The sequence below is a fragment of the Coregonus clupeaformis genome, unplaced genomic scaffold (assembly GCF_020615455.1).
Source record: "Coregonus clupeaformis isolate EN_2021a unplaced genomic scaffold, ASM2061545v1 scaf1051, whole genome shotgun sequence".
Taxonomy (NCBI): Eukaryota; Metazoa; Chordata; class Actinopteri; order Salmoniformes; family Salmonidae; genus Coregonus; species Coregonus clupeaformis.
In genome coordinates this window covers 37747-181925 of record NW_025534505.1, presented here as the reverse complement: position 1 = coordinate 181925, position 144179 = coordinate 37747, and the positions used below count along the sequence as shown (strand labels likewise).

At 44.3% G+C, this 144179-nt stretch overlaps 4 protein-coding genes, 2 long non-coding RNA genes and 1 pseudogene across 9 annotated transcripts in view; 4 read left to right on the top strand and 3 right to left on the bottom strand.

Annotated features, from left to right (window-relative positions):
* LOC121558154 overlaps positions 1-16836 on the bottom strand; it is a 21783-nt pseudogene extending 4947 nt beyond the window's left edge.
* A 6473-nt stretch (positions 16837-23309) lies between these two features.
* LOC121558155 (protein argonaute-3) lies at positions 23310-54464 on the bottom strand. 2 transcript variants are annotated; one of them, XM_045217408.1, is made up of 20 exons: positions 54020-54464; positions 53588-53816; positions 40885-41056; positions 40493-40613; positions 40102-40310; positions 39015-39151; positions 37341-37475; positions 35949-36036; positions 35204-35351; positions 34879-34998; positions 31754-31897; positions 29732-29865; positions 28859-29043; positions 28387-28546; positions 27616-27706; positions 27121-27315; positions 26582-26716; positions 25771-25872; positions 25193-25392; positions 23310-23869 (listed from the first exon to the last, which is right to left on the bottom strand). In XM_045217408.1, exons 2-20 carry the CDS (start codon positions 53604-53606, stop codon positions 23761-23763), a joined length of 2604 nt encoding a protein of 867 aa, XP_045073343.1. In that variant the 5' UTR covers positions 53607-53816; positions 54020-54464; the 3' UTR covers positions 23310-23760. The 2 variants fall into 2 exon arrangements, with proteins under 2 accessions (XP_045073343.1, XP_045073344.1); XM_045217409.1 differs by having other exon boundaries at positions 31775-31897; positions 53588-54464.
* Positions 54465-56706: 2242 nt separating this feature from the next.
* ago1 (argonaute RISC component 1) lies at positions 56707-78638 on the bottom strand. The gene is given in 21 exon segments (XM_041902384.2): positions 56707-59514; positions 59751-59950; positions 60521-60622; positions 60824-60958; positions 61279-61473; positions 62276-62366; positions 62590-62749; positions 64886-65070; positions 65478-65611; positions 66826-66849; positions 66851-66949; positions 67220-67245; positions 67248-67338; positions 67454-67601; positions 68103-68190; positions 68933-69067; positions 69559-69695; positions 70340-70521; positions 70700-70820; positions 73559-73745; positions 78113-78638. Coding segments are annotated over 21 exon segments (2574 nt in total). The 5' UTR covers positions 78138-78638; the 3' UTR covers positions 56707-59405.
* Positions 78639-79752: 1114 nt separating this feature from the next.
* On the top strand, positions 79753-89163 carry dhdds (dehydrodolichyl diphosphate synthase). Of its 3 annotated transcripts, none has more exons than XM_041902375.2 (9): positions 79753-79836; positions 83507-83587; positions 83719-83835; positions 84080-84222; positions 87312-87428; positions 87680-87781; positions 87940-88054; positions 88356-88463; positions 88709-89163. In XM_041902375.2, exons 2-9 carry the CDS (start codon positions 83525-83527, stop codon positions 88949-88951), a joined length of 1008 nt encoding a protein of 335 aa, XP_041758309.2. In that variant the 5' UTR covers positions 79753-79836; positions 83507-83524; the 3' UTR covers positions 88952-89163. The 3 variants fall into 3 exon arrangements, with proteins under 3 accessions (XP_041758309.2, XP_041758308.2, XP_041758310.2); XM_041902374.2 differs by lacking the exon at positions 79753-79836 and adding an exon at positions 80392-80522; XM_041902376.2 differs by lacking the exon at positions 79753-79836 and adding an exon at positions 80392-80526.
* Positions 89164-90668: 1505 nt separating this feature from the next.
* On the top strand, positions 90669-94492 carry LOC121585987. Its single transcript, XR_006003904.2, has 6 exons — positions 90669-90807; positions 92188-92208; positions 92614-92643; positions 92749-92802; positions 93144-93194; positions 93827-94492. It is a non-coding gene; the product is annotated as an uncharacterized LOC121585987 (long non-coding RNA).
* A 2145-nt stretch (positions 94493-96637) lies between these two features.
* On the top strand, positions 96638-108842 carry LOC121558135. The gene is made up of 3 exons (XR_005998470.2): positions 96638-96739; positions 104131-104248; positions 107563-108842. It is a non-coding gene; the product is annotated as an uncharacterized LOC121558135 (long non-coding RNA).
* Positions 108843-140077: 31235 nt separating this feature from the next.
* LOC121563359 (uncharacterized protein C1orf232) overlaps positions 140078-144179 on the top strand; it is a 4412-nt gene continuing 310 nt past the window's right edge. The window contains exons 1-4 of the mRNA XM_041875294.2: positions 140078-140457; positions 143615-143692; positions 143815-143921; positions 144117-144179. The exon at positions 144117-144179 is cut by the window's right edge and continues 310 nt beyond it. Of these exons, the coding sequence (XP_041731228.2) occupies positions 140377-140457; positions 143615-143692; positions 143815-143921; positions 144117-144179 (329 nt within the window). The 5' untranslated portion in view covers positions 140078-140376. The remainder of the gene's footprint in view (positions 140458-143614; positions 143693-143814; positions 143922-144116) is intronic.

Genomic DNA, 144179 nt, shown 5'->3' with positions numbered 1-144179 from the left:
GTCGCGTGTGTGTCAGGGTAGGTGTCTAGCTGTTTCCATTGGTGCGACCACGGTGGAAAGTCCAGACAATGCCACCAACGTGCGCATTCCCCCCCGAATACTTCGATTTGGAGCACGCTTTTTCCAAAACGCAGGCGACCAAATTACCACCCTATCGCTCGGGGGATTGCGCGATAAACCTCCGGTTAGACTCTGTGCAGCCCAGGAGTTATGTATATCCTCTGTCGCAGGCTGAAACGGAGGCTATAGAAACATATGTCTCAGAGTCCCTGTGTCAGGGGTTCATACGTCCCTCCACTTCACCCGCCTCCTCAAGTTAATTTTTCGTGAAGAAGAAAGACGGGAATCTGCGCCCTTGCATTGATTACCGTGCACTTAATAAAATTACAATTCGCTATAGTTATCCTCTACCCCTCATTTCCTGTGTTCGAATCAATGCATGGGGCGCGCGTCTTCACGAAATTAGATCTCAGGAGTGCGTACAACCTGGTGCGTGTCCGGGAAGGGGACGAGTGGAAGACAGCATTTAGCACCACCACTGGGCATTATGAATACCTGGTGATGCCGTACGGGTTGATGAATGCTCCATCAGTCTTCCAGTCCTTTGTGAATTAGGTGTTTCGGGACATGCTTGGTCACGGTGTGGTGGTCTACATCGATGACATCCTGGTGTATTCCGCTACGCACGCCGAGCATGTGTCCCTGGTTCGCAGAGTGCTTGGGCGACTGTTGGAGCATGACCTGAATGCCAAGGCAGAAAAATGTCTGTTCTTCTCAGGTGTGGAGATGGAGGGAGACCACGGTTAAGGAGGTGCAGCACTTCATTGGCTTTGCCAATTACTATCGGAAGTTTATCCGGGGCTTTGGCAAGGTCGCAGCCCACATCACCTCTCTGTTGAACTGTGGGCCGTCCCGGCTCTGCTGGTCTGCTGAGGCTGACAGGGCTTTCAGTACCCTGAGGGCTCTGTTCACCTCAGCCCCGGTACTGGTCCATCCCAATCCCTCATTGCCGTTCGTAGTGGAGGTGGACGCGTCCGAGGTAGGGGTATGCGTGTCCTATCCGAACGCTCGGGCATGCCACCCAAGCTCCGCCCCTGTGCCTTCTTCTCTAAGAAGCTCAGCCCCGCGGAGCAGAACTATGACGTTGGTGATCGGGAGCTGTTGGCTGTTGTCAGAGCCCTGACAGCGTGGAGGCACTGGATCGAGGGGGCTAAACACCCTTTCCTCCACCGTAACCTGGAGTACATCCGGGCAGCGAGGAGGCTGAACCCTTGCCAGGCCAGGTGGGCCTTGTTCTTCACCCGGTTTGATTTCACGCTGTCCTATATACCAGGCACTGAGAACGTGAAGGCAGACGCACTGTCACGGCTGTACAACACAGAGGAGAGGCCCATTGATAACACCCCCATACTCCCGGTCTCCTGCGTTGTGGCGCCGGTGGGCTTCAGTACTTGCCGTCTAGTGTCCGTGATCGTCTAATCTGTTGGGCACAGACGTCCCCCTCCTCTGGTCACCCAGGCATCGGCCGTACAGTGCGCTGCCTTACCGGGAAGTACTGGTGGCCTACCTTGGCTAAGGACGTGAGGGTGTATGTCTCCTCCTGCTCGGTGTGCGCCCAGAGTAAGGCACCTAGGCACCTTCCAGCGGGTAAGTTACATCCCTTACCAGTTCCACAATGGCCATGGTTCCATTTATCGATCAATTTTCTAACTGACCTTCCCCTCTCTCAGGGTAACACCACCATCCTGGTTGTTGTGGACCGCTTTTCTAAAGCCTGCCGCCTCCTTCCTCTGCCCTGCAAACTGCGGAAGCCCTTTTTACTCACGTCTTCCGGCACTACGGGGTGCCAGAGGACATGGTGTCTGACCAGGGTCCCCAGTTTACGTCTAGGGTCTGGAAGGCGTTCATGGAACATCTGGGTTTCACCCCGAATCTAATGGGCAGGTGGTGAATCAGGATGTGGGTAGGTTTCTGCGGTCCTACTGCCAGGACCGGCCGGGGGAGTGGTCGGTGTTCTTGCCATGGGCCATGTGTTTTAGGGTATCAGCCGGTCCTGGCACCGTGGCATCATAGCCAGACCGAAGCTCCTGCGGTGGACGACTGGTTTCGGCGCGCGGAGGAGACGTGGAACGCCGCCCACGTCCACCTCCAGGGCACCGTGCGTCGCCAGAAGTCCAACGTCGACCGCCACAGTGTTTCGTCAAGCCTACCAGTGTTTTTCCCCTTGCTCCTGTCTTTTTGAAGTTCCTGTTTTCTAGTTTTCCTGGTTTTGACCATTCTGCCTGCCCTGACCCTGAGCCTGCCTGCCGTTCTGTACCTTTTGGACTCTGATCTGGATTACTGACCTCTGCCTGCCCTTGACCTGTCATTTGCCTGCCCCCTGTTTTTGTAATAAACTTTTGTTACTTCGACACTGCCTGCATCTGGGTCTTCTCCCGAAACGTGATAGTACGAACTGGCCATGACTGACCCAGTAGACTCGGACCAGCTCCGCATCGTCATCTCCTCTCAAGGAGCCACCATTGGAAGGCACTAGGAGTTGCTTCGTGGCTCATGGAAGGGTTCCAGACCTTGGCCGAACACCATGACCGAGCGTTTAACACAGTGCTGGAGAAATACCGCGGGTTGTCTGTCAGGCAGCCTACCACGACGGTAACCTCCAGCCACTCAGTAACCCGGCTGTTAGAAGCGCGGCCTCCTCTGCCACCCCGGTTTCCCGAGAACCCCGCTTACCTCCCCCGGCACGCTTTGCTGGAGAGTCGGGAACCTGTCGGGCATTTCTCGCTCAGTGTTTGCTCATCATTGAGCTGCAGCCCTCCTCCTTCCCCTCGGACCGCTCTAAGATAGCGTATCTCATCATGCTGATGTCCGGGAGGTTTCTCGCATGGGCTACGGCGGTGTGGGAACAACAGTCGGCTGTGTGCTTCAGTCTGGAGAAGTTCATGCAGGAGGTAAAGAAGGTTTTCGAAGCTCCATTGTCCGGGAGTGAGGCTTCCCAGAAGTTACTCCAGCTTCGACAAGAATCCCGCAGCGTGGCGGACTATGGAGTGGATTTCCTGCACAGAGTATCGGAGGAAGTAAAGGACGAGCTCATCGCCTTGACCATTCGGATCGATGGGCGACTACGGGAACGAAGGAAGGAGAGGAAGGATTCCACCTCGCCTCCGAGGCATCCCGGAAGTCCCCGACGGCTCCGTTGCTGAGAGAACCCGAGGCTACCTGAGTTCCCCCGAGAGTCTCCGAAGTCTGCCGATTCACCTCTTCCCGAGCCGATGCAACTAGGCAGAGCTTGGCTGTCTCCAGCCGAACGGCAATACAGGCTTCACACGAAGAGTTGCCTGTATTGCGGGAATACTGGTTATTTTGTGTTCACCTGTCCACTAAAAGACCAGGCTCACTGGTAGAAGCGAGTACTCTGGTGGGCCATACAGATAACTTTTCCTCTCCCCTTACTCACACCACCTTTCATGCCATCTTGCTGTGGGGGAACCAGTCGAAATCTCTCTGGGGCCGATGAGAGCATTATGGACGCCACCCAGGCATCCGAGCTGGGCATCCCCACTCAGCCCCTCTCCATTCCCATGGACGTTTGAGCACTGGACGGGCACTCTATAGGCAGGGTCACCCACAATACCACCCCCATCAACCTACGAGTATCAGGGAACCACAATGAGATTATCCAATTCCTGCTAATTAAGTCTTCTTAAGTTCCCGTGGTATTGGGTTTCTCTTGGCTCCAGCGACACAACCCCTTTATTGACTGGTCTACTGCTGCCAGCACTGCCTGAAGTCAGCGCAGCCTGCCCCGGAACGTCTTCCTGGGGGCTCAGAAGTTGCCTTGGGCCTCTCCGCCATTCCCGCGGAGTACCAGGACCTCCGGGAGGTGTTCAGTAAGGCCCGGGCCACTTCGCTTCCGCCACACCAACCCTACGACTGCGGAATTGACCTTCACCCAGGCACCACTCCGCCCTGTGGACGACTGTACTCGCTGTCGGGTCCGGAGACCAAGGCTATGGAGACCTACATTGAGGACTCCCTAGCTGCAGGGTTCATCCGTCCATCTGCCTCCCCCACCGTCGCAGGGTTCTTCTTTGTGGAGAAGGACAAAACCCTGCGCCTGTGCATCGACTACCGTGGCCTCAATGACATCACGGTGAAGAACCGCTCCCCGCTACCACTCATCTCCTCAGCCTTCGAGCCACTCCAGGGGGCCAACGTGTTTTCCAAGCTGGACCTACGGAACACCTACCACCTGGTGCGGATACGGGAGGGGGACGAGTGGAAGACTGCCTTCAACACGGCCAGCGGTCACTATGAGTATCTGGTCGTGCCATTTGGCCTTACCAATGTTCCATCTGTGTTCCAGGCCCTGGTTAATGATGTTCTCCGCAACATGTTGAACTGGTTTGTCTTCTTCTACCTAAACGACATCCTCAACATCGCTTTATCCGGGATTAGAGCACCCTGGCTTCCCCCCTGTCGGCACTCAGCTCTCCCAAGGTTCCGTTCACATGGTCCCCAGCTGCTGACCGGGCGTTCCGGGACCTCAAACACCGTTTCACCACTGCTTCCATCTTAGTTCATCCTGACCCGTACCGCCAGTTCATGGTGGAGGCCGATGCTTCGGATGTTGTAGTGGGGGCGGTCCTGTCCCAGCGTTCGGCTCTGGACCTCAAGTTACATCCCTGCGCCTTCTTCTCCCATCTCCTCAAAACCATGGAGAGGAATTACGATGTGGGGAATCGTGAGCTTCTCGCGGTGAAGATGGCGTTGGAGGAGGGGTCAGAACATCTGTTCAGTGTGTGGACAGACCACAAGAACTTGGAATATCTCTGCACCGCCAAGCGTCTCAATTCCAGGCAAGCTAGGTGGGCCCTGCTTTTCACCCGGTTCAACTTCTCCCTCTCATGCTGACCGCGATCCAAGAATGTGAAGTCAGATGCGCTGTCACACCGCTATAGCCCCGCGGCTACACCCCCGGAATCCGAGACCATCCTTCCCACCTCGTGCTTGGCGACAGCACTCAGTTGGGGAATAGGGAAGCAGGTCTGGGAGGCGCAGCGTTCCCAGCCGAACCCCGGGGGGGTCCAGATAACTGGATGTTTGTTCCTGATGCTGGCCCACTCCTCCAGGCTTGCCTGCCAAACCCTGGCCTTTGTACAACAACGCTTTTGGTGGCCTACCCTGGTTCCTGACGTCTCCGCGTTCGTCGCCGCCTGCACGATCTGTGCGCAGAACAAGACTCCTCGGCAAGCTCCGGCTGGTCTCTTCCAACCTCTGCCTGTTCCTCGCCGTCCCTGGTCTCACATATCCCAGGACTTTGTCACGGGTCGTCCCCCGTCTGATGGCAACACCGCCATCCTGACCGGTTTTCCAAAGCTGCCCACTTCATTCCTCTCCCCAAGCTACCCTTTGCCAAAGAGACGGCTCAGCTCATGGTACAGCGGACATGGTCTCCGACCAGGGTCCTCAGTTCTCGTCCCGGTTCTGGATGGCGTTCTGCATATTCATTGGGTCGTCGGCCAGCCTGTCCTCCGGTTACCACCCTCAGTCCAACGGCCAGTTGGAGCGAGCTAACCAAGACCTAGAGATCATTATGCGCTGCCTGGTCCCCCCTAACCTCACCACCTGGAGCCAGCAACTAGTGTGGGTCGAATACGCACGCAACAACCTTCCCTGCTCTGCCACGGGTCTTTCGCCTTTTCAGTGTTTCCTGTGTTATCAGCCACTGCTCTTCCCGGAGCAAGAGGAAGAGGTCGGCATACCCTCGGCCCAGATGTTTGTCCGCCGCTGTCGTCGTACCTGGAGGAGAGCCCGGTCGGCTCTTCTCAAGACCACCTCCAGGTACCGACGACAAGCGGACGGCCACCGGACCCCAGAGTATCGTCTCGGGCAGAAGTTATGGCTGTCCACCCGAGATCTGCTCCTCTGGGTGGAGTTTTGCAAATTTTCCCCCCAGTTTATCGGCCCTTTCCCCATCTCCAAGATCATTAGCCCCTCTGCTGTTCGTCTTCTGTTGCCCCGTACCCTCCGTATACATCCCACTTTTCATGTGTCTAGGATCAAACCCATGTCTCACAGCCTTTTGTCTCCTGTTTCCAGGCCCAACCCTCTCCCCCGTCTCATCGACGGCCAACCGGCGTACACGGTGAGGCGTCTCCTGAAGGTTCGACCTTGGGGCAGGGGATTCCAGTACCTGGTTGACTGGGAGGGTTATGGCCCGGAGGAGAGGTGCTGGGTCCCCGCTAGTGGCATCCTGGACCCAGGCCTCATCGCTGAGTTTCAATGCCGGCACCCCGGTCAACCAGGTATGCGCCCTGGTAGGACACCAGGTGGAGGGGGGTACTGTCACACCTGTCTTTGTGATTGTCTCCACCCCCTCCAGGTGTCGCCCATCCTCCCCATTATCCCCAGTGTATTTAAACCTGTGTTCTCTGTTTGTCTGTTGCCAGTTTGTTTTGTTTCGTCAAGCCTACCAGCGTTTTTCCCCTTGCTCCTGTCTTTTTGAAGTTCCTGTTTTCTAGTTTTCCCGGTTTTGACCATTCTGCTTGCCCTGACCCTGAGCCTGCCTGCCGTTCTGTACCTTTTGGACTCTGATCTGGATTACTGACCACTTAGTGTATTTTTGTAATACACTTTTGTTACTTCGACACTGTCTGCATCTGGGTCTTTTGCTTCCTTGTTAAGGTCAATGGCATCATAATTTTTTTTTTATCAAGTAGTAAGTACCAGGACATTTTAACCCAAAATCTGGTTGCCTCTGCCAGGAGGCTTACACATGGCCGGAAGTGGATCTTCCAGCAAGACAATAACCCCAAGCACTAATCAAAATCCACAAAGAAATTGTTAATTGACCACAAAATCTGTATTTTGCAATGGCCATCTCAGTCTCTGGACTTACATTTACATTAGTCATTTAGCATACGCTCTTATCCAGAGCGACTTACAGGAGCATTTAGACTTGAACCCCATTGAAAACCTGTGGTTAGATTTGAAGAGGGCAGTCCATAAGAGCAGACGAAGGATATCAAGGACCTGGAAAGATTCTTTATGGAGGAATAGTCTAAGGTCCCTCACAATGTGATCTCCAATCTCATAAAACATTTTAGAAAAAGGCTCAGTGTCGTTATCTTCGCAAAGGGGAGGGTGCTGGAGTACTGATAACAGGGGTGCCAATAGTTTTAACCCCCATCTTTTTGAGTTTTTTTGTTATTAGTTGTTAAACACAATCTCTTTATCTGAGTAATTGTATTAGTATAAAATAATAACATTTCCACCCCCCAAAATGTGCATGCGATATAGCTCAGTATTTTAATTTATGCCATCTTTTTGCTCATCTTTATCAAGGCTGACAATAATTATGGACCTGACTGTATATTATTTCTAATTTTTTGTGGCATATCAAGAAGCTGATTAAAGCAGCATGATCACTACACAGGTGCACCTTGTGCTGGGGACAATAAAAGGCCACTCTAAAATGTGCAGTTGTTATTTTTTATTATATTATATTATTTTGTAACACAACCCAATGCCACAGATGTCTCAAGTTTTGAGGGAGCGTGCAATTGGCATGCTGACTGCAGGAATGTCCACCAGAGCTGTTGCCAGATAATTTAATGTTCATTTCTCTACCATAAGCCAACGCCATTTCTCTATTGGAGGCCAACGTCGTTTTAGAGAATTTGGCAGTATGTCCAACCGGCCTCATAACCGTAGACCACAACGTGTAACCACGCCAGCCCAGGACCTCCACATCCAGCTTCTTCACCTGCAGGATGGTTTGAGATGAGCCACATGGTATGGGGTAGGCATAGGCTAAGGACAATGAACACAATTGCATTTTAACGATGGCAATTTGAATGCACAGAGATACCGTGACAAGATCCTGAGGCCCATTGTCGTACCATTCATCCGCCGCCATCACTTCATGTTTCAGCATGATAATGCACAGCCCTATGTCGCAAGGATCTGTACACAATTCCTGGAAGCTGAAAATGTCTCAGTTCTTCCATGGCCATTGAAGAGGAGTGGGACAACATTCCACAGGCCACAATCAACAGCCTGATCAACTCTATGCGAAGGAGATGTGTCGCACTGCATGAGGCAAATGGTGGTCACACCAGATACTGACTGGTTTTCTAATCCAGCCCCTACCTTTTTTTAAGGTATCTGTGTCCAACAGATGCATAGCTTTATTCACAGTCATGTGAAATCCATAGATTAGGGCCTAATGAATGTATTTAAATCAAATCAAATATGTATTTGTCACATACACATGTTTAGCGGATGTTATTGCAGGTGTAGCGAAATGCTTGTGCTTCTAGCTCCGACAGTGCAGTAATATCTAACAAGTAATTTCTAACAATTTCACAACATAAACCCAATACACACAAATCTAGTAAGGAATGGAATTGAAGAATATATACATATATGGACAAGTAATGACAGAGCAGCATGGACTAAGATACAGTAGAATATTATAGAATAGAATACAGTATATTCATTTGAGATGAGTAGTGCAAGATATGTGAACATTATTAAAGTGACTAGTGTTCCATTTCTTAAAGTGGCCAGTGATTTCAATAGGCAGCAGCAGCCTCTAATGTGCTACTGATGGCTATTTAACAGTCTGATGGCCTTGAGATAGAAGTTGTTTTTCATTCTCTCGGTCCCAGCTTTGATGCACCTGTACTGACCTCGCCTTCTGGATGATAGCGGGGTGAACAGGCAGTGGCTCGGGTGGTTGATGCCCTTGATGATCTTTTTGTCCTTCCTGTGACATCGGGTGCTGTAGGTCTCTTGGAGGGCGGGTAGTTTTCCCCCGGTAATCCGTTCGGCAGACCGCACCACCCTCTGGAGAGCCCTGCGGTTGCGGGCGGTGCAGTTGCCGTACCAGGCGGTGATACAGCTGACAGGATGCTCTCAATTGTGCATCTGTAAAAGTTTGTGAGGATTTTAGGTGCCAAGCCACATTTCTTCAGCCTCCTGAGGTTGCACATTATTCAGCCTCCTGCACATTCTTCACCACACTGGACCATTTCAGTTTGTCAGTGATGTGTACGCCAAGGAACTTGAAGCTTTCCACCTTCTCCACTGCGGTCCAGTCGATGTGGATAGGGGGGTGCACCCTCTGCTGTTTCCTGAAGTTCACGATCATCTCCTTTGTTTAGTTGATGTTGAGTGAGAGGTTATTTTCCTGGCACCACACTCCCAGAGCCCTCACCTCCTCCCTGTAGGCTGTCTCGCCATTGTTGGTAATCAGGCCTACTACTGTTGTGTCGTCTGCAAACTTGATGATTGAGTTGGAGGCGTGCATGGCCACGCAGTCATGGGTGAACAGGGAGTACAGGAGGGGGCTGAGCACGCACCCATGTGGGGCCCCAGTGTTGAGGATCAGCAAAGTGGAGATGTTTTTTCCTAAATTTACTGATTTCCTTATATGAACTGTAACTCAGTAAAATCTTTGAAATTGTTGCATGTTGCATTTTATATTTTTGTTCAGTGGTATATATATTTATTTTTTAAGTATTTTCATTTTATTCAAATGGGGATAGCATGAAATGAGAGGGGAGACAGAGGAGGAGGGAGATGCAGAATAGGGTACTATGTACCCACAGCCTCAGGCACGTATACAGTTTGAAATAGGCAGCAAGCGTATTATTAAAATGCTGTCCAAAAACACTTTAAAAAACCAAACATCCCTTTTTTATTCGTTTGTTATGGGAGTTGCCCTATTTGCCTCATGGAACCAATTTCCATACTGCGTAAAACAGTCTCTGACTGTACATCCACACATCCTCACTTCCTGGTGTCCTCATGAGCCCCCCACCTCCCCAGTTTCCCCAGTTTCCATTCCCCGACCCTGACTTCCTGTGCTACTAATAACATGTATCCCCCTCCTCCTCCCCCAATACACAGACAGTCCCACCCACACATCCTTTTGTAAGAGTAGGTTGAAGTTGCCCCTAGACACTGATCTTAGCTCATTCTTGTGTTTTTACCTCTAATGGTTAAGGTTAGGATTTGGGGAAGGTAAACTGATCCTAGATCAGCCCTCTAGTACCTGTATCCTTGTAGAGGTCATTGTCTCCCTCAGCTGTAGCGAAGCCTGCATCTCCTCCTCAGCCCGGTCACGTTGTAGTGGGTGAACTGCTCCCACTCCTGGTGTGTGGAGGCACTGCAGGGTGCAAGATAATAAATCAGCCACAGTTATACATCGGTAAGTACTGTACACTGTAAGTACTGTGTTATAAATGAGAAAATGTTTCAAGTTTAGATGATCAGAACAGGTTTAGTGGTTCAAAAGACCATAAATCAAGATTTAGGTAAAGGCTGAGAATTTGTCTGCCATTGAGTGTTCTTCTTTCTTTGAGTGTTCTGCTATCTCAACACTGAAAAAAAGTATTTAGGGTGATAATTATGTAAAACAAAATTCCTAGAAATATCCTAGAAATATAAAGTATACTTTCACTCATTATCATCTCACTATCATCTGATTTGACTACACATAGGTTGACAAGGCACTACTCTGCTCCCGTCCTTACCTAGTGGGTACGCGGGTGGGGTCAGGCTTGAAGGATATGTCAGATGACCTGTCTGTGAGTGACAGGCAGGATAGGTCCACATCCAGGGCCTCAGTCTTGTTGGTGAGGTCAAAGGTCAGCTGTTGGCGCGCTTCCTTGAGACAGCTTAAAATTAAATGGAATAAACTTTATTGGTGCTACATTGCTAAGAAGGGAAATTAGATTTATCATCCGAAAAGGACTATAGACACACACAAGCATACATCTGTAGAGATCCTATTAAATTACTAGAGGGGATATGTCATGAACCCTCAAAGTTCCAGAATGGGTATGATAATGGCAGCCATTTTGGTCAGGGAGAAATCCAAATTGGAATGAATGGCAGTAGAGGCATAGGTGATACATTTCCTGCTTTAATTTAGGCGGGAAATTAAAAGAAAGTCATGTGATAGATCAGAAATTGTGTAATAGAATTACCAACCTAAAATATTGTCATATAATTATAAATACAGTTTACACAGGTTTTAGACCAATATTCTGTACAAATAGCCTCTAAAATATCATCAACTGATTTCAGCCACTGAATGGCTGTGGATTGACTGCATTGTTTGTATGGAATATTGGCAGTTAATTTGAAAAATTATTGGAATCATTCCAATAAAATTGTCTGGCTAGTTAACTAATAAACATACTGTAAAGATAATCTTCAAATTTATTGTTTTCACAATATTTTAATCACAGCACTGGCTGATCACGGTTGACCAACTCCCTGAACAAAATGGCGGACCTTTTATACCATCATAAGATAGTTAATCTCCAGTCTAGTATTCTAATTCAGCACACATAGGCTACAGAACACAGTGGAATGTTAACGAATCCTGTCAAATTTGCTGCAATTCATCTTTATGAAGAAATTGTGAAATGAATGCCTCCAATTGTCAGTACCATCCACCCGTTTCTGTTTCACATTATCCTTTATTTTATTATTATTTTAAGAGCAACAAAACTGCCTGTTAGATAGCCCTTTCTGTTCCATGGATCAATGATACCATCTCACGAGACACAACCTAAGACCTTTGGCAGTTAAATCTCTATCCTGTCTTACCAGAGCTGCTCGAAGGCCTTGCTGATGTGCTGCTGCAGCTCTTGCTGCGTGGTTTCAATCATCTGGGCCTCCCTCTTCAGCTGGCCCTCCAGGGGGTCACTGACCAGCTCGCCCCCCCGACGGCCCTCTCTCTGGGTCAGACACTCCGCTACCACCTCCAGGGGCACAGCCGTGTCTGCCAGGGCCCTCTCCGCCTCTTCCTTCACCTGGGAGAGAGAGAGAGAAAGAGAGAGACAGACAGGGTTGACAATAGTTTGTACTAAACGCCTGAGGTAGATCCTCTAGATGATTAAACATGTGTGCTATAATTCATTGTCAACCAGCACACATACTTCCAGAAAGAACAAAAATAACACCCTCAGGCATAATTAGATTATGAATATCTTCCCTAATAAGGGTAGGATTTGGGTAGAGTAGACTGCACCATACTACACAACAATGCATACAAATAGCATAGTGCTATGTGGATTCCCAAAGCAATTTGAGAGGTCCCTAGAGTTAACAAATTAGGGACACTGACAGATTGTGTTCTGTGAAATGCGTACTACAGTATAAGTGTTGATTATGTTTTTGGTTAGTAAAGTGAGTTGAACATTAAGTAGTTCTCCCACATTTTATGCCATAACAAGTATCAGCGACCTGTGTCATAGCTTCAATCTCTCTCTCCACTGCCTGTACGCAGAACTGCAGTCTGTCCTTCTGCTCAGTGACCTCATTGATCCTGTCACCCAGCCTGTCTCGGCTGTCACTCTCATCCCAGCGTGTCTGACAGACAGACAGAGACAGAGAAGAGCCCACGGTCACACACAGTATTACTCTGTTATTATGGGGTATAGATGTAACATGAGTTGGTCATCTCTCTGTCAATGCATGGCCTGCTGGCTGGCTGGCATCAGACATCCATAACAGTCCCTGTCTCTCCGTACCTTACAGGCTGTCTGGTGCCTCAGGGCCCGCCCCTCCTGCCTTGTCTGCTGTGATTGGTGGCATTGGTGCTCGGCGGTGTCCGTGAGCAGCCTGTTATTGGTCTCCCAGTCTGTCATGCAGTAACGCTGACCGGGCTTCCCACTCATAGTGGCCATTCCTACCAACATAAATAGACAGCTTGAATTGAGTTAGTCAGTCAGTCAGTCAAAGGTCGTAGAGACCTGTATACAGGTCTAGATCCTCCCATCAGCAAAGGGAAATTCCTTTCCACTTAAATTACATTTTTGCTACTGTTATAATCCAATCATAATTGGCACACAGTTTGTTATAGCACCTCCTGGTGTGAGCCAATTGGCATAAGTTTCTACATTTGTTTTCTTATCATCATATATCAAAAAGTAGGCTATGAAACCTGGCCATGATCAATTGAGAAGTTTACATAATGCTTTAAAGTAAACCTTTTAAAATCTTTTCCATGGGAGGAATGGGTCGACACAGAATAGGAAGGAGAGTAGTAGCCATGACTGCCATGTAAATGTAACTGAAACCCAACCCATCTATCAAATGAAGCATGAAATGTGAAAAACCTAGGCTAAAGTTAGCTACAGTGGAAAAGCCCTAAACACTGTAGCTACTTAGGACTACCAGAGCACCACTCCTGCAGAAGTAGCTAGAATGAATTCTGGACCGCAGTTTACATGTTTATGTGATCTCCTGATTACTTTACATTCCAGACAGTTATGTGATGTTGTTGGCACAATGTCACAACCCTCTTCAACTGCCATCTTTGTGCACAGACTGTTCCACAGAGAGATGAGTTTCCTTGAGGATTAATTCTGCCATAGACTTAGTGAAGGATAAATGTGACTATAAATAGGATTTTAGGAGTTTCAATTCAATCCACCCATATTTTCCACGAGGGTTGAACTGGTTCAGTGCACTCGGGTACACTTTCCATTTTCATTACGACCAGTTTGTTATGATTCATTTAATTTGAGGCAATGGTGGAAAATGAAACTAAAACTCAGTTGGTAGACTAGATTGTATTCTGCATTTTCGTGGTTCTTAACCTGAAACGTTGACAGGTTCAGACTTCCAAAGTCGGCTGGGCTATACTGTAGCCTAGTCCCAGTCATACATGCTTATGACAAAATGTACAATGCATTATAACGGCTTCATGATGCATTGTACAGGAGTAGGGTTGCAAAGCTATCGGTAATTTAACGAAGTTACCATAATCTTAGGTAATTTTGGTAATTAACAGATAATCTATGGTAATTTATACTTGAATAACTTAAAATGTATGTAAGTATGTATATACACTACATGGCCAAAAGTATGTGGACACCTGCTCGTCGAACAGCTCATTCCAAAATCATGGGCATTAATATGGAGTTGGTCCCCCTTTGCTGCTGTAACAGCCTCCACTCTTCTGGGAAGGCTTTCCAATATATGTAACATTTCTGCTGGGACTTGCTTCCATTCAGCCACAATAGCATTAGTGAGGTCAGGCACTGTCGAGGTCAGGGCTCTGTGCAGGCCAGTCAAGTTCTTCCACACCGATCTCGACAAACCATTTCTGTATGGACCTCGCTATGTGCACGGGGGCATTGTGATGCTGAAACAGGAAAGGGTCATCCCCAAACTGTTGCCACAAAGTTGGAAGCACAGAATCGACTAGAATGTCATTGTGTGCTGTTGCGTTAAGATTTCCCTTCACTGGAACTAAGGAGACTCGCTCAAACCATGAAAAACAGCCCCAGATCATTATTCCTCCTCCACCAAACCTTACAGTTGGCACTATGCATTTGGGCAGGTAGTGTTCTCCTGGTATCCGCCAAACCCAGATTCGTCTGTCGGACTGCCAGATGGTGAAGCGTGGTTCATCACTCCAGAGAACGTGTTTCCACTACTCCAGAGTGCAATGGCGGTGAACTTTACACCACTCCAGCCGACGCTTGGCATTGCGCATGGTGATCTTAGGCTTCTGTGCGGCTGCTCGGCCATGGAAACCCATTTCATGAAGCTCCCATCAAACAGTTCTAGTGCTGACGTTGCGTCCAGAGGCAGTTTGGAACTTGCTAGTGATTGTTGCAACCAAGGACAGACAATTTTTACACACTACGCTCTTCAGCACTCGGAGGTCCCATTCTGTGAGCTTGTGTGGTCTACCACTTCGCGGCTGAGCCATTGTTGTTCCTAGACATTTCCACTTCACAATAACAGCACTTACAGTTGACTTCAGCAGCTCTAGCAGGGCAGAAATTTGATGAACTGACTTGTTGGAAAGGTGGCATCCTATGACTGTGCCACATTGAAAGTCACTGAGCTCTTCAGTACTGGCCATTCTACTGCCAATGTTTGTCTATGGAGATCACATGGCTGTGTACTCGATTTTATACACCTGTCAGCAAATAGCCGAATCCACTCATTTGAAGGGGTGTCCACATACTTGTGTGTGTGTGTATGTATGTATGTATGTATATACAGTACCAGTCAAAGGTTTGGACACACCTACTCATTTCAGGGTTTTTCTTTCTTTTTACTATTTTCTACATTGTAGAATAATAGTGAAGACATCAAAACTATGAAATAACACATATGGAATCATGTAGTAACCAAAAGTGTTAAACAAATCAAAATATATTTTATATTTGAGATTCTTCAAAGTAGCCACACTTTGCCTTGATGACAGCTTTGCACACTCTTGGCATTCTCTCAACCAGCTTCACCTGGAATGCTTTTCCAACAGTCTTGAAGGAGTTCCCACATATCCTGAGCACTTGTTAGCTGCTTTTCCTTCACTCTGCGGTCAAACTCATCCCAAACCATCTCAATTGGGTTGAGGTCGGGTGATTGTGGAGGCCAGGTCATCTGATGCAGCACTTCATAACTCTCCTTCTTGGTCAAATAGCCCTTACAAAGCCTGGAGGTGTGTTTTGGGTCATTGTCCTGTTAAAAAACAAATGATAGTCCCACTAAGCACAAACCAGATGGGATGGCGTATCGCTGCAGAATGCTGTGGTAGCCAGGCTGGTTAAGTATGCCTGGAATTCAAAATAAATCACTGACAGTGTCACCAGCAAAGCACCCCCACACCATCACACCTCCTCCTCCATGATTCATGGTGGGAACCACACATGCGGAGATAATCCGTTCACCTACTCTGCGTCTCACAAAGACACGGCGGTTGGAACCCAAAATCTCAAATTTGGACTCATCAGACCAAAGGACAGATTTCCACCGGTCAAATGTCCATTGCTCATGTTTCTTGGCCCAAGCAGGTCTCTTCTTCTTATTGGTGTCCTTTAGTAGTGGTTTCTTTGCAGCAATTTGACCATGAAGGTCTGATTCACTCAGTCTCCTCTGAACAGTTGATGTTGAGATGTGTCTGTTACTTGAACTGTGAAGCATTTATCTGGGCTGCAATCTGAGGTGCAATTAACTCTAATGAACTTATCCTCTGCAGCAGAGGTAACTCTGGGTCTTCCTTTCTTGTGGTGGTCCTCATGAGAGCCAGTTTCATCATAGCACTTGATGGTTTTTGCGACTGCAATTGAAGAAACTTTCAAAGTTCTTGAAATGTTCCGGATTGACTGACCTTCATGTCTTAAAAAGTAGTGATGGACTGTCGTTTCTCTTCGCTTATTTGAGATGTTCTTGCCATAATATGGACTTGGTCTTTTACCAAATAGGGCTATCTTCTGTATACCAACCCTACCTTGTCACAACACAACTGATCGCTCAATCAAGAAATTCCACAAATTAACTTTTAACAAGGCACACCTGTTAATTGAAATGTATTCCAGGTGACTACCTCATGAAGCTGGTTGAGAGAATGCCAAGAGTGTGCAAAGCTTTCATCAAGGCAAAGGGTTGCTACTTTGAGGAATCTCAACTATAAAATATATTTTGATTTAACACTTTTTTGGTTACTACATGATTTCATAGGTTTGATGTCTTCACTATTATACTACAATGCAGAAAATAGTAAAAATAAAGAAATACCCTGGAATACCAGAAATTATTAGACACCTGTGATAATCTGAAGTACCCAAGAATGCCACTAGATGTCATCTGATCAAATTCCATATATTCCTCGAAAGTTACCAAAATTCTGGTCGATTACTTGTAAACGTAGAAAGTTTCCAGTAATATACCCTCCCTGTGCAACACTATACAGGAGTTACTTACCTAAAAAGATCTTCTGACTTCTAAGACTACTTCTTTACATTCCTTGAAATGAAGAGACTAGCACCACAATGAGTCTACACTACAGGCAACGGTCTGGTGCAACAACATAGAATCAGTAGAATAATAGCACAAAAGAATTAGAACACGGTGCAATGACGTGTCATAATCAGTCCATTTAGTAACATTACATCTGTGCTGAACCTACCTTCACTAGAACTGACTAGTGGCTGCAGCGGTACAGCCAAATAGCCTGAGTATTTTCTTTATACTCCACCATAAATTAAGGGGTGTGTGTGTGTGTGATCACGTGTGTGTGCGTGGTCCAGAGACAAATATCACAAAGCGAGGGGTTTTAAAGCAAAGCTTTTTATTGCAATTATTAGTGAAAGATACACTTCAAACTGAAACAAAGCAACACTAAAAAGGGCTAAAAGGAGGAACTATAAAACAAAGAGACATTTAAAACTGAAATAAAAATACCTGCTGGTAAAACAGAAAGTTTGAAACATACAGAGCAGTAAGGGAGAGAGATCGAGGCATGGAACTCATGTGGCTACCTTGTTCGGATCATCAAACACCCATTGATTTTAGCTGGTGCCTCAGGACTCAAATGGTATCACAGCACACAAATACAAAATAACCTCAAGATACCGATGAAACATTAAGGAAACCCTTAAAAAAGGCCAGCATTCTTGGCCACTGACGAGATGGGTCTTCAAACCACAGTGTAACATTGGGAAAACAGAATCCGATAATCTCTTGAGCAAATGTTTTTTCATAATCCTCACTTGGTCTGCGAATGGACTGAAAGCAAGCAGCATCTGCTTGCACATCAAACAGATACATACATGGAGTAAACATGTCTTAAATAAAGGATTTGTCTATGTGGGTAGTAAGAAAAGCCTATTTGGTTCTGAACAGGGTTGATGACCCCTTCCAAGCTCCATGCCTCTGACCTCTGACCCTAGAGTGAGTTGGGAACGACTAACAGACACCCTGTGGGAAAACAGAACAGCAATTCATTATTACAACACCTTGATTCGTTATACAGGCACAAGTCTCTAAGTACAGCACTCAGAACCCTCTGGCTACTCTTTTTACATCCATACACGTGGTGAAAGCTACACTTTCGTACATCGGGGCTCACTAACTACTATAGCACTGTTAGTGGTTTGAAAAGAAACACGAGAATGCCATTTTGGAGTTAGGTCTTTTTTTGTACACAACTCAGGCCTTCTGTAGTCATAAATAAAACCCAACAACGAAGTAAGAACACACTTAAGGCGGATAATTGTATTCGAGTGGAATGGGACTTTAGACTCTACTCCTTACTGTGTAAAAGTCTCTGGCACAAGGAAAAACTCCACAGAGGAGACATGAAGGGACAGAAGCCACACCTAACCATACATCCTCTGCTCCTTCTTCCTTATCACCATCGTTCCGTCCCTCCCTCCTTCCTTCCTTTTCTCCTCTATTCTCACCCACCTGTCCTGTACGAGGCCAGGGGAGTTTATATGGCTAACATACATGTATTAGCAGCTCTGGATGAGGAAGTCCGTTTTTACAAGGCTCAGCTCAGTCTGTGTGGTTCAGTAAAGGTTCCCTACTCCTACAGAGATGAGATGCAACATGTGGGGGGTGGTGGGTGGGTGGGTGTGGCCTCATCAAGATGGGAGGAGAGAGGGAATAGAGAGTACAAGAAGATAAGAGGACATATGACAAGGCCTCTTCCCTTCACTGGGGACCAAACAGAAAGCTAAACAGCTAGATGCTGGGGTCTACATCATTAATACCTCATTTAACAGGTTCCCCCTGCTCAACTGTGCCCCTCTGTCCCCCCACCACCACGTTGCTGTGCTTGTGTGTTTGGGGAGGATATTAAGGCCACGTCCCCTAGCTCCACCTCCACCATGCTGCCAATGTTGAGACTCTAGCCGCTCATTTATGCATTCAATAAATACAGCATAAAATATTTTGCAATATATATTTCTTTTATATATATATATTAAAAATAATGACATTTAAATAGGACGACAAAATAAAAAGTTCGGCTCAAGTCAGATAAGTGTTAAGACAAAAAAACTAAACAAGAGAATATCTTACAGTTATACTTCTGTCTAAAATAGTTATAAGAATATCATAATCAGGTATTAATCAAGCATTATACTGTAATAATAATCAAAGCAATATTTGCAGTTTTTCCTCTCATGTAGTATAACATATGCAGCATACCAAAGGTAAGTGAGGCGCAGTGTTTTTTAAATCTCTTGTAAAAGGTATCACCCCCCCTGGACTGACGGGTACCCCAAATGACTCATACAGACCCCTCAGTCTTATTCTACACCCGAACTGCCCCAAAACACCAATGAAAGTGGGCCCACTATCCTTCCATTAAGGAGAAGAGAGACACAGGCCAGGGCCAGGCATTGCACTAGGATGAGAGAAAGCCATGGGCCAGACAACTGCCAACCTCCTAATATGGCTGCCATCCTACAGACTTCCTAATATGGATGCCTAACATTGGAACACTTAAAAACCGTTGAGGTGGTTTCAGACTCTTAAGGAGAAACCACATAAATGCAGGTTGACTGATAGCCATCATCAGGGAAGTCACGAGCTGGAGGCACGCGTTTAAAAATTACCACTTATTAGCGATTTGTTTGGTGTCGTAATCCCCTCTTTCCCAGAGGATGAAAATCTCATTCACATAATAACAAGTCCTCGATACTCCACTGTATCTGGGAGATGGGGATTGGAGGAGGAACAGAGACAGAAAACCTCTTGGCTTTGTGTCCGAGTGAGAGTGGCAGTCTATAAAGTGCTGTGCTATGTTTGTCATTTGTGGGCCAGGCTGTGTCACACACATCGGTTTTAACTTTGACCACGCTTGTCAACGCAAGTTCCACTGTACCAACCAAACGAGTCGATTGGTCCAGACTCAAAATGCACCACTAAGAAGTGAACGCTCAACCAAATTCATATTCTCTAATGTCTTTAATAACCAGACTGCAGGTCCGCAGTATGCATTTTGGTATCTGTGTGTGTGAGTGTTTGTGTACTGTGCATGTGTGTAAACGCAGGCGTTTCTGCATTGCAATGCGTTTTTGAGATACATCTTTAGATTTTTACATTTCACTTTCGTTTTACAGCACCACCATAAAGAAAGGCACTTTCTGTGGACTTCTTCACTCTGCCATAGGTTAACCTTCCGCCCCGCAAAGAAAAAACATACAACTCAAAATCCAGTATATATCTGTGCGTCATAGACAATGGAATGAATACACATATAGCTACTTTTCCATAGAGCATAGAAAACTCTGGGGTGATGTTTTAGATCTAGAAAGTCCTTGCTCATAAATATCTATAAACTAAGCAAAGAACTGCTGAAAACACTAACGCACATCTGAAAAACGTTACTGATGATGATTTAGCGAGTTGTAATGTTGTAAGGATGTTAGGCAAACACATCTGCTATATGTAAACATGTGTTTTTTTGCCCAGGAAAAGCAGAACGTTCTATACAGTCATTGACGTTCATCAAAATGTCAGCTTGGATGATAGCTACGCTTGTCACCTGCTAAAACAATGTCCCAATCTATACACACCACCTCCCTCAACGGAACTTAGCCCTACTTCTCACTTTACATACACCCGATCCAGCCACAAGCACAAAAACCCCAATCATACCCAACTCTTTACCAACTTACTGAGCAAACTTCCTCTACTCTTCCATCTTTCCTCCACTTCTCTCTCAGGGGAATCTCATGGCAGATCTACTGGCTATGGAATGTAGTCCTCTGGCATTGGGAATCAAATCAACAGTCGGAGAAAGTGGGGAAAAACAAATGAGATTATAGGCTTTGTCACATTGCAGACTTACTGGAGGCCTATACGCTTTGTATTTCTGAGCACAAGAAGTGACCTTGGTGGTGCGAGGAGAGAGAAAAGCAACAACAATTACAAGCCAAGTCTCATTCTATAGGGGCCTCATAACCCACAAGGCTTAACCTAAAACACAGCGGGCCACATTGGTACTAAAGATGAGCAGTCAAGGTAATCATCTCATTCTTTGATCAACCACACCTTTTAAAGTGGGTCTACAACACTTTGACAAGCCCCGGTGTCTCCCGCTCTCTCCTATTCTACAGGCATCAACTCCAGCCTGAGAAAGACGATCAGGATCAGAACAAATATGCTCAAAAATAAAAAAGTCCAATGATTCCATGACAACAGGGAGTGAAAGAAACAGAAGCATCTCTTACGTCTAGAATTCAGAAGAAGAGACAAGTCCACCACATCCCGATCCATAACAGTAGAATGATCCCGACACGTTACATGTTGAAATATATCCACCCCCACTGTACGCACGCCGGAATACACAAATCATCTTATACATTGCCACAGGACACGAGTCAACAACAGTCTATTGCATTATCAAAACTCATATTGAATTACTGTTTACTTTTAATGATATTATTACTATGATGAATAACTATATAACTACATATGTTAGATTTTTTGTTAGCAAAAATAAGTGGTGTGCATTACAATAATGTGAAATTTACATATATACTTCTTCCAATCTGGCTTTTTAAAAAGGCTTTTTGGACACTAGTGAAGATCATGAAGGCTCAAACTCATTGGCTTCCAGCCAGGGGAAGGCTAGAGTTGGGAAGGCAGTCAAATGCAACTATAGGGGGACACAGGATTCTACCATTAGACCTCACTACAGTTCACCTATTGGGGCAGTCCTTGCCTTGAGAACTTTGTGTCCTTGTATCATTGTACCGTCAAAACAAGAGATTCTCAATGGCAACTGTTTCCACTAACAGTTAGGACGAGAAATCCATACCGTGCCCCACATAACACAGACCCTCTCGTCTACCTCATTGGGAGGTTTACTATGGTACATTCGTACACCCCCAAAGGCCTACACAGACTCCAAATTCTCAAAGGGGTGTGGCAAGGAGGCCACACCCCCCCCATAGCACCAGAGGCATGTGTTCGGTCCGACACACACTTCTTTTAGTGCAGATTATTGTCTTTCTTTTGAACACCACTAGGCATGCCTCATGTCACAGAGCACAGAGGAGCTAAGCAGTGACCACACAAATCACTCAGTCTCTCCGACTTCCAAGATTCATACAACTGTTGACTCTAGAAGACAGCTAGCGACCATTGGTTTGGATGCTCAGTTACACGGCAAAAATTAACTTGTCGGCTTAGCTCTCCTGCCGATCATGACTCTGAGGCATGCCTAGATTCTTAGTCACCTTAAGTACATGTAGATATAGCAGCTAGATCCATGTCTGATGAGGATATAGGCAGAGTGCAGCACGACTTGATCTGCTAAAATACTGCTGCTATTAGGCAAAGACAACAGGAGAAACTAACACAGACAACATATGTTTTTTCTATCATGAGGATTTCAATGTAATGCAACATCTGGCAAAAATGAGGCAAAAATGTAGCTTGAAGTCAACTTTCTCCAGCTAAACTTAGCTCTTTAACTTCCTTGTTTGAATACATTTTAAAGGCTAGGACCTCCACGTCATAATCCATCCATACAACCCCCATTTAACCATTCATTTCCTAAACCAGGCACTTGATTTCTAACCCATAACACACTCAATGGCATAACCATTAGACTTCCGAACCCCTCTACTCCCTTCATAAAGAGGAGCAACGGGTAAGTGCCAAATTGTGTGGCTCAAAACATGTTCTCGTATGAGATCTGGGTTCTGCTACATTCTCGTAACTCACTGCTACAGACTTCCAGACATTCAAACCTTCTCTTCTAGAAGAAGCTTCTTTCCCTCAGCTAAAATATTATTGCACTAGAGGAAAGCAACATGATCTGTTATTCAATTTAGGATCGTCCACAACAAATTAAAATCCAAGAGAGCGGAGAGATAGAAAGAGCAATGAGATAGAAAGAAAGAATGCAGAAAAATGCTCGTCTCATATTAAATTACTATATCTTGAGCGTACTAATAAATACTGGAAAGAATGATTAAAAAAGAACAAGCATCTTAAATATCAAACACATGATGTACAGGAAAGAAAATTCAAAACAGGGTCACATTGCAATGTTGTACGTTGATGTGACAGCACATTAGACCTATGTCATAGGGGACTGACCTAGGGTGTGATATCATTGTATTACCCTCTATGATGTGTGCCACTGTATGCGCACAGCACTTATTGGTTCAAGTCAAATGACAACGAGTTAGAAATCATATGATTAGCATCATAGCTTATTACCCAGACAGGTTGGGACTTTTGAAGAGAGCATTTACACCATTCAAACTCCAGGTGGCACTGTGCTCACAATAAGCGCTTGTGTTTGTCTCCTAGTACACAGTGTACATTGACACGCTCACACTTTTGATAAGTCACCGTTGGCTAAAAAAAGATGGAGGAGAAAGGAGAGGAAAGTAACCGTGGCAAGCTGGTGCGCCGTGATAGGTCTGCACCGATAGAAATCCACCCTTCACACTCCTAACTATGTTCTTCTTCCTCTCCTCAACTTTTGAAAAAGAAAAAAGTCAAAACAGAACTAACAAACGAAAAAGGGCAGAAAGTGCTGCCGTTAAAAACTGAGTTGAGGTAAAAAGGCATGATGACAAAAGGGGAACGATTTCTGCAACGTCGACCATACACATCCGGAATCAAAACAACAGATCTCCTTCATGACCAAAGAAAAGGAGGGAGGGACTGGAGGAGGGTGGGGGCGGAGTCGGGGTGCCCAGGAAAAGCAGTTGGCTGGTTTAATATTGCATAATAGTGCCGAGTTCTTCCTCTCTTGTTTTAAAGCAGCATCTGTCTGCATCCTCAGTCCATTGCGGGGGGCTTCCCCCACCCCCCTCCTCTTCCCTCTACACAGTGTCAGGTCCGGATTGACTAGTTGTGGGGGGCTGCAACCCTCCTTAACTGGCAGGCGGGGTGTGTGTGTGTGAGGCAGGTGTGTGTGTGTGTGTTAAATGCAGTGATGGTGGTGTGGGGTGGTGCTCAGGCGAAGTACATGGTCCTCAGCGTGTCGTGGTGAATCTGCACCGCCTTGGCCAGAGCCTGGGGGTCCCGACCGTTACTCTGCCCAGAAACATGGCTGCCCTCCGCGCTGGGAGAAGAGAAGTCATTCAGCAGGTCAGAGACAGACATGAATGGATCAGAAAGACAGGTCAACTATCATTCATACACTTCTTTGAAGCTACAAAATTTTTTATGTAGAAAGCTAGCTAGCTTTCTGGGGGCAGTATAATATCTAGTGCTGCTTTGGGAGCAGTATAATATCTAGTGCTGCTTTGGGGGCAGTATAATATCTAGTGCTGCTTTGGGGGCAGTATAATATCTAGTGCTGCTTTGGGGGCAGTATAATATCTAGTGCTGCTTTGGGGTCAGTATAATATCTAGTGCTGCTTTGGGGTCAGTATAATATCTAGTGCTGCTTTGGGGTCAGTATAATATCTAGTGCTGCTTTGGGGTCAGTATAATATCTAGTGCTGCTTTGGGAGCAGTATAATATCTAGTGCTGCTTTGGGGGCAGTATAATATCTAGTGCTGCTTTGGGAGCAGTATAATATCTAGTGCTGCTTTGGGGGCAGTATAATATCTAGTGCTGCTTTGGGGGCAGTATAATATCTAGTGCTGCTTTGGGGGCAGTATAATATCTAGTGCTGCTTTGGGGGCAGTATAATATCTAGTGCTGCTTTGGGGGCAGTATAATATCTAGTGCTGCTTTGGGGGCAGTATAATATCTAGTGCTGCTTTGGGAGCAGTATAATATCTAGTGCTGCTTTGGGGGCAGTATAATATCTAGTGCTGCTTTGGGGGCAGTATAATATCTAGTGCTGCTTTGGGGGCAGTATAATATCTAGTGCTGCTTTGGGGGCAGTATAATATCTAGTGCTGCTTTGGGGGCAGTATAATATCTAGTGCTGCTTTGGGGGCAGTATAATATCTAGTGCTGCTTTGGGGGCAGTATAATATCTAGTGCTGCTTTGGGGGCAGTATAATATCTAGTGCTGCTTTGGGGGCAGTATAATATCTAGTGCTGCTTTGGGAGCAGTATAATATCTAGTGCTGCTTTGGGGGCAGTATAATATCTAGTGCTGCTTTGGGGGCAGTATAATATCTAGTGCTGCTTTGGGAGCAGTATAATATCTAGTGCTGCTTTGGGGGCAGTATAATATTTAGTGCTGCTTTGGGGGCAGTATAATATCTAGTGCTGCTTTGGGAGCAGTATAATATCTAGTGCTGCTTTAGGGCAGTAGAACACAAAAAAAACTAAACAACAGTATTGCAGTACTGTACATTTCACCAAAAATAGATAGGAAATATGAAACCTAGAGTTGAGCACAACAGAGGCGAAGCATGCAGAAAGACTAAACCAGACCAGATTGTTTTGTGCAATGATAAAGTAACCCCCACCCCTCCCAATCACCTGTCGTGTTCCTTGTCCACCAGATGGTAGCGGGCACGGAAGGCCACCAGGTGGGCATAGTAGGCTGGCGCAGGGATGGAGACGGAGCGGGTACAGCGCACGTAGGTGTGGCAGAGCTGGTAGGTGAGCAGCTGGAACTCATCGGCCGTGAAGCAGTTGTCGTCCCACAGGACGTGGTAATGGGAGGGCCGACTGGTGCCCTGGGGAAAGCAGACAGCAGACATTACATTTACTACACCGGCTCAATTTGGGGATTTGATCGAGATGTAGTATAAAAAGCGATGTAGAAAGACAAATGGCTTTCACCTAAAACTCTGGGTTTTACAATGAGCTATAGGCCTATTTATTTGCAAACGTAGTCTTTCATTTTCTTCATCTTCAAAACCAAAGAGTATTTGGTAGTTTAGTTTCAGTAAATAACTGTTTACCTACCAAAAAAACAACAAAAGCAGTGTGAATAAAGTGTGTTTAAACTATAAAAAGCAGGCGTATTTCCTGAGACTTCATAAAGTCATTTCCTGAGAGTAACGTGTGGTGAGGCAGCTGGCTAGATGAACAGATGGTGAATGCTGCTGTACCTGTATTCCAGCGTGACTGCAGAGGTAAAAGTCAAACTCGTAGGGGTGCGTGATGTCCGTGTCCACCGTGGTGCCAGCAGGAATGTTTCCACTACGTCCAACCTGACAGAAGAGAAGAGGTCGATAGGGGGTTATTATTATTCATAACTGGCCATGTTAAAAACGTCCTTCCATCTGTCCTGTACTGTTCTACTTCAACACCAAGCTTCACACACGTCCATTCATTGAACTTTCCCTTGGACTCATTTAAATGACGGCAGAAAGTGAAGGAAGGGAGGTGTAGTTATCTCCACTCTTTCTGTGCGTCCGACACAGCTCTGCATGATGTCATCTACAAATGACCAGAATAATGACTAAATAGATTTCTCCCTGTCCGTAAAAGTGCACTTTACTTGTAAACAAGGTGATAACTCCAAAAGCCCTGCTCTCCCAGTCCTTGAGTGGCACTCCAGGTCCCCCAATTCACTTCAGGCCTAATGCTATTATGGAATATAATTACCAGGGGTAAGGGAGAGCAGGCCCATTGACAACATTGTAATTGGATAATTAGGACAACCATTTAGCGCGGTTAATAAACTAGTGGGTAATAAAGAACACAGACCAACTCTGTAACACACAGTTCTCCCCCTAATCTATAAAGGGCTTTTCACACTGCTGTGCCAAACAGAGTTGAGCCAAGCTGTAGTGAGCTGGCCTGGTTACGCATCTACATGCACAGTTTGGGTGGGATTCAGCCCTATAGTGAGAATCAGGCACGGGTATCATCCTAAGGTAGCTGGGAGGGTGGCGGGGGTAAAGTGGGCCCACTCACCCTTTCATTGCGGTCGGCACAGAAGAGGCGGGTGTGGTGGCGTTTCTGGACCACGATGTAGGTGATGCCGGGCTGGTACTCCTTCTCTAGGCCAATGCAGGCCTCGCGGATGGCCAGCAGCTCGTAGTACAGCACCTGGGGTGGGCAGAGGGATAAAATGGGTTAAAACATCCATTATTGACGATATTACTTTGAATGTCCTCCATCTCGGTTCTGGGCAAGTTTTTCTAGTTCACACCAGTTGAGGCAGATTATATAGGCCTTGACATTGCACCCTTTTATCACCATCTGACAATGTAACAGGTAAATAAGTGTCTTAATGTTTTGGTCACAGCCATGCATGTTATTCTAATGTCCTCTTAGTGGATCTTGATGGAAGTGCATCAATGGTTTACTTACACAGATAGGTATATGTCCTAACTTAAATCAGTTTAATTAAAGAGGGAAACAACATTTGACATGCAACCTTTGACCCTCTAGTTTCTGAAGTTCTAGAGTGACTCATTTTCCCCCAGGATAGTCACTCAGTCTTTGTTCACCTGTCTAAACTGGCCCTCTGACACTCCGTCCCTGTAGAAGATGATCCTGGTGGGCTTGTAGCGGGTCGACTTGTAGAACTGGATCAGCAGTTCTCGGACCATAGAGGCCAGATCCTGGATCACCTCCTGCCTGGGCCTCTGGACCCTCACTGTGGCACAGTACCTGCTGGGGTGGGCATCCATACTGCCTACCACCTGGAGAGGGAGAGTGTGAGATACACACAAACACGAGCTCTGTGCAAACTGACTAGCTCTGCACAAACAGTAAGAACTTGAATGCAGTGGCGATACAGTATAGACCAGGCCATTGAAGCCTCAAACATGTAGTCCGCAGGCCAGATGCGGCCCGCGAGCCTATTTAATGCGGCCTGTGGTCGTCTTAGTAAATGTGGCCCATGGTTGTAATAGTATAAAAAATAAAAATAAACATTTGGCCCTTGGGGTAAATTAGATTGAGACCCCTGGTATAGGCCAATAGGAGTTAAGTGAACTCACTGCAGCGATGGAAGGCTTCTTCCCGTCTCCAGCAGGGGGGTGTGTAACATCCGCCCCCAGGAAGATGATAGGCTGCTGGAATACTGAGGGTCTGGGTGGAGGAAGAGAGGGACCAGTGAGGACAGCGTTCAAACAAAGGGTCTCTAATATGATTAAGGGTTTAAGATTTATTACACAATACGTACATTTATTTCGATCATAACAAATTGGAGGACGCTTAACTGGGATATTGATATTGATGTAATTTGTGTACAAAAAAAATGAAACATTCTCAGGACCAATACATACAGTATTTGAAACAGATATTGACTATTGTAGTAAAGCCTAACAAAGTTGATTTACTGTTTAAACGGATGCCCCGCTTCACATTTCTCAAAAAATAAACAATACATTTGAATAATTCATTTGATTCATATGAATGATTCTTTGACAAAACAACCGATTAACTACGCGATTACAGTAGTTGGGATTCGGTTCAATCATGGTGAATCGAATCATGTGAATCAAAATAACCATTTGTGAATCGCACACAGTCATTTTAGGAAAAAATATTAGCTGTAGCCTCCCTTTCAGATTATGTGGCTACAAAACGTGTTTTGTGGATACTTCAAGCGGATTTGTGCATTCAATTTAGTCAGCCTGCAAAGTAAACACTTCTAATGGAAGATAAATATGACTAAATTAGAAAAGGCACGTACATTTCCTAAAGAAAATTGTAATATTTGTATGGTCATTCCACAGTCCTATCCTCCAGCCACAATGGCCACGTACCGTTGGTGAGGCACCAGGATATTGTTGATGCCCCCCAGCTTGACATTGATCTTGAGGCAGAGGTTGGAGAGGGTCTGGGGGGACGTCTTCACCACGTTCTTCACCTGGACACACTGAGTGGCCATTCCTAGGAGAGTATCTCCCACCCTCTTCACCTCCGCTACACGGGACCAATAACAGGCAGTCATCAATCAATCTCTGTGCGATTAACAGTCAGTCAGGTTAGGCAGGTAAAGAGTAAAGTACCACCTATGCTTTAAAGTGAAGGCATTGATAGATACCAGACATAGATGTACACCATCTGTTAACATACAACAGTACACATCTCTTATCAAAGCTGCTTCAGCAACACAAGAGTTTCAAAGAACATAAGTATTATATAGATACAGAAAATTCTAGACAGACAGTGAATCAGCATGGATAAGGTGATTCCAATGAACATCATGTGAATATGTCTATGGGTGCTCTCTACCGTAGACGGGGGTCTTTCCAGGCAGGATGACGATGATTAGCTGCAGTCCAGAGTAGGTGTTCTTCAGGTGCCTGAACATGGGCTCCACACTGTCGGCTCCCTGGGCGTATTTACAGAAACACGGCTGGCCCTGGATGGGCATCCCAGCATCCTTGGAGATCTTACGCAGCTGGTCTGTGAAACCCCTATAGAAGGAGGGGGGTAATGGATGGAGGAAGAGAGAGGAATAGAGAAATGAGGGAGGAAGAGAGTGATGGAGAAATGAGGGAGGGAAAGAGGAATGGAGAAATGAGGGAGAAAGAGAGAGGAATGGAGAAATGAGGGAGGAAGAGAGATGAATGGAGAAATGAGGGAGGAAGAGAGTGATGGAGAAATGAGGGAGGAAGAGAGAGGAATGGAGAAATGAGGGAGGAAGAGAGTGATGGAGAAATGAGGGAGGGGAGGAGGGAAAAAGGAAGGATGTAAAGAACAAATATAATATGGTTGGTTAGGGAATGGTTTAGTAATGTAATCCTTGAGAGTCACTGTGTAAATCCTAAGAAGGTTGTATCAGAGGTGTAGAGGACAAACTAATTACACAAGGATCACTATCTTATCTGGGAGGCCATCTCCAACAACACATCCATAGCAGGGAGAGATTCCTTTCCATATCCCTGTAGCTACGTGAGAAGCTGCTTAATGAAGAGGGGGGTTATGTTTATTAGGCACCAAATGGAAGAAAATGTACTGAAACAGTGCAGGACTACCTGGACCAATAAGAAACGCTCATTTTCATTTTTCGTTGCAAAATGTTTTGCCACGGTGTGCCCTAACGAACATAACCCAGTTGTACACATAGTAAGTGGGTGAAACAGATGAGTGGTTGGTTCCTACTTGAGGATCTCCTCGCGACACTGCCTCTGTGTGGCGAAGCAGGCGATGGCCCACATCTTGATCTCCACTCCCGTGTGGAACTGTTTGCCCCTCATGTCCCACACGCCATGACTTGGGGTGGCCACCGTCCGGTTCTGAAACCACAGTGTAGTACGGTTGATCTGCTGCGCAGTGCCCATATACACACACAGTGCTTTCACACACTCGCACACTCAGTCACACACTCACACCCTTGTTTTTCTATCCTCGTGGGGACCTAAAATGTATTTCCATTAAAAATCATATTTTCCCTAACCCCAACCTTAACCCTAACACCTAACCCTAATTGTAAGCCTAAACCCTACCCCTAAGTTTAAAATAGCCTTTGTCCTAATGGGGATGTGGGAAATGTCCCCACGAGGGAGAATTTTCCTTGTCTTACTATCCTTGTGGAGACATTTGGGGATTTCAGGTCCCCACGAGGATAGAAAAAAGGTGCACACATTATCGCATCCACCCAATGGAGTAGGACATGCTGTACAGATTCAACAGTCAAGCAGACACTTCAGAAAGTCATGCAGGCACACATATAGAAATTACACATAAAATACTGGTGTGTAGACACCAACACTTTATGGATACATAGTCTAATTTAAACCAAAACACATTTACACATGTAGGCATAACATGTATAGACTGAAAGACAACAGGTGCTGTGTTTAAAAAATTTTTTTTTTTTTCTTTCAAAAAGCTTCAAAAGGTCCACTGAAAATGTTCTAAGAATATTTGAGCATTTCAACACTGAAAGTGTCAAAATTGTATTACCCCTAACCTTTAAATTAACCCTTTAAAGGCAAGGCACCACAGACTGAAATGACATTTTTGCATCTACTTATCAATTTTGAGATATTTTGGTCTTTAATATTGGTTCTTTCAAAAAGTAAACAAAAATGTCCAAAACTATGTAAATAACATTTGTATTTTGTTTATCATCATCATCATCATCCTACTGTCATCAAAATGTCCTGAATTTTAACCACATTCAAATGGACATAAATCTAGTCATGTAATTAATTATACATAATTTAAAAGCCCATTACATAGAATGTTACAAACTGGACTATATGTAGTAACTTCATTTGAAGAGATCGTGATTAGGTCTAAATAGGTGTTTTACGATTGGTAAGCTAAATTTATTGTACTTCGCTTTAATGGTCATTTATTTCCTGAAAGTCAGACTCTTCCCAAACTCATTTTTCTCAGATTCAGAAGCATCTGCATTCACAAAATTGAACATTCACAAAATTGTTGATGGCTAAAATCAAAATTTTACAACATTACATTTTATTTGGAAATATGCACCAAAAACTGCTGTTTACGTACATGGTTTAGTAACTTACGAAAGATGAAAAAAAGTCTGGTCCTGGAGTGTCTTAACAAAATTAAACCAAAATGTTTAGGCTGACTTCATCCAATGTCCAGAAAAACAGATTTGTGGTATATGTTATTTGAGTCTCCTTGGGCAGTCCTGATCACTTATGTTTTAATGCAAGGAAAACTGGGTCCGGGTTTAAGGGTTCAATTTGATTTGACTGTTTTCATAAAGTGAAATTGCAAACCAATGTGAGTGAGCCAAAAAATTGCATATAAACATCACAAAAGCAAGCTAAATTGAGTCATAGCTATCTGTAATACACATTCTCAAAAAAAGCAGAAATGAAAAATGATGTAGCCGTGTTCGCATTGAGCTACGACTACTAGTTTATGTTAATCCACACACACAGGCCTGTATTCACAAAGTGTCTTAGAGTAGGCGTGCCGATCTAGGATCAATTTTGTCTTAGAAATCATTATGAATAAGAGGGGGACCTGATCCTAGATCAGCACACCTACTCCTAGACGCTTTGTAAAGATGATTCACAGAGAGGAAAGACAAACAGATCAAATCAAACCAAAGCAAGGGGGTTAGTTCCCTCATATCGCGAGGGTAGGTAGCGTGTCAAACAAACAGAGAGTATGGAGCGTGATTTAAAAGAAGGGTACCATAAAGTGCTCTGTGCTCACCCTGCCGCCGTATTGCAGCATGGGAGCGGGCAGCACGCGCCCCGTCACGTGGGCCATCTCGTCGCGCACCTTGAACTGGAACTCCTGCACAAAGGGGTCCGCCTCGTAGTTGGCACTGCGCACCTGCAGGGGTCACACAGAGAGAGAGAGACAGAGAGAGGTGTTGAGGGTGGTGAGGTAACTTGCTATCCAGAAGGCAGTGTCATATTCATAATGCACTAAAACAGAAGAAAACAAACTACTCCTATTAGAAACACTCAACTTTTGTCCAAAAATAAAAACGTTTTTATTTGGTACGGAATGCCCTAATGAATACGACCCATGTTTTGATGTTGAGACAACTCAAGTTTGTAGATGTTTTTAGATCACATTTCCCCCAGAATTATATATTATGCAACGTCCTGAAATAACCTTTGACATCTTTATAACATTGTCAAACTTTCCCCTCGGTTTGTCCAATCCTTCTGCATCTTTCACTCAGTTATTCCGACCACACTTTAATTCAGTTCCTATTCGCTGACGGTTATCTGCATCTAAATGAAAAGGCAACAGCGTCCCTGTCTCTGGCAGTGCACTATCAGCCAGAGGTATGTTTTAATCCCAGGTGGGAGATGGGGAGTCCGTTTAATACGGTGACAGAGGCAGAACAGCAGCAGAGCCTGAAGGAGATGCCATCTGATTTATGCTTACTTAGCCTTCATCCTCCAGAAAACATCAGGGCCAAGCAGTGTGCTGGTGACAGCTAGCCACCATGATGCAACAATGCCATCTCCCACCTGGCATTTCACTGACCTTAATCAACACTGACCTGGGCCCGTATTCAATAAGCGTCTCAGAGTAGGCGTGCCGATCTAAGATGAGTTTTGCCTTTTAGATCATAATGAACAAGACAGGGAACCTGATCCTAGATCAGCAATCCTACTCTGAGACATTTCGGCAAACCGTACCAATATATCCTCCAAACACCGGCTTTCGAGGGCATTATCACTTTTATACAACGGGTTACCAATATATTCAAATAATGATTGACATCTTCATTAAAAAAACGTTATTTTGATTAATTTATTCATACTATTTCATCATTCCACGAGATATAATCCCGACAAAAATCTAGGGTTGCTACCCAAGCCAGCTGGTCGGTCGTTCTATCGGTTGCCAACCACCCAGTCGTTAAGTATTTTTGTTCTAAATCTATGGACGCAACCCAGTCGTTTGTTCTAAATGTTCCATTGCCATGATGGCTGGCAACGTTCTTATCCCTTGCTTGCTAGCTAGCTAGCTAGCCAGCCAGACAACTTGGCTAACACGGTCAAGTCAAACAGTGTAGCCAGAACACAGCAAACTAGCTGCATTTCGTGTTTTTCTATTGACATTTCCTCGTACATACAGTACCAGTCAAAAGTTTAGACACACCTACTCATTCAAGGGTTTCTTTATTTTTACTATTTTCTACATTGTAGAATAATAGTGAAGACAAACTATGAAATAACACATATGGAATTATGTAGTATCCAAATAAGTGTTAAACAAATCAAAATATATTTGAAATTTTTCAAAGTAGCCACCCTTTGCCTTGATGACAGCTTTGCACACTCTAGGCATTCTCTCAACCAGCTTCATGAGGACCGCCACAGGAAAGGAAGACCCAGAGTTACCTCTGCTGCAGAGGATAAGTTCATTAGAGTTACCAGCCTCAGAAATTGCAGCCCAAATAAATGTTTCACAGAGCTCAAGTAACAGACACATCAACATTAACTGTTCAGAGGGGACTGTGTGAATCAGGCCTTCATGGTTGAATTGCTGCAAAGAAACCACTACTAAAGGACACCGATAAGAAGAAGAGACTTGCTTGGGCCAAGAAACACGAGCAATGGACATTAGACTGGTGGAAATCTGTCCTTTGGTCTGACGAGTCCAAATGTGGGACTTTTGGTTCCAACCGCCGTGTCTTTGTGAGACGCAGAGTAGGTGAACGGATTATCTCCGCATGTGTGGTTCACACCATGAATCATGGAGAAGGAGGTGTGATGGTGTGCGGGTGCTTTGCTGGTAACACTGTCTGTGATTTATTTAGAATTCAAGGCACACTTAACCCGCATGGCTACCACAGCATTCTGCAGCGATACGCCATCCCATCTGGTTTGTGCTTAGTGGGACTATCATTTGTTTTTCAACAGGACAATGACCCAAAACACACCTCCAGGCTGTGTAAGGGCTATTTGACCAAGGAGAGTGATGGAGTGCTGCATCAGATGACCTGGCCTCCACAATCCCCTGACCTCAACCCAATTGAGATGGTTTGGGATGAGATGGACCGCAGAGTGAAGGAAAAGCAGCCAACAAGTGCTCAGCATATGTGGGAACTCCTTTAAGACTGTTGGAAAAGCATTCCTCATGAAGCTGGTTGAGAGAATGCCAAGAGTGTGCAAAGCTGTCATCAAGGCAAAGGGTGGATACTTTGAAGAATCTAAAATCTATATATTTTGATTTGTTTAACAGTTTTTTGGTTACTACGTGATTCCATATGTGTTATTTCATAGTTGTCTTCACTACTATTCTACAATGTAGAAAATAGTAAAAATAAAGAAATACCCTTGAATGAGTAGTTGTCCAAACTTTTGACTGGTACTGTATATCCATAAAAATGATGCTGATTCATGATTTCGACTGGCTGAGAAAAGTTGCCAGCCTGTCTGTCTCGTCCCGACTCCCGACACGTGCATTACCGTAGGACAACTGGAGATCAAATTTCAATAATGAAACAATGTTGCAAATGTCGGAGAGACAGACAGCAAGGTTATTACAATTCTCTGCTGTTGAAAACCAATTGCTAGTCTAAAAGAAATGGGAGATAATGTCTAGATGTTTTTTACTGTGAAAATCTAGTACGTAAATTGCCTGGCTGAGCTGATGAGACAGTGGATTGCGCAGTCAGACGCAACAGAGTAAATAGGCATTTCAACATCATAGATATAGCCGGTGTTCACTTGTGGAATAGACACTGGCTGGAATGGGGTTTTAACCAATCAGCATCCAGGATTAGACCCACCCAGTGTATAAGAGTAAATAAGCCTCCATGCCACCAGGCGGCACCACTGACTCACCAGCCGGCTGATCTCCTCCTGTCTGTCAGGTGCAGAGCGAGCCGTGGCTTTGATCATAGTGGACGTCTGATTATCTGTCAGTTTCTTGATGCAGCGCTGCCCTGCTACTATGTTACACACCTGCAGGGACACAGAACCAAAGCATTGAGTATATTGGAAAGCATTTTATTCACTAATGCCTGAATCACACTATATGGCCAAACTGAGTCAATCCACCATAGTTGCTGAAGCCACGCTAAAAAGGACAATGTGAAAAGACAATATCCCAGTACGGTTTGGGTCGGCCCTATAGTGTGAATCTGGCAAAGAAATGAATATTCCTCACCTCCAGGGGCAGGTAGGTGTGCTTCTGCTCCTGGCCCACCTGGAGGCAGGGCAGGTGGGGATATTTGAGCTGCAGGCTGTACTTCTCTCTGAAGTACTGGGCCACCGTGCGCTCCACCGTTTGACCATTCTCCAACTGCAGAGGGAACCTGACCACAACAGGTAGATGGAACGGCAAGGGTTAAGAACATCTTTACTAACATAGAAAGGGGCTGTGCAAGAGGGGCTTGTCTGGGTCTATGTAAACTATATGACCGTCAAAGACAAGGTTATCAACAGCTCGAGTTGTCTTCAATATCTAGTTAAGATCAATACAGTGAAGATACAGAAACTGCCACACAAAGCTATCAAAATGTTGAGCAAATAATTCTCAAATGTTGAGCATCAGTAAATACTGGAAAACAAAGAAGAAAGTAGCAGCAGATTAACAGCTGCATGTACTAGCATCTTGGCCAACGATGACTAACACCCACTGACCACTTGACTGAACTGACAAGGCTCTGACTCAGACATTTTGTGGTTCTGGTGAATTGGTCATACTACATCTAAGTGCATGCTCCTCTCCCCCCTCTCCCATCCCATCCCACCCCAAACATACCACCACACCCCAGGCTCATCTCCTGGTCTCTCTCTGGCCTCTCCTAGTCCCACCACACCCCACTCTCTCCCTAGTCCCACTCCACCCAACCTCACCCACGTCTAGTCCCACCCCATCCTACCATCTCTCTGGGCCTCTCTTGACTCACGTTTGATGGCTGGCGGGCCGGCGGGTCACGTTGCAAACGCGGTATTTCCTCCGCATGGTTCCACAGTGTGTCACCTCCACCTTCAGACCTGGACAGGACAGAGACAGCTTTTAGGAAATTAGGGACATGGGAATGACACAAACGTGTGTACACAGGCACACCCAAAGCCTAGTATACATCCTCTTTCACACACACAAAATACAGTGCATTCGGAAAGTATTCAGACTCCTTGACTTTTTCCACATTTTGTTACGTTACAGCCTTATTCTAAAATGGATTCATTTGTTTTTTTCTCCTCATCAATCTACACACAATACCCCATAATGACAAAGTCCGGGCTCTGCCTGGGCCACTCAAGGACATTCAGAGACTTGTCCTGAAGCCACTCCAGCGTTGTCTTGGCTGTGTGCTTAGGGTCGTTGTCCTGTTGGAAGGTGAACCTTCGCCCCAGACTGAGGTCCTGAGCACTCTGGAGGAGGTTTTCATCAAGGATCTCTCTGTACTTTGCTCCGTTCATCTTTCCCTCAATCCTGACTAGTCTCCCAGTCACTGCCGCTGAAAAACTTGCCCACAGCATGCTGCCACCACCATGCTTCACCATAGAAATGGTGCCAGGTTTCCTCCAGACGTGACGCTTAGCATTCAGGCCAAAGAGTTCAATCTTGGTTTCATCAGACCAGAGAATCTTGTTTCTCATGGTCTGAGAGACTTTAGGTCCCTTTTGGCAAACTCCAAGCCGGCGGTCATGTGCCTTTTACTGAGGAGTGGCTTCCGTCTGGCCACTCTACCATAAAGGCCTGATTGGTGGAGTGCTGCTGAGATGGCTGTCCTTCTGGAAAGTTCTCCCATCCCCAAAGAGGAACTCTGTTAGAGTGACCATCGGGTTCTTGGTCACCTACCTAACCAAGGCCCTTCTCCCCCGATTGCTCTGTGCCTCGACACAATCCTGTCGTCTCGGAGCTCTACGGACAATTCCTTTGACCTCATGGCTTGGTTTTTGTTCTGACATGCACTGTCAACTGTGGGACCTTATATAGACAGGTGTGTGCCTTTCCAAATCATGTCCAATCAATTGGATTTACCACAGGTGGACTACAATCAAGTTGTAGAAACATCTCAAGGATGATCAATGGAAACAGGAGGCACCTGAGCTCAATTTCGAGTCTCATAGCAAAGGGTCTGAATACTTATGTAAATAAGGTATCTGTTTTTTATTTTTAATACATTAGCAAAAATGTCTAAAAACCTGTTTTCGCTTTCTCATTATGGGGTATTGTGTGTAGATTGATGAGGATATATATTTTTTTAAATCCATTTTAGAATAAGGCTGAACGTAAGAAAATGTAGAAAAGGTCAAGGGGTCTGAATACTTTCCAAATGCACTGTACCTACCTTTGATTTCTTTGGTGAACTTGACCCGGTGGGAGTCTGTGAGAGGTCGGGGCTGCTCGTCTATGTTGTGGATGTCCAGGACCTCACACATGAACTGGATCACTGGCTGGGCTTTGTAGAAGGCCGTGGCAGACACTGCAGGACAGACAGGGCCATCAAACACAAGACTCGATCACACTCACTCAGCATTCCCAATCACTGGCACTACCTGCCAAAACCGAGAGTAATCTTGCTAGCTATTTACTGTAGATGCAAAATGTGAATTGATCTTGGTCAACCAAATACATCACGCCAGAAGCAGCCATTTGTCATCAATTATAAGCCCATCATTTTTAGCTATTTAGGCCTACATCTCAAACCCGACCAAGCACAGCAGCACAAGGCCTGTTTCATTGCCAGGGACGCCACCTAAGTACCTCAGGGAAGGGAAACGCCAACATGGCTCTCAAACATGAACTAAAACCTAGGAGGAACATCCAACATCCCTCTGGCTTTATGTGCCGTTAGAGGAAGCTGGCGCCTAGATGAAGGCCCTAATGCTTTCTCCACCTGAATGGAGAGATGAGTAGAGGAGAGGAAACAGATGCTGCACTGACACTGGGCTGACTTCACAGTGACGTCAGGGCCACGTCTGACAGCGACGGTGATGATCGGAGCATGCATGCAATTAGGGATGACGGGGAGCGCAGGTGAAGGTCACTCTCCCCGAGACAATAGGGTTCTCATCTCCATAAACAGGAAATGACATAAGCAATTTAATGTTTGTTTTGATGCTTGTTGTTTGTGATAGTGCTGATATATTACTCTTGAAAGTGTTTTAAATAGCGCTAATTCTTGTTTGTTGCTTATATACTGGTACATTTCCTCAGTGTTGCTGTATCTTCAGCTAGGATATGTGAGTGTATATATAGATATATAAATAATGTCCCCTGGTGAGGTATAAAACAGATCATTGGCGCCTATTTGCTTTCGCGCTCTTTTAGGGCCTATTCTCCTCATTGCTTAGAGCACAAAATGACTAATGAAAAAGAGAGAATCATTTGCAGACGGCTGGACTTTTTCTGCCCTTGGTGGTGAATGGGGGAGGGGCTAGAGGAAGCCAAATGATTTGCGAGAGAGGGAGAGCGGGAAACCTGCCTGAGAGAGAGGGAGGGAGGGAGGGAGTGAGAGAGGGGCATTAAGACAGAGAGAGCGGTCAAGAACTCCCCAAAACAAAAGCAGCCCACCAAAATCGCTCCCAAACACACAGCGCCACTCAGATCTTTGCACCTCCGTCTCCACAGCAACCGCTTAGGCAGTACCCACAAAGCAAGAGACCCCCCCCCCCCACCCAATCCACCTTCTACAAAGCCTGTGGCCAGCCCACCCACCTATAACCAGAACCCTCCTTGCCAGCATGCGGCACAGCACCCACTATGGAGTCCTCCCATATTAGGTAGAAGTTGCCCCAAACACGAATACAGGTTCAGGGCCTGTATTCATAAAGCGTCTCAGAGTAGGAGTGCTGATCTAGGATCAGTTTAGCCCTTTAGATCACATTGAATAAGATTACATGGACAGGGGGACCAGATCCTAGATCAGAACTCCTACTCTGATACATATGGCCCCAGATTGTTTCTTCCCCCTAATGGTTAAGGTTAGGATTGGGGGTAAGGTGATGTGCGCCGTCCTCACCGTCAATATTGAGCATCATCTTCCACATGGCGGGGCGTACAGACTGGTGGAAACCAAACCACACCTCTCTCCCCCCTCCCAGGGGATGGTCATATCCCTCTGGGGCTGAGAAGAAAGAGCGACCCACCGGAGTGTACCTGGAGAGGGGAGGGAGAGGGGGAGGAGAAAGAGAGAGATAGTGAGGGGGAAGGAGGGGGAAGAGAAAGAGAAGAGCAAAATATAAGGAAAGAGATAGATAGAAGGGGGACAGACAGATAGGAGAATGGGAAAGTTAGTTTCCACAACCTGGACTAGAATCTTGGTCAATAGCTCTTTGCACAGTGACACAGTCTAACAACAACCTTATTTTTCAATTGACACTGAACATCAATAAAACGAGAGGGTGGCAACTCCACACGGCCTTATCGACATCTTATCACTGAGCGGCAAAGACACATTAATAACAGTGTATGCGTTTCCTAGAAAGTCCTGGACACATTCTGCCAATGTCAATGCAATAGCCTGAAGCTATAGCAAACACAGCCTTATGGCAGGTGTCGATACACAAAAGCCAGTTTTTATTTAAGACGGGAAAATACTTTCATTAAGGTTTTCATTCAGTATTGGTAGGCACACTGACAACACATTGTTTTTGAGAGGAGGAGGCTATGAGTGAGGTCAGCTATGACCGCATAGGAATGACTACACATTTGATTTCCTGCCGGATTATCTTCATGATACTGCCATGAAAACAACCACACGTGTTTTGCAAGAGCATACATTCACATTTTTCATTACCAATGTGGCACTAAGCAGAAGTGAGTCTTAACTGAAATTCAATACTTGATTTGTCATTTTAGGAAATTATCTTGGACTAAATCAGTATCTTGGCCAGCAAATGAAATACCTAATAAATCTGCCTCAAACGTAAAATGAACATGTAGCGGAGTTGTGTCGTTCACTCTTAATCAGTTTACTGAGGTTTCCAGGGATAAATGCTAACCTATTCAGAAAGACATGCATCCTGTTTATCAAATAATGAACCCAATCACATAGTTATAACAACATTCCCTATTATGACCACCAGGGCGGCGAATGTCTAACTCACTTCATGGAGGGCAGGTGTCGCAGCACCACGTCCACAGCGTGTACTGGGTTGGTGCTGATGGGCTTGTCCAGCTCCAGGGGCTCAGGCATGCTGCGGCCGGTTAGCACCTCGTGCAGCATGTGCCAGCTCACCAGGGACACAAACTTGATTGAGACCTTAAAGGGCCGGTCCTTGCCCCCCTCGCCCGGTAGAGTGACGTCCAGATCCACCTGTGGGAGGGGGGTGGAGAGGGGTTAGAGGTGTGTGTGAATGCATGCGTTAACAGATCAAGAAGTGTGTGTGCGATACGAGAGTATGTGTTTTCGGTCTTACCCTTGTAGGAGCGCCAGGTAGTAGGTTTGACTGTGTGTGTGTGTGTGTGTGTGTGGGCGTCAGTCTGCATCCATCTTACCCCTGCGGTTGCCACAGGCAGCGGGTTGGCTGTGTACAAGCTCCTCTTCCCATCGTAGACTGGCCGGCGATCCCCAAAGATGGTAACCTTGAAGTGCTGCACCATGGAGTCCACCACCTCCCTACAGAACACCAAAACAAGTTTACCTAATTTTAGACTTGTCCAAAGGTCTGCAACTTGTGGCTCTGGAGCCACATGCGGCTCTTTAACTGCCCATATGTGGCGCCATAATTAGTATTCAAAGCAATAATATTTATCCATAAAATATAATAGAAGTAGAATAAACATCAAATTAGCTCTAGTCACACTTAAACAACCACATGAACAACCCATAATCCAATACCATGTGAAACATGTTGAGAAAGGCACAAACTCAGTTATTCTAGGCATACCTGTTGACACGGCGCGGGCACTTCTCGGGCTTGATGTCCACCTCATAGAGGTAGACGTCTATCTTGGGGATGTCCACCTGGAAGCAGTTGGCCAGCAGCTTGATGGGCTTCCCCATGGTGCCATAGCCAGGCCGCCGCGGCACGGTGAACAGGGGCTGGGCTCCAACGGCTCCTAGGGAGGAGAGAAAGAGAATGGAAAAAGGGAACAATCATTCAACTTCAATTACAACGGACCAGTTCTTTGAGGAATAGGCTTAGATTAGTATATTGCTAAAATCGGCTTTGATGTGGCCACTTTTTTGATGGAAAAGTTAGGTCTAAATCACCTGTTGCCTGTGTGTCAAGAAAATATATGTTGGCTGAAATAATATACTGGAAGGAACCACGTTAGAAAGTGCAGAGACAGCGAGAAAAGCTATGGGGGGAATACAAAGGGTTGGTTTCACTATGAAACTGTGTGTGTGTGTGTATATACATGCATATGCAGCGGTACGTCACACACTGCCACCCCCAGGTAAGGGATGTCTTACACACAAGTCACTTTAATCCAGTAGACAGTTATTTAAAAAAACAGCCCGATGTGCCATACTCATCCCAGTGCCATTTTGGGTGTGCTGCCTCGAGGCCTGCCCATCAACATCAGGAGCAGCTGATGTGAAAACTTTTGAAGCTTTAGCCTAACATTTGCTATGACGTTGTTGTTCAGATGGCCTATGTGAGATGCTGAACTATTGCGCAACACTCAAAGTCTAACAATTGAGTTCAGATGAGGGGAGTCAGTCAGTATATTGTTTTTCATCCTAAACTATACTGAACAAAAATATAAAAACACAACATGTAAAGTGTTGGTCCCATGTTTCATGAGCTGAAATAAAAGATCACAGAAATGTTCCAGACGCACAAAAAGCTTATTTCTCTAAAATGTTGCACACAAATGTGTTTACAACCCTGTTTATTGAGCATTTCTCCTTTGTCAAAATAATCCATCCACATGTCAGGTGTGGCATATCAAGAAGCTGATTAAACATCATAATCATTACACAGGTGCACCTTGTGCTGGGGACACTAAAAGGCCACTCTAAAATGTGCAGTTTTGTCACAACACAATGCCACAGATGTCTCAAGTTTTAGAGGAGTGTGCAATTGGCATGCTGACTGCAGGAATGTCCACCATAGCTGTCCACACCAGCCCAGGACCTCCACATCCAGCTTTTTCGCCTTCATGATCTTCTGAAACAGCCACTCGGACAGCTGATGAAACTGAGGAGTATTTATGTCTATAATAAAGCCCTTGTGGGGAAAAACTAATTCGGACTGCGCCCAGTCATGTGAAATACATAGATTATGGCCTAATAAAGTTATTTCAAATAACCGATTTCCTTATATGAACTGTAACTCCGTAAAATCGTTGAAATTGTTGCGTTTATATTTTTGTTCAGTATACATATCCTCATCACCCCTATTCAACACTTCCATCACTCAACTCAAGAAGTCAAGAAAAAAGTGAACCATAGGCGTTTCCACTCAGGCTCTCTCTGGTACTCTCCACCACCAAAACCAAACTGCCCCAATGTGTCATTGATAAATGAGTGTCAGGGCTATGAATGATTCACCTCCTATTGAGTCATGATGAGTATACATGAGTGGGTGTCAGTTCATTCGGAAACCCAGCGCAGGGGGGGGGACGGAATAAAAAAACTAAACAGAACCCTTTCTCAGGTGCTGCCAGCTCATGGGCCTGTAGCATGAGTAAAGATGTTTGTTTAGGGCTGTCTTTCGGAAGCTGGAGCGTTCACGTTCCTCTCCCCTTCCGTTTCTCTCGCCTGGTGGACCTTGAGGGATAGGTAAAGGGGTGACGGATGCAGGCTAAGGCTAGTCCTTGGTGGGTCACAATGACAGCAGAGAAAAGGGGATCGACAGAGAGAGAGACCGAGAAGAAGGGAGTCTGGAATTCCAGCCACGACTGTCCCACGGACACACACCACCCCTTTGTGATGGAAATTATCCAGGGGGCCGAGGGGAGACTAGCGCAGGTCTCAGACAGACAGACACAGATATGGGTTTACACATACCGCCACACAAAAACACACACACACATACACTAACACTACTGCCAGACACACACACACAATCTCAGACCCTGAGAGTCACAGGCTCTCTCTGACACACACATTGCTTTTCCTGTGCTGCGGTGGGGGTGAGTAAGCCAAGGAGGAGGAGAGGGAGGAGTAGGATGGGCCGGGGGAGAGGGCAGGGAGGGCTGGTATTTTCTTCCTTTCATCCTCCACTCAGGCAGGCATATTTTACTACTAGCCTCCACGTTGCATGAGTCATTGGGCCAACGCAGAGAGAAACACAAGAGGAGTGTCCTGCCTCTGGACACCGTGCCAGGCATTCTAAAAACCACCCACACTTTCCTCCTTGTCCTGATGTGTGTGTGTGTGTGTGCGTGTGTGCACAAAACACCTGACGTGATCTTGCACACACACATGCTCTCTCACGTACGCGTACATGCACACACACACGTCCTCCTGATGTGTGTGTGTGTAAGCATTTCACGGTAAGGTCTACAGCTGTTGTAATCGGCGCATGTGACAAATACAATCTGATTTGAAGTTGTTTTACATATACACACACACACACAGGTGCCTTCTGACGCGCCCTTACCGACACACGCAAGCTCAAACAACCATACACACAGGAAAGCAGCTGCAGCGTCATCATCCCACCATGCAGCGAGCAAGCCACAAAGAAACACCAAAGGCCACAGAGAGAAAAGGAGAGTTGTAAATACAGAGCAGAGGAAAAGAGAAAAGAACAAAGCTAGGAGCTAGCGTCATAGGGGCTGTCAGAGGGAACTCTACTCTGGTCAGACAAAACTGGCGATAACACACACCCACAAACAGAAATTCAGAACATGGCAAAAAACTTGGGGGAAACTACTCAACATTTCCAAGCTTCCGGTTATTAAAGCTAACCCTCCTGGCTATTTCTCCTTCAGACTTTCAAAGAAATGGATTCAAAACACACTCGTGTGCAGAACTAGACTAGATAGCAAAAAGGCTGCCGCAAAATACCTTCCAAGGCATGCTAGCCTATTTTCTCTGTCGGTCCCTGATATTTCAGAATGATTCTCAAGCACACACACACAGGGCTTAGTATCTCTCAATTCTTCCCTTCTAAACTATTTGAGCCTCTTGCAAACAAAACAAGTACAAGCATACCCCTGGGAACTGAAGAGGAGAGAACATCGCAGAGGGATGCAGCTGTCAAGGGCCAGGGCATGGAGGTAAGTAGAGGGGGGAGCTAACTACTCTAGTCTGAGGCTTCTCTGACACTGTGTAGGCCCCAGCGGCCACGAGCTGGCCCTGTCCTCGGGTCACCCACTACCCATACAAGGCATGTTCAGTACCAAGCAAGCAACACAGCACAGAGAGACCAGTGGCTCAGTGGAACACACACACACACACACACACACACACACAGAGATAAGCAGAATAGTAAGCGCGGGGACATACACACAGAGTGTGAAGCTGAACTAACTGCTCATATGAACTCATTGACCTGATACACACCAATGGATCAACCAAAAATGTCTGACTCTACAAAACAACAAAAGTTGAGGCATAAACTGCAAACCATGATTAGTATTCAACTATCCTGTAATACCATGACCTGGGAACTATTGGCCTTCCCATTGACATATTGAGATTGCCGGCAATGACAGAGAGCCTACTCAAAAGCACATGTGGAGGCATCAAAGGCTTGTGATCTGCGTCATTTAGCGGTGAGAGAGGGAGCAGGTTCAAGGAAACCTCCCCCTCGTGCGTTTACTCTGAAAGATTGTGTGTGTGTGTGTGGTCAGAAAATGTGTAAAGGACGGACGTGTTTTTCAAACAGAAAAATTCTAGGTACCCCTCCCAGTCTTTCAACGTTCTGTCTCGTCTTGTTTTCTGTCCCTACAGTACAAATCAAATGTTATTTGTCACATGCGCTGAATACAACAGGTGTAGACCTTACCGTGAAATGCTTACTTACAAGCCCTTAACCAACAACGCAGTTCAAGAAATTGAGTTAAGAAAATATTTACTAAATAAACTAAAGTAAAAAATTTAATAACAATAACGAGTACCGGTACCGAGTCAATGTGCGGGGTTACAGGTTAGTCGAGGTAATTTGTACATGTAGGTAGGGGTAAAGTGACTATGCATAGATAATAAACAGTGAGTAGAAGCAGTGTAAAAACAAAAGGGGGGTAGTAGAGAGAACAATCTAGGATTTGGGTGGCTAGAGTCTGACCGCTAAGTATATAGGTCCTGGATGGCCGGAAGCTTGGCCCCAGTGATGTACTGGGCCGTACGCACTTCCCTCTGCAGCACCTTATGGTCAGATGCCAAGCAGTTGCCATACCAGGCGGTGATGCAACCGGTCAGGATGCTCTCGATGGTGCAGCTGTAGAACTTTTTGAGGATCTGGGGACCCATGCCAAATAATTTCAGTCTCCTTAGGGTGAAAAGGCGTTGTCGTGCCCTCTTCACGACTGTCTTTGTGTGTTTAGACCATGATAGTTTGTTGGTGATGTGGACACCAAGGAACTTGAAACTCTCGACCCGCTCCACTACAGCCCCGTTGATGTGAATGGGGGTGTGTCCGGCCCTCCTTTTCCTAAAGTCCACGATCAGCTCCTTTGTCTTGCTCACGTTGAGGGAGAGGTTGTTGTCCTGACACCACACTACCAGGTCTCTGACCACCTCCCTACAGACACCAACTAACAGAGGCAGTTAACTGAATAGTATTCGTTAAGGCACAACGTAGCAAAATGTTGTGCAAAGGAAAACAAAAAGTTATTAGACAAGGTCAGATAGTTCTTCCCTGTTTCTGACCGCTTTCTTCCGTATGGTGCCTAATGAATATGTCCCTGATATTACAAAGAAAAAGTATGTGGGTATGTGGAGAGATAAGGAGGCATCACAGAACTGACCTTGTAATGACAATTTCTCAGTCAAACTGTAACAGTGGATGTGGCAAACTGGGACCAAAGCGATAAACTTCGCAAGGGTGGCTTTGCAAGGTTGGCTTCCTGCAATTGTTCCATCATTTATTTTATTTAAATGTATTTTATGAGCAAGCCAGCATTCGATTTCAGGCGACCTCAGCTTGCTACACTCATAGGTTGGACGCTGCTCAATGTTATGAGGTGAAAAATGACTAGGCTATATTATCACAGGCTAGGAGAGAGACCAGTAACCACATCCCTGAAAAGCACTGACCGGGGTCATGTTCAGTAGGCATGGAACGGATGAAAACACTCCGAAACAGACTCAAACAGGGATGTATTCTACTACCTGAACTCAATGAACTCCAACAAGAAACTCTTAAATTGTATTGCAACCGTGTGCCCTAATTACCATTACACTGTACACATAAAGTCTGGGCTCTCCCTTTCTCGCTCCCGCTGCCTTCCCCAATGATTGGCTGCAAACGTACCCACACAGACGCAGGGCAGGCCCACACACACTCACAATACAGCTGTTGTGTGTCTAATCCGGATAGGGCTGTGGGAACAGGGCGAGTGCTCCGAGACGGGGCACAAAGGCGTCAGTCACAGCAGGCAGCGGCCCAGGCACACACGGACGGACGGACTGACGGACGCACACAGTGACAGTAGAGCACCGTGGGGTGGGGGCTGGGAGGGACTGTTGTGTGTCAAACAACTAGTTTATTCCCCCTCTGTCGCTTCTCCCATCTACCTCAGTGCTCCGAGAGTGTCGGCCACAGACTGGAGCCACCACAGCTGCTACCATTCACTCCACAGCCAAACACAGGCCAAAGCTGTACAGGGAGACCAAGGAGGGAGAGGCAACATGAAGTACTCGGAGGATGGATGGCAGGGGGGAAGCAAAGCAGGCTGGACCTAGAGCGTACACACACACCAACACAGTCACTCGCACACGTCAAAGAGCTAGCTCTGTTAGCCTGGCTGAGGATTCCACAGGGGCATGTTAAATGGAACACTGTAAACCAGGGCAAGCCCAGCATGGTCGGAAAATAGGGGTACTAGCGGAAGTGAGGAGGGCACAATTAAACATGTTTAGTGGTCAGGGAGACCCTCCGACTGTGACTAGGAGGGAGGGAGAGATATGGACTGGTGTTAGGCCAGGGGTCAAGTTACTGCAGGATTATGTGTTTGTAACAACAACAAAATGTATAAAAACGCAGAAGGAATACCTTGCTGCGTTTTGTAAACACAGAGCTAAAATGCTTCAGACTAATTTTGTGCTTCAGTTGTACTTCTCCAATCAGATGAGAATTCATGAAAGGGCATTCTAACAGCAGACAGCACTGATGTGTAGATACTTTTCTCTGGAAAAATGCAAGATTAACTTCTTGCAAAACATTAGGAAATGTAGCTGCCTTCATTCTTTCCATTATAAACATTAGAAATATAATATATATCGTTTTTGCAAAAAATACCTCACTTTTTCCATTGTAAGCTTATTTACTTGTGTGGCTGCCAGCCAAATAGCGTTGCACTTCTGTTGTCATTGATGAAAATGAAGCTATTTTTCTGTTGAATGTGTTGCACTAATGTATTTTCTGTGAAGGAAAACTACAGTTGCAGGCCCCTGATCACTCTAATGAAGCAAAAAACACTTCACTTTCCATTTAAAAATGCAGATTTTTTGATGGTCTGTTTTGAAAATGCTGATTTTTGAACTCCAACAAGACCCCTCTAGGCTCATCTCAGTGAAGTCAGTCAGTGATACAAAAAAGACCTACTAGTGCCAGCCAATCAAATGCGTTGTTTCAAAAAGGCACAAAAAAAAAAACATTCTGGGATATCTTTGCTCGCTTTCAACAACGATGTCAGGCTCTGTCTTCTCTCCTTCAGTTCTCCCACAAAAGTTTGGTTACCCCCTTAAGACACTCCCCTCATGTCAGCCCCTGGGTCCCTCTCTTCCTGGCTGAACCCCCCTGCACTGGGTCACTCTGTTGTGTTCCCCCCATAGACTTAGGCTAAATGGTCCTCCCTAAACACAGAGCTCAGGAAGGAGAGAAGAGTGCCAAGTCCAGGCCTCCTCCTCGTCCCACTGATCGTGAGCTGAGACAGACATCCCCCAGCCTTACAGCCCACTCCTACTGGGCCCTCCTACTGACTCAGTCAGTCCTCTCCATCTATCCCCACGCTCTCTCCCTCCCTCTCTGGCTCTATGATTCATTCTCTCTCTGGCTCTCTCCTACTCTACTCCCCTGATTCGTCTCCCTCCCTCACTATCCCGCTTTTTGGCTCAGTCTCTCTCCATCCCACTCTCCCTCCAACTCTCACACAAAGCCCACCCACATGAGTTCAATACTAGCCACACTCACAACATGTGCATGCAGACACAGACAGAGATGCTTCTCAGTCTAGCACACAAACACGGGCTGTTTTTATTAAGACTTGTTAGAAGTGAAAACTAACATTCCTTTCTAGGCTATGGGGTCACAGGCAGCAAGATCCTAATGAACACAGGCTCAGCAGGGTTGTGTTCATTATGGCACGCAGCGAAAAACACTTTGAAACACAGAAAGAGAAATTGAGTATTCCTCCCAGTTTCAGTCTTTTCTTCCAGTTGGTGCCTAATGAATACTACTCAGGCTTAGCCTGTGTGTGAATATTCTAGCTGATCGTCAACATCATACGATTGTGAGTGGTGCAATATGTCCCAGACTAGTGTCCCAAATGGACTAGCTTTGGACAAGGATTTGAAAATCAAAAGGGGGTTCCCGACTTCCCGCCTTTTCTCTTCAAATAAAGCGAGGAGCTACCCCCCCCAATGAGAGAGAGATCAAGGAGTTAGGATAAGAAAGAAGGGTGGTGAAGAGGGAAAAAAAGCAGGAAGAACAAGAGGAAGGAGAATAGAAGGAGCGGGAGAGTGTGAAAACTGCCATATATGCCTATTCAAACATAGCTACTGCTAACAAACTTTAAGTACCTCAACCACCTTTACCTAGAAGACCCCCTTGATAGTCATTCATACTTAGTAACTGAGTCAATCACCCTTGGCAACCAGCCTAAACTAGTGTGATGAGACAGACCGGGGGTCCCCTGTACTGCCTGTGTGGTGTTCCTTTGTCTTTCAGTAAGCCCCACACAGGTGTGTGAGGATGAGTGTGTGTATGTCACGGGTGTATCCATTACAACAGGAAGCAGCTGGACTCCTCATGCACTATTAAGCGTGCCAGGTTACCCACCCAAAACCCCAACTGACAATAGAACTCATCTTAACACCACATACTATACTGAACAAAAATATAAAAACGCAACATGCAACAATTTCAAAGATTTTACTGAGTTACAGTTCATATGAGGAAATCAGTCAATTGAAATAAATTCATTAGGCCCTAATCTATGGATTTCACATGACTGGGAATACAGATATGCATCTTTTGGCACAAATACTTGTTCAAAAATAAAAATAAATAAAAAGGGCCTCACAATTTGCCTCAGGATCTCGTCACAGTATTTTTGTGCATTCAAATTGCCATCGATAAAATGCAGTTGTGTTAGTTGGCCATAGCTTATGCCTGCCCATACCATAACCTCACCATGGGGGACTCTGTTCACAACGTTGACATCAGCAAACCGCTCGCCAACACAACACCATACACATGGTCTGTGGTTGCGAGGCCGGTTGGACGTACTGCCAAATTCTCTAAAACAACGTTGGAGGCGGCTTATGGTAGAGAAATGAACATTCAATTATCTGGCAATAGCTCTGGTGGACATTCCTGCAGTCAGCATGCCAATTGCACGTTCCCTCAAAACTTGAGACATCTGTGGCATTGTGTTGTGTGACAAAACTGCACATTTTAGAGTGGCCTTTTATTGTCCCCAGCACAAGATGCACCGGTGTAATGATCATGCTGTTTAATCAGCTTCTTGATATGCCACACCTGTCAGGTAGATGGATTATCTTGGCAAATGAGAAATGCTCACTAACAGGGATGTAAACAAATTGGTGCACAAAATGAGAGAAATTTGCATTTTATGCATATGGAACATTTCTGGGATCTTTTATTTCAGCTCATGAAAACATGGGACCAACACTTTACATGTTGCATTTATATTTTTGTCCAGTGTAATATCCAACCTCATATGAACAAAGTTTTCTGATCATGTGTTGCCTTTCAAATACCATCCAGACAGAGCTACAAAATGACGGATGTGATTTTATGGGTTAAAAGCTCAAGTCATATCCTATGAGCACTAGCTAATCTTGTATGTTTCTCAAAACGGCACAAACGTCGCATGCTGCCAGACTACCGTTGGAATGAATCGTGTCTTACTAAGCAGGCCAGGCAATCAATTAGCATTTTCTCACGCCACACTCTTCTAGCGACAAGGGCCCCCTTTCAATCATTCACTGAGGAATCAGATCCACTGTTCTGTTCCCCCTCATGACTGTATGTCTGTTAACCATTAGGTACGCAGCTGACGGACAGAAAACACCTGCCCTGTTCAGGTTTGTTTTTTAGGGCACACTGTAGCAAAATGTTTTGAAACAGAAAAGGAAAAATGAGCACTTCTTATCAGTCGAAGTCCAGATAGTCCCACCCTGTTGTAGTCCACATTCTACCATTTGGTGCATAATGAACACGGCCCAGTTATCCCCCTATTAAACTCTACAACTTGAGAAGGCTTGGAGGTCAGTTGCCGGGGGGACCTCCTCTGGAGGGAATCAATATAGCCCTGTCTGGCCTGGCCGTATCAGGTGTCACTCACTGGGTCTACCTGCTAGGGTATCTTTGCAGGAGAAGCTTCCGTTACGAATACAGACAAAGCAAACTGTAAAAACGGTTTCCCTGGCTGTCATTGCAAAAGGCAATGAGAAGGAACGGTCTGACCTAGGCTACCATCTAGGTTATACAGGGTCTACTGTACTATGGATGCTTCCCCTTTTGATTTAGGCCTAGCCTACACGTCACCACTGTTTTGCAGTCTACTCATGAGAAAACATGACCATGCAGTCCCATTGACTATTCAAACTGAAATGCTTTGAATAAGGAAAAGTAGTCAGTAACTTTACCTAGCCTCTCCTGACCTAGGGCCCTATAAAATCTGATTTATTTTTTGCCTGAATCCATTTACTTTTTTCCCAAAATTCAGTTTTGTTTTTCCAGGTTTCCGTCTTTCGCAGTTTTTGCTCCCCAAAAAAAACGTTTCTAATAGAAAAACAACAAAATAGTATGTTCTAAGTCCATTACAAACATCAGGAGACCACTTTTGAGGTCTGAGAAAAGATCTAAGAAATGTTGGTGTAGTTACCCTTTAATGCAAGTGTGCACCAGCTAGAGACCGTTGTTTGGTTAGCGGTGTTTCTGTAGCGCTCATGTGATTGCAGAGTTAGCTTATCAAATGGCCACTGGATTAATGCAAATAATGATATAATTCTGCCAGGTAGGCATAGGCTACTTTGTAGTTCACATTTAGTTGAGACGGTTTTTGGGGAAGCGTTTCCATCTACCAGCAGACGGTTATCATTAGCATTATCGCTAACGGTAGACTAGACATATGTGCGCACTGCACACAGCACAGACACAGGGACATTACTGTTCCGTTTCATACAGTTGCAGGAAAATCCAAATCACTGACGCATTTTGTTCATGTCTTATGATTAACTTGGGCAAATTAATGAATTTTCTAATAAGTTCAATACATTTACTTGATTTCCTACTAAGTTCCATACATTTTTTAATATTGTTGAATTCCGTTTTAATGTCTGGATTCCGTGATTCCGTCCGCATTTTCCGCAACGCGGATTTTATAGGGCCCTACTGACCTCTGATAAACAGTGTGGCACATGTCTGCTGTGACAAACAAGACGACCCTATTGCTGAACCACAGGAGGCTGCTGAGGGGAGAACGACTCATAATGTCCGGAACGGAGCAAATGGAATGGCAACAAACACCTGGAGACCATACGTTTGATGTATTTGTTACCATTCCACTCCAGTCATTACCACAGCCCGTCCTCCCCAATTAAGGTGCTGCCAACCTCCTGTGTGCTGAATGTTTCATCAAGCATAACCATGTGGACTTTTCTATGACTAACGATTGAGCGTCATGAGTAGGAGGATACCCATAAAGGCTGAAGTGTGAAATATGATGCCACAAAACTTTTGTTAAGTCTCCATTTCATAGCATTCCTCCATTTATGACTAGCCTAACTTTATAAGACTTCATCAAAGACACTGTACTCCCACATGGTGTGTGTATAGAATGACATTTCACCTGTGACTCACACATGGCCAACAGACAATTGTTGAGGAACTCCCCTAGATACAGTTTTTTTTTAAGTACCTGGTGGACATTCATGAATTTTCCTATGCGATTTTAGCAACAGTGGGTGTATTTACATACACTAGCATTGCTTTCAATTATATTGGGTTGCACAAAAACAGTCTGTGGGAAGCCAAAGTTAAATACAATTCAACTTGCTGTGCCTGTGGGCAGGACGGTTGGTCATTATGACAGAGGAACGTAATTAATATCTAAAGGATCGTATTAATAAAGACTTTCCAAACCCATCTGTTGTAGACCCACTTCACCTCTGATTACATCATGTCAAAATAAAAGTCCCCCACAAATTATTCCTATTTTGTCCACATCAAATCAACTTTTATTTGTCACATACACGTGTTTAGCAGATGTTATTGCGGGTGTAGCTAAATGCTTGTGCTTCTAGCTCCGACAGTGCAGTAATATCTAACAAGTAATATCTAACAATTTCACAACATATACCCAATACACACAAATCTAGTAAGGAATACAATTTAAGAATATATATACATATATGGACAAGCAATGACAGAGTGGCATGGACTAAGATACAGTAGAATATTATAGAATAGAATACAGTATATACATATGAGATGAGTAGTGCAAGATATATGAACATTATTAAAGTGACTAGTATCCCATTTCTGGCCAGTATTGTTATTGTGTGTGTTTGAATTTTTGTTTTTTATTGTCTTAGATGATTTTTTTAATAGAGGGGGAGGGAGTGGGTCAACAACAGACCCATAATTGGAAAGTCTGTTTAATAATAAGATCCTTTAGATATTGTGTCTCAAATTCCCCAGTCATAATGACAAACCGTCCTGCCCACCGGCACAGTAAGTTGAAATGGAATTGTATTAAACTTATGGCTTCCCACGGACTGTATGGCGCAAGTGCAAGACTTTTATTTTGACATGAAGCAAGCAGAAAACAGATCCAAGTTTGGAAAGTCTGTTTAATTTATGTTATATTCGATGTTTTTTCTCAATTTCCCACCTGCATAAGGACCAACCCTATAGTCAGCGTAAGTTGAAATTGAGTTTTATTTGACTTCTGTCTTCCAGCGAACTATTCCGTTTTTTTTTGCAACCTAATTACTAGCAATGCTAGTATGTAAATACTAGCGTTGCTAAAAGCAGCCATCCACGCACGAGACACCTCAACCAACACCTGTGGGTTGGCGTTGTCTTAAGTCAATGGACATGGACCAAAGAAAACTCACATTGGCTGGCTAACTAGCAATCAAATAACGTTCATGTTTTTGCTGGTTATAGTTTTTTTTCAGTTTCTGCTTGTGTTGCAATGTCAGTGTTGGGAAACATTGCATGCAACAATTTAGTAGATAATTTTAGGATGACATGAGCAATGACAGCCAATTACCTGTGGTTCCGATTTCCATTCATGAGGTCCCTGCCCGGTTCACTCCCCGGATCACAGATGTCAAATGTCAGGAACCCTTGCTTGGTTCAATCTGGTTTCTCGGCAGTTCAACGCCTCACAGGCGATGCAGCCGAGTAGTTACGGGTTCCCCCGAGTTCTCCTCTCCGCTCACTGTCAAACGGGCCCCTTTTCCAGTCCCTTTGCATGGGGGTCTTCCGTGTCCCGGTGTCTGCAAGTCGTTCACACGATCAAGGTATCCAATCAGATTTCACTGCCACGGCGATACTTGCTCGAGCCAAAACAACGCTGATAAACTAGCTAGCAACTAGCTAGCTCCTAGATTAGCAAGTGGATTGAGACAAACATAGCTAGCTGACAATTATGTCAAGATATCATAATTGCAGAATCACTGGGATCTTTAGTTTTTCTTACCAGTTTGCTGAATAAAAATCCGATAACATAGATAAGTTTGGTTTTACGTCCAGCAGAAGTCGAGTAAGGCTTGCTCGTTGGCGATAATTAGCCAGCTAGCCATCTAACGTTAGCTACCTACGACTACTAGTTAGAATTCTCATCCGACAATAGACGACTAACGTTACTTATCCCTCAAAGTCTGCTGTCGATAGGCAGCTTGCACCCGTTTTGATGTGCAGCCTTGTTTCCACTGATGTCACTCTCCAACAGCGGCCAGTCTCGCTGTTTCTAGGCTGTCAACTCCCGGTTGCATTCGCCGATATGGCTAAGATTTTCAGCCCCGTTGCCTGAGCTCAACTCTGCGGGGCTCTGACCAACTAAATATGGTGAAGTTACTACTCTGACACCGACAGGAAGAGGTGGGTTCTATCTCAAATAGGAAACGCCAAACGTCAGAATGAAGCACTTCGCCAAAAGACAGTACAGTATGAAGATAGGCAGAAACTGCTTCTCCAATAGAAATCCCCGATCACGTTGGCTAGCTAAGCTCATGCGCAGAAATACGTAATCGGGTCTAACGGTCGCCTGGCGCCTAATTGCGCATGTGCATGCCGTCAAATCAAAGGCACCCACCTTCGATATAAAGTTGTTTTTGACGAAAATGAAAACGAGTCAGTTTGTCACTTTCACGAGGTCTGAGTAATAACATGTTCAATTACTTAAGACATTGTTTCGAATCTAGGTTGTGCCTTTAGATTTCGAAAAATTAACAACTAAGGAATAATTTTTCACTTCTATCATTGACTTCTAGAACCCCAAACCCCGGTCTGGTCTGCTTTGGTCAGTTTCGCAAGCGTTCCTGCAAGTCTCGCGATATAGCGCCTCTGCGTTTAGAAACTCTGTGCTTCGATTTTAGCCAATGGGAATAAATTATATCACAGTAATTAACAGAGAACATCTGTTCTTATGTCAAAATGTTTCCCCTTTCCTCTCTACAGACTGACATACGTTTATTTTAAATGGAATAAGGTTTCAGACAGTGGAGGCTCCTCAAGAGGAAGGGGAGGACCATCCTCCTCAGTGAATTTAATAAAAATAAAAATGTTAAAACATAAAAAAAGTTATCATTTTTAGATAAAACTATACTAAATATATTCACGTCACCAAATAATTGATTAAAACACACTGTTTTACAATGAAGGTCTACAGTAGCCTCAACAGCACTCTGTAGGGTAGCGCCATGGCGTAGCCGGAGGACAGCTAGCTTCCGTCCTCCTCTTGGTACATTGACTTCAATACCAAACCTAGGAGGCTCTTGGTTCTCACCCCCTTCCATAGACTTACACAGTAATCATGGCAACTTCCGGAGGACGTCCTCCAACCTATCAGAGCTCTTGCAGCATGAACTGACATGTTGTCCACCCAATCAAAGGATCAGAGAATGAATCTAGTACTGAAAGCATAAGCTACAGCTAGCTAGCGCTGCAGTGCATAAAATGTGGTGAGTAGTTGACTCAAAGAGAGAGAAAGACAATAGTTGAACAGTTTTCAAGAAAAACATTTCTTCAAAAATGAAGGAGAAGCAAGAGAGAGAGAGTGTCATTTTTTTTTCAGTTTCAGTTACTTAGCTAGCAAATGCAGCTGGCTAGTTTAGCCTACTCAAACACCAGGCTCAAACAGAGTGATGCTATGTTAGCTAGCTGGCTATGACTATCCAACAGAACACTGGAACTCTTCCAAGTCAAAGTAAGCTTTTGGTTTTACACATTTATTGCCACCGGGGCCCGCCGGTGTAACTGCTAAACTGCTTACTGACTAGACACTGTAAAGTTACTGCATGATTGTAGCGGGTTTACTAACACATTAGTTCTATAAGCTATGTTGACTAGGACGTTACTTTAGCTAATATGGGGACAACGATGTAGGCGGTGTGTAGCGATTATGACATGGTTTGGCTTGGAAAGGTTTTTTCACCTGGTCACATACAGCTGATGTGTTGTGCATTGAAGTCCACAAATGAAGGGAAAAGGTGAGAGGAGGAGAGCGCATAGAGGCGAGAAGGAATACAACGTGGCTGCTATGAAAGTGAACTGGGTTTACGCATGATCAGGGGTGTATTCATTCCACCAATTCTGTTGAAAAACATTTCTTAAATGGAAGCAAACGAAACGGGGATAAAAATACCTGAATTTGTCCAATATAAACTCTCGTTTGCAACTGTTGGACTAATGATTACACCCTAGATAAGCTAGATGCAGGCAAGAGTGTGCAAGGCGGTATTGAATGTGTCACTGTCTGTCCATGTGTCACCTCAAATTTATCTCGACCTGTGTGCACCTACGTTGTAAACTTTAATTCATAGGCTAGGTTGTAGCATCCTCATGATGGGTATAGGGAAAATTAGAGTATCATGGAGTAGCCTAAAGCTATCGATGTTACATTGAACTGGGTGAATGGAATATGAATGACAGTCATCCAATATGCTGTAATAGAAATAAGGCCATGCTCATAAAAAAAGAAAATCTTCCTCCACCATAAACGGCACTGATCGCCACTGGTTTCGGAGATAGTGGTTGGAGCTTTATGATGTGATCTAGGCTAGGCTACAGATATGTCAGTAAATAACAACCTGCATACACATGGGTCTTCCAGGACTGACCATAAATGCATTACGTTTGTCTGTACACAACAAAAATCAACAAGAGTAATAAAAAACAAATTTATTTTCTTTAAAAAATAGCCCTCCCCAACAGAGTCCCCATACTATTACATCATACAGAGCCAAAATAAGTTGCTTCCATGTCCTTTCATTCAACCTATTGGGAAGTGCTATGACAAGGACTGTTCTTGATCAGTGGCTTTCATATTGCTTAGTCAGTGAGGCTGGGTGGAGCAGATTCGCTTGTGTCCTCGTCATGATGCTTTTCTCAGGGTAATTCCATGTTGTCCTCCCCCGTTGCAAGGTGCTTTGTGTCTTCAGTGAGTGAAGATAAGAACTGCATCTGGATCAGTGGTGCTGGGCTTACCCAAGCTGAATTTGAACACAGAGGGGGCGGGCGGCGGGGCGGGGGGAACTAACCCCAACTGCAAAGTCCCCGCTACATTGGTGAGCCCAAATTCATTACAGGTTATATACAAATCACCTTGGACACCTGGGGTCAGTAAAATGGTGTACAAAAGCATTTTGATTGCAGAAGTTCATAAACATGAGTCCCCCCAAAATTGGCATATCATTAAATCTCTATCGTTGTTCCCTTCCAACATCCCCCTTGAGGATACACTCTGACACTACCCATCAGACATGATTGGAGGCGCTTGAAGGCCAAGAAGTGAAAGTCGTCAGACTACTTTTCACATAGTACCCCCTTGAGGATATACTCTGACACTACTCATCACAACAATACAGAAAACAAAAAGCAGCCTTTCAGTTCACTTATTTACACAACTGAGGCTATGACTGACAGGCAGAAGTGAGCACAATAAGCTCCTATCTCTAGGAAAACTAAAATAAGGTGGCTCAGAATATCCAGTCATAATAAAAATGTGTTACATGCGTCAGAAAGTGATCAGAAGTGAAGGCAGGGCATACTGAGTAAGTACCCCCCAATAACCTGTGTAGCAAAACCCCTATCTGTGTTGTCCATGCACACAGCGCACCAATGGGGATCATACACTAGGCTGGGAGGGGGGATGAGGCAGATGATTGAGGGGGGTATGGATAGGGGTAAAGGGTGGTGGTGTTGGAAGGAGGGGGCAAGTATTCATGTAGGGGTTTTAAGGGGGCAAGTGCATGTGTGGAGGCGGCTCGATACACACTCAGTAGGAGAATGTGAGGGGGTGCGGAGGCATGAGTGTGCTTGTGTTGACGATGCTGTGGTCGATGTCTGTGGGTAGGAGGACAAGCTATGTACAAAATTAAAAATGAGGCGCTAAGTGTGCGTACAGTATGGGTGTGTGTGTGTAGGTGTATGTCAACGTAGTGTATTGGTGTGTACATCATCTCCATTGACATAGGTTGGAATATGTAGCTAGAATGGTGTAGAATGATCATATAGCCAAGGTCAAGTGCTAAAAGTGAGGGAGAAACACTTTTCATTCAGTGTTCTCTGGCACACGTCTGTTTGCTGCTTTCATACCTACATAGAAAAGATGAAGACCTTGTATTGCTACTGTTACTCTATCGGTTCAGCAAGCTTAGAGAGGTTGTAGGTGTGAGAATATGTATTATGTAGGTGTGTGTGTGTGTGTGTGTGTGTGTGTGTGTGTGTAAAGCCTGAGGGAAGACACATCTCCCCATTCTGAAGTAACATAAACCAATCAGGTAAAGAAAGTGCCTCGTAATTCCTTCGCAGAATAAATGCATACTGACAAAGATTATCTTCTTCCTGTTTACATAAGTGCCCCTTTTCCATTGGTAGGCATCACATTTGGCTGGTTAATAATAATAATGCTGGTTTAGGTGCATGGGGTGTGAGTATATTCAAGTATATTCAATACACTCAATGCAATGGTCGCTCTAACTTCTACATTGGCCTCTCTCTCTACTGGCTAATTCTCTAGGCAAGAGGAGACTCCCCAACCTGCACAGATACAGTTAAGAAGGACTTAGTCTCATGTATCTACAATATGCTACATCTGCTCTTTCTATCTCTTCTCTATTTCCACTATTAAGAGCAGAGGTCTAGCCTCACCCAGACATAGACACTTCATTTAGGTGCAGGGTGGGCGGCGTTGTCTACATGCTAATCGCTAAGTGCTAATGTACCATACCACCCGTTGCGCGCCTCAAGGCCATTAAAATAACAGCAACAATAAGAATGGAGTTCATGATAAAAAGTTACAACGATAATAAGTGTCCTTTTTGTCGCTCCTCCCCCCGCCCCATGACTCCTGTTGTACCAGGGGCTTGGAACAGAACACTGGCATCCGCTGCGCGGATAGGTAAGAGGCAGCATTGTGGTGGCAGTCAAAAGTCTCGGGGCAGCTCAGCGCCCGTTTTCCTCCCCTCCGTATTGCATACTTACATACAAAGGAGTGTGGAAGGTCGCATACAATACAATACCCATTTGTGTTTCTTTTAAGTCTAGATAAAAACACATAGTCCTGGTAAAGTAAATACAAATAAACACTTAATAATAATATCAATAATGATAATAATAACCGTTGTGCAGGACGCTGCAGAGTCTGCCTGGGTTGATCAGGTGAGGGGTGTATAGTTCTGGTACTGGGGTTGGTTCGGCTGTGGTTGGTCAGTCATGAGAGGCATGTGGAGTGTGTGGGTGATCACAGCCATGGAGGGAGGAAGGGAGGTGGAAGGCTTCCAGTGGGCTCCCAGGCCCCTCACCGGGGGATGGTGAGTCTTAAGGGCAGTGGTGGTGGCGGTGATGGTAGTGTGGGGTGTTGCTCAGGCAAAGTACATGGTTCTCAGGGTGTCGTGGTGAATCTGCACCGCCTTGGCCAGAGCCTGGGGGTCCCGACCATTACTCTGACCAGAGACATGGCTGCCCTCCCCACTACAGTAAGGACAGAAAGACACAGGACGCAATAAGTACCGAATAAGATCTGGAAATTATATAGTGCTCATCTTTTTCATTAATTTTGGGTTGAGGCATACAGCTGGATCTACACAACCGATGCCATGGAACTTGAATTCATCTTAACATTAGACTACATTTGAGGTCTTAAACATCTGACAACATATTTAAGTGTAATGTACCCTTTAAAACGTTAACTAGACCACCATGCTCACCTGTCGTGCTCCTTGTCCACCAGATGGTAGCGGGCACGGAAGGCCACAAGGCGGGCATAGTAGGCTGGCGCGGGGATGGAGACGGAGCGGGTACAGCGCACGTAGGTGTGGCACAGCTGGTAGGTGAGGATTTGCAGCTCGTCGGCGGTGAAACGATTGTCGTCCCACAGGACGTAGTAATGCGAGGGCCGACTAGTCCCCTACAGAGCAGAGTGTAGTGAGGAAAGACCATTTCAACACTCAAGAGGGAGGATTATTTGAAAACATGAATAACTAGTATTAGGGCCCTGTGTTTTGCCTGGATATTAACTTCAAACTGTCCCCTTTTCTTTTCATGTCAGATGGTCCAGCACCATCCTCAGACAATTGCTTTCATTTTTGGTGTAATTCTCATTTCTGAATAAGGCTTAAAATACAGAAGAAAATCTTCCTATGTCACATTATTGTGCAAAACACAGGGCCCTAACTATATGTTTTTAAACCTGCTCTTTTAAGTTTTCTTATACACTCTGTTTTAACTTACATTCATTGTTATGTTTTATGTTGTGTATCGTGTAAATATATGCATGCTGCTTTGTTGGAGATGTAAATCTCGTCTGTGATTTCTATGGTTAAATAAAGGATTAACTAAAAGTATACAAATTAAAAATCGCCATGGAGCCACAAAGTGGCGTTAAAGAGCCGCATGTGGTTCCCGAGCCAGGAGGTTTAGAATGGCTCAGGTTAGACAAACACAGCTGGACAGCAGCAGGAAGCTCCTCCCCACTCACCTGTATACCCGCGTGACTGCAAAGGTAGAAGTCAAACTCAAACGGGTGAGTGATGCTGGTGTCCACTGTGGTCCCTGCAGGAATGTTACCACTCTTCCCAATCTACAGAAAAAGGAAAGACCATACAGGACCACGATATTTCATTCCAAACGCTTATCCTTATATTACAACTGCCGACCACATCAAATAAGCTCACAGACCGCATTTGGCCCGCGTGTCGATAGTTTGAGACCCCTGTTCTACAGTGAAACCTATAAAGCATGATATAGGTTATGGTTAGAATAGCTCTGACTGTTGACTCACTCTCTCAGACTTGTCGGCACAGAAGAGGCGTGTGTGGTGGCGCTTCTGGACCACGATGTAGGTGATACCAGGCTGGTAGTCCTTCTCCAGCTTGATGCACGCATCCCTGATGGCCAGAAGCTCGTAGTGGAGTATCTATGCAGAAAAATTAAAATATTTACTCGTTATCTGGCCAACTGATATCTTTAGAGATAGGTGCGTTGCTCACCTCATTCTGTAACTCTTCCCAGTATTGTGCATTATTGTCACATGCTATATTATATCGATCATACTTATTCAGAGATTAACTATGTACCATTATTTAACTGCTATAAACTACTAGGCCTATTGGTCAAAGTGAGTAAAAATATATTGATCTGGCCAATCCAACTCTGTCACTTATGAATAATCCAAAATGGATCCCCATCTCTATTGATAACTATTTATAACCCCCAACGACAGAGACCAGTAAGTACCTGTGGCAGCTGCCCCTCAGGGACTCCATCCCTGTAGAAGATGATCCTGGTGGGCTTGAAGCGGGTCGACTTGTAGAACTGGATCAGCAGTTCTCGCACCATATAAGAAAGGTCTTCGATAATCTCCTGCCTGGGCCTCTGGACCCTGACTGTGGCACAGTACCTGCTGGGGTGGGCATCCATACTGCCTACCACCTGGAGAGAGAGAGAGGGAGGGGAGAAAAAACAGAGAGAGGGATGAGAATGAGAGAGAGAAATGAGGGGACCAGCCATACAGACACAGACCAGGGCCTGTATTCAGAAAGCGTCTCAGAGTAGCAGTGATGATCTATGATCTGGTCCCCCTGTCCATGTAATCTTATTCACTATTATCCAAAAGGCAACTGATCCTATATCAGCACTACTACTCTTAAGACTCTTTGTGAATCCGGGCCCAAAATTCAGAAACCACTCCTAAAAAGCAAAAGCTTTGAAAATACAGAGATGAGCTGAAACATAAGACTAGATAGACAACCCAAAACATCAATATTTAATTCAGTGTTCTATGATTCACCTCTAGCCAATGACACAATGTGAGCACTAGCATCCTCTATAGGCACAGGATAGGCGGTGTCAGAAGCTCTGTGTCGTCAGCATCTATAACCTTGTAGCCTTATGTCTTGTTACTGTGAGAAAAATAGTCATCCTTCCTGCCCACCTCTACATGCGCTGACACACACGCACACACGCAGAAGGACATACAGACGCACACAGAGGGCTGAGTGACTCAACAGCCTGTCATGATCGCTAGGCAACCACACAGCCAACCACAGGGTTGTGGGATAGCGAGGATCGGGGTGACGTCATTTCCTCCCTGTCTGTGAGTCAGCGCTGTGGCATTGTCTTCCCCTTCTACACCTCTTATGCTTTTCCTCATCCCTCCCTCTTAAAATACGATGTCCTCTTAATACATCATCATTTGTGTTAACATGGTGTAGTATTGTAGAGGCAGCCTTACAGCGGTAATGGAGGGCTTCTTCCCATCTCCAGCAGGGGGGTGTGTTACATCGGCCCCCAGGAAGATGACAGGCTCCTGGAACACTGCTGACCTGTGAGACGGGAAGGGAGAAGGGACAAATTCAGTCAAACTCATAGGAGTTTTCATCTGATTTTAAAGAGTGCTCATATACATAAAAGGGTTTCCGTCCAGAGCACATTCAGACCAAGGTCGTATCCATTAGGTACCAAACGGAACAAAACGGACTGAAAAAGGAAGGGACTTTGCGTGCCATAATGAACCCAACCCAATGGAGAGAGTTGGTGAAAGTTTACCGTTGGTGAGGCACCAGGATATTGTTGATGCCCCCCAGCTTGACATTGATCTTGAGGCAGAGGTTGGAGAGGGTCTGGGGGGACGTCTTCACCACGTTCTTCACCTGGACACACTGAGTGGCCATTCCTAGGAGAGTATCTCCCACCCTCTTCACCTCCGCTACACGGGACCAATAACAGGCAGAAATTAAGTACAGGTCCATAAATGCTAAACTGAAGCTATTATCCACCGATGTACAAAACATTAAGAACACCTAATATCGAGTTGGCTGGATGTCTTTTGGGTGGTGGACCATTCTTGAAACACACGGGAAAGTGTTGAGCGTGGAAAACCTAGCAGCGTTGCAGTTCTTGACACAAACCGTTGCAGTTCTTGTCTCCTCTCCTTCAGCTACAGTGAGGGAAAAAAGTATTTGATCCCCTGCTAATTTTGTAAGTTTTCCCAATTACAAAGAAATGATCAGTCTATAATTTTAATGGTAGGTTTATTTGAACAGTGAGAGACAGAATAACAACAACAAAATCCAGAAGAACGCATGTCAAAAATGTTATAAATTGATTTGCATTTTAATGAGGGAAATAAGTATTTGACCCCCTCTCAATCAGATGGATTTCTGGCTCCCAGGTGTCTTTTATACAGGTAACTAGCTGAGATTAGGAGCACACTCTTAAAGGGAATGCTCCTAATCTCATCTTGTTACCTGTATAAAAGACACCCGTCCACAGAAGCAATCAATCAATCAGATTTCAAACTCTCCACCATGGCCAAGACCATAGAGCTCTCCAAGGATGTCAGGAACAAGATTGTAGACCTACACAAGGCTGGAATGGGCTACAAGACCATCACCAAGCAGCTTGTTGAGAAGGTGACAACAGTTGGTGTGATTATTCGCAAATGGAAGAAACACAAAAGAACTGTCAATCTCCCTCGGCCTGGGACTCCATGCAAGATCTCACCTCGTGGAGTTGCAATGATCATGAGAACGGTGAGGAATCAGCCCAGAACTACACGGGAGGATCTTGTCAATGATCTCAAGGCAGCTGGAACCATAGTCACCAAAGAAACAATTGGTAACACACTACGCCGTGAAGGACTGAAATCCTGCAGCGCCCGCAAGGTCCCCCTGCTCAAGAAAGCACATATACAGGGCCGTCTGAAGTTTGCCAATGAACATCTGAATGATTCAGAGGAGAACTGGGTGAAAGTGTTGTGGTCAGATGAGACCAAAATCGAGCTCTTTGGCATCAACTCAACTCGCCGTGTTTGGAGGAGGAGGAATGCTGCCTATGACCCCAAGAACACCATCCCCACCGTCAAACATGGAGGTGGAAACATTATGCTTTGGGGGTGTTTTTCTGCTAAGGGGACAGGACAACTTCACCGCATCAAAGGGACGATGGACGGGGCCATGAACCGTCAAATCTTGGGTGAGAACCTCCTTCCCTCAGCCAGGGCATTGAAAATGGGTCGTGGATTGGTATCCCAGCATGACAATGACCCAAAACACACGGCCAAGGTAACAAAGGAGTGGCTCAAGAAGAAGCACATTAAAGGTCCTGGAGTGGCCTAGCCAGTCTCCAGACCTTAATCCCATAGAAAATCTGTGGAGGGAGCTGAAGGTTCGAGTTGCCAAACGTCAGCCTCGAAACCTTAATGACTTGGAGAAGATCTGTAAAGAGGAGTGGAACAAAATCCCTCCTGAGATGTGTGCAAACCTGGTGGCCAACTACAAGAAACGTCTGACCTCTGTGATTGCCAACAAGGGTTTTGCCACCAAGTACCAAGTCATGTTTTGCAGCGGGGTCAAATACTTATTTCCCTCATTAAAATGCAAATAAATTCATAACATTTTTGACATGCGTTTTTCAGGATTTTGTTGTTGTTATTCTGTCTCTCACTGTTCAAATAAACCTACCATTAAAATTATAGACTGATCATGTCTTTGTCAGTGGGCAAACGTACAAAATCAGCAGGTGATCAAATCTTTTTTTCCCTCACTGTACACTGATTTAAGTGAACTTAAGTGTCATCAATAAAGGATCATAGCTTTAACCTGGATTGACCTGGTCAGTCTATGTCATGGAAAGAGCAGGTGTTCATAATGTTTTGTACATTCAATGTATCATAGATGTCTGTTTCTGCACTTTGCCAAAGTAAAAGGTAATACATTATATAAAATATATTAGTGTAAGGGTGGTGGTCAAGCAAGTTGAGTAAACTGACATTTTGGTTAATGAATTCTAACATAGAGAATTAAGTAAGTGAATCATTCAGCATGAATGAGGCCAATCTTACCATAGACAGGGGTCTTTCCAGGCAGGATGACAATGATTAGCTGCAGTCCAGAGTAGGTGTTCTTGAGGTGCCTGAACATGGGCTCCACACTGTCGGCTCCCTGGGCGTATTTACAGAAACACGGCTGGCCCTGGATGGGCATCCCAGCATCCTTGGAGATCTTACGCAGCTGGTCTGTGAAGTTCCTGAGGAAAGTGGAGACATTATTTTGTTAGGAAAGGAACCGGTTTCACATGGTGGTGCTGTCTGCTGAGCCAAGACTGTGTTTATTAGGCACCAAACAGAAGACAACAGACTGAAACAGGGAGGTACCACCTGGACTTCTCCAAAGGAATGCTCATTTTCAATTGCAAAATGTTTTAGAACATTTCCCGTAGTGTGCACTAATGAACATGATCCATGTCACAGCAAGTAAAGCTCCAAATAAGACTACTCTAACACACAAAACTACCTAGCAAAGCCAAGAACAGTACATATTTTCTCTTTAGATAAATACTGTTGCACTCTGACAGGAATCTCTAATACGATGCCTGAAGATATCCACCTCAGACACCCCTTTCCACACTACCCCCACTCCCAGCAGGGTACTTACTTGAGCACCTCCTCCCGACACTGTTTCTGCGGGGCGAAGCAGGCGATGGCCCACACCTTGATCTCAATGCCGTTGTAGAACTGCTTGCCCCTCATGTCCCACACCCCCTGGTTGGGCGTAGCGATGGCCCGGTTCTGTGAGGTGGAACAGGTGGGAGACAAAAGCTTCAGAACCAGATCAATGTCAGGGCTGTTTGCACTCTGTGAAATCCACAACTGCTGTAGTGGGGACTGACTTCTGAAGCCAGAAGCCTGGTTTGATATAAAGTGGTGAGGAGGAGGAACTCTGTGGACCCTTTGTGTCCGGACGTAATTTAGTCATTCATTGTAGCCGTTGGTGCTCTGTTGAGTTGCTATTTTCTTGGGTTTTCTCGAGTCAATTAACTTGTGACATTCCTGGATTACTCTTTATACTAATAAAGTCCGATTTAATCAACAAAAACAAAAGTCAGTTTATAAAAGGTTAAGGATACAAGACTGTGTACATATCTGGCTGTGTTGGCAAAATCACTACATGATCGTTGAGCAAAGTGGGGAGAGGTTGCCCGTTGTCACAGATCCAAGACCAGTCAGAAACGTTCAGCTAAACCTACGTCAATGACGCCGCTGGATCTCAAAACTGAACTTGGATCCGCGTTAAGTAGCAATGATATCCTTCGCCACAGTTGTCTTAGGACAGATCGCTCGAACCAGTCATGACTATTCAACAAAACAATAAATAATTTTCAAGTCGCTTTCCAGCAAATTTCTTAGTTACATGATTGTATAACTAGCAAAGGAGTTTTGATGTTGAGGGTGCAGTATTTATAAAGTTTGGCTAGCCAGCAGGATATAGCTGGGCGCACATGCACACTAGGCTAATTCAGGACATAGATTGTAGTTTTTATACCCTGATATCAGGAGCTGGCAGTGAAAAGTTCGATGAAACAATTCAGAGACTAAAACGAATACATCAGATGACAAATATTTAAGGAGAGCGAATCGATATACAATCCCGAAATCAGCAGTAACTGTCAATAGTAAAACAAAGCTTAAAACGATGTTTGAGTGAACCTGAATCCAGAAAACGAATGGTGAAGTCGCTTTCGGACACGTTAGACTCCTCCTCCTCCTCACCACTCTATAGCCTACTGGTGAGTAGTTGTGTGGGCTACTTCTGTTGTTACTGTCAATGTATCAATATATATTTATATATTATAAATAACATACATATACACATATATACATACACACACACACACATTATATATGTACTTTGCTGGACCAAGTACACAGCATTCTTTTAGCACAAGTACACACAATTGAAAGTGTGCTTAATGTGGCCGTACTACAAGTGTGATATCTCTTACCCGTCCTCCATACTGTAGGATGGGGCGCAGGCAGCACCCTCCCCGTCACCTCCGCCATCTCATCCTTCACCTTGATCCCAAACTCCTGGATGTACGGGTCCAGGTTAAAGTTGGCGTTCTTCATCTGTGGACAGACGGGGAAAATAGATAGGATGTGTGTTATTCATTCACACTGCACAATGCTGTGCTGTCAATTCACATCTAATCTGTGGAGAGACAGGAATAATAGGAAGTCATTACTATGTATAGTTCCCTCAAGTCTAGTAGTAGTATGTGTTCATCTGTGTTGGATGGCCTGTGTTAAATTCATTAACACATTAATGCCAATTCTCATGCTCATGGCTGGTTGTTTCGCATTGCAGCCTCCAGTCACCAGACGACGCCACTGACTCACCAGCCGGCTGATCTCCTCCTGTCTGTCGGTGCAGAGCGAGCCGTGGCTTTGATCATAGTGGACGTCTGATTATCTGTCAGTTTCTTGATGCAGCGCTGCCCTGCTACGATGTTACACACCTGCAGGGACACAGAACCAAAAACATTACAGGAATTTTCTTCTCAAACACATAAAGCAACTGGATTGGATTGAATGCATTCACTCTAGAAGAGTCAGCGGTCCCATATTCCTCACCTCCAGGGGCAGGTATGTGTGCTTCTGCTCCTGGCCCACCTGGAGGCAGGGCAGGTGGGGATACTTGAGCTGCAGATTGTACTTCTGCTTGAAGTACTGGGCCACCGTACATTCTACTGTCTGTCCACTCTCAAGCTGCAGAGGAAACCTGGTAGGGAATGTGTAATAAAGAAGATGACAAATGACTTGATGATAATGTCAGTATGTACAATTCTAACACAGAATACTTTTTTTTTTTTTGTAATTTAGCAGACGCTCTTATCCAGAGCGACTTACAGGAACAATTAGGGTTAAGTGCCTTGCTCAAGGGCACAGACAGATTTTTCACCTAGTTGGTTCGGGGATTCAAACCAGCGCCCTTTTGGTTGCTTAACCACTAGGCTACCTGCCGCCCCTCCATAGTCACCATGTCTCACATTGATGCAAGCGCCTCTATAAAACCACTGGTGTCTTCACTAAATACTACAAAAAGGTGGATAATACAAAAACATTCATCCTTGTAATGGACCATATCCTTACTCAGAAATCACAAAGACCAATTTCCCAACTGACACCGATGATTTATAGGTAATGACTTTTATTGGGAAGATCTACAAACCATCCCTTCTCCAGGGAGAATCAGTCAGATCAACCGTGTGACACTACTCACGTCTGGTGGCTGGCGGGGCGTCGCGTGACGTTGCAGACGCGGTACTTCCTCTTCATCTGACCGCAGTGAGTCACCTCCACCTTCAGACCTGGCAACGCCCACCGACAGCAGGGCACAAACACACACAAAGATAAGAGCCCACAGTAGTGATGGCACGGGGACAGACGTAAATGGGGAGAGGGTGGAGGAGAAGGGAAGGACATCAGAGTTCTCCCCATAGGCTGTATGCACAGAGGCGCCGCTCCACCAATCTTTCAGTCGTTCACTCTTTAGCGCCATCATGTGGACTTTCAAATGTATTTCTTTATGAAAACTAATACAAAACGTATAGTAGTGCTTTCAATCACGCTGTTTAGAGAAATTCAGAAATGCAGAATTCAGGATAGAGTAGACTGAGAGAGGTGATGAGGATTTATACTTTCTGAAGATGAGCTTCACACTATGAAAACATTCTGGGGAGACCCCTGGGGTAGAAAATAACAGGGGGCAGAAGGATCCATTAGGATGAATGTCAAAGACAAGGTAAGAAAAGGAAATGGTGGAATGAGGGGTGGAGGAGTGAGTGAGGAAGAGGAGATAAGAGAAGGAGTGAAGTGAGGGGTGGAGGAGTGAGTGAGGAAGAGGAGATAAGAGAAGGAGTGAAGTGAGTGGTGGAGGAGTGGAGTGATTGAGGAAGGAGTGAGTAGGGAAGGAATGAGTGGTGAAATGAGTGGTGAAGGGTGAGTGGTGGAGTGAGGAGTGATGTGAGGGGATCGTCTGAGGGGGGGGCATTGGTGAGAGGCAGGCGGCATGGCGTGTGGAAGGTACTCACTCACTGTTCAACGGCCCACCTTTGATCTCCTTGGTGAAGCGGACCCTCTGCGAGTCGGTCAGGGTCTTGGGCTGCTCGTCTATGTTGCGGATGTCCAGGACTTCGCACATGAACTCGATCACCGGCTGGGCTTTGTAGAAGGCCGTGGCAGACACTAGAGGGAGACAGAGAGCAGTAAGTAAGTAATGCATTCATTCTGAATGGAAGTGAGGTGCAGCGCAGACAGAAGCCCAGTGGTATAGGATTCCGTTATTCCTAAGCATTGGGTTGTGTTCGCTATGGCACTCAACGGAAAACATATAAGAAAATGTTTCAGCAGAAAAGGAGAGTTTCTTATAGGACAAATCCAGGTAGTTCCTGCCTGTTTCGGTCAGTTTTCTTCCGTTTGGTGCCTAATGAACACAACCCAATAGTATAGAATTAAGTCATTTCTAAGCATTGATCTGAGGTGAATTTTTACACCACACAAAACAGATGTTGAAATCATAGACCACTGTGAATGTAACTGTAAGAGCATACTTAAGATATCACCTCTAGTCATCATACATTTTCATTCCATAATATAGACGCAACTTTGTTATGCAACAAGATCTGTGACTTCATACCCTAGACTAGATCTTGTCTGGTGGGACTCAGCCGACTCACCATCAATATTGAGCATCATCTTCCACATGGCAGGGCGTACAGACTGGTGGAAACCAAACCACACTTCCCTCCCCCCACCCAGGGGATGGTAGTATCCTTCAGGTGGGGAGAAGAATGATCGTCCCACCGGAGTATACCTTGATGACAAAAATGACGTTATGGAGAATGACTCATTTGAGTCTCAGCACCACAGCATGATTCATTGTCCAGTAATTCTGTGTCACCTATAAGGCTTCGCAGACATAAGCCCAATAGAATGATTCAACAGCTTGTGATCTGGTCAAGCTTCCAAGTAACTGTCTGATTATTAGATTCTGTCCATGTGACACCTTTACACAGTTCTCAGTTATCAGGCATCTGTTGTTCCGTTCATCTCCTCTAGGTATGTAAATATAATAGAATCTAAAACTAAATCGCTGTTCAACAAGGTTGACAGGAATGTCTTGCTATTGTTTGAGATTTAAAAAAAAATCTAAAATAACTAAACATTCACACCTCAAGGCAAACATATGCCTTTCAATTTGTTTGAAGACAACATGCATACAGTGTTGTCCTGTGGCGTGCGTGTGTGTTCTGACTGTCTGTGCATCATAGATCCTAGCTTTGTTATTAGCCACAAGCTTCTCTGCCTTTGCTTTCTTTTCATTTTCATAGTGTGTGTGTGTGTGTGTGTGTGCGTACCCTCCTACGTGTCTGTGTCTGTCTGTGTGTGTGTGTGTACGCGCACGTGTGTGCTGGTGTCCACTCGTGGATGTGCTTTAATGTACACAGTGTACCGTACCTCATGGAGGCCAGGTGGCGCATGGCTACATCCAGGGCTTGGACAGAGTCCAGGGGGACCGGCAGGCGCCCGCTGACCAGCGTCTCCTGGAGCAGACGCCATGACACCGTGGCCAGAAAGCGGATAGACACCTTGAAGATACGATCCTTCCCCTCCCCGGGGATAGTCACCTCAAATTCCACCTTCAGGGAGAGAGAGAGGGATGAGCAAGAGTTGTAGATGGAACAACGGAGGAGTGTAGTTTAGGTGGAGGGGAGATGGGAGGGGGTTTCAGGACAAAGCGATAGAATGGCTAGACAGAAGTAGAAAGGGGACTTGCTCAAATGTATAGCACACACACTTTCCCTCCCTAACGCCTACCTTCTCACTTCCGATAGGAAGCGCTAGCACCGTATAGATATTCTTCTTGCCGTCGTACACCGGCTTCCTGTCGCCAAAGAGCTGGGGCTTGAAGTGTTGCACCATGTATTCCACCACTTCCCTGCAGGGGGCAACAGAGTCAAACACACCAGGGTTACCATCATGACCACCAGAGCCGACAAAACCACAAAAGACCACCATCTGACAACAAATGTAGTGCTCCAAATTAAACCCAACATCCTATCAGAAATCTGGATGGATGTTTTTTGGGGAGCAGGGAAGACCCGATTCGATTGGTTATTGATCAAGCAGGATACAGCTGGTGAGAGGTGATGGTCTCATGGTCGTGGGGGAATCCCTAGGAGAAAGGGGGGAGGTAGCTGTGGGGACCCAGCACCTCCGAATACATGGTGCCTTGGCCTTCGTCTAACTGTGGGGGGTAGAGTGGTCGGGTTGAAAAGGAGAGGTCATGTGGGGTTGACCTTTCGCATGCCTGCCTGGACCCTTTGTCTGAAAAAAACTCTTACTAAGTAAGAATGAAGCAGGAAGCTCTAAGATGTGTTTGGTGTGTGTACTTAGTATGGAACATTTTCATCTTGCAAAGTAAAACTTCAGATTTGACTCAGCTTTTCTGTTAATCGAGTGAGTGAGTGAGTGAGTGAGTGAGTGAGAGAGAGAGAGGAGAGAAGTTTCTCTTCTGGGTCCAGTATTTTTGTTGTTGGAAATAAAAACAGTTGAGTTACACTTTATGAGGTTGTACAACAGCTGAAATAAATCCTCAGTCAAATCAATCGGAGGAAGAAACACTAGCAGCTCAATTGGCCAACCATTGAAACCAATGTCTGGGGTTTAGAATAGATTGGCCAATGATGACCACCCTACAATGAGGCTCTCCAAGACCATTAATCATATCCTGCCTAGGAAATGGTGGATACTGGACTAGTGTGTCATAGTCATGGTGCGCTAATGAACTGTGAGTCTATATCTGTTCAGTTAAATCCTGATCTCTGAATCATCTTGAGAAGTTGTTCAACCTCTACAGAATAAGACTTCTATATAGAGTGTGGTCCTCCCAAGCTCTGATTATGGCGCAGTTCTACAGTCCATATTCTGTGGCTCTTAAAAACATTGGGGAAAATGTTAGCGATCAAGTGGACCACTGCTTCACTTACACTACCAGTCAAAATGTTTGGACACGCCTACTCATTCAAGGGTTTTTCTTTATTTTTACTATTTTTTTACATTGTAGAATAATAGTGAAGACATCAAACTATGAAATAACACATATGGAATCATGTAGTAACATAAAAAGTGTTAAACAAATCAAAGTATATTTTATATTTGAGATTCTTCAAATAACCATCCTTTGCCTTGATGACAGCTTTGCACACTCTAGGCATTCTCTCAACCAGCTTCATGAGGTAGTCACCTGGAATGCATTTCAATTAACAGGTGTGCCTTCTTAAAAAGTTAATTTGTGGAATTTCTTTCCTTCTTAATGCGTTTGAGCCAACCAGTTGTGTTGTGACAAGGTAGGGGGTTATACAGAAGATAGCCCTATTTGGTAAAAGACCAAGTCCATATTATGGCAAGAACAACTCAAATAAGCAAAGAGAAACGACAGTCCATCATTACTTTAAAGACATGAAGGTCAGTCAATACAGAATATTTCAAGTTTCTTCAAGTGCAGTCACAAAAAACATCCAAGTGCTATGATGAAACTGGCTCTCATGAGGACCGCCACAGGAATGGAAGACCCAGATTTACCTCTGCTGCAGAGGATAAGTTCATTCGAGTTACCAGCCTCAGAAATTGCAGCCCAAATAAATGCTTCACAGAGTTCAAGTCACAGACACATCTCAACATCAACTGTTCAGAGCGAGACTGTGTGAATCAGGCCTTCATGGTCGAATTGCTGCAAAGAAACCACTACTAAAGGACACCAATAAGAAGAAGAGACCTGCTTGGGCCAAGAAACACGAGCAATGGACATTAGACCGGTGGAAATTTGTCCTTTGGTCTAGAGTCCAAATTTGAGATTTTTGGTTCCAACCGCCGTGTCTTTGTGAGACGCGGTGTGGGTGAACGGATGATCTCTGCATGTGTAGTTCCCACCGTAAAGCATGGAGGAGGAGATGTTATGGTGTGGGGGTGCTTTGCTGGTGACACTGTCTGTGATTTATTTTGAATCAAGGCACACATAACCAGCATGGCTAGCACAGCATTCTGCAGCGATAAGCCATCCCATCTGTTTTGGACTTAGTGGGACTATCATTTGTTTTTCAACAGGACAATGACCCAACACACTTCCAGGCTGTGATGGAGTGCTGCATCAGATGACCTGGCCTCCACAATCCCCCGACCTCAACCCAATTGAGATGGTTTGAGGTGAGTCGGACGGCAGAGTGAAGGAAAAGCAGCCAACAAGTTCTCAGCATATGTGGGAACTCCTTCAAGACTGTTGGAAAAGCATTCCAGGTGAAGCTGGTTGAGAGCATGCCAAGAGTGTGCAAAGCTGTCATGAAGGCATAGAGTTGCTATTTGAAGAATCTCAAATATAAAATATATTTTGCTTTGTTTAACACTTTATTGGTTACTACATGATTCCATATGTGTCATTTCATAGTTTTGATGCCTTCACTTTTATTCTACAATGTAGAAAATAGTAAAAATAATGAAAAAGTAAAAATAAAGAAAAACCCTTGAATGAGTAGGTGTGTCCAAACTTTTGACTGGTACTGTATAGTTGGGGACACTTGGGTGACAGATGTTGAGTTGGGTAACCTCAATCCCCAGGCTATTACTCACAGGGGACGAGATCTGGTACACGAGACTATGCTGGGTGACATGTTACTCTACCTGTTGACCCGTCGGGGGCACTTGTCAGGCTTGATGTCCACCTCGTAATGGAACACGTCCATCTTGGGGATCTCCACCTCAAAGTAGTTGGCCAGCAGCTTGATGGGCTTGCCCACCGTGCCCATGCCCGGCCGGCGGGGTGCCTGGAACACCTGCTGCATGGGTGGAGGGAAGGGCCCCATGGGCACTGGAGGGGCAGGGGTGTGGTGGTAGAAATGGGCAATTTAGGGAAGGTGTATGGGAAGTTTAGGCAAGGGCAGAAACGGTAGGGATGTGGGTATGGGAGATGAGGAAATAAATGGAGTAATGAGGAAAGAAAAGTGAGCATGGGATGACGGGCAGAGAGAGGGGGCATGGGATGACGGGCAGAGAGAAGGGGCATGGGATGACGGGCAGAGAGTGAGGGCATGGGATGACGGGCAGAGAGTGAGGGCATGGGATGACGGGCAGAGAGAGGGGGCATGGGATGACGAGTCAGAGGAAGAGACAGGAATAAGTAGAGAGGAAGAAAAGGGCAACAGACGGAGAGGAAGGAAAAGATTGAGCGGCAAAATATGGGGTATGTGGGAGAGAGAGAGGGGGGTAAGAGGAGGATATTGACGAGGGATAATAGCGGGAGAGAGGGAGGAGGAACAAAGCGATTAGGGTGAGAGGAGGGAGGGTGTGAACGAAAGAGAAGGGAAGGGAGAGGGGTGGTTGGTGGTTGAATGAGAATTAAGGGTAAGAGAGAGAAAAAGAATACATTAGGGCGACGCTGGATTCACCAAGCCGGACACACTGAAAGAAAGATAGACTTTTCCTTAAACACACCGGCACGTTTAGAAACTGGTAGAGAGTAGGCTAGCCTCACAAGGGATTCTAGTGTGATTTAGTTTAAAACACCTACATGTATTAAAAATAATCAAAATTACCTCAGCCTATATAAGATGGCACGATGACAAATGTGCCTTAGTTAGCGATAGTAGCATAGGTATACAATCCAACGGTCACAGAAGACGACTAAAAGCCTGCATTTAGATGTTTTAGTTTGACATGAATGCTACTGCTAGCCTCTTTTCAAACACATAATTTGAAACTTTGGTATTGAGCGGAGAGTGAATACAATACACAAACGTAATGTGCACTAACTAGCGCATTGCAGTGAGGAAAACAAGTATGTGAAGTTCAAGAGGTGTACGACTTCGAGATCGGCCTGGCAAATGTGAGACTCCTGCCTTCCTCCCTGCATGAGAGGGGGCCCAGCCTTGTCCAGCCCATGTCTTAACCTCTGCTTCCCCAGAGACCAGCCCTCTCACAATCACAACAAAGACCCCAGCTGCCCTCCTCCTCCATCACACAGACAGGGGGGATGGGGAGAGAGGGAGAGCCCCCACTACCACACACACAAACACAGGGGTCCACCCCAACATTCCCAGCCTTACCATGGAGACTCCACAGCAACACTGGCATTGTCATGGAGATCAGGAAACCTGGAGGGGCAGTGGGTGGGTGGAGGGGTAGTGTATGTGTGTGTGTGTGTGTGTGTGTGGGGGGGTGGGGGGGGGACCTTGGCCTTTTACATTATTTATATTTAGCAGACGCCTTTCCAAGTTTTATATTCTACTTCATCCTGAAGCAGTGTTAGTGTTTCCACATTAGGACCGAGCGGCCTCTTCCCCTGTCATGAATCTCTCTCACATGCAAGGCCTATAGCTGAGCTGAGTGGAGAGCTTGTGGTTTAAAAGGCTAGCATGGAAATCCTCTAGTCAAGCATAGCAGTCAGTCATGGATGTATACGCTCACTAGGCCTTGAAAAAGCAGCCAACTATGGACTGGCAATCTGGCATGATAAATAACATAAGACTAGGTATTCTACTGAAGGTGACAAACAGTGAGGTGTGTGTGTGTGTGTGTACGCCTACGGCATAAGTCTCAACAGTCTTGACACAGAGTAGGCTAAACACACTGACACACATGCACAATTGCAGACACACACACACACGTCACCGGCAGCACGCCCCACGCCAGTGTAGGCAGATGGTGAGAAGTGGAGCCAGGGCTCACACATCCCCAGACAATAGCAGTCTTTCCCTGGCACTGGGGCCCTTTCCATCTCTCTGGAGTCTGGTTTAGGCCGGGTTCCTTTACCATTGAAAAATGGAATTACACACACTATTCCCACATCCATTCCCGTGCTGACATCACTAGAGATGATTCCATGTCTAATAGCTGTCTGGAATGGTGATATAGCTAAGACTTAACTATTTATAGGTTTAGGTTAATATAAATATTCAAATGCTGTCCTGAGGTACAGGTATAAAACATTTTAGTAGCTTAACTCTAGTCTTGAGGACAGAGTCCGTGTTAAATGGGGCAGTGCAGTCAAACACATGATTTTCCTATGTTTTTTTATATTTCCACACTGAGGTTGGAATAATATTGTGAAAATTATGATAATGCACTTTTAGTGTAAGAGCTGTTTGAAAAGACCGCCTGAAATGTCAGCTTGTTTGGCTGGGTGGGGTTTTTGGACCGCCTCTCTGCCAATAACAGCTATTTTTCAGGTTACACATCCTTCACATTACGCTCCTCCAATTAGGCCCCTCTCTCAGACCACTCCCAAACAGTCCTAGCTACATTTTTGCTTGAGAAATTACATTTTTCTAAGAAGATTGTTTTCATTACATGTTAAAAAAAACTATCACAGTAAGGTACTTAGTTGCTACCAGACATTATTTGATATTGAGATAAAACGGCTGCATTGGACCTTTAACGGAAAATACCACCAAACTATATTTTGGTATTTGTTTCATTCATCCACTGCTGATACAGTCCCAAAATGTTTTGCATGTCAGCAATCAAGACATAAAACTTTGAAAATACAGAAAGTGTCACAGTATGCTGCGTTTTGCATCATATGATCAACAGTGGACTAATGAAACAAATACCAAAAGATATATTTTGAGTGGAATTTTCCTTTAAGTGTTACTGGTTAACTGACTAATATTAATGTGTAAATGGTGTCCTATACAGGTTCAGCAAAATCCTACTAGTCGCAAATCTGGAGGCCAGTCAGTCAATGTAGTTGCTTAAAGTTACACATCAAAGTATATGTAGCTTTAGTCAGAGAAGCCGACTTCTGGAGATGGGCAGGTCTGGGGGCCATTAGCTGTTTGTCCCCCTCCCCCTCTCTAAAAACAAACAACTCCATACTTGAGTGTCAACAAGCTGTCAAACTATAGGCCTACTCCATTTGAATGACAGTGAATTTTAGCTAACATAACTGTGATTAACACAAATACCTGGGGACCAATCTTTGTGATATCAACTTTTCGCATTCCATTTGTCACTAAATCTTCTGTTTGTGATCAGGTTCAGACTTGGTTAGAGTGTCACTAAAATTACATGAGATTTGATTATGCACACACTGGACTTCAGACCAGACTAAAGCACAGCGTCATAATATTTACATTTTTACATTTTATCATTTAAACCTCTATTAAGTTATATGCATACATTTTCATACTGGCCCCCTGTGGGAATCGAACCCACAACCCTGGCGTTGCAAGCGCCATGCTCTACCAACTGAGCTACACGGGACCAATATCACAGGTCATCATAATATCTAGAGTTGTATGGCTGTCTGCCCACTTTAATTAAGTAACAAAAGCGAAACACATGCTTTTTGATATGCCATTACTTGCCTTTCGTGAACTAACACTGACACTTGACTTCCCCCCCACCCCTACTAGCACAGACTTTGCTGATAGCTACTTTACTGAGGAAAAATGTACTTACTATGACTGAGATATGTGGATGTCCCACCTAGCTATTTTAAGATGAATACATTAACTGTAAATCGCTCTGGATTAGAGTGTCTGCTAAATTACTAATCTGTAAATAACTCTAGCATTACCCAATATGAACATTAAATTGGAATGACCTTGATGTAAAAATGTTGACATCCATTTTACAATGGTGTGGTTTAATTTCTATAGCATGCACTAATCTAAATAATAATCACAATGTAAGGAGGTTGTCCAATAGCCACTCATTTCAGTATTCAAATACATAACTAATTGGTGGTGTTCACATAGACTTGAGTTAGTTCATTGTGTATTCATTTTGGTGGGGTGTGAATAAATAATATTTGGATCCGTGCACGTTTTCTATCATTCCAAAAATGTATGTAGAACCCAGACTGCCAAAACAGACGGGGTGTGTGAGTGAGAGGGGTGCTGAGTAGTGGAGGCGGACTTTACCTCGTGTCTCCTTGCCAGAGATTCCCACGGTCCCTCTGCCCCCGCCCCTGACCCTGGACATTGTCAGTGGGCCCAAAAGACCCGTCTCTCGCTATGATAAGTAATTTCGTATAGTGCACGAGCTATGGTTGAAAAATTCCCACAATCGTTGTGATGGACGGGGTTTTTCAGCCAGCCTGCTAGCATAAGAGAATGCTGCACCAGATATGACGGCCCGTTTTAAAAAATGTGGCCAATTGCATGTTACCATCTGCTGCTATAGATGAAGATAAGCAAAAATTCCACCATTGACAGAGAAAAGAGAGAGACCTACCAGCGCCAGATGGTCCCGGCTCCATCCCATCCACTTAACCGCGCGGGCACTAGACAGTCCAGGGTTCTATGGCCACAGCGCCGGCCCCTTCAGGCTGGAAGAGTTGCAGACTTCCAGCCCCCTCCTCTCGGCGTGTAGTCTTCTCCGTACTCGCTAAACCCCCACCCCTTCCAGTACCCCCAGACACGCAGAGTTGTAACGACAAAAGCTGCCTGTCTGATGACCCGAGAACCGCTGTCTGAACGGCTCTAGTGCGAAACCTTGCGTCGGTCTTCTTTCCTCCGGGTTGAACGCTCTTTGCCTGGCCTGATAAGATTGTCCGTGGCGCTATGCTTTCTTATCGGTCTGTTATGCTCCTACTCACGGTTCAAGCACGACTCTCCAGCAGAACAAAAAGGGCCAGCCCCCCTCCCCGAATCTGAAACCTCTTCTTTGACTTTAAATTATGTTGCATTCTGCACACGAGTTGTTGTAGTCGCCCTCTACTGGAGGCGGCTATACGGCTTTTCTTGGAGTAGCAGCGGAGCTGTACATGATGCTATCTGGGATTCTTGGGACGTCCCTACCGCCGCGCGCAGCGTTTCCCAAACTCGGTCCTGGGGACCCCAAGGGGTGCACGTTTTCGGTTTTGCCCTAGCACTACACAGCTGATTCAAATAATCAAAGCTTGATGATCAGTAGATTGTTTGAATCAGCTGTGTAGTGCTAGGGCAAAAACCAAAACGTGCACCCGATGGGGTCCCCAGGACCGAGTTTGGGAAACCCCTAACCATAACCCTTCCCTAACCTTAACTATTTTAAATTCCACTTCAACAGAGGGTATGGACGTCCCAAGGATCCCGGATAGCACTGACGCGGTACATTGGCTGGGGTTCATGAAAAAATGGAATACTATTCTGTAATTTTCAAGAGTACAATTTGAAACCTATCCAGCAAATGTTTAAATAACATATTCGGCCCCCAGAACACCAATTGCACTAATTGAATTTCGCTAAATTGACCTGAACCATTTTCCTGTCAATAGGCGATATGCACAGGCGAGCATGACGTATTTCCGGTTAAATCTCAGGATGGGATGTAAACTTTAGAATTTGAAGCCTTTATCCAGTTTGCTACGTGGTGTCATACTGGATGTCCGGACGACCCTCCGTATATCATTAACAGGTACTTTAGGCAACTCCAGCAAACACCTTGTAAACGTCATCTCTGCCATCATAACGGTCTACTGTCACTGTCTAATGTTTTTTTCCGGTAACCGGAAATGCCCAAGCATCCTTACGCCAATGCGGAAGTGATGTGTGCATACAGGTACTTTGTGGTCCTCTGTAGCTCAGCTGGTAGAGCACGGCGCTTGTAACGCCAAGGTAGTGGGTTCGATCCCCGGGACCACCCATACACAAAAATGTATGCACGCATGACTGTAAGTCGCTTTGGATAAAAGCGTCTGCTAAATGGCATATTATTATTATTATTACTTTAGGCAACTCCAGCAAACACCTTGTAAACTTCATCTCTGCCATCATCACGGTCTACTGTCACTGTCTAATGTTTTTTTTTTTTTCCGGTAACCGGAAATGCCCAAGCATCCTTACGCCAATGCGGAAGTGATGCGTGCATAGAGCCTATCCACATGCAGAGAAATCTGTACAAACAGTTCCAGGAGGAAGTGGTCGGTCTTTGATTACGTCACTCCGTCGAATAAGGAAGGGACGTCATCTTAAACTGTGAGTTTGGAAGGTATGTGCAATATGTAAAAATACGGCTCATAATGTTGATAATTCATGATCTCTTTCAACAATATGAATTAAATCTACCATTTTAGTGCAATTGCTTTGTACATTTCAAACAGTGTTCATCATTGGTTATCGCTCCCTGTCAGGTTTGCCTGAGTTGTGTTAGCTAGCTAGCTACAGTAGCTATGATAACTATCAAACGTTAGCTATCCAAGACCTGATCCACATGAATCAAAGATGCATACTCATATAGCTAGTTATCAGAATATTAGTTGGTAAATATATCCCGTTTATGCATGCATGTAGACTAGTGGCGTATGTATCAGAACTAATCAGATACAGTGGGGTCCGAAATTATTAACACTCCATAAAGAATAGCAGAAATCACTGTATAAAAGAAATAACTCAAATACTGAGCTATATTGTATGCTGAAATGTTTTTGTAAATTATATTATTTTATACTAATACAATTGCTCAGAGAAAGAAATGTTGTTTAACAAGTAATAAATGTTTTTCTAAAAAAGGTAAGGGTCAAAATTATTGACACCCTTGTTTTGGAATCCCCGAGCCGACAAGGTAGAAATCTGTCGTTCTGCCCCTGAGCAAGGCAGTTAACCCTCAACAAAAACTGCTCCCCGGGTGCCAATGACATGGATGTCCACCAACATATTTTACAGTAGGTATGGGGTTATTTTCTGCTCATGCGTTCTCATTTCGACGCCAAAACAAGTGTTGCACGGTAAACACAAACTTCTGTACTTCTTCAAAACTAAAACATGAAAAAAGGTTCAGTACTATATATTATTTTTAACGTTTCAGTACTTCTATCAATTGGCTCACGTCATCTACTGATTTGAGAGAGGATCAAGTCTGTCTATCAGCGCAGCTGATGTCCCCTTATAGCGCGAGCGCATCATGCCTGCTTCACTTACTCATTGCTAGCTCTAGCCTGTGCTGAGCAACCACTGCACTCACTGGGAGTCTTGGCTGCATCATGTTAGCTCCACACTCATGCTGCACAGAAGTTAACACACTTGAATAATGCAACACGGCATGTAGAAATGTTGCAACTGTTAATTACTGTTTGCAAAACAATGTTCATTACAGGCTTGAACACTTTACAATGCAAAGATACCAGTAGCTCAGACTGGTCTCATAGACTAGACGTAACATAGTAAACGTAAATCCGGGACACTCAAATTAGTATGATATTTACGTTTGGTAGGGTTACATAGGCAAAAACGAAAGCAGGGTGGTTGGTCGGGCGGATGGTTGTTCGAATCTCATCATGGACAACTTTAGCATTTTAGCTAATTAGCAAAGACATTACTTTTTAGCTACTTTGCATGTTAGCTAACCCTAACCCTTTTAGTAAACCCTTCCCCGAATCCTAACCCTTTAACCCAGGGTTCTTCAATTCCCGTCTGGCGAAACCTGTTTTTCCTCTCCTTCTAATCAGGGCTAATTCAGACACTTTCCTCCAGGACAACCCTGCTTTAACCTAACCCTCAATAACTCAATGCATACACTCACTCCTATTGAATATGCATTCACCTGTATTGTGAATAGGCCTAGGCTACATTTTGATTTACCCAGTTTATCAATAGCGATTTACCATTCAAATAAATATTACCTGTTGTTATGTAGTTAGATTGGTAAAAACAAAGTCAAATTGGTTGTATGACTATCATTGATTCATTAATGCAGGGCTCTCCAACCCTGTTCCTGGAGAGCTACCGTCCTGTAGGTTTTCAATCCAACACCAGTTGTAACTAGCCTGATTCAGCTTATCAACCAGCTAATTATTAGAATCAGGTGCGCTAGATTAAGGTTGGAGCAAAAACCTACAGGACGGTAGCTCTCCAGGAACAGGGTTGGAGAGCCCTGCATTAATGCATGCATTTGAAAAATGGACATAAAACATTTCAAATGTAATGATGTTGAACTCAGAAGATCTGTCTGGATGAAGTGCCATTCTGTGACTTTGGCTAATACGCCTTCTTGTTTTGCCGTGGTATCGTTTTGGTAGCAAGTATCGCGACGGTATCGAGTATCGTGATACTAATCCTGGTATCAAAGTCGAAATTCTGGTATCGTGACAACATTACGCCAAACCCACCACTGGTGTGTGCGTGACCAAATAGCTCTATTTTCATGTCATCTGACCAAAGCATCGGTTCCAAATCCAAATGCTAATGCTGTTTAGCAAACTCCAGGTGTTTACATTTGTTGGATGACATGAAAATAGAGCTATTTGGCCACACACACCAGTGGTGGGTTTGGCGTCTAAACGAGAATGCATGAGCAGAAAATAACCCCTACGGTAAAATATGGTGGTGGATCTTTGATGTTATGGGGCTATTTTGCTTCCACTGCTTCCTTGTTAAGGTCAACAGCATCATGAACTTTACCAAGTACCAGGACATTTTAGCCCAAAACCTGGTTGCCTCTGCCAGGAGGTTAAAACTTGGCTGCAAGTGAATCTTCCAGAAAGACAATAACCCCAAGCACACTTCAAATCCACAAAGAAATTGTTAATTGACCAGAAAATCAAAATTTTGCAATGGCCATCTCAGTCTCCGGACAAGTAAACCCCATTTGAAAACCTGTGGTTTGAAAAGAGTACCACAGTATGAGTCATAATACCCAGAAAACCTAGCGGTCAAACAGGGAAATGGTTCCAATAGTTTTTCCACCATTCATTCTTCCCATAGGTTTTTTTAGAAAAACTTAAATTAAGGGCTGTGTTATGTGTAGGCTTACCCTGGCGTGACGTTTTGATACCTGTGTAAATCTCTCTAGGACAAGGTGACTTTTATCAATATATTCTCCTGTATTTACCCCTTATTTTAAGTGTTTCTAAAATCCCCTATGGGAAAAATGAATGGAGGAAAAAAGATTGGAACCTGTTTGACTGCTACGTTTTATGGGTATTATGACACCTCCACTGTGGGGCTCTATTGAAGAGGGCAGTCCATAAGCGCAGACAAAGGATATCAAGGATCTGGAAGGATTCTGTATGGAGGAATGGTCTAAGATCCCTCCCAATGTGTTCTCCAAAAAAGGCTCTGTGCCATTATCCTCACAAGTTGAGGTATTTCAAAACTGGGGTGTCAATAATTTTGACCCTTACCTTTTTTGAGAAGAAACTTATTAAACAAAATCTCTCTCTCTCTGAGCAATTGTATTAGTATAAAATAATATAATTTCCCAATATTTTTGAGCATATAATATATCTCAGTATTTGAATTATTTATTTTACACAGTCATTTCTGCTCATCTTTATCAAGGGTGTCAATAATTTCAGACCTCACTGTATGTCTGGTATGTGGTAACAGGCTCCTGTAGCACAGTTCAAGACTAGAAAGTAGTGGCCTCTGAAGACCTTATCCTACTAACTGTCAATGAATGCACTGCCATTACGTTTGTTGATGCACCCCACTGAACTAGGCCTATGCTCTATATGTAACTATGCTACATACCTCTCACTACTGTGTCTAATGCAGCTCATGGCTATACAAACCAGGGACTGCTGAATTTGTCAAACAAGCGTAACGGCTAACCTTGTTAATAAATTGCTTGTTTATAGGTATCTGTTTATATGTATCTCTAATGTATGTAATAAGATGTAATGCATGCATCTATGATGCATCTCCACAGGGGTGTCAGAGTTTGAATATGTCGTGGATAAGGGAAGGTGAATTGAACCTCATTGAGAAGCTCTCAGCCAACATACTGAAGGTATGACTATCTATGTGCAAATGCATCCCTTCTGAGGATATTTGAATTAATTAATCACAACCACATTTTTCTGATATGTAATATGGTTCTATCTCTATGGAATCCATCCACCCCTCCTTGGTCTCTCCCAGGCTGGCCCGATGCCCAAACATGTGGCCTTTATCATGGATGGCAACCGGCGCTACGCCCGCAAGCGTCAGGTGGAGCGCCAGGAGGGACACACACAGGGTTTTGACAAACTGGCAGAGGTGAGGTTCCCAGGTCATGATGTAGTTATTGTTCTTTCTATCATAGTTGTTCTCATTCACACTTACCCTTTTGCATGAGCATTCACATTGTCTTAGAAAAGTAGGCAACTGCACTTCAACCATATCCTTCACCATTACCATCATAAAATGTATTTGTATAGGGCTGTCACCAAATACATTAGAAATACATACTACTTTAATGTTGGCTTTACTGATGATCAACCTTGGTGGCTCCTTCCTTTAGACACTACGCTGGTGCCTGAACCTGAACATCCATGAGGTCACAGTGTACGCCTTCAGCATCGAGAACTTCAAGCGGTCTAAAGACGAGGTGGACGGCCTGATGGAGCTGGCCAAGCAGAAGTTCATCAGACTGCTAGATGAACAGTGAGTGTTAGAACAGAGCCAGAGTGCTGCCATTAAAGATGCATAGGTGTGGGAAGACAAAGCAGCATAGCTACCTGCTAAATTAAGGGTTTTCTTTCCCCAGTCACAGAAGGACTGGGAGAAAAGCTAAAAGTGCTCAAGGCAGATGTTTTACAGACACTTTAATTGAAAAACTCGACAAGGAGGATGTTTCAGTAATACACTTGGCACAGGGTTTCACTTGGCGCCGGACAACGTGACCAGGAAGATTTAAATTTACAGGCAATTTGAGAAATGTACCGGACCCATATGTATTGGGTGCGTAAACCATTAGGGCATCCACCCATGGTGCTCAGAATGACAGAAATCACATTTCGATTATGGTAATTCATTTTAACAGAATATGCAACTCCTGTAATGAAGCAGCCAATAAAACGTAATTTTCAAACATTTGCCAAAATGGAATTCGCAGGAAAACACCATTCTAAACAGCGTATCTGATGAGTGGTGCCATATGTGACAGAGATTAAAATCTCCCATAGAAACGTACTGTAGAAAGAGGGGGAATCTAAAGATGCAACAACTCGGATGGGTTTTTAATAGACTAGGATTGAGCCTTTGGCTTCTGAACAACGAAAGAAAGTATGAACCAATAGAACAGGAGAGAAATGGCATAAAGGAAGGTGAATTGAAAGTCCTTGAGAAGCTCTTAGCCAACATACTAAAGGTATGACTAGGGAAGTCAAATGAAATACATTTATATAACTACTTCTATCTATACAGAAAATCATTAACAATTATTTGCCAGAAGCATGACTTAGCCACAGAGGAATTGAGGATCATTATCTTCTTAATTTTTTTTGCTGTGGATTGTTTCAAATCACAAGCTCGTAGGCCTTTGTCTATTTGGGCAGCACGCGCGTGGCAATAGGCCTAGCTGATTATTGAGTTGTGGCTGTCGGTGAAAAGCACCTAAAATATTTATGAAGGAAAAGTGTCTTGAGTATAATTTTAAAATGTTGACACAAGAATAAGGGGAGGTATGTGTCGAAGATATAGGCAAGTCTCTTTCCAGAATGGCTCAACTGTCTCCCATCAATTCTTGCCCATTCATTGTGTGAATTGTTTGCCCTTTTGATTGTTTATTCTTATCAATTCTCCCATTACATATGTACACTGAGAATACCAAACATTAGGAACACCTTCCTAATATTGAGTTGCAAAAAAATCCTTATTTAACCTGTCTCCTCCCATTCATCTACACTGATTGAAGTGGATTTAACAAGTGACTTCAATAAGGGATTATAACTTTAATCTGGATTCACTTGGTCAGTCTGTCATGGAAAGAGCAGGTGTTCATAATGTTTTGTATACACCGTGTATGTCACCAGTAGTAAATATACCGTTAATCCCTGTCATTTGGTTACATTAGTTCCTGTTACTGCATGTATTAATTAGTCATTTACCGTTCAAATTCTCGGAGTGGAAACGTTGTTTGCAGAGTTCACAACTTGCTACACTTGTGAGAAACATGTTTTGGTTTATTTCATCACCATAATTTACGAGTTTTGTTAATTTTTCATTGTCTTTTGTTTGCTCAATGTGAGCGATTAGCATGTGTCTGGTTTCTCTGTCCTGTTAATGTTGAGGGAGCGTGCGCGCCTGAGCACGCATAGAAGTACGGAAATGTAGGAAAGTCAACGAAGTCTGTTTTTTTAAACATCTATTGCAAAAGATAATCTAGCCTATTAAAACTATAGTTCCTCACAGTATTTGAAAAATCTTTCCAACAATCTCCCCCTCGATAATCACCAAGCATCGGTGTGAAAGACCAGAGTATTATGATCGGATGAGCCCATATATCCAGTGGAAACTTAATAAAATACCCGAACACTTTTCCCTTAGGCAAAAACAGCTCTGTCCCGGAGCTCACTAGCGCGCGAAACTCTAAGGGCCTGGAATAGGCTAGTTGATAAAGATGTTGCAAGTTCACTAGCGAAAGCTTCCGGCCCAGACATGTTGCACTTTACAATAGCGATAGCTCAAATCAAGAAGATGGAAAGCGAGGCAGGAGAGTCTGAGTAGAGAGATTAATGTGATTTGAAAGAACCTGAATTTATCATATTTAATGTTTTCATTTGTCGAATATGTATTTTTACTGTTGACAATTGAAGTTATAGGCATACTGCTGCATTGCCTATAGGCAATGCGGCTATGAGTTCAACGCTCATTTCTTCAGCCGCCAATGGATCACGGTGTATCAATGTGTCCATATGGCAGGTTCTGGTGCTCTCGCATTAGATGAATTTAAACTTTTAGATTTGTATCATTTTAATTCAGATTTGTATGATTAACCACGTGACAATGATTTTGAAAAACGAAAACGTTATTATTTAAATGAAACTCTTGAAAATCATAATTGGCAGATCGGTAGAAATGGTTGGATAAATTGTAAGCTTTCCCAAACTTAAAAATCACGCGCTGCCTATGAAGTATTTGTAAAATAATTGCCTCCAGGTTTCCATGGTCGGATTTTTCCTATAGGCTACTTTGAAGCAAGGTAAGACATGCCTCATAATATGAAGTAAAGCATGCAGATTTCTAATAATTTCAGTATGTTTTCAAAATGCATACTGGCTCCAGCTTACATGTTGATGCGCTGATAGCCTGTTGCCTGCACCTAAATGGTGAATGAGAGGCGCTCTTCAATTACCAGTTGAGAAAGACAAATATAGTAGCTCTTTTTAATTGTGCACCAATTATTATTATTTTTTCACGCGATTGCATTTAGAATTGTTGCGCAATGAATGGGCTTATAAAAGCACGTATTACTCCAGCAGCAACCAGTTGAGTAGCTGCAGGAGAAATCCCTCTCAAAATTAATTAATTAATTTAATTCCTCTAAATTATGCAAATTAACCTATAGACATATAAGCATGACTGTCAAATGTATTTACATCAATTATTTTACAATTTGATTTTTTTTCTCCCAGTTATTTTGGCCAGCAACAGTTTTATTTATCAGCTTTTCATTTTTTTATTGTTGACCTAAAGCCAGCAATTGCCAGATAACAGAAACCATGAATTGCCCATGTCTTGTTCCAATCCAGGGAGAATCTGGAGAAGCATGGGGTGTGCATCCGGGTGCTGGGAGACCTGACTCTACTGCCTCTGGACCTGCAGCAGCACATAGCCCGGGCTGTGGTGGCTACCAGGACTCATAACAAGTAGGCACCGCCACCTCATCATCCTGCTGCTTCTCACTTCTCTTAGGTGGCTGTGAGCTGGTGTGCAGCCATCTGAAAAACATTGCAGCTTTGACAAATGCATCTAGGTTTATTGCAGATGCTGGACTGCAGTTGTTTATAATGCAATGCAATCTCTCTATGCATAAAACAACACATGAGCTTCAGTTCAGTCATCTAAGATGTCTTCTAGAGTGGCTTCTTATTAACGACCCAACTTCTTTTGCCAACAGATGCTTTCTGAATGTGTGCTTTGCCTACACCTCAAGACATGAAATCGCTAATGCCGTCAGAGAGATGGCTTGGGGCGTGGAGCAGGGACTTATCAAATCCAGGTAAACTACTTCAACAGAGATAAGTGTGCACTCATGGCCCTCTCAAATATAATTGTTCAATTTGCATTATCACAGATCAAGATTTATTTTCTGAATTGGCAGTTAATCAATTTATTTTCTGCTCGTTTCTATTGTCTTGTCTCGGTTGTTGTATCCAGTGATGTGTCGGAGGCCCTGCTGAGTCAGTGTCTGTACAGCAGTAACTCTCCCAATCCTGACCTGCTCATTCGCACGTCTGGAGAGGTGCGACTCAGTGACTTCCTGCTGTGGCAGGTAAGGACAAAGACACTCCTTACTAAGGTGGTTAACTGTTACCAGCGTGACGTTGAATGCTAACGAGATTAGCCTCATGCCAAGCATCCTCTTTGGTAAGGACAAGGCCTACTTCCTGTTCAGTGACTTCAGTGACATACAGTGGATGCTCTGGTTTAGCTGCCTCTCCCACTACCTCGTGACTTGTTCTTTGTAAATGTAGGCTGTCTGGTGTTACCCATGGGGATTATTCAGTGGGGTGCAATGTTTATAGAACGCTGCAGACAGAAATGTAATATTTTTTGTCTGTGCTATCCTGCAGACGTCCCACTCCTGCTTAGTGTTCCAGTCAGTCCTGTGGCCAGAGTACTCCTTCTGGAACCTGTGTGATGCCATTCTGCAGTATCAGCTCAATCACAGACCTCTTCAGGTATGATCTATCTCTCTGTCTCTCCTTCATTCATCCCCCACATACATTCCACCGTACGATATTTACCCAACCTTTAAACGTGAGTGCACTTTTGCCACAAATGTTTGGCACATTATTTCAAGTTGCATTTCCAGCATTGAGTGAGAATTCATTAGCAGGATCATCTGAATACCTGTAATAAACTACTGTGTTGTATGGATCACTGTGATCTGCTTGAGTGACTGATCCCAATGTATGTGTTGCAGAAAGCCAGAGATCAACACAGAGAGGGACAGACCCTACAGCAGCATGAGGCAGACCGGGCCGGTGTAGCAGACCTCCTACAGCACAACGGCAATGGAAAGCCCCTGGATGCCCAGAAGAGACAGGAAGCACTGCTAAACTACACTGCCAGCCGAGAGGAACGGGTTCAGGACTTCCTTGGTGCACTCCAGCACAAGAGAGACTCCTTCCTTACTGACTTAACCAGCCAAGCTGCTCTCGCATAAAGAGGGAATGAGGGGAACACAATGCTCCCCATCTTGAATTGGGGGAGCAATCCAATCTCTCCTCTTCCCTAAAGGGCTGAGTGGTTTGAAACTTCTTATTTTGTATGAGTGATTTTACCCCTATGGGGCTGTATGTGGGATATTTATGTGTGTAGTCTAAAAGAGAAGTCTGATCAAAGTCTAATAAAAAGATACGTCTGGTCAATAGCTAATAGTTGTAAGTTGTTCTGTAAAATGTGTCCATCAAATGCATTGTCATGGTGAAACAGTAAAGGGCCTTCCCCAAACTGTTGCCACAAAGTTGGAAGCACAGAATCGTCTAGAATGTCATTGTAAGATTTCCCTTCACTGGAACTAAGGGACCTAGCCCGAACCATGAAAAACAGCCCCAGACCATTATTCCTCCAAACTTTACAGTTGGCACTATGCATTGGGGCAGGTAGCGTTCTCCTGGCATCCGCCAAACCCAGATTCGATCGTCCGACTGCCAGATGGTGAAGCGTGATTCGTGAGCCGTTGTTGCTCCTCGACTATCCACTTCACAATAACAGCACTTACAGTTGACCAGGGCAGCTCTAGCAGGGTAGAAATTTGGCGAACTGACCTGTTGGAAAGGTGGCATCCTACATTTACATTTACGTCTTACGACGTTGCAACGTTGAAAGTCACTGAGCTCTTCAGTAAGGCCATTCTACTGCCAATGTTTTGTCCTATGGAGATTGCATGGCGGTGTGTTAAATTTGTATACACCTGTCAGCAAGGGGTGTGGCTGAAATAGCCAAATCCACTAATTTGAAGGTGTCCACATACTTTTGTATATATAGTGTATGTGTGCTGGACTGGTCAAGTAAAATTCTCAATGAATGTCATTGTGCAATAACTGTTTTATGGTCATGGATGCCCATATTTGACATGTAAAACATGAAAACTAAATTTTTACCATGTTTCTTTATCTTGCAGAATAAACGTGATTGTTAATTTAGTTTAATGTACATTGCGTTACTTAGATTCATAACAAATAGTTCATCCAAATGGATGATTTGTAACATAGGAAACTTTTTTTACCAGGATGTTTTATTTTGTATCTTGTGAAGGTGTGATGTACACTGCAGACACAAAGTTTAACCCAGAGGCGCAACGTCTCGAGACTGCCGGGAACGCTTGCGAAGCAGATCAAGCAGACAAGACCGGGGTTTGGGGTTAAAGAAGGTAATGAGAGAAGTGAAACATTCTTCCTTAGTTGTTAATTTCTCGAAATGTAGGCACAACCTGTATACGAGCCAATGTATTAAGTAGTTAAACGTTGTTACTCCAACCTCGTGAAATTGACAAACTGACACGTTTTCATTTTCGTCAAAAACAACATATCGAAGGGGTGCCTTTGATTTGACGGCCTGCACATGCGCAGTTTGGCGCGAGACGACCCTTAGACCTGATGACTTGTTTCTGCGCATGAGTTCAGCTAGCCAACGTCGCCTACAAGCGTAATCGGGGATTTCTATTGGAGAAGCAGTTTCGGCCTATCTTCATACTGTACTGTCTTTGCTGCAGATCCTGCAGAGAGAACGCCACCTCCTTACAGCGGTGGTATTTCTCATGCACTATCTCTTTAAGAAAATGGAGACGCCCACAAGCACGTGATTCTGTTTTCATCCAATGTCTGACTTCAAAATATAAAAACTGGTTCAAACCGGTTTCTATCTTATATTTTACATTCTGTCATTATTTTACATTCACCATTGTTGCATTGCTAACGTGGCTAGAAGAGCTTAGTGAGAAGCCAACAACTCACAGAAAAAAAACATTTTTAATTTTGTTGCAATTCCCGAACAATCATCAACATGCCTAAAAGAAAGGTAAGGAATGCTTTACTTCTCCAGCTAACAAATATATTTGTATTTTTTTTTGCTTGCATCTTGCCCGTTTAAAATTGCATTTGGTCTCTTCATCAGTACTGTATGTCGTCGTTTAGAAATGGCGGCAAAACGGGTCATCCTCTCAACGCAGTCATCAATATATCAAAGAAACCGTATAAAAAAAGACAATTACATAAGAAATAAGGTGTAAAGATATTAGCCATATTTATTAAGGTTATTCGTCCTTTACATTGACCATACCTATGACGAGTCCATGCACTCAAGCTAAGTACGATTTGTGCATCACGCGCTTGGTGTTTCTTGGAAGTTGTGCAGCAGCTCGCCGGGCTCAACTGATGTATTTCATACATATTATAAAGATTTAACTATTAATTTGTGTAGTTCAATGTGCTGCCTGCGAGCTTTTTGGTGTCTCATTTTCTATTCATGTTCAGGCAGCCTTGAATCCGTGAGCCACAAAAATTGGTGGGAAAAGATGCTTGGTCGTTTTTCAATAGTTTGCACACGAAGCAACACTTAAAAATGCAATCTTATGAAATCCTCTACTTTACCAGCAAATAGTAATTCCTTGCCAATGCATTTTTTTTTCAACTAACATTTAGCTAGAGTTGTTAACGTTAAACTTCAGTAATTTGCCCCTGCCCTGCAAATTTCAACATCAGGCTGCCATCTTTGCATAGCCAACATTAGGGAGCATCTCTAATGTGAATGTCCAAGCAGCATATGCGCGGGTGCTTTTCAATGACATTTTTTCTATTGGGTTTATCGTTGAACCTCAAAAAGTTATCATAAAAAACCACGTCGCTGCATCTTTAGCCGCTTGGACTTCGTCGAAATAATGTTGCTAGGTAGATTTATTGAGCGCGAACTTCATCTTGTTGACGGCTGTCTGGCGCGAATTGACGCAAAACAAAGGAAGTGCCAAGCGCGCCCGACTTGTGACAGGACCGATTTGAATTTGAATATGAGCGGGAATTCCTTCTAAGTAAGAGCCTAGAACAGCGGAAATGTATGTCATCAAAAATGTATGGCTCACTCACTCACTGTGGTGTATGTAATGCGTTATGCAAAAAATATACATTATACAACAGCCCAGCATGTTCTCTGGGGATGTGATGCTTCATTTTGATCAAAGGGCCCTTCCATAGAATAAGAGAGGGCAACAATGGACATAACATCCACTCCAGTTACCTTACTTTTTGAAAAGTACCTATGCTGTACTACCCAGACATATACAGTACTGTCCGATACATTCACTGTATTTATTTATTATTACACCTATTTAACATTTGCTTTAGGAATTAATTTCCTCCCAGTTTCTAAACATTTTTCTTCTGCTTTTTTTCCTTCTGTTTTCAGAGTGCTACCAAGGGCGATGAGGTATGCATACAAATGTTCACAATTAGGGCAATATTAATTATAAACTGTTAACTAGTGTATTCGTTATAATTTTCACACTTTAACCGAACTACAACTTATAAAGGCTGAATAGGAGATACATAAAGTCTTCATGAGCAATTTGGTCTATAAGTGCTTCACAGATCATTTGTAAACACAGTTATATACAGAAAGGTTGGTGCTTTGCCAAATGTGGCATTACTCTTTTGAAACCCTTTATAAAGCATGACATTTGCTTATGAATGATCATTTGCTGATACATCTATATAAGCTTTATTTATGAAGGCTTCGTCATGCTTTAAAAGTTGTAGTTTGTTTAAAGTGGATCATTATAGTAGTAGCTGAGTCATTATGGTTAGATTTGTAAAATGTGTTTCTTTTTTTCAGCCTGCAAGACGTTCAGCACGTTTGTCATCTGTAAGTAGTACCGTTGAAACAGGCTACTTTAGAATCTGTACATTTCTTTGTATTGCAAACTCGTGTGTTACTTACCCTAATTACTGTCTTATTTATTTTTTGCAGAGACCTGCTGCTCCAAAGCCGGCGGCAAAACCCAAAAAAGCGGCAGCACCCAAAGTATGTTAAATATTTGCCTTTAATCTGTATTTTATTGATACAGTTGAACTTGTTAGAGTTCTTCAATGTGCTGTTTTCGCATCTAGAGTTTATTAGCTGTTGTGTTAACCTTTAGCCTAAGCGTTATTGATTCATGACCTTTGGCATCAACTTAGAAGTTGTCCTATTTATTATATTTTTAACAGCCACATGAGGGAAAGCCTCAGTTAAAGAATCTCAAGTATTTGGCACTCCTGCGCATTTGACAAGATGCATAACATCTTGAAGGAAGTGAGAGGAGAGAGAAAATACACCTACTCTTTCAGTAGTCAACAATGACTAGCTAACGTTTTGTTTTTCAGAAGGCAGCCAAAGGAAAGAAGGCAGCTGAGAACGGTGATGCCAAGGCTGAGGTTTGTTTCCTGAAAGGATCTGTTTGCTATCTCTAATGTTCTTGTGATTCTTCTCCCCCCCTTGGGGTTTTAGATTTGGTTTCGCTTTAGGCTGTACATGACTTTGTCTGCAGTTCATCACTCACCCTAACCACAAACCACCCTGTCCCTTGATGGGGATTCACCCTCTTAGGGGATGTGATTCAAATTAAACTGTTTGCATTCAGCTCACCTCTACAACATACATACATGCATTACTTATTTGATGGGCACCCAACTCAATTATGTGTGAATTATGCAATGATATTGACCAAGCAGAGTTCTGTGGAAATTGTTATTACACAATTATTACATAGAACCTCTGGACACTTTCTATGTAATATTTATTTGCTTTCTGCCGTGCTGGCATAAGTTGCATAATTGAATCGATTTGCACAAAAATAACTTGTTGTCTTAATATATATATTATTTTTCACTACAACAATACAGTAGGCCTACAGAGTTTGATGCACTTAAATATACGTAATTAGTTAGTTAGTCGGTTTCTTATTTTCTATTCTCTTTTGAAAATAACAGGTGAAAAATAACTAACTTCCCAGGGTTGTTCTACACAGTTTTTGTGTGTCTGAAATAAGTCCATTCTTTATTTCTAGGCGAAGGTTGAGGCCGGTGGAGACGCCAAATGAAGAACTGTTTGAAGTTGTGATCATTCTGTGTACTTGGTGACTGTACAGTTTAAAATAAGTATTTTTAACCAAGTTTTTTTTATATTAAAAGATATCATTTATAGTTCATTGTGGGCTTACATTTGAGGTAATGAAGCTGTTCCAAGGGGTTTTCTCACGTTCATATCCATTTTTATGCCTTGTTTAAATGAATACCGTCCATATCCTGTCAAAGTAAAAGATAAAAAAATACCCTTCTAAACCTGTTTTTTTTTTTTACTGCTGAATGTTATTTTCCTACATAAATCCAAACATTAAAGGCAGCTAAAGTGTGTTTCTAAAATGTTTAAGAGGAATAGGGTTTTTGCCACTCTCCTTTTAGTTTTTTACTGTACAAGTAATATTAATTAATTACTTACCAAATGTTTTGAATCAACATCGGATCTTCTCATTCAGGAGACAGAGACACAGTTTGAAAGTAATCACTAACTTGTATTAGGTCAGCACACAAAATCAACCCAGAAAATTAATAATGTGAACTTAATCATTTGTTCTATTGTTTATTTTATTAAATTGTTATGTAAAAACAGTGGAAAGAGCTATTGTGACTCCTATGAAATTTAAATGTTCTTGAATAAAATGATACAAAGGCTATTTTTGTTTGAGCGCTTTAGACTTCAATATCGCATAACAAATTTATTCAGCAAACTATATCAAACATTCTTTGTCACCGTTTTTCTATGCAAGTTTGTGCACAAATCCACACATTTGCTAGACCTGCAATGGGGCCAGACACCGCAACTGCTTCCTCTCAATCTGTAGATGGGGAACCCCAGACCTGGTCACTTGATGCTCTCCTTCCTGTGAGAACAATACATAGGATGAAAGTGGATGGATTGTATTATTCTCTTGGATTATAACATTGAGGCCTTTTCTCTACTTCCATAAAAATGCATTACCAATAGGGCTATTGTTGGGTATCTGCTACTGTGTCAGCAAAAGTAAATTCTGCTCTGCTATGTGGCAGTTCTGTGTTGTCATTTTTCGAACACCAATCCATCCCTTTGACGACCATAAATTTAGTGCAGGGCTGAGGTGTATAGAATCTGACTATTTCAATTTCACATTAGACCTCTGTGTGATACCTTTTTGCCTCCAATAGAGGGCAGTGTCTGACCAGAATTAAGGGACTTTAATCACTGTGGCTTCCCTGTCCACCAGATGGCTCTCTTAACTACAGCATGTTAGAATTTACATAAGGAGAGACCTGTTAGTGTTTTCAACTTCAGAAAATCTTTTATAGTTAATGTATAGCCATTTTATGGGCTTGGGTTAAAAAAATACATACAACCATTTGCCTCCAAACTTTGCAACATCAGCATGGCTAGGCCCTAACACATTTTGGTAAATTAGAAGGATAGCCTCCCCATCCCAACGTGGGAATTTGGAAGCCTAGCGAGGCAAGTGGCTATATCTTTTCAACCAAGTAGGAGAGTGTATGATGTGCCTCTCCCTACAGTGGGATGTCACACACAGACACAACACTCACTCCACGAACCAGGGGGCCAATATGACTGGCAAGAAGATGTAAACCTGTGAGTGTCGCTATCACTAACCTGTGAGTTTCGCTAACACAAGTCTATACAGACTGTACAAACAGTCAGCACATAAGCGAAACATGTGGCCTTGACGCTGCCTATACGACATGGGTTGGACCTAAATGTGGGATTGGCCTGTATGTCATGTATCAAAATGAACAGGAGAGGATTTCACACTCCACCGTCATTCGGGTCAGGGATACTGAATGTGCTCTCTATCGTGCAGGTCTCACACATTGGACTGGTGTGCCATTTTTAAATAGTGTAGGCCTAGTGGAATTCCCTATAGTCAGGAGTCACTTAATTTCCCATTCTTGTGCTTTAACAAATGATAACACAGTGAAAGCACTTTTAATTGAAAAGAAACAGAGCCACTGTAAATTTGTTCTGAAACAACTGAACTAGCGAGACACCACAAGGGATGGTTGTCCATGTCCACCCTGTCAAACAATCCGCTGAGTTCATGTGACTAGCATGAAGTGGAAGGGGATGGTATCCTCAAAGACAAATGTTAGGCTATATACATAGGCCTGCTAGCAGTCATTTGAGGGTAACTACCCAAATGGGTACTAGCTGGGGAGAGGAGGGGAGTGTGAAAGTTTCCCACAAGTAGAACAACTTATGGGGAGGGGAAAGCAACCTAAAAGGAAAGAGGAAGGTGGGGGTTGCTGAGAGTTCTGCTATTTGTTCTAGGATAGTGTTGACAAGAGGAATGGATATGAACATTCCAAATTCCTTTAGGTCTATTAATGTATAGCTTCTGCCTTCCATCACCATGGCATTAGACCAGGGGCCAAAAGTGTGACACAATCACGCTCCCGAGAACTGGAGTTGCCCATCCCTGCATTAGACTACACAGCAGAGCACTAAACTAACCATTTGTGTGCTAAATGTCTGTCTGTTGCGCGTTTGGCCAAAAATCTATTATCAGTCAACGAAAGCAATACTCCAACAACAGTCAATCAATTAATCAATTATGTAACCTATAAACCAAAATAGGAACGTGGGAACCTCAAACGCAACCCCATCGACTAAACACGATCAAATATTTGCATTTGTGTCCGTTTCATTAGGGCTACAACATGTTATCACACTAGGCGAGCGCATTCTGTTCAGAGGGGTCTGTGTGACTTGTATGCACACTTAAATGTATTGTGCGCTCATTGCTCAGACTGCCCCACCCCCTCGTGTATCTATAGGATGGTCTGGCTTCCTATATAGCTTGATACGTGAACATCGTGTGCTAATACTCCTTCACTTGCTTGGGCACATTTTAACCAGCTCAAATAGAGCACAGTTGCAGGTCAGTTCAAACTACAGCTTTTTAAATGAGTTTTTGTTAAATATTTTTTAATGTATCCACAATTGATTTCCTAACAGTTTGTAATTGGTTGACTCAATGACTAATTAGCTAACAATGTAAATGATCACACTGGGGGTACATTTAATAACATTTCCAATATGACTTTGTTGGTACAATATGTGAGCCACTACAATTTTTGTTCTTACAATTAACCGATGTTTAAGTAGTTGGAAAGTATAACCGCGCAATGGGATAGATGTTCTTGATTAGTTCATCGAACATTGATTGTACTTCTCATTTGGAATTAATAGGTGTGGTTTTTAAATTGGGAATGGAACCACTTAGGCTGCTTAGACAGGCAGCCCAATATTACTATTTTTTCACAATTGATCTTTTGACAAATCAGATCAGTTCTAAAAAAGGTCTGACGTGAAAGATCTGATATTTACATTTTAGTCATTTAGCAGACGCGCTTATCCAGAGCGACTTACAGTTAGTGAGTGCATACATTTATTTTTTTATTTTTCATACTGGCCCCCCGTGGGAATTGAACCCACAACCCTGGCGTGGCAAACGCCATGCTCTACCAACTGAGTTACATCCCTGCCGGCCATTCCCTCCCCTACCCTGGGCCAATTGTGCGCCGCCCCATGGGTCTCCCGGTCGCGGCCGGCTACGACAGAGCCTGGTTCGAACCAGGATCTGTAGTGGCACAGCTAGCATTGCGATGCAGTGCCTTAGACCACTGCGCCGCGCCATTCGCCACTCCTCAAAAGACGAATTTAGTGGAAAAAAGATCAGAATTTGGCAGCACGTGTAAACAGTCTTAGCTTTGGCAGTTTATCAAAATTGAGAGCAATTGCCCTGCAGCACTGCTTATTTAAAAGTATTCATAGTATTTTTGTCATTTTGTTGGATGTCTGCTAAATTGGAAAGCATCTTCTTGTTTCAACTGCTTATGAAATATGATGCAACTTTTTTGGGAGAAAACTGCTGAAAGCTGGTTCTGTGCACTAGATGTATTAGGGAAGGATTTGATGGGATTTATTGATGCATTGCATTTCATAAGATTATGAAACTATTGTGTAAATGTCTTCAGAAAACATGGTAAATCAATAAGGTTGTACTACATTTGTTAGTTTAACTGAGAAAAGTACTACTATATGTCCAAATACTGTAACAACTGTAATGGTAGTTTTTCACACATGCAAGAGGCAGGTGGCAGCAGTGATCCTCCATTCCATGTTTGAGACAGTGGTATAGCGGCGTTGACTGGGGAAAGCTGGGAGAACAATGGGGTGATTAAAATGGCACTGGCATGTCTGGATTGAGGGGTCCCATAGGGGGATGAGGGGTGACATGGTATGAAATTCTGTAACACTGTTTCCGGTTAATTACATGCCAGGGATTGGCATAATTTCACAAATGTGGTGTTTGTCATTGGAATTTGCTGTCTGTTGTGTTTAACATGCACAATGCCTATATGTTCACCTCTCACCAAGTACTAGCTATGTTGGTTAAAAGTTGCAACTTGGGTCTTGTTTAGAATGCCTATATGGTTGCATGCATGGACTGTATGCATTAACTATACAATCTAGTCATGCATACGTTTTACCTTATGCAGGACTAACCTGTTATACCTTGAAGGGTTAGCTGATAGCTCCAGTTAACTTCTGATGCTGTATCTCCGATAAGACTATATGTTCCCCATCCACCCCTCCCACACTAGTCGAGAGTGCATAATATGGCGATAATGTGAGATTCCTAGAAGCATCATACATTTTGTGATCTTTACATACATTAAGCAATGTAATCAATGTCTCAATGCCAATTTGATGATTGTCATCACACGCTCTTCTTCCTGCTTTTTATTCCACTGACATGTCAACTCTGGGTGGTAAGTGTCATAAGCTGCATTCAAATTGCCCTATTTACATTTATGGCCAGCCCAGTTGGTTCTCATTTACTTAGAATGGCTTGTGCTAATTGCTTTGATTGGCCAATAGCATTGTTTACAAGCCACACTGCAAAGTTCTGTGATGGAAATAGTGGCCCTCCTATTTCAGAGCAAGACGCGCACATAAGATCATGTGCCACTTGTGGAAAAACTCCCACAATTCCACACTGTCCAAGAAGATCTCTCACCAGCCCCACCCCTTTCATTTTAAGCCTGGGAGTCCTTCATACACAGCTGGTGGCTTGCCTGTGAAACACGACAGTCACATACATATGGGGACTTGGCTGGGGGGTTGTGGTGTTGCTTTCCCCTTTTTGATGAAATATTAAATTATTCTGACCTTGTGCAAGCCCCTTGACCAGATCTGATTTTCACTCTACGCCACAGAAACAAAGAAAAGCCCGTCAATGCGAGCATGCTCTATGTCTATGCGTAGGCACAGTTTATCGCTGCTCATCTTGCTGCTTGCATGAGGAAACCATGGAAACTGTAGTGTGCACACGCTACGGTCATGTGAAGTGGAGGTAGGTCTTAAGCCCAGTAAGCACTGGGGAGAATGGAGATTGCACAACTTTTAAATCAGATTTATAATGTGATGTAATGCTGCTGCGGAGCCGTTGCCATCAGATCCGTTGCTCTGAGGAGAGATCGAAGCTCTGACCGTAGCACGCTGCTGATGCCTCTATCGCTCACCGTGATCAGCCTATGTCACTCAGTGGAGAAACCCCTGACTTGTTTTGGATGGGAGCAGTACGGGGAGTGAGGATGCGGGAAGATGGGAGGGAGGAAGGAGCTCTAGAAGGCTGTCATTGGCTGTGAGTTTGGGGGCTTGCTGTACAGGGAAGGAAAAAAATTATTTGATCCCCTGCTGATTTTGTACTTTTGCCCACTGACAAAGACATGATCAGTCTATCATTTTAATGGTAGGTTTATTTGAACAGTGAGAGACAGAATAAAAACAAAAAAATCCAGAAAAACGCATGTCAAAAATGTTATAAATTGATTTAGCATTTTAATGAGGGAAATAAATATTTGACCCCTTTGCAAAACATGACTTAGTACTTGGTACTTCTCCAAGTCATTAAGGTTTCGAGCCTGACATTTGGCAACTCGAACCTTCAGCTCCCTCCACATATTTTCTATGGGATTATGGTCTGGAGACTGGCTAGGCCACTCCAGGACCTTAATGTGCTTCTTCTTTAGCCACTCCTTTGTTGCCTTGGCTGTGTGTTTTGGGTCATTGTCATGCTGGAATACCCATCCACGACCCATTTTCAATGCCCTGGCGGAGGGAAGGAGGTTCTCACCCAAGATGTGACGGTACATGGCCCCGTCCATCGTCCCTTTGATGCAGTGAAGTTGTCCTGTCCCCTTAGCAGAAAAACACCCACAAAGCATAATGTTTCCACCTCCATGTTTGACGGTGGGGATGGTGTTCTTGGGGTCATAGGCAGCATTCTTCCTCCTCCAAACACGGCGAGTTGAGTTGATGCCAAAGAGCTCGATTTTGGTCTCATCTGACCACAACACTTTCACCCAGTTTTTTTTTTTTTGTCATTTAGCAGACGCTCTTATCCAGAGCGACTTACAGTTAGTGATTACATTTTTTTTTTTTATACTGGCCCCCCGTGGGAATCGAACCCACAACCCTGGCATTGCAAATGCCATGCTCTATCAACTGGGCTACATCCCTGCCGGCCATTCCCTCCCCTACCCTAGGCGACGCTGGGCCAATTGTGCGCCGCCCATGAGTCTCCCGGTCGCGGCCGGCTGCGACAGAGCCTGGATTCGAACCAGGATCTCTAGTGGCACAGTTAGCACTGCGATGCAGTGCCTTAGACCACTGCGCCACTCAGGAGTTGGCAATTCTCCTCTGAATCATTCAGATGTTCATTGGCAAACTTCAGACGGGCCTGTATATGTGCTTTCTTGAGCAGGGGGACCTTGCGGGCGCTGCAGGATTTCAGTCCTTCACGGCGTAGTGTGTTACCAATTGTTTTCTTGGTGACTATGGTCCCAGCTGCCTTGAGATCATTGACAAGATCCTCCCGTGTAGTTCTGGGCTGATTCCTCACCGTTCTCATGATCATTGCAACTCCACGAGGTGAGATCTTGCATGGAGCCCCAGGTCGAGGGAGATTGACAGTTCTTTTGTGTTTCTTCCATTTGCGAATAATCGCACCAACTGTTGTCACCTTCTCACCAAGCTGCTTGGTGATGGTCTTGTAGCCCATTCCAGCCTTGTGTAGGTCTACAATCTTGTTCCTGACATCCTTGGAGAGCTCTTTGGTCTTGGCCAAGGTGGAGAGTTTGGAATCTGATTGATTGATTGCTTCTGTGGACAGGTGTCTTTTATACAGGTAACAAGCTGAGATTAGGAGCACTCCCTTTAAGAGTGTGCTCCTAATCTCAGCTCGTTACCTGTATAAAAGACACCTGGGAGCCAGAAATCTTTCTGATTGAGAGGGGGTCAAATACTTATTTCCCTCATTTAAAATGAAAATCAATTTATAACATTTTTGACATAAGTTTTTCTGGATTTTGTTGTTGTTATTCTGTCTCTCACTGTTCAAATAAACCTACCATTAAAAGTATAGACTGATCATTTCTTTGTCAGTGGGCAAACGTACAAAATCAGCAGGGGATCAAATACTTTTTTCCTACACTGTATGTGCTCATGAGACTGGTGCAGCAGAAACAGAATGACAGTTTTACTGCTCCTAAAAGAGAGGGAGACTGCTCTCGCGCTCTCTCCCCAACCCATCCCCCTTTGTGTTTTCACAGCCTCTCTGTCCCACTCTTCCTGGTCTGAAAGCAGGTCTTAGGCTGGCATTTTATAGCTTGGTCCGAAGCTATGTTCCCTGCAAAGATGGGAGCCCATAAAGGGCAGGGAATTCCCATGTCATTTGAGAGGATGTATTGATGAGGGTGGATGTCTTGTCACTGTACTCATATTTTAATAGATATAGCCTATATCCAAACCTCAAACTCAAAACATTCTAGCTCCAATTCACCAAATTGGTTTACCAGACAATCGTTCCGGATTTGTAAATTCAATTGATATCGGTATGTTCTTTAATAGCTTTGAGAAAGTCGACCGAGAACCTGTTCAAAGCCAAAGATTTTGACTTAATTTCATCTCCTAATCTGATTATTTGAAAGGAGACCCAACAATCAGATTACTTTATTTTAAGGTTGTTTATCGGACCCCTGCTTTGCTGACAGATTTAAAGAAAGCTTTGGATTGGTCTACTGTGTGATCTTGGCCACAAGGTGATGGAGCTGGCTTTGGCCATAAATCTCCGTACTAACACATCTTTGATGGTTGAGTAGTGAAGCAACCCTTCAAAAGAAATATATAAATATATTGCCCAAAAGGACATTGCTCTAGCATGGCATGATGGGATACTACTACAAGGTTGTGATGTTCATTGTCCATCAACAGTATGGATGTCAAGCAATACCATCATTTGGCATGAAGCCATGAACATAATTAAAAGTAAGATTCTGGTGAAGACTCAATGATTAGGTGGAGTAAACATTGGTTACATCATTGTTTGTTAGCTGCAGTTAACTTCAGCTATTAGCCCACTGAAATGGAAGGAGCTTATGTAACACCAAAACAAACTCCATGACTCCACAATCATGAAAGGCGGTTGTTCTTCCAAGTCAACACGAATGAGGAGTTTCTGGAAGGCAAATCAGATTTTTCTGTCATAATTTCTGCTACTCTTGGAGGAGATTAAGAGGGCAGGTCAACGTTGTTACATAATCCAACGCGTTGACACACATGTTCCCTTAGACATGTGCTGTTAAGCTTATGAACACTTTTTTTCTCTTTCCAATGTGTTGGCTGGATGAGCAAATACCATCTGACAGTTCGCAAAGGGTTTTTATACTATTGTGGCGGGGAGGTGGGTTGGACTTATGTGTGTTAGAGCGCAAGCCACCGAGAGAGTGATGCATTTCGACAGCTGTGTGTGTGTGTTGGGCAAGCCGGCAGATCTGGTTGGGTGAGACCGGGCTATATAAAAGGGCGGAGCACAAAGCAGAAGCTTTCTCAGTAGATCCAGTCTGCCCGTCACACTGTTGGGTACCCAAACTACCTGGTGCTCTTTGGTTGGCTGGGCGCTAGATGATTGGAGTTCAGACTGGCCAGTTGGAGTTCAGACTGGAGTAGCATATAAAGGCTCTTTACCACCACAGAGCCTGTGGAAGGTGTGGAGGATCCAACTGTTTTCCGACCACATTCCGGACCGCTTTTTGCCCAGGAGCAAGTCGGAAACCCGGAATTTCAAGGATTTCTTTTCGGCGCGTTCCTCCTTTTGCCTGAGCAAAAGGGTGTAATCGCAACCAGGTTGGCAGATGAATCCCTCACGTGTTTCTACCTTCCCTGCACACTGCCAGCTTTTCCCCCTTGCCTCCCCAGTGAAATTGTTGTTATTGATGCGATGTTCACGGATTGGTGAACTTCGACACAAGACCCATATTATTGGTCATGGAGAGATGTATTTAGATGGTGGCATAATGAGTTAATTAAGATCTCTAGTGTTGGTGTTGGTCTCTCCCTCCCCACATCTGGTCCTGTTTACTTTACTTGTGAGTTGGAGCGCTATCGCTCAGTTTCCACATATCGCAGAAATGTACTTCAAGACAAGCCACTCAAGCATTGGAGGTAAATAAAAAAGACAATTGAACACTTTTAAAGGATAGAACTTGGCTCTTTCCAATTAGGGATGTCACTTTTGAGTGAATATGATCTGGAAATTGTTCCGCATTTAGGGTTTGGAGGGAATTCCTTGAATTGGAATGATGATAATCAAGATGACTACTCATTACATGTGATTTATCTTCAGAGGCTGAATGAATCGAACGTTTTGACTCGAGTCAAGTTCACGGCTTCGTGAATAGCAGCATTGTTGCCCTCGTCAGATCTAGTTCAGACATGCTGATTGAGATTTTTTTAAGGTTCTGACAAACGGTGCCAGGTCCAAAACCAGACCAGATGTTAGTTCTGACGATGGCACTTTTTTTCTGGATGGGTTTGTCTGTAACGAGACTGCACTGGACTTGACCGGATCAGGGAGACGGGTTTTTCATAGTCCCTCGCCTCAGGCAAGAACTGTTCCCTTCCTCGACGCCGTTCAGATGGGTTTCAGTTTATTTGCAAGCATAGAGAACTGCCTTGTTTCTCATTATGCCAGTCTGTCAACGGTATCAAACTTGAAGAGGAGGCTTTGGTTTCATTTGTAGGCACACTTTTTTCCCCTCAGTGTTCAACAAAATGTAGTTTCATGGTTTTGTCTTCAACTAGGATTGTTCTGAAAAACACTTTTTATTGATGCGTCAGTATGCCTCTACACATGGGTTGAATTCTGGTTTCCTATTGGCTTAGTGGTCAGATGGAGTGACTCCATTATCTCTTTCTCTGCAGGTCTCCAGACCAGAGCTGCATCATCACACCACTGCACAAAGAACCCAACCCCAGACCCACTGCAGACATGATCATCAGACTGGGCAGACTGACCCCTGGATACTTCCGTCTCCTCCAGGTGTGTAAACTGTTGATGGCCTTTCATTGGGGTTTTGGGTTTGCCTAATACTCCATGAATGCATGTGCAAGGAATTATTTTGACATTCTCTCACTCTACTTATTGATATGACTTGTTTCAGTGAGTCAGCACTGAATCAAGTAAAGATGCAGTCCATATGGAATCATCAACACTTAATTTCAGAAAAACAGATTACCATACATTTACACAGTATTGTGTTATGAGTTGCAGATTCATTAGAAGTAAATCATCTGGGCACTCATCTCTGCTCCCACCCATCCCAATTAAGTCAATGAAATTCCAATTTGCCCTACAACACTTTGCTGATCTTTAGGCTTGAATAACAATAATGGCCATGACCGATTTTGAATAGAGTCCTTCTTGACTTAGGAAATGCCAGCTCAGATGTATCTCTTATGAGGGAGTTATGATTCACTTGACTTGGAATGTAAGAGTAGCGTGACAGGGTTTAACTTCCCCCTTGGCTCAGATCTGGATGTAAGCAAAATGCACCACTTCAGAGTATTTGAGCATTGTCCAAGTCCATGGTTTCCCTGCTCACATCCAGTAGCTAAAAGCTAATGAAAACTGCCTCTCTAATCCTCTTAAAATTAAGTAGTTTCCTCCTTTTTGCCTGAGTTCGACTGTAGACTATAAATATGGCAAGTGACCAGTAGTTAAAACGGCATTACCAACACCAACTTGTCAGTCCATGTTGAATTCAGCCAGGCGGGAAATCTGGGCCTAATGTATAATAGCAGCCGCTTTCCCCAGGACCCCCCCATCTGCGACCCACAATCCGCTTTCATCAACAAAGCCACTGATATGATTAGCATCGACGCTAGTGATATGATTTCCTCCCCCTCTTTTGTTCCTTCTCCGCCGCAATAATCCTTTACAGTCATGAACGTGACGCATCATTTGTGTAAAGTGTTTTCCTCTGATCTTTTTGGAATTGGAAAACAAAGACCCCAGTACAGTTTTTCGTGGACTCAAATGCTAAACGGACCATTAGGAAAAGTGACTCGCTGTTACGTAAAATTCCACATGTTGCTGTGACAATTGATTTGCTTTGTAGTTGGAGGCTTTGAATATGTGTGAAGGAAGTGAGGACTTCTCGCATTCTGGATTGGATTTATGGTTGGGTTTATGATGGTTAAAATGCTTTCAGATACAATAAGTTATCCATCTGGTTAGTAAATCAAGACTCTCCATTAGCGAGATTGCTCTCAAGTGGGCATAGGCAATCACATATGTCTCTAAAATCCTAATTGAGACCTCTCTATTCCCACTTCCATATACACCCCTTAAAATTAGTGGATTCGGCTATTTCAGCCACACCCGTTTCTGACAGGTGTATAAAATCGAGCACACAGCCATGCAATCTCCATAGACAAACATTGGCAGTAGAATGGCCTTACTGAAGAGCTCAGTGACTCATCGTGGCACTGTCATTTTTTAAATATTTATTTTTAATTCAACCTTTATTTAACTAGGCAAGTCAGTTAAGAACAAATTCTTATTTACAATGACGGCCTACCCTGGCCAAACCCGGACGACCCTGGGCCAATTGTTCGCTGCCCTATGGGACTCCCAATCACGGCTGTATTGTGATACATCCTGGAATCTAACCAGGGTCTGTAGTGACGCCTCTAGCACTGAGATGCAGTGCCTTAGACCGCTGTGCCACCCGGGAGTCATAGGATGCCACCTTTCCAACAAGTCATTTTGTCAAATTTCTGCCCTGCTGGAGCTGCACTGGTCAACTGTAAGTGCTGTTATTGTGAAGTGGAAACATCTAGGAGCAACAACGGCTCAGCCGTGAAGTGGTAGGTCACACAAGCTCACAAAACAGGACCGCCAAGTGCTGAAGCGCGTAGCACGTCAAAATCGTCTGTCCTCGGCTGCAACACTCTCTACAGAGTTCCAAACTGCCTCTGAAAGCAACGTCAGCACAATAACTGTTCATTGGACGCTTCATGCCGCACACAAGCTTAAGATCGCAATGCCAAGCGTCGGCTGGAGTGGTGTAAAGCTCACCACCATTGGATTTTGGAGCAGTGGAAATGTGTTCTCTGGAGTGATGAATCACGCTTCACCATCTGGCAGTCCGACGGACAAATCTGGGTTTGGCAGATGCCAGGAGAACGTTACCTGCCCGACTGCATAGTGCCAACTGTAAAGTTTGGTGGAAGAGGAATAATGGTCTGGGGCTGTTTTTCATGGTTCAGGCTCCCCTTAGTTCCAGTGAAGGGAAGTCTTAATGCTGCAGCATACACTTACATTCTAGATGATTCTTTGCTACCAACTTTGTGGCAACAGTTTGGGGAAGTCACTTTCCTGTTTTCAGCTTGACAATGCCCCTGTGCACAAAACGAGGTCCATACACAAATGGTTTGTCGAGATCGGTGTGGAAGAACTTGACTGGCCTGCACAGAGCCCTGACCTCAACCCCTTCAAACACCTTAGGGATTAATTTGGAACACCGATTGCGAGCTAGGCCTAATCGCTCAACATCAGTGCCCGACCTCACTAATGCTCTTGTGGCTGATTGGAAGCAAGTCCCCGCAGCATTGTTCCAACATCTAGTGGAAAGCCTTCCCAGAAGAGTGGATGCTGTTATAGCAGCAAAGGGGGGACCAACTCCATATTAATGCCCATGATTTTGGAATGAGATGTTTGACGAGCAGGTGTCCACATACTTTTGGTCATGTAGTGTAGTTGTAATCTTGCGGGTGTATCCAGAGGCCTTTTTCACTGAAGATATGGCAGTGCTCTCAAAACGCCTGAGCTTAAAATGGAGTCCTATCTTATTTGCTTGGAGGCCTTCCAGGGATAATGGAGGGCAAAGAGGGGGGCTGTGTTGTACAGAGTCCACATCCCCTCCCCGGGAGGGGTACCTTCTGCACCTGCCCTTTTGGTATAGCGTGCAAAGAGTTTGGTCTTTCCCAGTCTCGTGTACCAAGAACATTGCGCCCCCCTTTTGCTGAAATATTTCCTTGCCTTCTAAATGTTTAATAACTGTTCTAACCACAAGCATGGGCACATGACAGGGCACTGTGGTTATGTGGAACACGCTGTTGTTGGGGAAGTTGTGTTTGGGTATCGTTTTTGAAAGGAAGAAGCTTTATTGCCTGTTTTTATTTCTGTAAATCTTCATGTTTCGTCACGTTCAATTATCTTTTTATAGAATCTTTGTTGACTTAGGCAAAATTTTGGCATTGGTCATGGTTTTTCCAGATTTGTTTGAGATGTGTTCTCCGACCCATACATTGATAACTCACCTTTTTGCCTTTTGTATGTTCTCTCTACAGAGACAGGTGGCCGGTGAGGTGCAGACCCAGCCACATGACCGCGCGGTCAACCAGATAGCCATGATGCTGGCCATCATGGGCCTGAGCCTGTCCTACTACAGTGCCAAACGGATGACAGAGAAGGTCCAGAGGCTCCAGAAGAGAAGAGACTCCCATACACCTTGAGGAGACCCCCAGTGCGCCGGTCTGCTTTGAACCCGGAGAGAAGACGAACCAACGCAGAGATGTTGTGGATAGAGGAGATGAGGAGAGGAGACCTGGAGATGACGGTGTCTGTGTCCAGAACAGCACCTTTTCACAACCAATCAATCGTAGTCACGTCGTTCAGACGCTGGAGTTTTACTGGGATCACTCACCATGCAAAGAGAGTTCGGGGGCTGCTGCTGTTGTTAATTTTTCGCCCCAGTGGGTGTCGGGGGGGACCTTGTGAAGGGGGGCGGATGTGGGAAAGACCAACGGCGGTGTGGTCCTGATAAGGTTTTGTGAGCTGGTTTGGGGGGTAAAAAGTACAACCAGCTACCTATGGTCAAGCTGGGCCCGAGCTTCAGCCGTTGCCAAGGTACGTGCGTGCAAGATGCCGTCAATACTGTTCTGAGCTAAAAAGGGATAGGAAAATACTAAATAAATTATTCTAATGTACTGTGAATCCTGCCAGTGCTCCAAGCATATGTCAGTGGGGGTAAAATAACTGAACAGTAATTCTTTTTAAGGGAAGGCTATCTGCATTTGAGATGTATCTAGTAATGACTGAAGGCTGTGGCTGAAAGTGAGGAGAAAGGAACCCTCTTAGGTTTTTGTAATTCCTTATTGTTTAAAAAAATAAAAGTGAGTAATGTGAACTAGATGTGGAGTAGGAGTCTCAAACTGGTCAATTATTCCACATGTTCAATATCTGTTGATGTCAGACAAACAACCGTACAGTACTGGTGAAACATAGTATTTTAACGTTTGAACTTGCTTATCCACATCTACAAAAAAAAGGCACTTAATCCAAATCACAACTATTTTTGTTTTTCACAATGTTTCCAGATTAATCCATTTAAATCTTGATAAAGATCGGTGGCTTTCTTTTTAAAGAACTCTATCTGCAATATCTACTAGGTGTTACCACAAATATTCTAACTTCAGTAAACCATTGCAGCTTTTAATCTCTACATAAAACTCAAGATTTCATAATACTGTCACGTTTCGTTTTTTCTAAAGAATGATAACCATAAATGTATATTTCTGTGATGTTTATGAATATCGAATAAAGCTGTGACTTTTGAATGATAAGAACAGTGGCAGTTTAGTAATGATTTTAAGGTGTTTGGGAATTCTGGAAAAACCAATGTGAACAAGCTCCATTTTATCCAATAGTTATCTTTCGCTAAGGGAAACTTCTCTCAAGCTCTGACATTTCTCTGTGAAACGATGCTCTTGCCCCACCAGTTCAGCTCAATAGCTGCTTGGTTGGATTTCGCATATTAGACTGCATTGTAGCACCACTTCCTCTATCTATGTCTGGTATCCGCAGGAGCGTGCCGTCTGCACACAACAGGAAGTGTTCAGGGCCTCCAGACAGCCGTTGTCTTCCTCATAACTGGGGCATCTGTATCTGACTGTGGTCTCTTACCAGTCTGCCCTCAAATCCGTAACCCCTCTTGCACCAATTTAACAGTGGTGGCAAAATCACAGGGCAATGTTTTACTGAACAAAAATATAAACGCAACAATTTCAACAGTTACAGTATGTTATAAGGAAATCCGTCAATTGAAATGAATTCATTAGGCCCTAATCTATGGATTTCACATGACTGGGCAGGGGCGCAGCCATGGGTGGTCCTGGGAGGGTATAGGCCCACCCACTGGAGAGCCAGACCCAGCCAAACATAATTAGTTTTTCCCCACAAAGGGCTTTATTACAGACAGAAATTACTCCTCAGTTTCATCAGCTGTCCGGGTGGCTGGTCTCAGACAATCCCGCAAGTGAAGAAGCTGGATTTGGAGGTCCTGGGCTGGCGTTTATACACGTGGTCTGCGGTTGTGAGGTCGGTTGGACGTACTGCTAAATTCTCTAAAATTACGTTGGAGGCGGCTTATGGTAGAGAAATGAACATTAAATTATCTGGCAACAGCTCTGGTGGACATTCCAGCAGTCAGCATGCCAATTGCACGTTCCCTCAACTTGAGACATCTGTGGCATTGTGCTGTGTGACAAAACTGCACATTTTAGAGTGGCCTTTTATTGTCCCCAGCACAAGGTGCACCTGTGTAATGATCATGCTGTTTAATCAGCTTCTTGATATGCCACACCTGTCAGGTGGATGGATTATATTGGCAAAGGAGAAATGCTCACTAACAGGGATGTAAACAAATTTGTGGCCAAAATTTGAGATAAATGTGCTTTCCGTGCATATGGAACATTTCTGGGATCTTTTATTTAAGCTCATGAAACATGGGACCAACACTTTACATGTTGCATTTATTTTTTTGTTTAGAATATTTTTGCTTTAACTGTCAGACAGTTTATTAATACAGAAAAACAGTCAAATTTGAATTGATATATTCTCCAATGGCACGCATTTTAGAACGTGTGCAGATTCTACAAAATCCATGTTTGAGAAATCCTGCCATCCCAGTATATTTGAGGGTTGGATGAAGACTCATGCACCAGTTCAACATCAGCTGTTCTGAGGCCCCTCCTTGTCTGTTCCATGTTATCTCTACAGAATGTTCTCTTCTATAGCTGGGTAGACTGTATAGAAGCTATGCATCCTGAGGTACTTATAGAATGGCCATGTTAGGGAGGGTGAGAGAATAGGGTAGTGGTGACTCATGAGGACTTCAGATAAGAGGGACAGGGGTTGAAAGCTGTTTGTGTACGGCTTGTTGATTCACCAGTCCAGTTCTTTATACAGGTTATTTTGAAGAATGCTGAAGTCTTGTCAGTACTAAATAAGAAATTATGTTGAATGGCACACTCAAGCGTTGGCACAATTGGTCTGAGGAATAGTTTATTTCCTCATTGCCCACCTCTAAAGTTTAGGAAGATTATAGGAGATAGATATTGACCTCTGAAGACATCTGAAAGATATAAGGGTCATTGCTTGCTTGTTTTAAGTGATGTTTGTCAGAACTAGGAGAAAGTACGTGTAGTGTTGGAATGTTCCATGTTGAGTTTAGGAATCTGTGTTCAAATAGTTCAATGAATTTGTTTAACTTGTCACATAATGGAGAAGTCTGAATTGGCTTTGTTTTGGTTGTCTTTTAGAAACCAGTCTGATAGATTAGACTCTGTTGTTTATGCCCAAGCCACCATTAGCAATAATGGAACTGTTAGCACTTTTAGCAGTAGACAAAATGTTGTCGCTTTCCCTCCGAATTATCTCCAGTCAGGCGTATAGCTTGATCAACTGGGGATCACACCAAAATCGCTTTGTTTATTTGTGGTAAGCCCAGAGAAGGCAGATTGGAGCTTGCTTTTCTTCAGCTAACGAGTCAGGGCGGGGGTGAAAGCTAAAGCCAGAGAATGCATGCTCATTGCTCGCTCAGACGCTCACTGGCAGATGTGATGCCCTGTGACAGGCCAGGGACAGGGCCTCGTTGGGTGACGTGCCCCTCTGCCCATGGCCCTAGCTCCTCCCCTCCCTCCGCCCTACCATCCTGTCTCGCCCATCACTGGGCAAAAACACTACTTTGGTGTCTCCATGATGCAAGCCTGGGACACAAACCTAAAAGCAGCGTTCCCATTGGCTATCCGGTGAAGCGTCACAGAAATCGGCCCAGATATGAGCCGCAGAGACAAAGGGATGGGGTTCAGGTTGGTGGGAGGGATTCAGGGCGGGGGAAACGTCTACGGCTATTATGGTCCAACATGTTTCCTTTTTAACCATAAGGGAGGAAGGAGGTCAAAGAATAGCACTTAGGAGAGAAGTGAGAACAAAGTGGCCTTCCAAGTCCAGAAATTCCATAAATGGCTTTGTAGATGATTGTAGGTATGTAAATTCAACCCAGATTTCACTCATGTAAAAGTGGCTTAGCTTTGGCTAAAACTGTCCATCGCATGAAGAAAGCCAAGGGGTAAAAGAAAAAAGTGTAAAGATCATTATGAAAAATGCATCCACATATGTTTGTATCCAATCATTGAAATGCATCCACCCATGTTTGTATCCAATCATTGAAATGCATCCACCTATGTTTGTCTCCAATCATTGAAATGCATCCACCTATGTTTGTATCCAATCATTGAAATGCATCCACCCATGTTTGTATCCAATCATTGAACTGCATCCACATATGTTTGAATCCAATCATTGAAATGCATCCACCTATGTTTGTATCCAATCATTGAAATGCTTCCATCCATAGTTTGTATCCAATCATTGAAATGCATCCACATATGTTTGTATCCAATCATTGAAATGCATCCACCTATGTTTGTATCCAATCATTGAAATGCATCCATCTATGTTTGTATCCAATCATTGAACTGCATCCACATATGTTTGTATACAATCATTGAAATGCATCCACCTATGTTTGTATCCAAGCATTGAAATGCATCCATCTATGTTTGTATCCAATCATTGAACTTTATCCACATATGTTTGTATCCAATCATTGAAATGCATCCACCTATGTTTGTCTCCAATCATTGAACTATTTCTAAATGAGGTAACTATCCCCAGACATTGAAATACTGTTTGTGTGAATGGTATAGATTTTGTGCATGCAACGTCAAAAGTTTGTTCTCTGTTGTAGTTGTGTAAAATACTCTGCCCAAACAGAGCAGTGGAGTTTGAATGAGAAGTATGGAGAGAGCTTTGGGGGAATTTGTGTAAGGTTTGTACTGCCAACACTGAATAATCCACAAGGGGGTCTCTAGGCCATCTCTAATTGTAAGTCACTCTGGATAAGCGCGACTGCTAAATGACTAAAATGTTCCCTATGGGCCTGTCTAGCTCATGAAGTATCGGTCTCCCTCTGTTAGCCCAGCCTCTATGGTACCAATGTGTGGAAGCACCATATACCCATTCCTCCATCTTTTGGGGTGGTGTGTGTGTTTTCTGCAAATGCTATATTACTTTGAGGTGCCTGATTGGGTTGGCCAAACCCTGGCCCTTTCCCTGTGAAACGATTTGTTGTATTGCTAGTCCTCTGTATCTGTGATCATTGATTCTAGTCCTGAGTTTTTGTTATTTCAAAAAAATGGTAACATGGCTAAAACAAATGGATGAAGTAAACTAATAGCTAATGGGACAGTGAAAAGGCTTGCAAAATGAATACCGCTCAAAAGGACACAGTATCTGCTCACAGACATGTACTTATTGACTTTATAAGTGTTTTATAAGACCTTGTCACGCCCTGGCTCTGGGGACTCTTAAATGTTGAGCCAGGGTGTGTAGTGTCTATGTTTTGTTTTCTATGTGTTTCTTTCTAGATCGTTTATTTCTATGTTGGCCAGGGTGGTTCCCAATTAGAGACAGCTGTGGCTCGTTGTCTCTGATTGGGAACCATACTTAGGCAGCCTGTTTTGCACTTGTCATTTGTGGGATCTTGTTCCGTAAGGTTTGTGTTGGTGTATTAACCTAGGACTTCACGTATCGTTTTGTTTATTGTGTAAGTACTCATTAAAAGATGTACGCCTATCACGCTGCGCCTTGGTCCGGTTCTTACAACGATCGTGACAGACCTTTATTTTCACAAATACGCACCCACACCCCATCCGGTCAGTCTCTAGCATCCACAGGAGGTTGGTGGCACCTTAATTGGGGAGAATGGGCTCGTGGTAATGACTGGAGCAGAATCAGTAAAATTGTCATCAAACACATGGTTTCCAGGTTTTTGATGCCATTCCATTTGCTCCATTCCGGCCATTATTATGAGCCGTTCTCCCCATCAGCAGCCTCCACTGCTAGCATCAGTGTAGTGGAGCTGAAGAGACGGCAAGACGCACGTGCCAGGCTGGTGCATGTGATGAGTTGGGGTAGAAGTGGGGCTAGTCAGTGCCCGGGGTGACAGTTTGCCAGTTTGTGACTGCAGTCTGCCACTCTGTCTGGATCATACTGAACTGAGCCCCTCTTTGTCCTTAAAGGATGCTATTCTTTAGGCACCAAGTGAAAGGGGAGGGACTACCTAAACTAGTCCAAGAAGAAATGCTTGTTTTCGCAAAACGTTTTGCTACAGTGGGCCCTAATGAATACGACCCTGACGGCATCACCACCACTGTTACTCCGTTACCAAGACACAGATCGAGGATCAGTGCACCCTGCCCAAATCTTGACATTAGCTGGTGAAATACAAAAACTGACCTTAGATCAGTTCCACCCTCTGCCATGGCAGCCTTTGGCCTGGTGAGCCATTAATGTAGGGCAGCATGTTCCCCACTCATAATCTAACTGTTTTTTACGATCTGTCTATCACTACTTTTTTCATCAGTATTTTGTGAAAGCTGCTTATCTCTCCGGACTCAAACCTTGTTTTCTCGTCTATTTATGGCCTGTTATGGTTTTCCCCTGGTTTTATTAGAACCATATATGTAGATGTATACACATATCTCCGTTTTTTGTGGTTATCTTTTTGCTTTTTGCTTTTTAAGTCTTGTTAGCTACTGTCTTGTACCTGTTACTGGAAAAGAGACAACGAAAAAGAAAGCAGCCTCTACTGGAATCAAGATCACAGTTCTAAAAGTGATTATTGGTTAGGAGTAAATCTACCTCTACAATGAACCAGATTGGCCTAAGGACGGAATGGGATCTTGCCAGTTGTCATCTTTGGCGCAGATAACCCCATCCTTGTTCAAAAGATTTTTTGAACAAAGATTCCACAAGACAAACATCTTATGTCAATGTTGGGCTGGGAAATGTCCTTACAATGTTCCCCTGTTTCTTCGTAAGAATTCATGCACTGATGGATTTAAGTATGAGCATACAAAAAGTAACCATCTGGTAACCCTCCCATAACTCCCTAACCTTCATCACAGCCATTTCATGAGCACAACTACATTTGCAAGTGAGATGAGAGAAAACACAAGGGGCAGAGAGACATTGCCAGGAGATGTTGCTAAACCCGATCAGGAAGTGCTCTGACATGACAAATCACAACCACCTTACACCAGCTCATAATTCTGGCCAAAGAACAAGACTTCAGTTCCACTCAACAGTTAATAACAAGTTTGGAATCTTAGAGTAGAGTCAATCATTCATTATTTGATGCTTTTCTCAGATACACGTGTCTACAAACGACCCTAAATAGGTGACATGTAACACTTTACTGTACTTGAAGGGGGAAAATGCCTTATGAATGATGTTGAATAAATGCATTATGAAGCTTGTTATGATACCAAAACGAGGTGCTATGACTGGTGTCATAAAAGTCTTATGAATGCCTTATGTACACCCTCTTCAAGTAAAGTGTTCCCGATAACATCTATCAGGTACACACTGTCTAATCTCTTAAACTTGGGCTCACACCTTGATTATGTCTCTTTTTTGAACAAAATTAAATGGATCACTACCTTGTAATTACAAGCGGTGGCTCTACAGCTGAGCCAGATGACCACATCTATCAGGGACACATATTCTCTTAGCTTAAGCCGCCTTGATCACTACAAAACCTGTTAATAATAGTATATCCATACAGGAAATGTCAAAAAATTCTATGTTGCTAACCCGGAATTAGAGAACAGTTTTGGCTTGGCACCAATTTTGGGAATCACTGTTTGCATAACATTGATGGCTTGATCACAAGGTAACACTGTTGAAGGTAATATATTTCTTAAACGCTGTTGAAATTCCCAGTGGAAGGTGGTTGAGTATAGCAGCAAAACAGCCTTATCATTGTGGCTTACAGTCATTATAAGATTCCTTTTTATTTGGAATGCTTGTTAAGTCAAATGATATTCCTGTTTCTAAGTAGGGTCATTAGCTTTGCACTGTAGATAGGAATGTTGGAGGCTTTGTGTATCTCAATAGGTTCATGTAAGAAACATCTTCACTTTTGATATACATGAAAACATAAGAACATCGTTCTCTAGTCTACAGCAGCAACAGTCTGCTTTGTCCAGCCCAGTTTCAAAGAGTTGACTGAAAAGTCTCTGCAATGTGAGAGGAGGGTGTGGCTTGCTAGGGAGATCAGCAAAGCCTGTTCTTTCCCCCTTGACTCTAGAACATGTCATTGTCAATAGCTGACATATACAGGACATACATAGCCCCACATACCCTTTAGGAAGGCAGCCTAGTTTCTACAGTAGGGTCAAAATGATATGGATCCAGTTGATTTGGTTATGACATGACAGTAGCACTCACTCACACCTGCTATATGTACCCTGATCTATATTTGTTTTAATACGACAAAATGGAACCAAACCCTACACTTCTTGTAGGCCTAGTTACAGTAAGGTTTACATTATAGTTGCAGGACATATACTTAGAATATACAGTTTATCTGGATCATGAGCAAAGGCATGCAATAGATTTAGCTAAGAGAGCAGTCAGTATAGAGTATAACTTCACCTGTATATACTGTACATGTGGTAGAATCGAACATACTGCTAAACTGAACTGAAGTGGTTGTGGTTAGCACAAGTTGCCATAACCCCTAATTATGCAAATACAGTCTTTCATTGGGGTGGCAATACTCACATTGCTTCATAAATGGAGGATTACTCAAGTGATCACTTAACAACATCCATCGCTACAACAACATTCCCCTCTATATAAAAATGAAGGGCAGCAGTGAGCAATGATCATTGTATGACCATTGTGCAGTGTATAGCCCTCCCCATGCCAGGCAGTCTTTTCCCCAAAGAGAGTGACATAGACTGACATTGCTGAGTACTCTGGTTTCCTCACTGCTGACTAAGGGGAAAACAAAGGCACCTAGTCCGCCAGGATTGTGTGGGTTTTGTATTGTGGAGCGTAATTACTACAGCATATTGTGATTGCAGAGTGTAGATCTTTGTGTAGAACTCTGTGTGTGTGTGTGTGTGAGCAGGCGTGTGTGTGTGTGTTTGCGTGCATGTATATTGTTTCCCACATTTCCTGTCATTTTGTCCATTTCCATGGCACCCTGGTCATTCTACAAAGACCTGAATATGCACCACAGTAACCCCCGCCTCCAACAACTGCAGATGCAAGTACATTGATGAGGATGAGGAGTTGAAAGATACATATTAGCCCTTTCTCCCCCCATCTCCCACCTGGCACTGCTCTCTTGAGTGATTTATTCCACACCAGCACTGGTTTATTTTAGAAAGCACATGTGAAGGGGACAGGTGCACATGGCCATCTGATAGACATCGGATCAGACCCGTGTGTAGGGACGGCATGTTGAGGGAGAGGCAGAGATGCAGTTACTGTTCACCCGGGGAGCGTAGCCAAATGTGACAGCCAGCAGCAGCAGAGATCTCTAAAAGCGGGCCCAAGGGATTTACAGCCATTCTCTGGATGCCGATACCTTTGTTGTGGGCTGAGTTGCCTCCTTATTGGTCCAGAGAGCTGTCAATCATGAATATGTTTAAAAGCAGATCTGTCAGGATTGGCTGGCTGGGAATGGAAGGGAATTGGTGTTTGCATGTGCTCCATTAAGCCAACAACAGTTGAAGACATGCATTGTGGCTGGAGAGGAGTTATATGATTGGTTGAGTTGAATCACATGGTTGTGTTGCTTAATCTGATCTATGGATCTGTCTTGTATGTAAATACGATGTTGAATGGTCTGCACCGGTTTGTCTCTTTATCATGGCTCTCTCTCTCTCTCTCTCTCTCTCTCTCTCTCTAACAAACTATTTATCTTGTTATGGATATGTCACCTACAAAGAAAAAGTTTGGACAACCAAATTCTTTGTGAATCCCTTCAAAGGATCAAAGTGAATAGTGTGATGACAGTATAAGCATAAGCCAGTGCCCTGAGGCATACCAACATAGTTAAAGGGCTTGGATGGTTTTGAGGAACTCTCGCTTTAAGAATTTTCTAGAATTGGATATCAAGATATTCAATTCATTCCTGTTTTGTGCATGCAGTCATATAATATAACATAGGTCACAGCCCACATGTATGACCCTTATTCTACAGCCATGTGACAATGTAATATTACCCACTGACACGTATGTATGTAGAGGAAGGGTTCTACATGTACAGGGGAGCCAGGCTCATATGCGTTATGCATGTTGTGTGTCACGTATGGAGAGCGCCTTTATTCAGCTGGCGTTGGGCCTCTTTAAACATACATTACCGTAAACAGTTGGGCCAAGGCTGCGGTCATAACTCACTGTACCCATATGTGTTTGTGTGTGTATCTGGAAGTCTGTACAGTAAAATACAGTATGTGTGTGTGATTTTCAATAACGGCCACTGAGACTTTAACCGTGCTGAGACATAGACAGAGGGCTCGGTGTAGGGTATGTACGTGTAACTACGCAGGCAAACTTGCTGTGTAACCCGCCCCTCCTCAGCCAGTTTGAACGAGTTATCCCGAAAGTGAAAAACAGAGCAGAGGAGGGGGGCTAGAGTACGAAGAGATGCCAACACAGAGCTTCTCAGTTTACTGTGGGCTATTTTGCTACTGCAACCCCTGAATCTCCCCCGTTGTTTCCCTCAACAAGCTGGCAAATTAGCACAAAGGTCATTCCAGCTTGCCCAGGAACACAGATGTGCACCCCAGTAAACTCCACCGAAATAAACACCCCCACAAAGGTTGAGCCGCTTTCCCCAGCCAAACCTGACGCCAATGTTCTCCTATGACCTGCCAGAAACATTGTGATGATGTGAATGAAGGCCAGTTGCGACAGATGAGCGATCCTTGAAGGACTATTAGTTCTTCATTGCATCTAGAAAGGGAGTAATGATTATAGACTGCGTTGATATAGTGCTTTTTACAAGCGCTCCAAGTGCTCGTAGTTTTATGTAAGAGGGGGAAAGCCACTCAGGAGCATGACTTTAAGTGACGGAATGTTACCAGGCATGTGAGAAATTCTCCAGCTTGCAGCCTGTACTCGAGGACGTTAAGGGACGAGTCGCTGTATGCCTCATGCCTATGGAGACGGGCTAGGATTTCACTATGCAGACTTTTCCCTTGCATGTCAACAAGTTCACATATAGGCTACATACACTTCACGTCAAGGTGGACGAGATGGGGGATGGTTAGTAATGTAACTCACAGGGGCCCTATAGGGGGAGGGGCAGGAAGACGTATATATTTACACACCGGACAGTGTTTGAGTATACCTCCACAGATCAGTAGCTTGGGCCTGGAGGAATGTCTCCTGTGTTTGTAGTAACTCTGTGAGTGGTCATTATTGTGATGAAAAGGGCACTAATGACAGCCGTTTAGGCTCTCACCCAGAATGCTCCATTGTTTACTCCCTCAGTCTCTTTCCCTTTCGTCCAGGCTTATTTTTGCCTCCTGATTTATGGATTGTGGGTGTGTTTTGGGGTAAACACAGGGGTTGGAGGTATGGAAGTATGTTACCTATGGGCTATATGGGACGAGTGTTGGCAATGGCATTATGGTCATGGTCGGTAACCCGGGTTCTCAAACAGGTTTGGCCTGACAACGACAATGGAGTTGGCTGAAGTTTATACAGATTGGCACACAGTCCAGCTGGGTGGGTAGGTGGGTAAGTGCCCGATCCACTATGCAAGGGGTGTTGACCACAGTTTACTCTTGGACCCAGCATGTGTGTGTGTGTGCGCGCATGTGTGCGTGTGTGTGTGTGTGTGCGTTTGTGTGATTAAGCAAACACAAACGTGTGCTTGTGTCCTATAAACAGGTTTGCACACACTCACACACTTCTACAGCAGTATGCTGTGTGGCTGCTCATGTTTTAAGTGCCTGTTGGGAATGGCAGTAGAATGAGCTCTTTTCCTAGCTCTACTATTCCAACTGTTGCGTAACAAAAACTATGAAGTGCCCATTCACCTCTCATCGTCCCAAAACAGACATCCATTTTTGTTGTACTTTCCATCAAGATTTGCGATTTCAGATTACATAAACTTGTACTATAATGCCAAAATCATGTTTTCCGAGCGAATTTATAGGTTTGTATACATTCTACAGATTCTAAACATACGGAACATACTCTGTTCATGGGCTGTGATACATGTTGTGTACATTCCCCTATGTATGTATTTGGACAGTGATGCTAAAATGTTTAATTTGTCTCTATACTCCAGAATTTCCAGAATGTCACCTTTTATTTGAGGGTATTTTCATACATATCTGTTTTACCGTTTCGAAATGAAAGCACTCTATATATCTAGTCTCCCCATTTGAAGATGTCTTAAGTATTGGGACAAATTTCACTTATAGTGTATTAAAGTAGTCAAAAGTGTAGTATTTTGTCCCATATTCCTAGCACATTTTTTTTATTTATTTTTTATTTCACCTTTATTTAACCAGGTAATCCAGTTGAGAACAGGTTCTCATTTACAACTGCGACCTGGCCAAGATAAAGCAAAGCAGTGCAATAAAAACAACACAGAGTTACATATGGGGTAAAAAACATAAAGTCAAAAATACAACAGAAAATATATATACAGTGTGTGCAAATGTAGCAAGTTATGGAGGTAAGGCAATAAATAGGCTATAGTGCAAAATAATTACAATAGTATTAACACTGGAATGCTAGATGTGCAAGAGATTATGTGCAAATAGAGATACTGGGGTGCAAAAGAGCAAAATAAATAACAATATAGGGATGAGGTAGTTGGGTGGGCTAATTTCAGATGGGCTGTGTACAGGTGCAGTGATCGGTAAGGTGCTCTGACAACTGATGCTTAAAGTTATTGAGGGAGATAAGAGTCTCCAGCTTCAGAGATTTTTGCAATTCGTTCCAGTCATTGGCAGCAGAGAACTGGAAGGAATGGCGGCCAAAGGAGGTGTTGGCTTTGGGAATGACCAGTGAGATATACCTGCTGGAGCGCAGACTACGGGTGGGTGCTGCTATGGTGACCAATGAGCTAAGATAAGGCGGGGATTTGCCTAGCAGTGATTTATAGATGGCCTGGAGCCAGTGGGTTTGACGACGAACATGTAGTGAGGACCAGCCAACAAGAGCGTACAGGTCACAGTGGTGGGTAGTGTATGGGGCTTTGGAGACAAAACGGATGGCACTGTGATAGACTACATCCAATTTGCTGAGTAGAGTGTTGGAGGCTATTTTGTAAATGACATCGCCGAAGTCAAGGATCGGTAGGATAGTCAGTTTTACGAGGGCATGTTTGGCAGCATGAGTGAAGGAGGCTTTGTTGCGAAATAGGAAGCCGATTCTAGATTTAACTTTGGATTGGAGATTCTTTATGTGAGTCTGGAAGTTGAGTTTACAGTCTAACCAGACACCTAGGTATTTGTAGTTGTCCACATACTCTAGGTCAGACCCGTCGAGAGTGGTGATTCTAGTCGGGTGGGCGGGTGCCAGCAGCGTTCGATTGAAAAGCATGCATTTAGTTTTACTAGTGTTTAAGAGCAGTTGGAGGCTACTGAAGGAGTGTTGTATGGCATTGAAGCTCGTTTGGAGGTTTGTTAACACAGTGTCCAATGAAGGGCCAGATGTATACAAAATGGTGTCGTCTGCGTAGAGGTGGATCTGAGAGTCACCAGCAGCAAGAGCGACATCATTGATATACACGGAGAAAAGTGTCGGCCCAAGAATTGAACCCTGTGGCACCCCCATAGAGACTGCCATAGGTCCAGACAACAGGCCCTCCGATTTGACACACTGAACTCTATCTGAGAAGTAGTTGGTGAACCAGGCGAGGCAGTCATTTGAGAAACCAAGGCTATTTAGTCTGCCAATAAGAATGTGGTGGTTGACAGAGTCGAAAGCCTTGGCCAGGTCGATGAAGACGGCTGCACAGTACTGTCTATTATCAATCGCGGTTATAATATTGTTTAGGACCTTGAGCGTGGCTGAAGTGCACCCATGACCAGCTCAGAAACCGGATTGCATAGCGGAGAAGGTACGGTGGTATTCGAAATGGTCGGTGATCTGTTTGTTAACTTGGCTTTCAAATACTTTCGAAAGGCAGGGCAGGATGGATATAGGTCTGTAGCAGTTTGGATCTAGAGTGTCACCCCCTTTGAAGAGGGGGATGACCGCGTCAGCTTTCCAATCTCTGGGGATCTCAGACGTTATGAAAGAGAGGTTGAACAGACTAGTAATAGGGGTTGCGACAATTTCGGCGGCTAGTTTTAGAAAGAAAGGGTCCAGATTGTCTAGCCCAGCTGATTTGTAGGGGTCCAGATTTTGCAGCGCTTTCAAAACATCAGCTGTCTGAATTTGTGTGAAGGAGAAGCGGGGGGGGCATGGGCAAGTTGCAGCAGAGGGTGCAGAGTTGGTGGCCGGGGTAGTGGTAGCCAGATGGAAAGCATGGTGACTTTATGATGACTGCATAAAGGTTGTGACTCTACTACAAACTTGGATGCATTTACAGCTTGTTTTGGTTGTGTTTCGGATGTTTTGTCCAATAGGAAGTGAATGGTGAATAATGTATTGTATCATTTGGGGGTCACTTTTATTGTAAGTAAGAAAATAAGATGTTTGATCACCCTGTTGCAGGATAATGTTGCTGCTATGCAGGACATGTTTTACTTGTAGTGTAAAAAGGCTTCTGAAGTTTGTAATTTCCACTTAGAAAATTCAGATAGATTTTTCCCTTATGAAAAATGTATCAACCCCTACAAAAATGTCCATTAATTATAATCCACATAATAATTCACATTTCCTGTTGCTGTAGGATTATTTTCTTGCTGTAGCAAACTGGCTCAAATTAAGATCCTATGTGTGTACATGAATGTGGATGCTACCATGATTATGGATAATCATGAATGAATCGTGAATGATGAGTGAGAAATTTACAGAGGGACAAAGATCATATATAGGTAGAGAACATTAAACAGAACAAGGCTATGTCAATGACTCAATTTAGAAAAAAATGCAAATAGAACCTCATAGTCCCAAGCTCTCCATTGGGCAAAACGTAACCCAAAACATAACCAAAACCAACTGCAAATGCATCCAATAAGTTTGTAGAGTCACAAGCTTGATGTTGTCATTGCGTGCTAGGAATATTGGAACAAATACTAAACTTTGGACTACTTTGGTACACTATAAGTGAAATACTCTGTGGTCCTCTGTAGCTCAGCTGGTAGAGCACGGCGCTTGTAACGCCAAGGTAGTGGGTTCGATCCCCGGGACCACCCGTACACAAAAAAAATGTATGCACGCATGACTGTAAGTCGCTTTGGATAAAAGCGTCTGCTAAATGGCTTATTATTATTATAAATCTGTCCACATACTTATGACATAAAATTATATATAAAGTGCTTTCATTTCTAAACGGTAAGTCAGATATGTATGAAAATGCCCTCAAATAAAAGGTGACATTCTGTACTGTCTCTTCATATGAAACATTTTATCTCAAATCTCAAATTCTGGATGTATACAGAACCCCTATCATAGTGTTCCAATCATTCTTCATTCTTATGACATAGATGGGCTACGCAGGTTAAAGAATCAACACTATCTTTGTCCGACAACACCACAATACCAGTTCAATGGGAAAACACAAGTGACAATCCTCACAGTCATTGAGGACCACTAACTACAGTACAATGCTCCTCTATCAGTCTATTTCTTGGCATCCCATGTGGAGCATTATGCAAACACACGGAAGAGTGTGAGTGTGACAGCGTACTTGTTTTCCTCATTCATTCAGATGTGTGGCATCTAATAATGTTGCTGCCTCCCCGAAGCAGTTACTTAAAACTCTCTGCTGAGCCAAGGACAGGGAGGTTTGGAGAACTTGGACCCTGCAAACTCTGCATCTATGTTGTGTGTGCTCACAGCAAACATGTTACTGGGTGTCACAGGAGGTTGGTGGCACCTTAATTGGGGAGGACGGGCTCGTGGTAATGGCTGGAGCGGAATGAGTTGAACGGTATCAAATACATCAAATACATGGTTTCTATGTGTTTGATGCCATTCCATTCGCTCCATTCCAGCCATTATTATGAGCCGTCCTCCCCTCAGCAGCCTGTGCTGGGTGTATGTTTGTCTCTACGTGTTTGTAAAGATGAGTAGAGCTTAGATGCATGTCAAAATCAATCTTTGAAATATATTAGGAGTTCTGTCCTATTCCTATTTTATGGATCATAGTTAAATGGTATGTGACTTGTTTGTGTAACATGCATTGCCTGAGGTGGTAGTGTCAATAAAGAATTTCCAATGAAGTTCTTACCTCATTGACTATCATTTAGCCTGTGAGGTTGAATATAGCACTCTGATGGTAGTAAATACAGCAGGTATGCAGTAAATTGAGTAAATATATAACGAAACTAAACATGGCTTACCTGAGTAGGTTTGAATGTCAGTCATATGACAAGAAATAACAACTTGATCATAAACAGCTACTGTTTATTAATCATTATCAACTCCATGACTCTGTGTTCCAATGCTTTGATTATCCATTATCCTGTTTATCATCTTGGATTATGACTTTATCAACTGATATAGCTGTATATGGCAATTACTGTGCAATAATTAAGTATTCATATATACAGTTGATGGCAAACTAATGGTAATTTAGTGCAGAACAAACCCACCATTGGTTTGCATTGGTTTTCCATCAATATTTGTCTTTAGCATCAACATGTTGATGGGGGAGTTGTCACTGGACACACTGGACGACTCAAGGTTGAGTACCAAATGGCACCCTATTCCCTAGTGCACTACTTTTGTCCAGAGTCCTATGGGCCCTGGTCAAAAGTAGTGCACTATAAAGGGAACAGGGTGCAATGTGGGATGCAGCCTGTCAGGACCCCCTGGGAAGAGTTGATATCAGTCCAATCCAGCCACTAGGCTCTGACTAAAGGAACCATACTGTGTTTGGTATGGAGAGGAGGGTCAGCCAGTTGGAATCTTTCCAGGGTTGCTCTCTTTACATAAGGTGCTATTTCGATGGGGAACATTCTGTGCACGTACTGATGGTGCACGTACTGTATGTACATTCATGTGACAGCTAGGTGCAGAATGCTAAATGCGGATCCATGTCGTGCATGCACATGCTTGTCAATTTCATCATAGGGGACCAATAAGAGGATTCTGTGTGACAGTGTCACAGCGACATCACAGAATGCACACTGATGGGATGGAGTGGAGAAAGGGAGAGAAAAGCTTAATCCCAAATCATCCTCCAGCTCCTGCACTCCTAGATCTAAAGGTGAAGGTGTAGCTTATGGCTAGCTTCTCGCGTGGCGCTGACTGGTAAGACGGCTCACACTAGCTAGCAAGGCAGAGGTCCTGGGTTCGAGCCTCGGTGTGAGCCGAATCAGGAGGAAGCGGTACTTGCTAAGCAATCAGCGTGACGTTCTTTACATAGGCTAGGTATAAGCAGTAGGGTACTTGCTTCTGCTCTGGGGTGAAGCTTCCTGAAGGTACAGATCTAGGATCATCTTCCCAATCCCAACCTTTTCCGTTAATAGGAAAATGCAAAACTGACTCAAGATCTAGGGGAAACGTCACCCTACACACTTGCTTCACCTTATTAGACTGAGTGGAATTTGGCCATATTGCTAACACCTATCCAATCCCTTCAGATCCCCATTAGTGCCTAGAGACTAGAAAGGAGGAGCTGAGGTTTGATTTGGGATTCAGATAACGAAAGATAAAGGAAAAAGGGAGGAGCGCAGTATTGACATCTGCAAAGGTCCAAATACCAATTTAGCAATGCTATGAGGTGTATGGAAGTGGATACTTTGCACACAGCCATAAACAACGACTGGTCTTACAGTCGCCCATGGTGTGTGGGTGTTCCGCTAACTCTGAGATGCGTTCTGGGTAATGGACCATGGTGTATGTGAGTGCACGGTGAGGATCCATGTGTGTATGGATAAAGAGATGGGGATAAAGTACCACAAAGACGTGTTGATCTGTTAGTCATTATTCGCTATATGGGTCACTCAGTTTCTCCATGGACACATCAGCTGTTCAAGAGATGATACCAACACAAAAATGGGCTTGTATATCACTTTGCCTACACATATCAACATACTCTTCATATAACATATCTGAGGCGATCCTGTGCTTTTCTCAAGGCTATATAGTACATTGTCTTAGTGGGGATTTCAAACCCCAACCCATGACTTCAACACTCTTAAATTGTCTCACTGTCTCTTCAGTCTACACATCGTTAGTCACGTTTGTCATGGGGTGACTGTGTACCTTCCTGAATAAAGCCTAGTGCAGAGAGAAACAGAGACCCCCTAATCTCCATGGTCACAGACCCCCAGCAGACTAAGTTGATCCACCACAGACCACCAAGGACCACCATCAGTCACCAACATGCCACCCATTCTATTTGGTTCCTTCAGCAGATTCACTTACCTCTGTAAACATTTATTGTCCTGTCTTGATAAAGAATGCAAATACAAGAAGCCTATTATCTATATACACTGAGAGTACAAAACATAATATTGAGTTGCACCCCCCCCCCTTTGCCCTCAGAACAGCCTCAATTCGTTGGGGCATGGACTCTACAAGGTGTCGAAAGCGTTCCACAGGGATGCTGGCCCATGTTGACTCCAATGCTTCCCACAGTTGTGTCAAGTTGGTTGCATGTCCTTTGGGTGGTTGACCATTCTTGATACACACAGGAAACTGTTGAGCATGAAAAACCCATCAGCGTTGTGTAACAATGACGCTGGGAGTCAGGAAGCAGGTGCAGTTGGTGAGTTTAATAAAGAACATGGAGTTATACAAGAGAAGGGTCTGGACAACGCTGGCAAGGGGGTGGCCCTGAGGGCAAGGAGCGGGCTGGTCCGGACGGCGAAGGTGGAATTCTCAGATGATGTTGTGATCTAGAATGTCGTCCACCGGAACCCAATACCGCTCCTCTGGACCGTACCCTTCCCAGTCCACCAGATACTGTAGCCGACCCCCACAACATCGGGAGTCCAGGAGGGATCTGACGGCATAGGCGGGGCTTCCCTCGATGTCCAGGGGAGGAGGAGGGGTGTCGTGGGGGAAGACTTCAGCCAGAGGACCAGGAACCACCGGCCTGAGGAGGGAAACATGAAAAGAGGGTGAAATCAGGTAGTTAGTGGGGAGCTGTAATCTATATGTCACCTCGTTGACCCTCCGAAGGACCTTGAACGGCCCCACAAACCGGGGGCTCAGCTTCTTACAGGGTATGCGGAGTGGGAGGTTCCTGGTGGAGAGCCAGACGCGATCACCAGGATGGAACATGGGAGCCTCACTGCAGTGGCGATCCGCCTGCTCCTTCTGGCGGCGGATGGCGTGCTGGAGCCTCACGTGGACATTGTTCCATACCTCTTCTGCATGCCTGAACCACTCGTCCACCGCAGGAGCTACAGTCTGGCTCAGGGTCCCCGGAGCCAGGGCTGGCTGATAACCCAGAACACACTGGAAGGGAGTCAGCCCGGTGAAGGAGTGACGCAATTAATTCTGGGCTTACTCCGCCCAATGGAAGGAATCGGGCCCACTCCCCCTGCCGGTCCTGGCAGTGACTCCTCAGGAACCTCCCCAGCTCCTGGTTCATCCTCTCTACCTGCCCGTTAGACTGAGGTCGCTACCCGGAACTGAGGCTGACTGAAACCCCCAGCTTCTCCATGAGGGCTTTCTATACCCGTGACGTGAATTGGGGGCCACGGTCAGAGACGATGTCCTCCGGAAGGCCATCGTGCCAGAAGACCTGCTGGAACAGTGCCTCAGTGACCTGGAGAGCGGTAGGGAGACCAGAGAGAGGGATAAAACGGCAGGATTTAGAGAATCTGTCCACAATCACCAGAATGGTGGTGAAACCATCAGAGGAGGGGAGATCAGTGAGAAAAAATAAAAAACAAAAAAACTGACTGTGCTGATGGCCCACCTTGGCAATGGACAGATGAGACCAGGGATGCTGAGGAACGGGAAGGGGAAGGAGCTTCTCTGCTGGAGTGTGTCCCGGGAAAATTTAGTTTGGGCACATACGGAACAGGAGTTGACGTAGCGAGTGACGTCCTGTGCCAAGGTGGGCCACCAGCACTTTCCAGAGATGGATTGAATAGTGCGGGGGATACCTGGATGTCCAGCGACGACAGCTGTGTGCGCCCAGGTCAGCAGCCGTTCCCTTATCCCTGTGGGACCGTAGGTGCGCTCAGGAGGACAGGTAGTAGGTCGAGTTCCCTCTCCCGGGCCTGGTGAATGTCCACATCTACATCCCAGAGCACGGGGGCTACGAAGCGAGAGGGCGGAACTATGGGTGCACTTAGGACAGGAACCTCTCCTGAGTCGTAGAGACGGGACAAGGGTATTGGCTTTGGTGTTCTTTGAACCTGCGCGATATGTCAGAGTAATCTAGTGAAAAAAAGGGCCCACCTTGCTTGGGGGCGGGTTCAGCCTCCTCACTGTCTGTATGAACTCCAGGTTCCGATGGTCGGTGAGGATGAGAAATGGGTCCTTGGCGCCCTCCAGCCAGTGTCTCCACTCCTCTAATGCCAACTTCACCGCCAGGAGCTCCCGATTGCCGACATCATAGTTCCTCTATGCAGGAGACAGTTTCTTTGAGTAATATGCACATGGATACAATTTCTGAGGATTACCTTGTTGTTGGGACAGGACAGCCCACACACCCACTTCCGAAGCACCCACCTTCACCACAAAGGGCAGTGTAGAATCTGGGTGTTTGAGCAACGGGGCGGAGGTGAAACGTTCCTTATGTAGGCGGAAGGCTTCATCGGCTGCAGGACTCCACCTCAACTTACGGGGACCACCCTTGAGGAGAGAGGTGAGAGGAGAGCTAAAGTTCTTGATGAATCGGCGGTAGATGTTGGTAAACCCCAAAACCCCCTTTATGGTGGATGGGACTGGCCATGACCTGACAGCATCTACCTTCATACTGTCCATCATCACTCTTTGCGGGCCGATCTGGTGACCCAGAAAGGAGACAGCCTCCTGATGGAATTGGCACTTCTCCGCTTTGACATATAGGTGGTTAGCCAGGAGACATTCCAGGACTACTCGGACATAGCCGAGTAGACCAGGATGTTGTCGATATACATGACCACCTGGCGTCCTAGCATGTCCCGGAACACCTTGTGAATGAATGCCTTGAACACTGACAGAGCATTGGCTAAGCCATAAGGCATCACCAAGTACTCGTAGTGACCAGACACTGTGCTGAAAGCTGTTTTCAATTCATCCCACTCCTGGACGCGGATAAGATTGTAGGCCCCGCGGAGCTGTTCGATCACTGCCGGCACCAACGGGAGAGAGTAACAGTATTTAGTGGAGATGGAATTCAAACCTCTGTAATCAATGCATGGGCATAACCCTTCTTTGCCACAAAGAAGAAGAATGCTGACGCAGGGGAGGTGGACGTGCGGATGAAACCCTGTTGGAGCACCTCATGGATGTACTCCTCCATAGCCTTGGTTTCAGCCACCGACAGAGGGTAGATGCGGCTGCGGGAAGGCACAGAGCCTGCAAGCAGGTCGATGGCACAGTCCCAGGGGCAATGAGGGAGACAGGTGGCGCGGGTCTTGGAAAAAAACCTCCCGCAGGTCTTGGTATACCTCCGGGATGTTGGGCTGAAGGGCAACCATAGGTCTCTCAACCGATGTGGAACCACAGGGGATGGGAAAGCAGGTCTTCCGGCATTCGTGTGTCCAGTCCGTGATTGTCATCCTCAACCATGAAATGGTGGGGTTATGGTGTTGGAGCCATGGAAGGCTGAGGATGATCATGTGTACGGGTGCACAGATTAGGAAGGGAATGCTTTCTTGATGTATGGACTCCACGGTGAGGGTGAGTGGGGTTGTGATAGTCCCAGATCCCAGTGGTCAATTATCCAGCGCTTGAACTGGAAACGGAGAGGAGAGTGGGTATGAGGTGATGTTGAGGGAAGTAGCAAGGGTCTGGCCACTAAAATTCCCCACATCACTGGAATCCATTAGAGCTGTAGAAACAATACATGAGGGACAGCCAGCTAGTGAAATCGATACAAAAAGGGTTTGGCGGAAAGTGATGATGGATACTCACGCCTAACCTAGGAGACGGATGATTTAAGGGGCCGTCACTCTGTTCTCGTGGACCCCAGGTTGGGACGTACCAGACACTGTTGAAGCTGGTGCCCCTCTTAACAACAATAGGGACAGAGCCACAGCTGTATCCGACGGCGTCACACAGCCGCGGGGAGGCGTGTGGCCCCTACCTCGATGGGTTCAGGCTCTGACTCAGAACGGTCAACGAAGGAGGGAGAGAGGCGATGGGCGTGCCGATGCTCCCAAAGCAGGTTATCCAGACGGATGGCCATCGCGATGAGTGTTTCCAAGGAGGTGAGGGCGTACTCCGCAGCGGTCTGGCCATCCTGCCGTAGTTGGAGTAGGCACTCACCCCCCTCTCTGCACTCCGGTGGATGATCGAAGACTCCTCTGAACAGAGCCATAAACCCCTTTGAATCATCTGTCCATAGAACGTTCTTCCAAGAGTATTGATGATCATCCGGGTGCTTTTTGGCAAACTTGAGTCAACCTTTTGGACGAGATGGGTCCCATTATGCCTGGGGAAAACCAAACACTGCATTCCACAGTAAGAACATCATACCAAAGGTCAAGCATGGTGGTGGTGGTGTGATGGTTTGGGGATGCTTTTCTGCCACAGGACCTGGACGACTTGCCTTAATAGAAGGAACCATGAATTCTGCTCTGTATCAGAGAATTCTACAGGAGAATGTCAGACCATCCGTCTGTGAGCTGAAGCTGAAGCGCAGCTGGGTCATGCAGCAAGACAATGATCCAAAACACACAATCAAGTCTACATGAAAAATGTTAAAAAGCAACACATTTGAAGTTTTGGAATGGCCTAGTCAAAGTCCAGACCTAATCCCAATTGAGATGTTGTGGCAGGACTTGAAATGAGAAGTTCATGCTTGAAAACCCACACGTCACTGAGTTAAAGCAGTTCTGCATGGAAGAGTGGGCCAAAATTCCTCCACAGCGACGTGAGAGACTGATCAACAACTACAGGAAGCATTTGGTTGGAGTCATTGCAGCTAAAGGTGGCACAACCAGTTATTGAGTGTAAGGGGGCAATTACTTTTTCACACAGGGGAATTGGGTGTTGCATAACTTTGTTTATGAAATAAATGAAATAAATATGTAATTGTTGTGTTATTTGTTCACTTATGTTCCCTTTATCCAATATTAGGTTTTGGTTGAAGATCTGATAACATTCAGTATCACAAATATGCAAAAGTAGAGAAAATTAGAAAGGGGGCAAATACTTTTTCATAGCACTTATATATATATATATACAGTGGGGAAAAAAAGTATTTAGTCAGCCACCAATTGTGCAAGTTCTCCCACTTAAAAAGATGAGAGAGGCCTGTAATTTTCATCATAGGTACACGTCAACTATGACAGACAAAGTAAGAAAAAAAAATCCAGAAAATCACAATGTAGGATTTTTAATGAATTTATTTGCAAATTATGGTGGAAAATAAGTATTTGGTCAATAACAAAAGTTTCTCAATACTTTGTTATATACCCTTTGTTGACAATGACACAGGTCAAACGTTTTCTGTAAGTCTTCACAAGGTTTTCCCACACTGTTGCTGGTATTTTGGCCCATTCCTCCATGCAGATCTCCTCTAGAGCAGTGATGTTTTGGGGCTGTCGCTGGGCAACACGGACTTTCAACTCCCTCCAAAGATTTTCTATGGGGTTGAGATCTGGAGACTGGCTAGGCCACTCCAGGACCTTGAAATGCTTCTTACGAAGCCACTCCTTCGTTGCACGGGTGGTGTGTTTGGCATCATTGTCATGCTGAAAGACCCAGACATGTTTCATCTTCAATGCCCTTGCTGATGGAAGGAAGTTTTCACTCAAAATCTCACGATACATGGCCCCATTCATTCTTTCCTTTACACGGATCAGTCGTCCTGGTCCCTTTGCAGAAAAACAGCCCCAAAGCATGATGTTTCCACCCCCATGCTTCACAGTAGGTATGGTGTTCTTTGGATTCAACTCAGCATTCTTTGTCCTCCAAACACGACGAGTTGAGTTTTTACCAAAAAGTTCTATTTTGGTTTTATCTGACCATATGACATTCTCCCAATCCTCTTCTGGATCATCCAAATGCACTCTAGCAAACTTCAGACGGGCCTGGACATGTACTGGCTTAAGCAGGGGGACACGTCTGGCACTGCAGGATCTGAGTCCCTGGCGGCGTAGTGTGTTACAGATGGTAGGCCTTGTTTGCGGGTCATTCACTAGGTCCCCCCGTGTGGTTCTGGGATTTTTGCTCACCGTTCTTGTGATCATTTTGACCCCACGGGGTGAGATCTTGCGTGGAGCCCCAGATCGAGGGAGATTATCAGTGGTCTTGTATGTCTTCCATTTCCTAATAATTGCTCCCACAGTTGATTTCTTCAAACCAAGCTGCTTACCTATTGCAGATTCAGTCTTCCCAGCCTGGTGCAGGTCTACAATTTTGTTTCTGGTGTCCTTTGACAGCTCTTTGGTCTTGGCCATAATGGAGTTTGGAGTGTGACTGTTTGAGGTTGTGGACAGGTGTCTTTTATACTGATAACAAGTTCAAACAGGTGCCATTAATACAGGTAATGAGTGGAGGACAGAGGAGCCTCTTAAAGAAGAAGTTACAGGTCTGTGAGAGCCAAAATCTTGCTTGTTTGTAGGTGACCAAATACTTATTTTCCACCATCATTTGCAAATAAATTCATAAAAAATCCTACAATGTGATTTTCTGGAAAAGAAATTCTCATTTTGTCTGTCATAGTTGACGTGTACCTATGATGAAAAGTACAGGCCTCTCTCATCTTTTTAAGTGGGAGAACTTGCACAATTGGTGGCTGACTAAATACTTTTTTCCCCCACTGTATCTTCCCAAAATGCCATCCTGGGCCAATCAAAAGGCTGATTTTGATTACTGAATTGTTCATTTTAATTTCAAGTAAAACAATCTAAGAACAATCCATGTTTACATCACAAAGCCCTATGGATCACCATGTATATAGCTCAGTTGGTAGAGCATGACGTTTGCAACGCCAGGGTTGTGGGTTCGGTTCCCACAGGGGGCCAGAATAAACAAATAATGTATGCACTCTGGATAAGAGCATCTGCTAAATGACGTAAATGTAATGTATACATTGTGCCCTATGGATCTATGTTAAAGGTGTCTCTGCCTGCAATGATGAGAGCAGAGGGCAGAGGCTTTGTCCCTCTCTGTGATTACACTGTCCACATCCGTGTGTGTCTGGAAGGAGTGAGGCTCTGGGATGTGTGTGTGTGGATGGATGGAACACTGTGTTCTGTACATTTTGTTCTATATTTCGGGCAGTGCTTCATGCCCTGAGCTGAGAGGAGTGACATGGCTCCTCGTCGCCACCTGGTGGTGTGTTGTGGAAATGCATCTGACCTGAGCCCTCGAGGAAAAATGTAATGTACATACAGCGCATTCGGAGAGTATTCAGACCCCTTGACTTTTTCCACGTTTTGTTACGTTACAGCCTTATTCTAAAATGGATTAAATGAATTGTTCCCTCCTCAATTTACACACAATACCCCATAATGGCTAACTTTTTCAAACAAAAATGTGCATCCTGTAGCACTAACTCCACAAAGTTTTGGGACACTGTAAAGTCCATGGAGAATAAGAGCACCTCCTCCCAGCTGCCCACTGCACTGAGGCTAGGAAACACTGTCACTACCGATACATTTCAACAAGCATTTTGCTACAGCTGGCCATGCTTTCCACCTGGCTACCCCTACCCCTACCCCGACCACAAGCTCTGCACCCTCTGCTGCAACTTGCCCATGCCCCCGCCCCACCCCCGCTTCTCCTTCACCCAAATTCAGATAGCTGATGTTCTGAAAGAGCTGCAAAATCTGGACTCCTACAAATCAGCTGGGCTAGACAATCTGGACCCTTTCTTTCTAAAATTAGCCGCCGAAATTGTCGCAACCCCTATTACCAGCCTGTTTAACCTCTCTTTCGTATCGTCTGAGATCCCCAGAGATTGGAAAGCTGCCGCAGTCATCCCCCTCTTCAAAGGGGGTGACACTCTAGATCCAAACTGTTACAGACCTATATCCATCTTGCCCTGCCTTTCGAAAGTATTTGAAAGCCAAGTTAACAAACAGATCACCGACCATTTCGAATCCCACCGTACCTTCTCCGCTATGCAATCTGGTTTCCGAGCTGGTCATGGGTGTACCTCAGCCACGCTCAAGGTCCTAAACCATATAATAACCGCGATCGATAAAAGACAGTACTGTGCAGCCGTCTTCATTGACCTGGCCAAGGCTTTTGACTCTGTCAATCACCGCATTCTTATTGGCAGACTAAATAGCCTTGGTTTCTCAAATGACTGCCTCGCCTAGTTCACCAACTACTTCTCAGATAGAGTTCAATGTGTCAAATCGGAGGGCCTGTTGTCTGGATCTCTGGCAGTCTCTATGGGGGTGCCACAGGGTTCAATTCTCGGGCCGACTCTATTCTCTGTGTATATCAATGATGTCGCTCTTGCTGCTGGTGACTCTCAGATCCACCTCTACGCAGACGACACCATTTTGTATACATCTGGCCCTTCATTGGACACTGTGTTAACAAACCTCTAAACGAGCTTCAATGCCATACAACACTCCTTCCGTGGCCTCCAACTGCTCTTAAACGCTAGTAAAACTAAATGCATGCTCTTCAATCGAAGGCTGCTTACCCCCCTGCCCGACTAGAATCACTACTCTCGGCGGGTCTGACTTAGAATATGTGGACAACTACAAATACCTAGGTGTCTGGTTAGACCGTAAACTCTCCTTCCAGACTCACATTAAGCATCTCCAATCCAAAGTTAAATCTAGAATCGGCTTCCTATTTCGCAAGAAAGCCTCCTTCACTCATGCTGCTAAACATGCCCTCGTAAAACTGACTATCCTACCGATCCTTGACTTCGGCAATGTCATTTACAAAATAGTTTCTAACACTCTACTCAGCAAATTGGATGTAGTCTATCACAGCCCATCCGTTTTGTCACCGAAGCCCCATATACTACCCACCATTGTGACCTGTACGCTCTCGTTGGCTGGCCCTCACTACATATTCGTTGCCAAACCCACTGGCTCCAGGTCATCTATTAATCACTTCTAGGCAAATCCCCGCCTTATCTTAGCTCATTGGTCACCATAGCAACACCCACCCATAGTATGCGTTCCAGCAGGTATATCTCATTGGTCATCCCCAAAGCCAACACCTCCTTTGGTTGCCATTCCTTCCAGGTCTCTGCTGCAAATGACTGTAACGGACTGCAAAAATCTCTGAAGCTGGAGACACTTATCTCCCTCACTATCTTTAAGCATCAGTTGTCAGAGCAGCTTACCGATCACTGCACCTGTACACAGCCCATCTGTAATTAGCCCACCCAACTACCTCATCCCCATATTGTTATTTACATTGTTATTTATTTTGCTCATTTGCACCCCAGTATCTCTATTTGCACATCATCTTCTGCACATCTATCACTCCAGTGTTAATACTAAATTATAATTGTAATTATTTTGCACTATGGCCTATTTATTGCCTTACCTCCATAACTTACTACATTTGCACACACTGTATATTGATTTTCTATTGTGTTATTGACTGTACGTTTTGTTTATTCCATATGTAACTCTGTGTTGTTGTTGTTTTTATCGCACTGCTTTGCTTTATCTTGGCCAGGTCGCAGTTGTAAATGAGAACTTCTTCTCAACTGGCTTACCTGGTTAAATAAAGGTGAAATAAAAAATGAATAAATAAAATGACAAAGTGAAAACAGGTTTATAGACATTTTTGCAAATGTATTCAATATAAAAAACAGAAATATCATATTTACACAAGTATTCAGACCCTTTGCTATGAGACTCGAAATTGAGCTCAGGTGCATCCTGTTTCCATTGAGATGTTTCTACAACTTGATTGGAGTCCACTTGTGGTAAATTCAATTGATTGGACATGATTTGGAAAGGCACACACCTGTCTATATAAGGTCCCACAGTTGATAGTGCATGTCAGAGCAAAAACCAAGCCATGAGGTCAAAGGAATTGTCCGTAGAGCTCAGAGACGGGATTGTGTTGAGGTACAGATCTGGGGAAGGGTACCAAAAAATGTCTACAGCATTGAAGGTCCCCAAGAACACAGTGGCCTCCATCATTCTTAAATAGAAGAAGTTTGGAACCACCAAGACTCTTCCTAGAGGTGGCCACCCGGCAAAACTGAGCAATCGGGGGAGAAGGGCCTTGGTCAAGGAGGTGATCAGGAACCCGATGGTCACTCTGACAGAGCTCCAGAGTTCCTCTGTGATTGGGAGAACTTTCCAGAAGGACAACCATCTCTGCAGCACTCCACCAATCAGGCCTTTATGGTAGAGTGGCCAGACAGGAAGCCACTCCTCAGTAAAAGGCACATGATAGCCCGTTTGGAGTTTGCCAAAAGGCACCTAAAGACTCTCAGACCATGAGAAACAAGATTCTCTGGTCTGATGAAACAAAGATTTAACTATTTGTCCTGAATTCCAAGCGTCACGTCTGGAGGAAACCTGGCACCATCCCTACGGTGAAGCATGATGGTGGCAGCATCATGCTGTGGGGATGTTTTTCAGCGGCAGGGACTAGTCAGGATCAAGGCAAAGATGAACGGAGCAAAGTACAGAGAGATCCTTGATGAAAACCTGCTCCAGAGCACTCAGGACCTCAGACTGGGGCGAAAGTTCACCTTCCAACAGGACAACGACCCTTAGCACACAGCCAAGACAACGCAAGAGTGACTTTGGGACAAGCCTCTGAATGTCCTTGAGTGGCCCAGCCAGAGCCCGGACTTGAACCCGATCGAACATCTCTGGAGAGACCTGAAAATAGCTGTGCAGCGACGCTCCCCATCCAACCTGACAGAGCTTGAGAGGATCTGCAGAGAAGAATGGGAGAAACTCCCCAAATACAGGTGTACCAATCTTGTAGCGTCATACCCAAGAAGACTTGAGGCTGTAATCGCTGCCAAAGGTGCTTCAACAAAGTACTGAGTAAAGGGTCTGAATACTTATGTACATTTATATTTTAGTTTTTTATTTGTAATACATTTGCAAACAATTTCTAAAAATCTGTTTTCACTTTGTCATTGTGGGGTGTTGTGTGTAGATTGATGAGGGAAAAAAACTATTTATTCAATTTTAGAATAAGGCTGTAACGTAACAAAATGTGGAAAACGTCAAGGGGTCTGAATACTTTCCGAATGCACTGTATATACATACACAGAAAGGCAGGCAGGCAGGCAGGCAGGCAGGCAGGCAGGCAGGCACACACACACACATGTGCACACACCACACGTGCACACACACGTGCACACACACATACAATATGTTATACATTTACTGATGTTCCTAGCTCCAGGAGTTAGCTGACCAATACTGATTACTGCTATGTGGTTGGGCTTTACTTGTCTCCATATGGAGAGGCAAGCATTGTTCCATTATCATTGATTTGTGAACATTTACTCACAAAGCTTGATATGATACTCTCCATATTAATAATGGCACCCCGACAACCTTCCTTCAATTACGTTATACTTTTCTTTAAAGAGGCAATCAGCAGTTGATTTTTGGATGTATAAATTAATGATTTGTACCTATTGATTTTTGAAGAATATAAATGTTAAATGCTTCATGAGCTTAGTTCAACTGTCAAAATATAAGCTTGTTTCACTCCAATGTTTGTAAACAAACACTATATAGCCACAAAACATGGTTAAATCTATAGTTTTTATATCATAGATGGTCGGTCCTTGCATCCATAGCTCTGTCCATGAATTTGAGAGTGGTTACATTTCTCTAGCCCCATCCCACAGGTTTTTAGCGAAACAGGGGCAGGGATATTGCTTTGTTATTGTTTCAACTGCTGATTGCCGCTTTAAACTGACATGTACCAGCAAGTCACTGACTGTCAAGGTGTAGCACACTTCATAGATCCAAGATCATTTCTAACTTATTTTAGCCAACATGCACATACAACACCCCCTTAAACAATCTTGAAAAAGAACATTGCGTTTTTTCATAGATACACCGGTTTCATCCAGTTTCATGCCCCATATGTGATAACATAAATTGTCAATCAATCCTGAGTCAGGGTGCAGAGGTAAAACAGGATAAGGTAAATCAAGACATTCTTATCCATAAATTAAAACAAAACAAACAGGTGTGAAATATCAAAGTTTAGACTTCCTGAGTCATCTAGTGGCCATGAAAGGCAATGCACAAAGGATGTACTACCTTCAATGTTATCATAGATCTAAATTGGTTGGATTGGTCAAAGTAATAAGGTGGTAACCTTGCTTACACCAGTCCAATCACTTAAAGATCAGTGATTAGTTCAAGGAAGGAATGGTGCATTGTAAATCTAATGGGATAGGGCCCATGTGAGATTGAGTGCAAGGTAAAGGGAAACCCAATGCTGTTTCTTGCACCTCCAGATGGCCAGTGCCGTCAGGTTAGGCTGACCTCTTAGGATTGATTCAGGATGGCGCTGAGTGGAGGGTTATGGCCTATAGCCTATAAGGAGTCAATGCATGAAAGAGAAGGCCCGTATAGCCAACAATACATAGCTTAGGCTTCATGCCTACAATATGAGTAAGTCTGATAATTCCTTGACTAGAACTAGGTACAGGGTGAAGTTGCCGCTAGATACATTAACTAAATTATGTTTGAGCTGATCTGCGCAGCATTTACCATGAATGTGATCTCTGCTCACGTCAGGGAAAATGCCTTAAGAATGCAACATTGTTGGCTGTATAGTGCACTGCTCTATAACGCACCTTTGGATTGAATCCCAGCCTAAATCTATAATAACTGCAGGAGTTGATTTGCTGTGCCAGTAGTCTTCCTGTTGAATAATGCAGATGGACATTTATGTAGAAGGACACTCAACCATTCAGCAGACAGAGGCATGATGATCAGGTGCAGCAAACACTAACAACACTGTGAGTGAAGGGGATCAGTGCGTTTTGGCCTGTACAACATGCACAGTTTAGCAGTGAAAAACCTTGTGCCCTAATGTATACGACCCAGGTAAATATTTGGATATCTCTATCTCAGGATGAAATCCAATCCCAGGCAGCCATGATCAGTGGCTACTGTTCAAATAGGAAACATCCAACAGCAGTCAAGCCTATACTGTGTGTGTGTGTGTGTGTGTGTGTGTGTGTGTGTGTGTGTGTGTGTGCGTGCCTCTCACATACAAGCCCATACATTATTTATGTTTATCTTATAGGTATGCAATCCCTTCATTAAAGTGGAACTCTATATGGTAATCAAAACCAGCAACATGAGAACTACAGGTATGCTAAGATTACACCACTGTGTAGTATAATCAAGATTATCATCAAGTCTGCCAATATTACATTGGTAAAACAACACCATTGCATTTAGGATTGAGGCAATGTTTACTAGGATTATGAGTGGTTTATGCAAAACTATATAACACTTTTTTTGTAATAAATAAAGTAGGAAGAAAACTCGAAAAACATTTAGTCAGATAATAGATAATGAAACTGTTCGAAGAGTTTATAAAAACCTGGCAGAAACATATTTTCTTTAGATATCTGGTTGTATTGTGCTCAGTAGTCAATGAAACCGTATAGGTCATCAAAGCTTTATGATGTCTGTCTCCATCTGCATTACACTGGCAAGCCCTCCTCAGGTTGCCAAGAAACCAGTACTTGGAAACCAGGTGCTGCGAGGAAGAATGGTAGAGTCTGATTGGTGGCTTGTTTGACTGACAGCACGCAGGCACCAATGAGAGCTCTCCAAGGAAGTGAACAGGTAAGGATTGGAGTTTGCAGTTTGTGTACAAATGCACTAAAAGTTAATTAGGTAGATGATACAAAAGAAAAAGAAAGACAACAGTGTTGTCACTCAATACTTTTCAAATGTATTTGGAGTCCATTAAACACTCTACTCTTTAGTCACCCCACCCTAAACAAAACTATAACTGTATCGACGTACATGTTGCAGTGGTACAACTCCATTTGGTAGCAGTAGTCTGCCCTGAAGTTTCTGCCATAATTGTGACACATTTTATAATGAGCTGATTTTGTAGTCTACCACATGACAACGTGTGACAGAAATGACCAACAATCAATTAGGAGGAACATTAAGCTCCGTGTACTGATCTACTGAACACAAGCATCATTGGGCTTTGGGCCTGACATACACTCTAAACAGTATCAGAGTGCAACGGGCATCAGTGTGGAGCCACCGCCCACTGGGTTAGGGTTACAGCGGCCAGTCTAGCGGAGCCAGACGACAATGGCCCACTACCTCTGGAAAAGAGCCCTGCTGAAAAATACATGAGGAAACCCACACCTGTTTCCAGGTAACCGATACAGCCTGAATCCTGAACTGTGACAGTGTGTGTGTATGTGGTTGCGTGCATGGGGTTGTGTGTGTGTGCTCACATCGGCAACCGCTTGATTCCTCTAACTGATCAGATGCTTCATAGGGATGTTACCAGCAACCTGTGTTCCTGACAAGAGACATTGACAATCTAATTGGGATACAACATGTAACAGCACAGGCCTACAACACTCTAGACAGGCCTAGAGTGAGTCAGGTCAAAGTTCCATCGAGGCTGAGTCGTTGTCTAAGAGCTGCAAGTGTACGAATGGGAAAAGGGCATTAGCCAAACTGAGAAGACCTGAAGAGGGGACTTGGTGGAGGGTGGCCTGCCTCAAGAAGCTGTGAGGCCTTACTGAGAGTTGTTTCAACAGTACTAGAAGTCCTCTAGGGTGAACAAGCATGAATCCCATATGGAAAGTGTACAAGAGCAAAGTGATGAAGACCCTGAACCCGGACCTAGAGGAGTACACGGAGGAAGAGGTAGAGAACAAAAAGCCTATCTTTCATCTGCAGCTTTCCCCTGCAGATTTCTTGCTCTACCTGATTCGAGTTTGTGTTCCACAAATTCAAGTTTGTGTTCCCAGGTGTGGGCACTGATGTCAGATCAGGTAAAGAGATAGCAAGCAAGTAAGCGTGTTGATCTAGGATCAAGTCCCCACCAAACTAATGTCATATTATTCACTGTGATCTAAAAGGTACAACTGATCCAAATCAGCACTCCTACTCTAAAACGCTTGATACACACGACCGCTCATTTAGGATTGTGGTGGGTTCTCACAGCGACATATCTGTTTGTTTGCTTTTTCATTGTTGTTGAAGTTTGACTTATATCATTTTGTTCCACCCTCAAAGGCTTATTTCTGCTGGAACTTTAAGGAAACTGCAGAGCAGTTCCTCTTGTGCTTTGTTATAGTTTTGGCCAAAACATGCTAATTACTGTGGCATAGGCTTTCAATGTCAAAATCGAAACCCAAATCGTTGCTATACTGCATTCGGAAATTATTCAGACCCCTTGACCTTTTCCATATTTTGTTACTTTACAGTCTTATTCTAAATGGATTTAAAAGTAGTTTTCCTTCCTCATCAATCTACACACAATACCCCATAATGACAAAGCAAAAACTGTTTTTTTAAAAACAATTTATAAAAAATACAAAACTGAAACATTACATTTACATAAGTATTCAGACCCTTTACTCAGTACCTTGCTGAAGCACCTTTGGCAGCGATTACAGCCTAGAGTCTTCTTGGGTATGACGCTACAATCTTGGCACACCTGTATTTGGGGAGTTTCTCCCATTCTTCTCTGCAGATCCTCTCAAGCTCTGTCAGGTTGGATGGGGAGCGTCGCTGCACAGCTATTTTCAGGTCTCTCCAGGGATGTTCGATCGGGTTCAAGTCCGGGCTCTGGCTGGGCCACTCAAGTACATTCAAAGACTAGTCCCGAAGCCACTCCTGTGTTGTCTTGGCTGTGAGCTTAGGGTCGTTGTCTTGTTGGAAGGAGAACCTTTGTCCCAGTCTGAGGTCCTGAGCACTCTGGAGCAAGTTTTCATCAGGGATCTCTCTGTACTTTGCTCCGTTCATCTTTACCTCAATCTTGACTAGTCTCCCAGTCCCTGCCACTGAAAAACATCCTCACAGCATGATGCTGCCACCACCATGCTTCGCTGTAGGGATGGTGCCAGGTTTCCTCCAGACATGACACTTAGCATTCAGGCCAAAGGGTTCAATCTTGTTTTCATCAGACCAGAGAATCTTGTTTCTCATGGTCTGAGAGTCTTCAGGTGTCTTTTGGCAAATTCCAAGCAGGCTAGAATGTGCCTTTTACTGAGGAGTGGCTTCCGTCTGGCCACACTACCATAAAGGCATGATTGGTGGAGTGCTGCAGAGATGGTTGTCCTTCTGGAATGTTCTCCCATCTCCACAGAGGAACTCTGGAGTTCTGTCAGAGTGACCATCGGGTTCTTGATCACCTCTCTGACCAAGGCCCTTCTCCCCCAATTGCTCAGTTTGGCCGGGCAGCCAGCTCTAGGAAGAGTCTTGATGGTTCCAAACTTCTTCCATTTAAGAATGATGGAGGCCACTGCGTTCTTGGGGACCTTCAATACTGCAGACATTTTTTGGTACCCTTCCTCAGATCTGTGCTTCGACACAATCCTGTCTCGGAGCTCTGCGGACAATTCCTTCAACCTCATGGCTTGGTTTTTGTTCTGACATGCACTGTCAACTATGGGACCTTATATAGACAGGTGTGTGCCTTTCCAAATCATGTCCAATCAATTGAATTTACCACAGGTGAACTCCAATCAAGTTGTAGAAACATCTCAAGGATGATCAATGGAAACAGGATGCACCTGAGCTCAATTTTGAGTCTCATAGCAAAGGGTCTGAATAGTTATTTAAATGAGGTATTTCTGTTTCTCATTTTTAATACATTTGCAAAAATTTCTAAAAACCTGTTTTGGCTTCATCATTATGGGGTATTGTGTGTAGATTGATGAGGATTTTTATTTCTTTAATCCATTTTAGAATAAGGCTGTAACATAACCAAATGTGGAAAAAGTCAAGGGGTCTGAATACTTTCTGAATGCACTAGCTACTGTCTGCTACTGTCTGCAGTAGCTACTGGTTTATTCATATGAACATTCACCCCACCCTCATACTGTAACCTATGTTAGCTAATATGATGGACAAGCTATCAGTGCTATCAGACATACTATCAGTGATACCCGATATTGAAGGGTTTAAGAATTCCAAAGGGCTTTCGATGATTGAGTTCTCAGGATTTTTCCTTGTCTCTTGACACCCCTGGGGTGTCTAGGATTGATATGGACTGTAGGAACAAGGATGACCCAGTTCTTCGGAACGTCTGGAAACCTGATCCCGAACTGGAGCTGCGTACACATATTAGATGGCATTCCAGTGACAGGGGATGAGACGGATACAAACAGATAGCCAAGCCCCGTATTCAAGTCTCAGAGTAGGAGTGCTGATCTAGGATCAGTTTAGCCTATTAGATAATAATGACTAATATTATATGAATGGGGGGGATGACGGCCTATGTGAAGGATACTGCATTAGAATGATGTGTGAATACATAGTTCTTTGAGTTATGGGGGACTTTAGCTGTCATCGTTCTTACTGTATGTCTGAGAAAAGCAAAGTATATTTACCCTCTTGGAAATTACCTCTGTGGCATCTTTTTTTTATTTTTCAAGTGGATACAGAAATAAAGTAGGCTGTATATTCTCCCTCAGTTTATTATCTTTGGCATAATGGATTAAAATGAATCCACAGGGATAACTCAGATATTACTTCTTCAGTACAGGAAATGATGTTGCTACAAATGAGGATTTTGCTGTTGATGTGGATTATGTGTTACATTTGGACACTGTCCAGCATTTTCAATGACAGACTTCTCCTTGACATTTTCTGTGTATTTATTTTTCTGGAAAGTGCTTGTAGCATCTGTATTAACCCACTAGAGGGCAATCACTACCAATAAATTAAATGCACTGTAAAGCAAGGTAGCAGATCACAGTCTGTGTTTTTACTCAGTGCTCAGTACTTCACTTCCAACACTGCTGTGGCTGACAATATAAATGTGTGATGATCATTGCTGGGCTTGTGTTCCCAGGTCAACAATGCAGAGATTGACATGAGTCCTGTCCAGGAGGATGATGGGCCCAATGCAGTGTCTCAGCTGGCCAAGAGAGTAAGCACACACACACACACACACACACGGCATGGAACTTAATGCAGACTTTACACCTTCATCTTACATTAATCTTACATTCCGAAGGATTGGCATTGGACACTGTGTGTGTGTGTGTTCAGATGCAGGGTGCCGGGGCTAAAGGCTGGAACAGGATGTCAGCGCTCTTCAACAAAGAGGACGAGCACCAGCTATTGGAGGAGACTGAGAGCCCGCCTGTCCCTGACCAGTCAGTGGGACTCTACTCTTCTACACAGCTCTCTATCCCCCCTCCTCTTCCTCCTCCTCCTGAACATGGAAATATTAGCCATGTCTGATGAACTAATGCTTAATTAAATAAATAAATCATGTAATTTATATTCATTGAGTTAAACATATAATGATACACAAAATGACGATCCCACTCTCTCCCTTGTGTCCCCAGTCCACTAGCTGTGATGCCTGAGGAGCCGCAGAGACCGGCCAGACCCTCAGGATTCTGGGGTAG

Excerpts from the sequence above, each read along its gene's own strand:
- dhdds (XM_041902375.2), top strand. The coding sequence starts at position 83,525 with ATGTCGTGGATAAGGGAAGGTGAATTGAACCTCATTGAGAAGCTCTCA. Across the intron at positions 84,223-87,311 it reads ATCAGACTGCTAGATGAACA|GGAGAATCTGGAGAAGCATG; the intron begins GTGAGTGTTAGA and ends GTTCCAATCCAG. Across the intron at positions 87,782-87,939 it reads CAGGGACTTATCAAATCCAG|TGATGTGTCGGAGGCCCTGC; the intron begins GTAAACTACTTC and ends TGTTGTATCCAG.
- LOC121558155 (XM_045217408.1), bottom strand. Across the intron at positions 35,352-35,948 it reads CGGCCCGCCAGCCATCAAAC|GTTCCCTCTGCAGTTGGAGA; the intron begins GTGAGTCAAGAG and ends TGTTGTGGTCAG. Across the intron at positions 23,870-25,192 it reads GTGGACAAGGAACACGACAG|CGCGGAGGGCAGCCATGTTT; the intron begins GTGATTGGGAGG and ends CTCTTCTCCCAG.